General features: G+C 42.9%; 1 protein-coding gene and 1 pseudogene across 1 annotated transcript; one reads left to right on the forward strand and one right to left on the reverse strand.

The window, feature by feature from the left end:
• Positions 1-67,273: 67,273 nt before the first annotated feature.
• LOC137817925 (aldehyde dehydrogenase family 3 member F1-like) lies at positions 67,274-101,893 on the reverse strand (annotated as a pseudogene).
• A 335-nt stretch (positions 101,894-102,228) lies between these two features.
• Positions 102,229-103,690, forward strand: LOC150024678 (uncharacterized). Its single transcript, XM_090296092.1, has 2 exons — positions 102,229-102,902; positions 103,674-103,690. Exons 1-2 carry the CDS (start codon positions 102,266-102,268, stop codon positions 103,688-103,690), a joined length of 654 nt encoding a protein of 217 aa, XP_090152218.1. The 5' UTR covers positions 102,229-102,265.
• Positions 103,691-127,996: the final 24,306 nt, after the last annotated feature.

Here is a 127,996-nt window from a genome sequence, read left to right on the forward strand (position 1 = left end):
TTTAGAAAGCATGCAAAATATCCTTAACTCGCCTTAAATCACGTATAAGTGACAAGATCTTCTCCAAAACTTTTCTGGAAAACAGCAATCATGCAATTTGAAAACGCCTTATACTTCGTAAACTCTTCTTTTATTGGGTGGCCTCATTAAAAACCCTCCTTAGGGAAAAAAGAGTGCCCCCTTCAAACTGTTTTATCAGAAACATCGTAAATAACTTTTATGTTCGTCTTTACTTACAAAAGTTCTCAACTGTAATACAACTTCAAGTGCGTGGCGTTCCAAGTGCGAGGGATCGCCCCCCCTTCCAGTGTCTCTAAGCGGTAGGCGCCGTTCCCGAGCGCCTCGGTTATTCTGAACGGTCCCGTCCACTTAGGCGACAACTTATTCTCCATCTCGTACTGGTGGGCTTTTCTCATCACCAGGTCGCCTTCTCTAAATTGCCTTGGCATCACCTTCGAGTTGTACCTTCGTTCAATCCTTCTCTTCACCGCCTCAGCTTTCAGTCTCGCCCCTTCCCTGACCTCGTCCAGTAGATCCAGGTTCAGCCTTCTCTCTTCATTCGAGTCTTCCTCTACAAAGTTCTGGAATCTCGGTGAGCTCTCCTGGATCTCTACTGGAATCATCGCATCACACCCATAGACCAAACTGAACGAGGTCTCATGGGTTCCTGACTGCTCGGTGGTGTGGTACGCCCAGACTATACGGGGCACCTCCTCAGCCCAGCTTCCCTTGGCTTTTTCTAGCCTTCTCTTCAAACCTCTCAACAACACCCGATTAGCTGACTCCACCTGGCCATTTGTCTGAGGGTGCTCGACGGATGCGAACACTTGTTGAATTCCCACCCCTTCGCAGAGCTTCTTCAATAGGTGGCTTGCAAACTGAGTCCCATTATCCGACACCAGGCGTTTAGGCACTCCAAACCGGCACACGATGTTCTTCCACACGAAACCTTCGATCTTGTGTGCGGTGATCTGGGCCACTGGTTCTGCTTCGATCCACTTGGTGAAATATTCAATCGCCACCACCAAGTACTTCATCTGCCTGATCGCCAGCGGGAAAGGTCCCAGGATGTCGATTCCCCAGGTATGAAACGGCCAAGGGCTATAGATCGACTTCAACTCCTCAGGAGGCGCCTTATGCCAATCGGCGTGCTGCTGGCATTGTTTGCAACATTGGGCATACTTCTTGCAATCTTCTCTCATGGATGGCCAGTAGTATCCTGCACGGAGAGTCCTCGCGGCCAGAGCTCGATCACCGACGTGGCTTCCGCATATACCTTCGTGGAGCTCCGCCATGATTCTTGTGCACTTCTCGCCATGTATACATTCCAGGAGCGGGTGAGTGAACCCAAACCTGTACAGATCGCCATCAATCAGGGTGTACTTGCTAGAATTCTTCTTTACCTTCCTAGCCTCAGTCGGATCCAGCGGGAGAAGGCCATCCGCCAGGCACCGCTTGTACTGGGTTATCCAAGTGTCTGGCTCATGGGTAGCGCAGACCTGCATCACGTTCACCTTCTCTCCACGGCAAGCTCTAATTCTCGGCGATCTCAGAGTTTCTTGCGTCAGGGACTTATGGCTTCTCGCGGCTTTCTCCGTCGACTTGCTGATCTGAAGGACCAGGTGATCTGCCACAAATGCTCTCGGCGTCTTCAGAGTTTCTTGAATCACCGTCCTCTGCCTACACCCCTTGCCTGCTGGCGAGCTTAGCTAGCAAGTCAGCTCGGGCATTCTGCTCTCTGGGCACATGCACTACTTCAAAAGAGGCAAAAGAACTCTTCAACTCCTGCACATATTCCAGATAGGCCGCCATTTGTGGATCTTTAGCCTGGAACTCGCCTGTTACTTGCCCTGTGACTAGCAGCGAGTCACTCTTAGCCATCAGCACCCTAGCTCCCATCTCTTTGGCCAGCAAAATTCCGGCGATCAGCGCCTCATACTCCGCTTGATTGTTACTGGCTTTGAAGGCAAACCTCAGAGATTGTTCGATCAGCACGCCGTTGGGTCCTTCCAATATGACTCCAGCACCGCTACCCTGCTGGTTCGACGATCCATCCACCGAAAGTACCCAACGGAAATCGTCCCCTTCAACTCGCGTTGCCTCAGATGAGAGCTCGACCACGAAATCTGCAAAGATTTGCCCCTTAATCAGGCCTCGGGGCTCATACTTGATATCGAACTCTGACAATTCCACTGCCCACTTCACCATCCTTCCTGCAACGTCAGGCTTCTTCAAGACCTTCTGGATGGGCAGGTCAGTCATCACCAGTATTGTGAAGCTATGGAAGTAGTGGCGCAACCTCCTCGCCGAAAATACCACAGCCAGCGCAGCCTTCTCCAGGGCCTGATATCTCGTTTCGGGGCCCTGCAACACCTTGCTCACAAAATAGATAGGCTTCTGAGCCTGATCTTGATCCTGGGCGAGCACCGCACTCACCGCTCTCTCAGTCACAACAAAATACAACCTGAGAGGGGTTCCCGCCAGCGGTTTGCACAGAACCGGCGGGCTCGCCAAATACTCCTTCAGCTTGACGAAAGCTTCCTCGCACTCTTTCGTCCAAACAAACTTATTGTTGCGCCTCAGGCACTGAAAATAGGGATGGCCCTTCTCCCCGCTAGCGGACACGAAGCGGGACAGGGCTGCCATCCGACCTGTTAGCTGCTGAACCTCCTTCACCGTAGCTGGGCTCCTCATCGCCAAGATGGCGGCACACTTATCAGGGTTGGCCTCTATGCCTCTTTCAGTCAAGAGGAAACCCAAAAACTTCCCAGCTTCCACGCCGAAAATACATTTTTCTGGATTCAGCTTCAATCTGAACTTGGCGATCGTCGTGAACAATTCCTCCAAGTCGGCAACGTGCTTGCTTTTTTCTGGCGAGGTCACGACCATGTCATCAACGTACGCTTGCACGTTCCTTCCCAGCATCGGTGCAAGTACTCGATCCATCAGCCTCTGGTACGTGGCCCCCGCGTTCTTTAGCCCAAACGGCATCACCTTGTAGCAGTAGCACGACCTCTCCGTCATGAAGGCTGTTTTCTCTTCGTCCATGGGATGCATCTTAATCTGATTGTACCCCGAGAAGGCATCCAGGAAGCTCAACAGCTTACACCCCGCAGCACTGTCCACCAGGGCGTCTATGCTTGGTAAAGGATACGAATCCTTTGGGCAAGCTTTGTTCAGGTCGGTGAAATCGACGCACATGCGCCATTTCCCGTTGCTCTTTTTTACCAGCACGACATTCGCCAGCCATTCAGGGTACTGGACCTCCCTGATGTGGCCTGCAGCGAGGAGCTTCTGAGTTTCATCTCTAATCGCCTGCCTCCTTTCTTCGTTGAATTTTCTTCTTCTTTGTCGCACTGGTCTCACCAAGCTGTCCATCGCCAGATGATGGCACAGGAAGTCGGGATCAATCCCGGGCATGTCCGAAGCAGACCATGCAAACGCGTCCAGATGCCGCTCAATCACCTTGGCGATCTGGTCCTGGAGCTCGACCTCCAGAGATCTTCCCAACTTGAAGATTTTTCCCCCGATCTCTTTCTCGAGCCACTGCTCGACAGGTTTTGGCCTAGATTCTCGGGCGATCACCGCCCTGGCGATTCCCTGTTCTCTCGCTTCCTCAGGGCAATTCCGCGCCTCTTCCTCCTCCAGACCAGCGTCCCCCTCCCCTAGCTCAGCGTCCACCATCTCCACGTCCCTTCCGGCGGCCTCGTCCGCTACCGTCGATCTAGGCTTCACACCGGGAGGTGGGGTGGTTGTTACATAACTCACTGATCTCTTGTTTTTCAGGCTATTCTCATAGCACTTTTTCGCTTCTTTCTTATCAGACTTGATCGTGATCACCACCCCCTCCATAGACGGCAACTTTACCTTCATGTGCCGAGTCGACGGAATGGCACCTATCCTGTTAAGTGTGGGCCTTCCCAACAGGATGTTATATGCTGAAGGAGCGTTTACGATGAGGTACTTGATTTTCTCCGTTCTCGAACCAGCCTCATCTGTAAACGTGGTTCTCAACTCAATGTACCCCCTGACCTCCACCTGGTCACCAGCGAACCCATATAGGCACCCTCCATAGGGCCTTAGCTGGTCAAGGGGCAACTCCAGCTACGTGAAAGTCGGCCAGAACATCACGTCTGCCGAACTTCCTTGGTCCACCAGAACTCTGTGGACCTTCCTTCCCGCCGTCACCAACGAAATGACTATGGGATCGTTGTCATGGGGCACAACGTCCCGAAGATCCTGCTTGATGAACGTAATGTCTACCTCCGGCGAGTGATCTTCAAACATATCCACTGTCATCACCGACCGCGCGTACTTCTTCCTCTGCGATGCGGTGCATCCACCACCTGAGAAGCCTCTTGCGATGGTGTGGATTTCCCCGTGGATAGGCATTTCGTGTTGCTGGGCTTCTCCACCTGCTGGCTGGGAACTCGACGCTCCCCCCGTCCTCCTATCCAGCAGATAGTCATTTAGGAATCCGCTCTTAACCAGATCATCGAGCTGATACCCTAAGGACAAACACGAGTCCAAAGTGTGGCCAAAGCCCTGGTGAAACTCACACCAGGCGTCCGGCTTTGGTCCCAGCACCTTGTCGCCCACCTTCTCAGGCGCTTTCAACCTGGCAGATATGTTGGGAATGGCGATCAGGTCCGCCAATCCCATAACAAACTTGTGCTTAGGCGGGCGATTGTATTCCCGGCATGCTGGTTGCTGGCGCCCCTGGCTCCTCCCCTTGTTCCTCCTATCGTAAGGATGGCGAGTCCTCTGGTCCTTCCTGGCCGCCGCCGCTGTTTCCAGCACCCTTTGCGGCTGGATTCTGGTCTGGGCGCGTGGCCTAGCGGGAGCCACGCTCCCCCTCTTCTCAGCGACCTCACTTTCGTCGGCGATGTGAGCCACCGCAAGTCGCTTGACCTCAACAAACGTTGCAGGGTGAGCCCTGATCAAGGCTTCGCAGAATGGTCCCGGCAGCACGCCCTTCTTGAATGCATAGACCAGCATTTCTTCATCTTTGGCCGGCGATCTGACCATCTGCGCTCCAAAGCGATTCAGGTAGTCTCTGAGGGACTCTCCCTGGTACTGCCTTATATCAAACAAATCATAAGACACCCTGGGCGGTGCCTTGTTCACGATGTATTGCTCAACGAAAACCTTCGAAAACTGCTGAAAACTGGTTATGTGACCGTTAGGTAGGCTCACAAACCACTCCAACGCCGTTCCCTGGAGCGTGCTTACGAACATCTTGCAATACACGGCGTCTGACCCTCCCGACAGCATCATCTGCGTATGGAACGTGGTCAGATGGGCCTCTGGATCCTCCACGCCGGTAAAGACAGCCTTGACAGGGACCACGCTCGTAGGAATGGGCGTATCAGTAATCGCCTGAACAAAAGGCATAGGGAAAATGCGAGGTGGCGACGACGGCGCCACCTCTTCAGCAGAAGAACGCCCTTGCTGCTCCTGAAGAGCTTGACGCAGCTCCTCAGTCACCTTGCTGAGCTCCTCATTCCTGGCGCGAGAGGCGACCAGGTCCTCATGCATTCTTGCCTGCTCTATGCGCGAGGCTTCCATAGTTGCCTGCAACGAACGCATCATCTCTGCCATCTGCGCCATGGTCATGGCAGCGGCGCCTTCGGCAGCGACGGGCGCAACTGAACTTGAGCGATTGCTTCTCATTTTTCTCATGAAACTCAGCGAATCACAGAATGCAGCGGACAACACTTACTTCAGCGACGATTGAGTCAGCGATCAATCGGAGAAAACTGTGCGAAACTCCGCGAGAAAACTCAAGAACACCGCAAACCTTCAAAGAAGCTTGTAACTTCACCGAACAAATCGCGCGAAAACAGCAGGAAAACCTTTCTTCACCGATCGAAAACCCAAACGAACGGTGTAAAATGCGAATTCACCGAACAAATTTCAAGCAAATAGCGAACGATGGTTGCACCAGCACACAACCACGCAGAAAACTTCGAAAACCTCCAAGAACTCACGCTGTGGATGGGAGCAAGTTTTACACGGCCCCACGGTGGGCGCCTGATGATCCTGCCTGTTGACCAGAACGCTGGAAACTGCCTCGTCAAAGGATCGACGTGTGCACCGCTTCACACCTCCGTTCCTCTTCGAGATCCACCTCAAGAACCTGCAAAGAAACAGAGCGGCGCCGCTGCGGCCGATCGCACTCCAACGCCCAAGTCAGTGACCGAATCACCAAATACTAAGAGAACAAGAACCGTGCAAATCCTCTCTCACAGTCAGCTCTATAACTCGCAAGCGTAAAGAGTATATCTGAACGTGCGTACCTTAGAAAGTTCGTTGAGAACTCTTATATACCTAGTTACTTTCTCTCTCCTGGCAATTACAGACTTGGACACGTGGCTCGTATCCAACTGTACACGTGCCATCATCTGGAGCCTCCTTGACTTGGGCGCTGCTTCTACTCTTGTTTTACTAAGTTACCTATGCATGGTACTGCCCAGTACATAGCCAACTTGGGAGTGCGATCTCTACTGGAACTGGCGAGTTAGGGTGCCTTCATACACCTTCCCTGTGGTCTCGCCGGCCGCCTTCACAATCTGCTTCTCCTTCACCTTCGACGATGTGCTTTCTCTGGCGATCTCCAATCGCTTGGTCGCCTGAGTTTACATCTGGCGACTTCATCTTTAACCCGGTGATCGCCTATCTTGGTATGCTGGAGATCGGAACACGCCAACTTAATAACTGGCGACTTCACGAGCCCCCCGACTTCCTTCCCTTCTGCCAACCTGGCGCCTTGCCAACACGCCTATACTGTAGCGGGATGCCACGTCATCTCTCCCGACTACCAGGGCGGTACAATATGCATTACATTTGATTCTACAAACCCATTTACATCCAATAGGTTTTCTTTTTTCAGGGGGTAGCCAAGTTTTATTTTGTTCAAGCGCTTGAATTTCTTTTGTGATAGGGATGTTTAACCACAACATTGTAAGTTTGAGGTTCATTATTAGCATATATATTCAAAGTATAATGTAGTTGTTTATTACATAGATTTTCATATTTATAATAGATGATATAAAATGAATATTTGTGTTCTTATTTGCATTCATATTATTCATAATCCAATAATGATAGTCTTGTAAGAAAGCAGGAGCTCTGCAATTTCTTATGGAACTCCAGTGCAATTATTTGGATTGTTTTTATTTTGTTCATGAGCTTGATTGATATCTATATTTTGTTTTACAACTGTACCGTCCCGTCCCCGGGCGTTGACCAAAGTCAAAATCAAAGTCAAAGGTCAACGTATGGGGGGGCCCCTCGAGGGACCCAAGGAAGAAAGTCAACGAATCGACTGCTTGAGGCGTCGCCAGGGTGGGGCATCGCCAAGGTAAGGCGTCGCGAAGACGATGCATCGCCTAGTGTAGGCGTCGCCTTGGTGAGGCGTCGCCAAGATGAGGCGTCACCTGGGGCAGGCGTCGCCAAGGTTAAGGCATCGACGGTGCCGCCTCCCGATGCCCATAGGTAGGAAAATACCATGGAAGGGGCGACACCGCGAAAGGCCTCAGCACTTCAGAGCAGTGATAAAGAGAAGAGGAAGGTGGTTTCAAAGCCATAGTTCTAATACCAGAAGGAGGTAACCTGACTCGTGAAGTACCCATGCCACCGCTGGGAGACCCTGGGGCCGATACAACCCATGAGAGGGCCACGCCCAAGGGAGAACCACGTGCATGATACGAGAGAAGGGTAGATACACTCCCAGGGTGAATGACTAGAGGCTGGGGCGCATGAGTTGACACCCTGAAAGTCATCCCACGCGCTAGATGCAATTCAAGGAAAGAAGTCTCGCACAAGGGAATAACCCTAAGTTGGGTTACGGCGCTGTGAGGCCCTCTGCGTAGAGCAGCGATCAAGTCAAAAGAACACGTGGCAATAAGCACTGAAAACATCAAGGCTTTCCTAAAATTTCGATAAGGTATGTGTTTCACCAAACACCAAACTCACATGGAAGTTCCATCTATTGCCAATTGAACCGATTAAAATGTATATAAAAACAAAAGCACCGTTTAAAAAGCTCAAGAATAGAATTGAACCGAACAAAACAACTAGAAATGAAGAAGAAACAAATGGATACAACCAAGGAGAAGATGAACCGAAGCAAATTCAGAAACAAACTAAAATACCGAATGAAAGAAAGAAGAACTTATGGAGATGAATAATTTGGTTTGATGATCACGCCACTTGGATGGTGAAGGCTCCAAGATAAGTGAGCTAGTGCCGCCACTTGAGAGAACCAAATGCACTCAAGATAAGACAAGGTGAAGGAGAAGACAAGTTCTCACAATTCTCTCTCAAATTGAGTAGAGTTTCTCTATTACCAATTTCAATTCTGATTTTTACAAAGGCAAGCACCTTTATTTATAGCCTAAGAGGTGCTGAAATGAAAAGCTAATTAAACTCAAATTACCCCCTAAATGACATAAAAATGGCGCCAACTTAGAGCATGAGGAAGGTGTGACTTCCTTTCTTAGTTTGGCACCTCCCTATTACGCCTACATCCCTTTACTAAGCTCACACCCCCCAAGCTTCCTATAATTTACCTAAACTAAAAACCTAAAGATGCTTTTACAAAAGAGGTGTCTTATGTTTCCCTCTAAGCACCTTCTAACACAAAGATATTACAAAAAGAGAAAACAACCTTCCATTATTTCCTAATGCCTTGAATTGACTTCTTGTAAGCATTTGAGGTGGGCTACCAACTCCTTGAGCATCTAACACTTGAGCCTCTTCCTCTTCTTGTCCTTGAGTATTGGCCTCCATTTGGTCTTGATCTTGATCTCCATCATACTCCCCGAGTTGGAGAGAATTCGACCACGAATTTTGGAGACCTACAGAAAAAGGAGTTAGATCACTGATATTAAATGTATGACTACCAAGGTATGTATCATGCATATCTAACTCATAAGCATTGTCATTAATCCTCTTAAGGACTTGAAAAGGTCCATCACCACGAGGCATTAGTTTGGACTTCCTTTGAGTAGGAAAACGATCTTTCCTCAAGTGAAGCCAAACCCAATCACCCTCATCAAACAACAATGCTTTTCTCCTTTTATTGGCAAGCTCAGCATACTTGCCAACCTTCTTCTCAATTCTCATCTTGATGTCTTTATGCAAAGTTTTCACAAAAGAAGCCTTTTCATCCCCATCTTTGCACAAGACATCCTCAAGTATGGGAATAGGAAGAAGATCAAGAGGTGTTAAGGGGTTAAACCCATAGACAACCTCAAAAGGAGAATGTGAGGTGGTGGAATTTACTACACGGTTATAGGCAAATTCAACATGGGGTAGTAAATTCTCACACACTCTAGGATTCCCGGAAATGAAGCATCTCAATAGTTGTCCCAAAGTTCTATTTACCACTTCGGTTTGACCATCGGTTTGTGGGTGACAAGTGGTAGAAAATAAAAGCTTAGTACCAAGCTTACCCCACAAGGTCTTCCAAAAGTGACTCAAGAATTTGGGATCTCTATCGGACACAATAGTTCTAGGAATCCCATGCAAACGTACCACTTCTTGAAAGAAGAGGTTTGCAATATGACATGCATCATCCGCTTTGTGACAAGGAATAAAGTGAGCCATCTTTGAAAAACGATCCACTACCACAAAAATGGAATCCTTTCCCTTTGATGTCTTGGGTAATCCTAAGATGAAATCCATAGATATGTCAACCCAAGGCATTGAAGGGATAGGGAGAGGAGTATATAAACCATGAAGATGCATCCTAGATTTAGCCTTGCGGCAAGCTATGCATTTATCACACAAACTATGAACATGTTTATGCATATGAGGCCAATAGAAATGTTCATGCAACACATCCAAAGTTTTAGCAACCCCAAAGTGACCCGTTAATCCTCCCTCATGTGCTTCTCTAACAAGAGATAATCTAATAGAGCTTTGAGGAACACAAAGACGTTTTCCCTTAAAAAGAAAGCCATCTTGTATAAAAAAATCATTGTGTCCTCCTTTAAGACACTCTTGATAGATAAGAGAAAAATCAAGGTCATCATGATAAAGATCCTAAATGTGATCAAAGCCAAGATATTGAGAACCCAAAAGAGTAATCAAGGCATATCTTCTAGAAAGTGCATCGGCCACAATATTTATTTTGCCTTGCTTGTGTTTGATCACATAAGGAAATTGCTCAAGGAATTCCACCCACTTAGCATGCCTCTTGTTAAGTTTGTTTTGGATTTTCAAATATTTAAGAGATTCATGATCACTATGAATCACAAACTCTTTAGGAAAAAGATAATGTTGTAAAGTAAACAAAGCCCTAACAAGTGCAAATAACTCTTTATCATAAGTGGAATAGTTGAGATGACTTCCCTTCAATTTCTCACTAAAATAAGCTATGGGGTGGCCCTCTTGAAGGAGAACAACCCCAATGCCTATACTTGAAGCATCACACTCAATCTCAAAGGTTTTAGCAAAATTAGGAAGGGGTAAGATGGGAGCATTAGTCAATTTTTCCTTTAAAATATCAAAAGCCTTTTTGTTGTGCTTCTCCCCATTGAAAAACCACATCCTTTTTTACTATATCATTGAGTGGTGAGGCTATTGTACCAAAGTTAGGTACAAATCTTCTATAAAAAGAAGCAAGTCCATGGAAACTTCGGACTTCATTCATTGATTTAGGTGTAGGCCAATTTTGAATGGCCACCACCTTAGCTTGATCCACATGGACCCCTTTGCTACTCACAACAAACCCTAGGAATTCTATTTGATCAAGTGAAAACATACACTTAGCAAGGTTAGCATACAAACGTTCCTTCCTAAGGGTTTCCAATACTTTTCTAACATGCAACCTATGGTCATTCAAAGATAAGTTATAAATGAGGATATCATCAAAATAAACAACAACAAACTTACCAATGAAAGGTCTCAAAACATGATGCATGAGGCGCATGAAAGTACTTGGTGAATTAGTTAAACCAAATGGCATAACTAACCACTCATATAACCCAAAGTTGTTCTTAAAAGCCGTCTTCCATTCATCACCCGGTTTTATATGGATTTGATTGTAGTCGCTTTTAAGATCAATCTTTGTAAAAATTTTGGAACCATGCAATTCATCCAACAAATCGTCAAGCCTAGGTATGGGATGCCTATACTTAATTGTAATGTTATTAATAGCCCCACAATCCGAACACATACGCCATGTGCCATCTTTCTTAGGGACAAGGATAATAGGCATAGCACAAGGGCTCAAGCTATCTTGGACCCAACCTTTTTCAATCAAAGCCTCTATTTGTTGGCGAATTTCATTGGTTTCACTTGGATTGGTCCTATAGGCTGGACGATTAGGTAAAGAAGAGCTCGGAATCAAATCAATTTGGTGCTCAATCCCTCTCAAAGGTGGAAGTCCTTTGGGAGGATCTTGAAACACATCTTGAAACTCCTTTACCAAATTATCCAAGCAATGAGGATTATCACAAGTGGTTCTAACTTAAGAGGTCTAGGGATAGCTAAGAAGATAGGATTGTGAGCCACTATTTCCCTTTGAACCTCATGCCTAGACACAAGAAGTGTAGGCTTAGGACTTTTTTTATCTTTTTCACTCTCCCTCTTTTTCTTCATAATGATTTGGTCCTCATGGACTTCTCTTGGAGAGAGAGATTTTAAAGTAACCTTGTGACCATGGAAATCAAAAGAAAGTTTGTTGGTAAAGCCATCATGAAAAACTTTTCTATCATATTGCCAAGGCCTTTCCAAAAGAACATGGGTTGCTTCCATGGGCACAACATCACATAATACCTCATCTTTGTATTTTCCAATAGAGAAATGGATGAGGACTTGCTTATTCACAACTATTTCGCCTACTTCACTAAGCCATTGCAATTTATAGGGTTTTGTATGAGAGATAGTAGGCAATCCAAGCTTGTCTACTACTCTTGTACTAGCCACATTAGCACAACTACCCCCATCCACTATTAAGGAACAAATGTTGTTTTGAATAAGACATCTTGTATGGAAAATATTTTCCCTTTGACTTTCATCAAAAGGTTGTGAAACTTGTCCAAGAAGTCTTCTCACAACTAACAAATCTCCTTCAAGTGGACTCTCACTCTCATTCCCACTAGAGGCACTAGAATGTGAAGAATGCCTAGGTGAATCCGAATCATGCTCACTCATGACAATGCCATTATGCACAAACATATTCCTTTTAGAAGGACAATTGGCCGCAATGTGACCATAACCCATACACTTAAATCATTTCTTACTAGACGATTTAGTTGGTGATTTAGGCCTAGAAGTAGAAGGCTTAGATTCTTTTAGTTTGAAAGAAGAATCTTTGGAAGGAAATTTAGAAAAAGACTTTTTGTTCTTCCAATAATTGTTGTAGTAACCATCATTGGGAGCATTTTTGAAAGAATTTTTCTTAGCAAGTTGGGCTTCCACCTTCATTGCAAGATGAAATAAAGAACCCAATGATGAATACTCTTGTAACTCAACAATATCTTGAATATCCTTCCTTAGACCACTCACAAACCTAGAATCCTAGCTTCCTCGCTTTCTTTCAAATCAAATTAAGTAAAAGCGTTTCTAATTCTTTGTAATAAGCATCCACACTTAGCGTGCCTTGTTGAAACCGTTGGAGTTTCAACATGAGGTCTTTCCTAAAGTGTGGTGGCACAAACCTAAGGCGCATTTGATCCTTTAAAGAGTTCCAAGAGTCCACGGGAGGACCCTTGTGATAGATAATGTCCTTTACAACACCATGCCACCATTTCATGGCATAATCACTAAATTCTAAGGTGGCTAGCTTATATTTGTGGTCATCTAGGATCTCATGGAGGTCAAAAATCTGTTCACATTTAGCCTCCCAATCTAGATACACATTAGGATCACTATCCCCATTGAAACTAGGAATTTTGACCGAAGGGAGCTTGGCCTTTGCATCTCGGTAGTAGCCATCTTCACGTTTATCTTCATGAGCATGAGGTCTATATCCATGAAAGTGGGGTTGAGGTATCCTTCTTCTATGTTCTTCTTCATGTCCATGATCATTGGAAGAGCCTCTAGATGAAAGTCTATGAGAATGTCGTGAACCATGGTGAGAATGAGAAGGTCTAGCTTGCTGCACGTCCATTCTTTGCAATTGTGCCTCCAACCGTCTAATAGTGCGGTGAGCTTCTTGTAATTCCCCAAGAAAAAAAGCTTTACTAGGCGAACGCTGTTTGCAAGACTCACCACTGGAATATGAAGCCATTTGTAAAAGAAAAAAGCAAACAAAGTTAAGAAAACAAAGTTAGCAAAATAAATTGGAACCAAACTGCCGAAGTGAAGTGTCACTTAAAATCACTCTCAAAGAAAGAATACTCTCTGCACCAAGCTGATCTTGAGGCCTTGAGTAATCTCAAATGAAATATGTCAAAGCAAGAGCACACAATGATGAGAATCAAATAAATGAGGCTTTTATTAATGGAGGAAGAGGACATCCACCCTCACATTTGAAGTTCTTCCTTCTAGTCTTCTCAAAATTAAAAGAAGACATAAAATAAAGATGAGGCCCAAGCCCAAAGCCCAAGCCCAAGCCCAAGAAGGCCAAAGCCCAAAGAGCCCAAGTCCATCCCATGAGGGGCAAGGCCAAGCTTTGAAATACTCTTGTATAGTTTTAGGAGGTGTGGTTATTAAATAAAGGTGTGTGAAGATGTAAAATAAAGTCACATTGTCCATGTGACTTAGGAGAGTGGTGTAGGTGTAGTTTTTGGGAGGTGTCATAGTAGAAAAAGGTCACACCTCCCATGTGACTTGTTTTTGGTGGGAATTTCAAATGAGTTTATTTGAAATTTCCCACCTATTTTTCAGCACCTTAGGCTATAAATAGAGGTGCTTCCTTTGTAAAATTCAGATTGGAATTAATCTAAGAAAACTCTACTCAAATTTTGAGTGAACTTTGGAGAGCTTTGAGCCTTCTTCTCTAGTCTTATCTTGATGGATCATTGGAGTCCTCAAGTGGCGGCATCACTCTCATCTAGGAGCATTCCACACTTCTAGTGACGAGATCATCCAACATTCTTCCATCTTCATGAGCACTCTCTTCTCCTTCCTTTCTTCTCTTTCTATTATTTTTGTTAGCTTGTGTTCTTGAGTTTTGGTTTGGTTATCTTTCATTTTCCAGCAGCTGTTCTTATTCTTTTCTGTTTTGGTTCGGTGCATTTTAATTTCCAGCACTTCTATTTCAGTTTGCTTATCTTTTGTTCCATTTTGTTCGGTTCAATTTGACTATAATTGGAACTTCCATATGAGTTTGGAATTGGTGCTAGTTTTTGGAGAGTTCTTGACTTAGAACAATGATCCAATTCTAAGAAAAAGTGCCTAACTATTGTCCAACTCAAGGTGATTCCTAAGAAGGTCAAGAATCATTCTCTATATGGCTAGTGGAATCACATCATGTGGTATCATGAGTCTTAGGTTCATTCTTGTTTAATTGTTGAGTTGTGTGCACTTTATTTCAAGAGCTCTTTAATTTTCTTGCAATTTAAGTTTCTGTTTTAGAATTTTAATTGAGTATTCTTGCTGTTTTTCTTATACACCAAGTGCTTGTGAAAAGGTTTATGGCACTCATAATTATTATGAGTATGGTTGCTCTTTTGGAATGGCATTATCCTTCCTAGAGTTTACCTTAAGCTTCCTTTCACTTGTTGTTAAAATTTGTGATGTGTCTTTTCATTTTGTAATCATGTCAAGTTTTGTCTTAGTCATGTTATTCCATATTTGTCATTACTTCTAGTAGTACTTTTATTGTTTTGATTGTTTCTTGCTTTGGTGTCATATAATTTTCTGAATTGATGTTGATCCTTTGTGCATTTTCTTTTTAGAATTGAGTTCATACTTGTATTCTAGACCTATACAAGTTCCAATACATCATTTTCTATTATGTCTTTGGTAGTTCATCATCCTGTTTTTTTATTCCTATTAGGATTCCTCTGTTTCTGAAAAAAAGTGCTTACTGTTTTTCCTTATTGCAATTGATTTACTTACTGGAAAATTCTGAAATTCTGGATTTGAGATATTAAAAGTGTTAGAAAAGAATAGAAAAAAGAATCATTCAAAAATACGAAGTACACAAAAAATGATAAATAAAATAAAAAAAGTGTACAATTCTGCCGAAAAAAATACGGTAATCTGGCAGCGATTTTGAAAAATTTATTTCTCTCAATTGGCTTACTGTTTTTAATTGATTCCAGTGCCATTATTGAGTTAACATCTTGAAGTTTCTGTGGTTTAAATTTCATAATCCAGTTCGCTCTACATCATTCCAGTTAAATCAGTGAATATCAAGCACAGTTTGCCTTTTAAAAAAAAAAATTTCCAGTAGCTAATATTTTTGTTTTCTTCATCTACTCTAGAACTTTTCCTTAAGTATTCTTTTGTGTGCCTACTTTTCTCATTGAGTTCTTTATTTTCTTGATTGTCTTTCATTCTTACTCTTTGAGTTTGTCTCACATATAGTTTTCCTTTTGCAATTACCTTTCTTTGCTTATACCTTTTCTTGTTTGTCTTTATTGTTTCATTGGTTTTGTGGTGGTTGCTTTTGAGATTGGTGTGCTTGCTTTGACATCTTTCATTTGAGGATTCCAAGGCCTCAAGATCTGATTGGTGCAAGAACATTATTTCTTTGAGAGTGATCTCTTTTTTCAGCCTCATTTCACTTCGGCAGTTTCATTGCCAAGCTCACTGTTTTTGCTAATTTTGTTTCTTAACTTGTTTGCTGTTTTTGTGTGTTTGCTGTTTTTTATTTGCAAAATGGCTGGCTATTCAAGTGGTGCATCTTACAAACAACATTCTCCTTCCAAAGCTTCAGTCCTTGGTGAAGAAGAACATAGAAGAAGGAGGCATCACCATCATTCTCATGAAGAGAGCTATAACCGTGACCAAAGATATCACCAAGTGTCCAACATTGCTTGTAAAAAAGTCCCTAGTTTTAATGGTGATAGTGATCCTAATGTGTATTTAGAATGGGAGACTAAGGTTGACCATTATTTTCATGTGTATAAGGTCCAAGATGACCAAAAACTTAGATTAGTTTCTTTATCCTTTTTGGGCTATGCCAAAGAATGGTGGCATAAAATTGTAATGGACATTATATATCGCAAGAAACCTCCCGTGGTTTCTTGGAATGCTTTGAAAGAGTGTATGCGCGCGAGGTTTGTTCCTCCTTCTAGGAAGGAACACTTGTTGAAGTTCCAAAGGCTTCCTCAAGGACATAGGATGGTAGATGAATACTTTAAAGATTTTGAAACAACTTTGACTAAAATGAATATGCATGCTAATGAAGAGTCAAAGATTAAATGGTTTGTACGTGGTTTGAAAAGAGATATTAGAGATTTTGTAGAATTAAAAGAATATTCTTCTTTAAAGAGCGTGTTTCGCAAAGCCATCAAGGTAGAATCATATCTTTTGAACAAAACTTTCAAATATACTCATGATGATGATTTCTACAACTCTTCTAGGAAGGATGCAAACAAAATTTCTCCTTCGAATTTTTCCAAACAAACCATGTTTCCAAACAAAGTTTCTACTACAAATCTTTCTACTCCTAAGTCACCTACCAAAACTTCAAATATCAAATGTTTTAAATGTTTAGGTTTTGGGCACATAGCTCTTCATTGTCCACAAAAGCAAATCTTAAAGATCAACAAGGTAAAACAAGACCTAACTCACCCACCTACCACAAGTAAACAAGAAAAAGACAAAGAAGGCCAAGTTGACATGGGTCTTATCCTTTCACCTCCAAGGTGTTTTCCTTCCTTATCTTTTTCATTACCCAAGGTTCCTATTTCACCAGCATCTTGGTTAAAAAATGTTAGGGATGATTTGTTCATACCTCCTAATGGTTGTCACCATTTAAGAGGTCTTTTTCCAAAACATCACATCATTCCCAAACAAATTTTTCCAACTTGGTCGATTTATAGAACCTCCTTTTCTGAAATCCCATTATTTACAAATGCTAAGTCATGTTTACATTTTTCTTCCACTTTTAATTGTAAAACTAAACTGACTTTGTTATATGCAGGGATTCAGAATTCGTGGACGAATTCTCTCCAACTCGAGGAGTATGATGAGAATCAAATAAATGAGGCTTTTATTAATGGAGGAAGAGGACATCCACCCTCACATTTGAAGTTCTTCCTTCTAATCTTCTCAAAATTAAAAGAAGACATAAAATAAAGATGAGGCCCAAGCCCAAAGCCCAAGCCCAAGCCCAAGAAGGCCAAAGCCCAAAGAGCCCAAGTCCATCCCATGAGGGGCAAGGCCAAGCTTTGAAATACTCTTGTATAGTTTTAGGAGGTGTGGTTATTAAATAAAGGTGTGTGAAGATGTAAAATAAAGTCACATTGTCCATGTGACTTAGGAGAGTGGTGTAGGTGTAGTTTTTGGGAGGTGTCATAGTAGAAAAAGGTCACACCTCCCATGTGACTTGTTTTTGGTGGGAATTTCAAATGAGTTTATTTGAAATTTCCCACCTATTTTTCAGCACCTTAGGCTATAAATAGAGGTGCTTCCTTTGTAAAATTCAGATTGGAATTAATCTAAGAAAACTCTACTCAAATTTTGAGTGAACTTTGGAGAGCTTTGAGCCTTCTTCTCTAGTCTTATCTTGATGGATCATTGGAGTCCTCAAGTGGCGGCATCACTCTCATCTAGGAGCATTCCACACTTCTAGTGACGAGATCATCCAACATTCTTCCATCTTCATGAGCACTCTCTTCTCCTTCCTTTCTTCTCTTTCTATTATTTTTGTTAGCTTGTGTTCTTGAGTTTTGGTTTGGTTATCTTTCATTTTCCAGCAGCTGTTCTTATTCTTTTCTGTTTTGGTTCGGTGCATTTTAATTTCCAGCACTTCTATTTCAGTTTGCTTATCTTTTGTTCCATTTTGTTCGGTTCAATTTGACTATAATTGGAACTTCCATATGAGTTTGGAATTGGTGCTAGTTTTTGGAGAGTTCTTGACTTAGAACAATGATCCAATTCTAAGAAAAAGTGCCTAACTATTGTCCAACTCAAGGTGATTCCTAAGAAGGTCAAGAATCATTCTCTATATGGCTAGTGGAATCACATCACACAATCTTCAAAGCACTTCACCACAAAAACCAATGAATAATGAAAGACAAGCAAGAAAAGGTATAAGCAATGAAAGGCTATAACAAAAAGGAATACTAGATGTAAGACAAACTTAAAGAGTAAAGAATAAAAGACAAGCAAGAAAATAAGGTACTCAATGAAAAAAAAGGCACACAAAAGATACCTGATCCTGCCGGCAACTTGAACGTGGGTGAATCGCTTCGTAACACTTTCTGCCCTGTCTTCGCGACTGCGTCTCCTGAAGAATCACCTTCTGAACTCTCTCTCTCTCTCAGATGTCTTCAAAGTGTGACCTGCAAAATGCACAGACGGCGCCTCTAGCGGCCGTTTGCACTCCGACGATCAAGTTAGTTCAACAGAACCACCAGAAACTGGAAACTTAGTAAAAAATGTGTGTGTGAGAAAAAACTTGCACTCTGTTTTTTCTATCTCTTTCTTCTTTTTTCCTCTCTCACTCTGATTCTGTCTTTTATCTCTCTTTCCCTGCTTCTGGGCATAACAGAATTCTGTTATGCTTTTCTGGCATGTGTCAGAACCCTGTCGTGCTTTTCAGAGAAAGCGTACCTTCAGAATCAGCAATGGGGAGCGTGAGAGTCTGCGCATGTCTGCGCTTGGCTGCGCCTGTCTGTACCTTTAGCGGTACGGAGTGCTCTTTTGTCTGGACCGCACCCCTCTCAGATGGTGACACGTGGAGGCCTGCAACTCACGTCTAACCACACACGTGTCACTTACTGGAAGGGCTCTAGCGCCTCTCTTTGTCTGCCTAAGCTACACCCTTGCGGAGTAACTCAGGATGCTTCTCTTATCCGGGCAAATTGCATACTCTTAGGAGAACGTCGGGTGTGGCTGGTCTAGGCGCACTCTCCAAACGTTACTCTCTGTGTAGGCGACTTACCCTTCAGGATGACACGCACGTAATGGGTTGAGGGAATCACCAATCACCGACTGGCTTACTAGTTCCCTCAGGCCACTCTCGTGCATGATTCCTTGAGGTGTGCCCATGCGAGGTCCATGCGTAACGCTCTCGCTGGGAACCTTAGTCCCAGTCTAACTGCGTGTAACACGAGACCCCGATGACAATACACCCGATGACTGATCAGTGTTTATTCGCTACTCGCGCTCTGCCTCCAGGCGTGAGTCTGGGAACTGGTCTGCTGGTGGTCACTTGGCTACTGACCACCGATCACCATTCTGGGTGATCTGTCCCCCGACCTCTCTGTCGCCTGATCTGTCGGTGGTAACTTGGTTACTGACCACCGATCACCTCTCTTGGCGATCGTCCCCCTACCTCTCTGCCACCTGGTCCACGTGTCACCCTGCGAGTGGTCCACGTGGTTCTCTGATGCTGATGTCATCGACTACCGATGACCGATCGGATCACAAGCCCCCCAGTCTCGAGTCGAGAACTCGTTCTCAGCGAAGAGACTAAGTGGTCGTGCCCTCAGTCCACGTGGCAAGTGGGGCCGCCTCACGTGCCACCTCACGTGCTGCTTCTTTAACGTTTGGGCTTCCTTCCTTAATCTCGCGACACGTGGCACCATCAACGGCCAGCGTTGTGCGTCGCTAGCGCTTCTCTTATTCAAAATGGCGCGCCCTTCCACTGTTCCTTCATCTTCTTCATTTGACTCCCAAACTCTCTGCGAACCTTTCTTCTGCGCACCCATCTTTCTTCGAATTCTCTGTGATCCTATACTCCTACGATCATTCAAAGGTATGGTTTTTCTTTTCCCTGGCCCCCTTTTTGGTCATCTTTACCGATTGCATTTACCATTCTAGTTATCATGCATTCACCTTCCCCGTTTTTCTTCTTCTCAACCCGCGCTAGGGTTTTTCTCATGTTTCCGCTTTGGCTTCTGCCTTCCCTTCTTTCTCCTTTACCTGGGCATTTCTTCCTCATTCCCCCTCTCTGTTTTTCACCGATCCATCCATCACTCTCTCCCTTTCTATTTCTGACCCTTCGTTTTTCCTCCATTGCAGCTATCTCTCGATGGCTCGCTTGAAGCAGACCGCTCGCGTCCTTGCCTCTTCTTCTGGTGCACAACCCTCCGCGAGTGCACCAGCTTCGCCACCGCCTGTTGTCACCTCATTCCATGACAACGCCAAAGTCTATGACTGGGCCCCTCTGGCGTTGCTATCTGAAATGTCCATCTTGCTACCTGAGGACCATCTTAACTCGCTTCTGAGCCACGACCCGGATGAACCCTCGTGTTCCATAGACAGGGAAAACGACTTCCACATCCGAGTCCGCATCCCTCCCCGAGGGATGCCCATTTGCGCTGACGACAGGGCCACCAATGGGGTGCCCTTCGTTTTTGTTTACTCCGCGATCTTCAAAAGGTTGAGGCTGCGACTCCCCTTCACCTTCTTCGAGAAAGAGCTGATGATGGAGTTGAACGTCGCGCCCTGCCAACTCCACCCCAATGCCTGGGCCTTCATCCGGGCGTTTCAGATTCTGTGCAACTACTTTGGGCACAACGCCTCGGTGGAGGTGTTCCTCTACTTCTTTGAGGCGAAGAAACCAGGGGATAGGTTTTGGGTCAGCCTGAACGGGGTTGCTGGACGGGTGCTTCTGGGCCTGTACCAGCAGTCCTTCAAAGACTGGAAGGGCAGATTTTATATGATATCCGCCACCCCACAAAGCCCTCATCTGCTCGAGGGGTACCCCCTCTACTGGGTTCCCCAGGTTCAATTTAAGAAACCCAAGGATCTCGAGACCATGGCCCCCTACGAGCGCGAGCTGTGTGGGCTGCTCCTGGGGGCTAAGTATGACTCCGCTCGCCTCATCAAGGATGAGTTTGATGTGGTTTCCCTGAAGAAATATATAGGTAGTTCTTTCTCTGCCGCCCCTTAGGACACTTATACTTCCTCATGCATGCTCTTATACTTTTCACCTTGCTTGCGTCTCTTAGCTGTCTAATTTCCCTCTTTCTTGCCTATGCAGATTCAATGTCAGGGAAAGATAGGAGGTTGGCGGTGTTGGAGCTCGCTAAACGCCGAGCGGCCAAAGGGACTGGCTCTTCCTCTTCCACCACTGAGCCAATCGAAGCCCCTCCGCTCTCGGTCGTGCCAGCCGAAGGCCCTGAGCAAGGGAAGAAAAGGAAGAGACTGGTGAAGGCTTCTTCGCTGGTACCTACTGCTGCCGCTGCCTCAGTGGAAGAGGAAAGCTCAGGCTCCCCCCTCATTCACCGCCAGAGGAAGAAAGCAGTAGCCGAGGGGGTCTCGTCTCTCCAGCCTGGAGGGATAGAGGTGGTAGAGGTAGAGGAAGGTTCACCACCTCCCTCTCCCTCTACTCGACCGGCCCCAGAGCCCGCATGTCCTCCTTCTCCTGGCCAAAAATCGCCCCCAACCTCTCAACCACCAACTTCCCCCCCAGCAGGCCAATCACCTGGTCCATCCGCTCACCCTGCTGGGGGTGTTTCTGCTAAAAAAGAGTGTGCCCCGCCTCCAATGACAATCTCCACCGCCAATGCTGAACATGGTGGGTCTGGCTCGCGCCCAAGCAACACTGGAGCCAACCATGAGAACTTCAGCAGAGTTATCTCCATGGTGCGACAGCACATCAGCAATGGGGAGCTCGTCGACTGGAGCGGGGAGGAGATAGACGCACACCTTGCCAAGCAGGTGGTGCTCTCGCTGGAGTTCTCCAACCAGCATCGCAAGCAGAAAGCCCTGGAGAAAAGGGTGAAGGAACTTGAGCACGACAACGAGTCGCTGCACAGTGACCTTGAAGCCGCTCAGGGGTCTGTCGAGCTGATGCGAGGCATGGTGGAGAAGGCCAGGAGGGAGTACTTGCTGCAGGTCCAGGAGACCATCAAGATGGAGATCTTGATGGGGCAGACTGTTGGTCCCCTGGACTGGAAGGTGGCAGAGTTACAGGCTGAGAATTCCTCTTTGCTCGAACGGAGTCAGATGGTGGAGGAGTTAGAGGCTGAGAACTCCTCCCTACGCCAACAGGATTCTCAGCGGGTAGAGATGCTCAAGGCCGCCAAGGAGGCAACTGCTGCCGCCGAAAAGAAGCTTGAGGAGGCAGTGGGCAAGCTGTCTGAGGCTGCCTCCTCCCTTGCTACCCTTACCACGCAGAGGGATGCTGCAGAGGCTTCGAGGCGAAGTCTGGAGGCGGAGAAAGAGGACTTGATGAACGTGGGCGCCGATTCCCTCATTGATGGATTCGAGCTGGCGCTCGAGCAAGTCCGCTGCGTCCTTCCAGAACTGGACCTTGCGCAATTCAGCATTCATCACTCGGTGGTAGATGGGAAACTTAAGCCTCCTACTCCCTGAATCTCTTCCTTCTGTAATTTTGACTTCTTCTGTACAAAGTTTCATTTTGTAACCTTATGTTTCTGCACCATTCAACTCTTTGTAACTGACAATTGTATGAACATCTCTGGTGATATACCTTGGTTTCAATTGTTCAATTTTTCTTTGTATTTTCTTCGGACTCCACTTACCTTTATGTGCGCGACTAACTGTTAGCTAGTTTAGGTTCAGCGCGATCTTGGGCTTTGCCTTTCCTTTCACACACGACTAAGTGTTAACCAGCTTAGGCTTAGCGCGATTTGCTTCTCTTACTCTTTGCGCGCGACTAAGTGTCAACCAACTCAGGCTTAGCGCGATCTGCTTATCTTACTCTTCGCGCGCGACTAAGTGTCAACCAACTCAGGCTTAGCGCGATCTGCTTCTCTTACTCTTTGCGCGCGACTAAGTGTCAACCAACTCAGGCTTAGCGCGATCGGCTTGATCTCGACTGGCTATTCCCTCAGCTTGGTGTTTAACAGTCCTCGCGCGCTGCTTTGCACTACTAGCCAATTACCGACAACTCATCGGTGATCGCTCTTTAGTCCTTACTTAGCTTTCTCTGTCGCTCTAGCGCTAAGTGCATAAAGGACCTTGACATCGATCGCTCAAAGTGATGCCTCGTCTTGGGAAAAGAAAGTGTTTCTCGCTAACCCCTTTCCCTTTCCCCAAGGTCATCACCCTTTGGCGAGTTGAGTCGCTCATTCCCTGTCTCACTCCTGGGGTGAGAAAGGTTTCTGACTGAGAGTCTTACTGGGCCAATATTGGTGTATGCCAAGTGGGTAAGGACGTTTTGTCAAAACCTTTCCTTTCCCTCTCTTGGTCTTACTAGCACCCCTGGCTTTTCAAACCTTTCTGCTTGCGCTCACACCTGGGGTGAGGAAGACTTAGATCGGTGCCAGTACTTGCGCCTAGGGCAAGTAGGGCCTAACCAATCACCTGCACTTGCACCTGGGGCAAGGAGGATTTTAACTTTAATACCTGAGCACACTTGATATGCTGGAAATTTTTCTTTAATTGGGTGGCCTCGTTAAAAACCCTCTTTAGGGAAAAGAGTGCCCCCTTGTCTGTTCGACTGTTTCCACCATATACAAAGCCTGTGTCTTTTAGCGCGAGAACGCCATTACAGTACAACTTTAACTGAAATAAAATTTTAAATGGGTGGCGTTCCACGTTCTGGGGATTGCTCCTCCCTCCAAAGTCTCTAGGCGATAGGCTCCGTTCTCTAATGTCTCCACCACTCTGTACGGGCCTGTCCACTTCGGGGATAACTTATTCGGCATGTCATTCTGATGCGCCTTTCTCATCACCAGATCACCTTCCTGGAAGCGCCTGGGCCTCACTTTAGAGTTGTACCTCCGCTCGACTCTTCTCTTTACGGCTTCAGCACTGACTCTGGCCTCCTCTCGCACTTCGTCTAGCAGATCTAGATTCACCTTACGCTCTTCATTAGACTCTTCAGCAACGAAGTTCAAGAATCTGGGGGAGCTCTCCTGTATCTCTACAGGAATCATGGCGTCTGTCCCATAGACAAGGCTGAAGGGTGTCTCATGGGTGCTGGACTGTGGGGTGGTGTGGTAAGACCACACAATTCTGGGGACCTCCTCTGCCCAGCCTCCTTTGGCCTTGTCTAGCCTCCGCTTCAGCCCCCTGAGCAGCACTCGATTTGCTGACTCCACCTGCCCATTTGTTTGTGGGTGCTCCACTGACGCGAAAACCTGTTGTATCTTTAGCTCTTCACACATCTTCCTCAACTGATGACTGGTGAACTGGGTGCCATTGTCGGAAACCAGCCTCTTGGGTATTCCGAAGCGGCAGACAATGTTCTTCCAGACGAAGTGTTCGACTTTCTGTGCGGTGATGTGTGCAACTGGCTCTGCCTCCACCCACTTAGTGAAATATTCGATGGCCACAATGAGGAACTTCATCTGCCTTGTCGCCAGGGGAAAAGGTCCTAGGATGTCAATCCCCCATGTATGGAATGGCCACGGGCTATGGATGGACCTCAACTCCTCAGGGGGTGCCTTGTGCCAATCTGCATGCAGCTGACATTGTTTGCATCGCTGAGCAAACCTTATGCAATCTTCCTTCAGCTTCGGCCAGTAGTACCCCGCGCGGAGTACTCTACTTGCCAAAGCGCGACCACCTACATGGCTTCCGCACACCCCCTCGTGCAGCTCAGACATGAGTCTGGTGCACTGCTCGCCGTGTACACAGATCTGCACAGGGTGAGAAAATCCAAATCTAAATAGGCTTCCATCTATGAGAGTAAACTTACTTGAACCCCTCTTTATTCTTTTGGCCTCTGCCAGATCGAGCGGGAGTACACCATCTTCTAAGTATAGCCGGTATGGCGTCATCCAGGTGTGGGGTTCCTTCTCCGCGTGGACCTCCATCGACTCACCGATCTTTGAGGGTCGCGATCTCACCCTCGGCGCTCTCAGCGTCTCTTGAGTCAACGACCGATGACCGATCGTTAGACGCTCCATTGACTTGTATACATGAAGCACCTGGTTGTCTGATACAAACGCGCGCGGCACCTTCAGGGTCTCCTGAATGACAGTCCTCTGCTTTCCCCCTTTGCCTGAGCTGGCCAGCTTGGCAAGCAGGTCTGCTCGGGCGTTCTGCTCTCTTGGTACATGCACTAACTCAAACTCAGTGAAGGACGTCTTCAGGAGCTGCACATACTCCAGGTAGGCTGCCATCTGGGGATCCTTTGCTTGGAACTCCCCCGTAACCTGCCCAGTGACCAGTAACGAGTCGCTCTTGGCCAGCAGATTTCTTGCTCCCATTTCCCTTGCTAGCAACATTCCTGCGATCAGGGCTTCGTACTCCGCCTGATTGTTGCTAGCTTTGAAGGCGAAACGGAGGGACTGCTCGATCAGTACTCCGTTTGGCCCTTCCAGGATGACCCCAGCGCCGCTTCCTTGCTGATTAGAGGAGCCATCCACCGATAACACCCATCGGAAATCTAGCCCTTCTGCAGGTGTCGCGATGGATGATAGCTCGACTACGAAGTCCGCGAACACCTGCCCCTTGATCGGTCCTCGGGGCTCATACTGAATATCGAATTCCGACAATTCTACTGCCCACTTGACCATCCTTCCTGCCACATCAGGTTTCTTCAATACATTCTGAATAGGCAGATCAGTCATCACCACCACTGTGAAGCTGTGGAAATAGTGTCTGAGTCTTCTGGCTGAGAATACCACCGCCAGAGCAGCCTTCTCGAGGGCCTGGTACCTGGTTTCAGGGCCTTGCAGCACCTTGCTGACGAAATAAACAGGCCTCTGGGCCTGGTCCTGCTCTTGCACCAAGACTGAACTGACTGCCCTCTCCGTAACAGCAAAGTATAGACGGAGAGGGATGCCTACATGGGGCTTTCGCAAGACTGGTGGACTTGCCAGATATCCCTTCAACTTAATGAAGGCCTCCTCGCACTCCTGCGTCCAGAGAAATCTGCTGTTGCGCTTGAGACACTGGAAGTATGGGTGACCTTTCTCCCCACCAGCAGACATAAACCGGGACAGTGCTGCCAAGCGACCGGTGAGCTGCTGCACCTCCTTCACCGTCGTTGGGCTCCTCATCGCCACGATCGCCGCACACTTCTCCGGGTTAGCTTCGATTCCTCGCTCTGTCAAGAGGAAACCCAAGAACTTCCCAGCCTCTACACCGAATATGCATTTCTCAGGGTTGAGCTTCAGCCTATACTTGGCGATGGTGGCGAATAGCTCTTCCAGATCAGCTGCATGATGCTTCTTCTCTTGGGACGTAACCACCATGTCATCTACATAGGCGTGTACGTTTCTCCCCAGCATGGGCGAGAGCACCCTATCCATGAGCCGCTGGTAGGTAGCCCCCGCATTCTTCAACCCAAATGGCATGACCTTGTAGCAATAGCAAGACCGTTCCGTCATAAACGCGGTCTTGCATTCGTCCATTGGGTGCATCCTGATCTGGTTGTATCCCGAGAAAGCGTCCAAGAAGCTGAGCAACTTTCCCCCCGATGCGCTATCGACTAGGGCATCTATACTGGGTAAGGGGTAAGAATCCTTGGGGCACGCCTTGTTGAGGTCAGTGAAGTCCACGCACATTCTCCACTTGCCGCTTGCCTTCTGCACCAGTACCACATTCGCTAGCCACTCGGGGTACTGGATTTCTCTGATATGCCCTGCGTCAAGGAGCTTCTGCGCTTCGTCGTGGATCACCTTCCTCTTCTCCTCGTTAAATTTCCTTCTTCTCTGCCGTACGGGTCGAACCATGGGGTCCATTGATAGACGATGGCAGAGGAAATCGGGGTCGATTCCTGGCATGTCGGATGATGACCATGCAAAGGCATTCATGTGCTTCTCAATCACACGCATGATCAGCCTTCGTTCTTCTTCAATGAGGGATCCCCCCAACTTGAATTTTCTTCCCCCGATGTCCACCTCGACCCATCCTTCAGCTGGGTGGGGCCTCCTCTTACTGGCAATGATCGCTCTCGCGATCCCTGACTCGCGAGGAGTGATCGTGCCTTCCTCTTCTTCCTCGACTTGGGCCACCTGGGAGCCCCCCACCGCAGCGTTCTCCATCCTCTGAGCGCCTTGTGTCTCCCTGACCGCCAATCGCTCTTCATGCACGCCTGGTGGTAGTTTTGTGGTGACATGGCACACACTTCTTTTTTGCTTCAAGCTGTTCTCATAACAGCGTCTTGCCTCAGCCTGATCCGACTTGATGGTTATCACGGCCCCTTCCATCGACGATAGCTTCAACTTCATATGCCTTGTCGATGGTATTGCGCCCAGTCTATTGAGCGTTGGCCTCCCCAACAGGACATTGTACGCAGAAGGGGCGTTCACCACCAGGTACTTTATCTTTTCCGTGCGGGCTGTCGTTCCGTCAGTGAACGTTGTCCTCAGCTCGATGTATCCCCGCACTTCTACCTGATCCCCTGCAAAACCGTAGAGACAACCAGCATACGGTCTCAACTGATCAGGGGACAACTGTAGCTTGTTGAATGTTGGCCAGAACATGACATCCGCTGAGCTTCCTTGATCTACGAGTACTCTATGCACTCGTCTTCCTGCTGTGACGAGAGAAATGACCACAGGGTCGTTGTCGTGTGGGACAACGTCTCGTAGGTCAGCCTTCCTAAAGACAATGTCCACCTCAGGGTAATGACTCTCATTCACTGCATCTACCGCCATCACAGATCGAGTGTATCTCCTTCTTTGTGAAGCTGTGCATCCCCCACCAGAGAAGCCTCCAGCGATCGTCTGCACTTCCCCATGCACAGGGACTTCATGCTGTTGCTCTCCAGTTTGGGATCCTGACGCGCGATCACCCTGTGGCTCACGCAGGTAATCTGCTAGAAAACCAGACTTCACCAACTCTGCCAGTTGTATGTCCAAAGGCCTGATGAAACTCACACCATTCATTCTTCTTCCTTCCGAGTACCTTGTCTGTCTTCTCTGGTACTCGTAGTCTTGCTGCTACGGCAGGAAGGGCGATGAGATCCGCCAACCCCACCATGAAGTTGTATCTTGGGGGCGCGTTATTCTCCCTTGCACGCCCCTTACTCTGGTCTTTGCCTGGTGCATAGGGACGAGGTTTTTCCCGCACCTTCTTCCCTTCTTTGGTCTCATGCACCCTCGCTTGCTGTGGTTTTCCTTGCCCTCCACGCGGTCTGGGTGGTGCAGCACTTCCCCTCTTCTCAGAAACTTCTGTTTCTGCCACTATGTGCGCCACCGCACGCCGTCGGATCTCTGCAAAAGTGCTGGGATGGCTCCTGATGAGAGACTCACTGAAAGGGCCAGGCAGCACTCCCTTCTTAAATGCGTGCACAAGCATATCTTCATCTTTGCTGGGTAGTCTAACCACTTGTGCTCCAAAACGGTTGAGGTAGTCTTTCAGCGACTCCCCCTAGTATTGGCGCACGTCGAACAGGTCGTAGGACACCACCGCAGGTGCCTTGTTGACGATGTATTGCTCGATGAAGAGCTTCGAGAACTGAGAGAACGACGTGATATGCCCTTCTGGTAAACTCACGAACCACTCCATGGCGATTCCGCTCAGGGTGCTCATGAACATCTTGCAGTATACAGCGTCTGAGCCCCCAGACAACATCATCTGGGTGTGGAATGCCGTCAGATGCGCCTCCGGGTCTTCTACCCCTTTGAACGACGCTTTTACCCCATGGTTCCCATAATCTCGGGGGAGAATGGCATGGGAAATGCCCTTGGAGGTGAAGGCTGCCTGGACACCCTTTCGTCAACGACGTGCTCCCTCTGCGCCTGCAGCGTTCTTCTCAACTCTTCGTTGACACGATTTAGTTCGTCGTTCCTGCTTTGCGACGCAGCCAACTCCATCTGCATCCTTTCTTGTTCGACTTTCGACGCTGCAGCGTTATCCTGCAGCGTGCGCACCATTTCCAGGACCTGCGCCATTGTCACAGCTCCTTCGTCAGCGGATGGCGCAGGTGATGGTTGTCTGTTTCTAGGCATCTTCTCTATCAGAGAAACTGATAAAACTCTGGTGAGCTTAAAAACTGTGGTATATGTGGGACAACGATTCACTCGGGCCCCACGGTGGGCGCCAAATGATCCTGCCGGCAACTTGAACGTGGGTGAATCGCTTCGTAACACTTTCTGCCCTGTCTTCGCGACTGCGTCTCCTGAAGAATCACCTTCTGAACTCTCTCTCTCTCAGATGTCTTCAAAGTGTGACCTGCAAAATGCACAGACGGCGCCTCTAGCGGCCGTTTGCACTCCGACGATCAAGTTAGTTCAACAGAACCACCAGAAACTGGAAACTTAGTAAAAAATGTGTGTGTGAGAAAAAACTTGCACTCTGTTTTTTCTATCTCTTTCTTCTTTTTTCCTCTCTCACTCTGATTCTGCCTTTTATCTCTCTTTCCCTGCTTCTGGGCATAACAGAATTCTGTTATGCTTTTCTGGCATGTGTCAGAACCCTGTCGTGCTTTTCAGAGAAAGCGTACCTTCAGAATCAACAATGGGGAGCGTGAGAGTCTGCGCATGTCTGCGCTTGGCTGCGCCTGTCTGTACCTTTAGCGGTACGGAGTGCTCTTTTGTCTGGACCGCACCCCTCTCAGATGGTGACACGTGGAGGCCTGCAACTCACGTCTAACCACACACGTGTCACTTACTGGAAGGGCTCTAGCGCCTCTCTTTGTCTGCCTAAGCTACACCCTTGCGGAGTAACTCAGGATGCTTCTCTTATCCGGGCAAATTGCATACTCTTAGGAGAACGTCGGGTGTGGCTGGTCTAGGCGCACTCTCCAAACGTTACTCTCTGTGTAGGCGACTTACCCTTCAGGATGACACGCACGTAATGGGTTGAGGGAATCACCAATCACCGACTGGCTTACTAGTTCCCTCAGGCCACTCTCGTGCATGATTCCTTGAGGTGTGCCCATGCGAGGTCCATGCGTAACGCTCTCGCTGGGAACCTTAGTCCCAGTCTAACTGCGTGTAACACGAGACCCCGATGACAATACACCCGATGACTGATCAGTGTTTATTCGCTACTCGCGCTCTGCCTCCAGGCGTGAGTCTGGGAACTGGTCTGCTGGTGGTCACTTGGCTACTGACCACCGATCACCATTCTGGGTGATCTGTCCCCCGACCTCTCTGTCGCCTGATCTGTCGGTGGTAACTTGGTTACTGACCACCGATCACCTCTCTTGGCGATCGTCCCCCTACCTCTCTGCCACCTGGTCCACGTGTCACCCTGCGAGTGGTCCACGTGGTTCTCTGATGCTGATGTCATCGACTACCGATGACCGATCGGATCAATACCTAAAGAAAAGCACTAGAGTAGATGAAGAAAACAAAAACAGAACTACTGGAAAATATTTTTTTTTTTATGCAAACTGTGCTTGATGTTCACTGATTTAACTGGAATGATATAAAGCGAACTGGATTATGAAATTTTAACCGCAGAAATTTCAAGATATTAGCTCAACAATGGCACTGGAATTACTCAAAAACTGTAAGCCAATTAATTGAGATAATTTTTCTAAAATCGCTGCCAGATTACCGTATTTTTTTCGGCAGAATTGCACACTTTTTGTATTTTATTTATAATTTTTTTTGTACTTTGAATTTTTGAGTACTTCTTTTTTCTACTCTTTTATAACACTTTAAAGAACACAAATCCAGAATTTCAGAAATTTCCAGTAAGTAAATCAATTGCAATAAATCAAAACAGTAAGCACGTTTTCAGAAAAACAGAGGAATTCTAACAGGAATGAAAAACAGAATTAAGAACTAGCAAAAACATAATGGAAATGAAGTATAAGAACTTGTATAGATCTAAAATACAAGTATGAACTCAATACTAAAACAGAAAATGCATAAAGGATCAAGAATTAAACTCAGAAACTGTATTACACCAAAGCAAGAAACAAAAAATACAAGAAAAGTAGTACAAGAAGTGATGACATTCTTGGAAAAACATGACTACGACAAAACTTGTATGGATTCAAAAAGGAAAAGACATAAACACATGATAGGCACAATTAAGAAAACAGCAATAAAACTCAAAATAAGCCTAAAAACAGAAAGAAAAACAACAAGAATTATAGAGCTCTTGAATTAAAGTGCAACACAACTCAAAATTAAACAAGAACAAATCTAAACTCTAGATACCACATGATATGATTCCACTAGCCAAATAGAGATGATTCTTTGACATTCTATGGAATCAACTTGAGTTGGAGATAGCTTAGGTACTTTTAATAGAATTGGATCAATGTTCTATGTTTCAAGAACTCACCAAAACTTGCACCAAACACCAAACTCACATGGAAGTTCCATCTATTGCCAATTGAACAGATTAAAATGTATATAAAAACAAAAGCACCGTTTAAAAAGCTCAAGAACAGAATTGAACCGAACAAAACAACTAGAAATGAAGAAGAAACAAATGGATACAGCTAAGGAGAAGATGAACCGAAGCAAATTCAGAAACAAACTAAAATACCGAATGAAAAATGCTAGAAAAGTAAACTAAGACATGTTTTAGCTTCAAATGAACTAGGAGATGAAAGAAAGAAGAACTTATAGAGATGAAGGATTTGGTTTGATGATCACGCCACTTGGATGGTGAAGGCTCCAAGATAAGTGAGCTAGTACTGCCACTTGAGAGAACCAAATGCACTCAAGATAAGACAAGGTGAAGGAGAAGACAAGTTCTCACAATTCTCTCTCAAATTGAGTAGAGTTTCTCTATTACCAATTTCAATTCTGATTTTTACAAAGGCAAGCACCTTTATTTATAGCCTAAGAGGTGCTGAAATGAAAAGCTAATTAAACTCAAATTATCCCCTAAGTGACATAAAAGTGGCGCCAACTTAGAGCACGAGGAAGGTGTGACTTCCTTTCTTAGTTTGGCACCTCCCTATTACGCCTACACCCCTTTACTAAGCTCACACCCCCCAAGCTTCCTATAATTTTCCTAAACTAAAAACCTAAAGATGCTTTTACAAAAGAGGTGTCTTATGTTTCCCTCTAAGCACCTTCTAACACAAAGATATTACAAAAAGAGAAAACAACCTTCCATTATTTCCTAATGCCTTGAATTGACTTCTTGTAAGCCTTTGAGGGGGGCTACCAACTCCTTGAGCATCTAACACTTGAGCCTCTTCCTCTTCTTGTCCTTGAGTATTGGCCTCCATTTGGTCTTGATCTTGATCTCCATCAGCTTTCCTAAAAGTTCGCCAAGGTACGTGTTAATTCAGTTAAGTTTCGAACGTTTCAAGGGATATTTTTATACGCTTTCAATGCGCTTTAACGCGATTTAAATGCGGGAGGTGTATAAAAAGGGTCCTTGGGACGTTTGAAAGGGGATCCGAGTTTTGACCTAATTCTCGCAGTTTTACACACACGTAAACCCTAGTTGTTTCGCTGCGCACCTACTGTACGCACAGACAATTAGGGCAACACAATATTAGCCACTCAGTACTATTGGACCACCTTCAAGAGCACCCAGTCACGGTGTTCCGATACGGAGGTGTGTCACCTTTGATGTTTCTCGCTAGCTGACTTGATCGTCGGAGTGCAAACGGCCGCGAGGGCGCCCCTTTGTTCACTTATTTTCAGGTACCCACAGACGGAGCAAAACGAAGGTGCCCTAGCTCGCGAGGACAAGCCACACACAAAGACGACCCTGGTCAACCGGCCGGAACATTTGGCGCCCACCGTGGGGCCCGATATAAAACATCAGTCCCATCACACAGTTCTTCAGTTCCAGTTGTAGTTTCCAACCCAGTCCCAGTTCTCAAATCGCACGATAGTTGGGGAGGCCTCCAAAAACCACGAAAATGAGACCCGCACGCGCTAGGAGTGAAGAGATGACCATGCAGCAACTCATGGGTATGATGCAGGGATTGCAAGAAGCAATGGCAGCATCCAAAGCGGAGCAAGAGCGCATGCAGGCGGATCTCACAGCATCTCAGGCGATAAATGATGAGCTCCACCGCGCCAACGAACACTACGCCGCGGGTGGCGCGACGTAGACGAGCCTGAGACTGCCATCCCACCAAGAGAATTCTCAACGCCATTCTCACAGGCGATCCTAGAGACAGCGATCCCCAACACATTCACGGGGCCCAAAGTAACCTTCACAGGGATAAAGGACCCTGAGGCGCACCTCACTTTCCACACGTAGATGATGCTGGTAGGCGGCTCTGATGCCGTAAGGTGCAAGCTCTTCATGAGCACCTTGACTGGGATGGCCATGGACTGGTTCGTCAGCCTCCCAGAGGGTCATATCACGTTCTTCACACAGCTGTCACAGTTATTCAGAGAGCAGTATCTAGCCAACAAGGCTCCACCCCAGTTTCATACGACCTCTTCGACATGAAGCAGTATCAAGGCGAGACTTTGAAGGAGTACATAAGCTGCTTTGGGGCGCATGTGGTGAAGGTTGGCACCAAGGAGGAGCCCATGATTGTTTACGCGTTCAGAAAGGGCGTGAGTCCTGGGCCTTTCTGCGAGTCAATCATTCGCAACCGCCCCAAGACTTTTGCTGAGATAAGGCGTCGCGCAGTAGAGCACATTGCCTCAGAGGGGGATGTGTACGAGAAACGCACAACTGTCGCACCCGCACGCCCGAGAGCGCATATGCGCACACAACCCGCTAGGGTCCACGAAGCCGCCACAGAGAGAAAGAACCAAGACAGGAAGCGCACCTACGAGGCAAGGAGGACCCAGCCTAGGGGTCGAGCAGAAGGAAGGAGAGAGGGAAATAGACCCCTGAGGCAGAATTTCGTGGATGAGCTTAAAGACCTCATCGTTGTGCCCAACATAGCTGACAGGTTGAGGCCACCAGTGAAGTCTGACAAGGTGCTGGGACCCCACAAAGAGTCGTGGTGCGAATTTCACGAGGCATTCGGGCACCATATTAACAACTGCTTAGCACTGGGCTATCAGTTGGATGAGCTTGTGAAGAGTCGCTTACTAAAAGATTATCTCGCTGGGTCTACTACGACAATAGCCATGGCGATACCCGAGGAGGATCAAGCACATGAAATACTGACTCACGGAGAAGTACACACCATTTCTGGAGGCTTTTCCGGAGAGGGACCCACTGCCTCACAGCGTAAGAAATATGTGAGGTCAGTGAGTTCAGTTGCTGAGGATTTTCCAGATGACCCGTGGGAGTCAGATCTCGTTTTCACAAGGGCTGACCTGCGGGATGTCGTCCCACACGATAATGACCCCGTGGTCATCTTAGTAGTCACAACGGGAAGAAAAGTACACAGGGTTCTCGTCGACCAGGGCAGTTTTGCAGACGTCATGTTTTGGTCGACCTTCAACAAGCTATAGTTATCCCCTGACCTGCTGAGACCCTATACTGGATGCTTGTATGGATTTGCAGATAACCCGGTGGAGGTACGTGGCTATCTGGAGCTGAGGACGACGTTCACTGATGGAGCGGCGTCCCGTACCGAGAGCATTCGGTACTTCGGCCTACAACATCTTGTTAGGCAGACCAGCGCTGAATAGGTTAAGGGCAGTATCCTCCACGCGCCACATGAAGATGAAGCTACCAGATCTTAGTGGCAAAGTAATCGTAATCAAGTCAGATCAGGAAGAGGCTCGAAAGTGCTATGAAAATAGCCTGAAGACAAAGAGAGGCGTGGCCATGGTGCTTGAACGACCGCCCGTTTCAGATTCGCAAATGGAGCTAGAACCATTGGAAGAGGCGACGCCCGCGGAGTCCACGCCTATCGAGGCCACACCTGCAGGGCCGACGCCTATAGAAGACGCCTTGCCAATGAGGGAAGTATACGGAGAGGCCTCGCCCATGGAAGAAGGGTCAGAGGAGGCGATGCCCGATGCATCTTATAGGGCGACGCCTATAGAAGAGGACCACACGAATGAGTCTCGTGCAGAGAATGTGCAACGTAGTGGAAAGGCAGATAGGGGGTAAGATGTTCAAATTAGGACGCTTGTTGAGCTAGGGAGAACAAGAAGAAGTAGCCGCAGTGATCTCACGCCACCTAGACGCATTCGCGTGGACCGCGGCGGACATGCCAGGCATCGACCTAGATTTTTTGTGCCACCATCTCACTATGGACGCCAAGGTTCGCCCTGTGCGACAGAGAAGGAGGAAATTCAACAAAGGAGGATGCCTCGTCGTGAAGGAAGAGACGTAGAAGCTGCTAAGTCCCGGGCACATCAGGGAGATACAATACCCTAAGTGGCAGGCCAACGTAGTTCTAGTGAAGAAGGCGAATGGGAAGTGGAGGATGTGCGTCGACTTCACAGATTTGAACAAGGCATGCCCAAAGGATTCCTATCCGCTGCCCAACATCGACGCATTAGTGGATAGCGCCTCGGGCTGCAAAATGCTGAGTTTCTTAGATGCATTCTCAGATTACAATCAGATCAAGATGCATCCAAGGGATGAGAGTAAAACGGTGTTCATGACGGAGACATGCAGTTACTGTTATCAGGTGATGCCATTTGGGTTGAAGAACGCATGCACCACCTACCAAAGGCTAATGGACAAGGTTTTCGCACCTATGTTGGGAAGAAACGTCCAGGCCTACGTAGATGACATGGTGGTGACTTCACAGGAAAGAGGGCAGCACGCAGCAGATCTGGAAGAGCTGTTCGCTACCATATCAAAGTACCGCCTCAAATTAAACCCAGAAAAGTGTATTTTTGGCGTGGAGGCAGGGAAGTTCTTGGGGTTTATGCTCTCCGAAAGGGGGATAGAGGCGAACCACGATAAGTGTGCAACTATCATCGCCATGAGAAGCCCAACATCAGTTGAAGAAGTTCAGCAATTGACTGGGAGGATGGCAGCTTTGTCAAGGTTTGTGTCTGCTGGAGGGGAGAAGGGCCACCCCTACTTTCAATGTCTCAAGAGGAATAGCCGTTTTGCATGGACAAATGAGTGTGAAGCAGGGTTCCTCAAGTTGAAGGAGTACTTGGCAACGCCACCTGTGCTTTGCAAGCAACAAGTAGGCGTCCCCCTCCGATTATACTTTGCGGTAACAGAGTGGGCCATTAGCTCTGTGCTGTTCCAAGAGCAAGACCAAGTGCAGAAGCTCATTTACTTCGTAAGCAAGGCCTTGCAAGGCCCATAATTGAGGTACCAGTCACTGGAAAAGGCGGCACTAGCAGTGGTGTTCTCAGCTAGAAGGCTCCGCCACTATTTCCACAGTTTCACAGTGGTGGTGATGACGAACCTCCCCATCCAGAAAATACTTCGGAAGCTAGACGTAGCGAGGAGGATGGTTCGCTGGGCGGTGGAGCTGTCGGAGTTTGATATCCAGTATGAACCCAGGGGATCCATCAAGGGGCAAGTCTATGCAGATTTCGTGGCAGAGCTCTCACCCGGAGAAGACCCTCAAGAGGTAGAGTTGGGGTCACAGTGGATGCTCTCAGTGGATGGGTCCTCCAACCAGCAGGGGAGTGGCGCTGAAATAATCTTGGAGGGGCCAAACGGAGTATTGATCGAGCAAGCTTTACGCTTCGCCTTCAAAGCAAGCAATAACCAAGCGGAGTACGAGGCGCTGATCGATGGGATGCTTTTGGCTAAAGAAATGGGCGCTCAAAGCCTTTTGGCAAAGAGTGACTCACAATTTGTCACAGGAAAAGTAACAGGGGAGTATCAGGCAAAGGATCCACAGATGGCCGCGTACTTGAGGTACGTCGAGGTGTTGAAGGGAGCCTTCGCCGCGTTTGAGCTGGTGCATGTCCCTAGGGAGCAAAATGCCAGAGCTTACCTGCTTGCCAAGCTGGCCAGCTCAGGCAAGGGGGAAGGCAGAGGACTGTCATCCAAGAGACCCTCAAAACGCCGCGAAAGTTTGTGGCAGACAACAGGGTGGATGTCCTTCACATTAGTACAGCAAGAGGAGAGCCAAGGAGTCATCGCTCTCTGAGTCAAGATACGGCAAGGGCACCCTGCATCAGTACTTACGCGACCTCACCGGAAGAAGAGAAGGGCGTATAGGTATGCGCCTTGGAGGAAGGAGACACCTCGATGACCCCTTACAGGCGATACCTCGCGGATGGGATCCTCCCAACGGATCCAGAAGAAGGCAAGAAGGTCAAGAGGAACGCCACAAGGTACACCTTAGTGGATGGGATATTATTCAGACATGGGTTTACGCACCCTATCTTCATGTGCGTAAGTGGCGACGAGTGCACCAGGATAATGGTTGAACTCCACGAAGGTATTTGTGGGAGCCACGTGGGAGGAAGATCCTTGGAATCCAAGGTAGTACGTGCAAGTTTTTACTGGCCAATGGTAAGAGAAGACTGCGTTCGGTACGCCCAGCGCTGCAAGCAGTGTCAGATGCACGCTGATTGGCACAGGGCGCTGCCAGAGGAACTGAGATCCATATACAACCCATGACCTTTCCATACTTGGGGGATTGATATCTTAGGCCCATTCCCACTGGCAATAAGGCAGATGAAGTACTTAATCGTTGTCATCGAGTACTTCACCAAGTGGATAGAGGCAGAACCAGTGGCACAAATCACTGTGCACAAGGTACAACACTTTGTTTGGAAGAACATTGTGTGTCGTTTTGGGGTGCCGAGGCGTTTCATTTTAGATAATGACACCCAATTCGTGAGCCAACAGTTGGGGAAGCTGTGTACAGAAGTAGGAATCAAGCAGGTGTTTACATTAGTCAAACACCCCCAGACGAATGAGTAGGTCGAGTCAGCAAATAGAGTTTTGTTGAGGGTTTTGAAACACAGATTATGTTGAACCAAGTGGTGTTCAAGTTTTGAAGAATCCAAATCCTGTGAAGGATGTTGAAGCCTATGCTTTGCTTGATGTTACTGTGCTGGTTTAAGCTTTGTTCTGGGGTAGTTTATATGTTGTAATCCACCCTGTGATTAAATCTAAAGCATTAGCATTCTCAATCTTTGTGAAAGTAAAATATTTTTCAAACTAAGTTAAAACAACCGATTGTTTTGTCAAAACAACCGATTGTTTATACTTAGGTGTTTTGAGAAAAAGATTGAAAACTGTTTTGAATGGTTGAACTGTTAAAGTACCAAAACAACCGATTGATTCGAGGAAACAACCGATTGTTTCTTTTGGGACCATAACAGAAAAACTGTTTTCTCTTTGACTGAGCTTTAAATGTTTTAACTGCTTACGCTCCAGTCATTAAATGCTTTGACCAATCTTTTAATGCAATTTAAGAGTTTGTTAAGATTTGATAACAAACTACATCTTTGAATAAATTCAAAAAAACAGATTTGACAATTAAGAATCTTTTGACAAATTTTTTCCACAGAGTTTTTCAAAGTGCTGAGATTGCTAAGAGTTTGTGATTGATCAAAGTGTTGGAATAAGATTATGCTTGTATTGATTTCAGATTATCTTCTGTAACAAGTGTAATCCTTGTACTCTGTTGAACAATTCGTTTCTGTGTTTGCTGAGATTGGCTGTGTGTTCTTGAGGTGTTCAAGATCAGCAATCTTAGTGTTGGCCAAGGAGAGTGTGTTTCTTGAGGTGTTCAAGGTCATTCTCTTGGTTGTGGTGTAAGTGATCAAGTGGTGATTGCTTAGTGGATTTCCTCAGGGTTCTGAGAAGACTGGATGTAGCTCTGGATTTGGAGTGAACCAGTATAAACAACTGTGTACAATTTCTCTATCCCTATCTCTTTAAATTAAGTTTTGTCAATTAATAACTGGTATAAACAACCGATTGTTTCGGTAAAACAACCGATTGTTTTTCCAGTATTGTGCTTTTGCTTTATGTTTTGAAAAACTGAATTCTTAATCAAGGTTTTCTTGAAGTATTTTTCATTCTAAGCTTAAAAGTTTTCTAAAATATTTTCCCTTTGACTTTCATCAAAAGGTTGTGAAACTTGTCCAAGAAGTCTTCTCACACCTAACAAGTCCCCTTCAAGTGGACATTCACTCTCTTCCTCACTAGATGCATGAGAATGCAATGAATGCTTAGGAGAATCCGAATCATGCTCACTAACTACAATGCCCTCATGCATGTACATACTTCGTTTGGAAGGACAATTTGCAGCAATATGACCATAACCCATACATTTAAAGCATTTAGTATTAGATGTTCTAGTGGGAGACTTTGGTCTAGAAGTTGATGGCTTAGATTCCTTGGGTTTGAAAGAAGAATCTTTGGAAGGATGTTTAGAAAAAGAAGTTTTGTTTCTCCAAGACTTGGAGCAGTATCCATCATTGGAAGCATTTTTAAAAGAGTTTTTCTTTGCAAGTTGGGCTTCCACCTTCATTGCAAGATGAACTAAAGAGCCCAATGATGAATACTCTTGTAACTCAACAATGTCTTGAATATCCTTCCTAAGACCACTCACAAACCTAGCAACCATGGCTTCTTCACTTTCTTCTAATTCAATTTTAAGCACAAGCGTCTCAAGCTCCTTATAATATTCATCCACATTTAGTGTGCCTTGTTGAAACCGTTGGAGTCTCAACATGAGGTCTTTCCTAAAATGTGGGGGCACAAACCTAGCGCGCATGTGATCCTTTAAAGAGTTCCAAGAGTCCACGGGAGGACCCTTGTGATAGATAATGTCCTTTACAATTCCATGCCACCATTTCATGGCATAATCACTAAACTCTAGGGTGGCTAGCTCGAGCTTATGCTCATCTTGGATCTCATGGATCTCAAAAATTTGTTCACACTTAGCCTCCCAATCTAAATATACATTTGGATCACTAGAACCATTAAAACAAGGTAACTTGACCGAAGGAAGCTTGGACTTTGCATCATGATAGAAGCCATTGCCGTAGTGAATTCTTTCCCCTTGGTGATGATGTCTTTGTCCATGGACTTGGGGTGGAGGTCTCCTTCTCCTATGCTCATCTTCATGGCCAACATCATTTGAAGAAGCTCTTGAAGATGGTCTATGAGAATGATGTCCATCATGGATAGAAGGAGATGGTCTAGCTTGTTGGACCTCCATCTTTTGCATTTTCTCCTCCAACCGTCTAATTGTTCTTTGAGCTTCATGTAATTCACCAAGAATTGAAGCTTTGGAAGGAGAATTCTGCTTGTAGGATGCATCACTTGAAAATCCAGCCATTTGTAATTAAAAACAGCAAACACACAAAACAGCAAACAAGTTAAAAAATTAGCAAAAACAGTGAGCTTGGCAATGAAACTGCCTAAGTGAAATGAGGCTGAAAAAAGAGATCACTCTCAAAGAAATAATGTTCTTGCACCAATCTGATCTTGAGGCCTTGGAATCCTCAAATGAAATATGTCAAAGCAAGCACACCAATCTCAAGAGCAACCACCACAAAACCAATGAAACAATAAAGACAAACAAGAAAAGGTATAAGCAAGGAAAGGTAATTGCAAAAGAAATACTATATGTAAGACAAACTCAAAGAGTAAGAATGAAAGACAATCAAGAAAATAAGGAACTCAATGAGAAAAGTAAGCACACAAAAGAATACTTAAGGAAAAGCACTAGAGTAGATGAAGAAAACAAAAATTTAGCTACTGGAATTTTTTTTTAATGCAAACTGTGCTTGATATTCACTGATTTAACTGGAATGATGTAGAGCGAACTGGATTATGAAATTTAAAACACAGAAACTTCAAGATGTTAACTCAATAATGGCACTGGAATCAATTAAAAACAGTAAGCCAATTGAGAGAAATAAATTTTTCAAAATCGCTGCCAGATTACCGTATTTTTTTCGGCAGAAATGTACACTTTTTTTATTTTATTTATCATTTTTTGTGTACTTCGTATTTTTGAATGATTCTTTTTTCTATTCTTTTCTAACACTTTGAATATCTCAAATCCAGAATTTCAGAATTTTCCAGTAAGTAAATCAATTGCAATAAGGAAAAACAGTAAGCACTTTTTCAGAAACAGAGGAATCCTAATAGGAATAAAAAACAGGATGATGAACTAGCAAAGACATAATAGAAAATGATGTATTGGAACTTGTATAGGTCTAGAATACAAGTATGAACTCAATTCTAAAAAGAAAATGCACAAAGGATCAACATCAATTCAGAAAATTATATGACACTAAAGCAAGAAACAATCAAAAACAATAAAAGTACTACTAGAAGTAATGACAATTATGGAATAACATGACTAAGACAAAACTTGACATGATTACAAAATTAAAAGACACAACACAAATTTTAACAACAAGTGAAAGGAAGCTTAAGGTAAACTCTAGGAAGGATAATGCCATTCCAAAAGAGCAACCATACTCATAAGAAGAATGAGTGCCATAAACCTTTTCACAAGCACTTGGTGTAAAAGAAAAAAAACAGCAAGAATACTCAAGTAAAATTCTAAAACAGAAACTTAAATTGCAAGAAAATTAAAGAGCTCTTGAAACTAAAGTGCACACAACTCAACAATTAAACAAGAAGAACCTAAGACTCATGATACCACATGATGTGATTCCACTAGCCATATAGAGAAAGGTTCTTGACCTTCTTAGGAATCACCTTGAGTTGGACATTATAGAGGCACTTTTCTTAGAGTTGGATCATTGTTCTAAGACAAGAACTCACCAAAAACTAGTACCAAATCCCAAACTCATTTGGATGAACCAATTGTAGTCAAATTGAACCGAACAAATGAGCAAGAAAAGCAAAGGAACAAGATGAATGGACAGAATTATAAAACTGCCAAACCAAAAACTCATAAAAACAGCAAGAACATCTAACCAAAACTCAAGAACACAAGCTAACACAAACAATAGAAAGAGGAGAAAGGAAGGAGAGAAGAAATGCTCATGAAGATGGAAGGAGGATGGATGATCTCGCCACTAGAAGTGTGGAATGCTCCTAGATGAGAGTGATGCCGCCACTTGAGGACTCCATTGATCCATCAAGATAAGACTAGAGAAGAAGGCTCAAAGCTCTCCAAAGTTCACTCAAAATTTGAGTTGAGTTTTCTTAGATTAATTCCAATCTGAATTTTACAAAGGAAGCACCTCTATTTATAGCCTAAGGTGCTGAAAAAATAGGTGGGAAATTTCAAATAGACTCATTTGAAATTCCCACCAAAAACAAGTCACATGGGAGGTGTGACCTTTTTCTACTATGACACCTCCCAAAAACTACACCTACACCTATCTACTAATACACCCCCCTCCTAAAGCTCCTAACTAAAGCCTAAAAGATGCTAAAACAAAAGAGGTTTCTAATGTTTCCCTCTAAGCACCTTCAACTAAAGAAATTACAAAAAGAGAAAATAAATGTCCTCTAGCTCCCAAAGCTTTGAACATGCTTCTTGTAATCCTTTGAGGTGGACTTTGACCTCCATGGGCGTCCTCCATTTGTGCCTCCACCTCTTCTTGATCTTGTTGATTGGCCTCCATGTCCTCTTGAGCTTGATCTCCATCACATATATTCTAACAGATTAGAGAAGGCTAAAGGGGCGTGGGCAGAAGAAGTACCAAGGATTGATGGGCTTACCACACCACGCCTCAATCTTCCACCATGGAGACGTCTTTCAGCCTAGTGTATGGGTCGAACGCCATGATCCCAGTGGAGATCCACGAGAGCTCGCCTCGTTTCCTAGGTTTTGTGGCAGAAGAATCCAACGAAGAAAGGAAAGTGAACCTGGATCTGATAGACGAAGCTATAGAAGAGGCGAGAATTAAGGCTGAGGCTATGAAGAGAAGAGTGGAGCGCCAGTACAGCTCTAAGGTGAAGCTGCGACAATTCCAAGTTGGTGATTTGGTCATGAGGAAGGCTCACCCTTACGAGTTGGAAAACAAGTTGTCTCCCAAGTGGACTGGACCGTTCAGAGTAATCAAAGCCAAAGGGAATGGTTGATATAAGTTAGAGACTCTAGAAGGAGGCCCTATCCCACGTGGTTGGAATGCGGCGAATTTAAAGTTTTATTTCAGTTGAAATTTTGTAAAGGGGACACTCTTTTTCCCTCCCGGGTTTTTTTTAATGAGGTCACCCGAATAAAGAAAAGAGAAGTTTAAGATATTTCTGCCTTAGTTTTTCCCTCTCATGTAAGATCAAAGATTAAAGAAACAAAGACAAAGATTCAAGGCGTTGCCCAGATGAGGCATCGCCAAGATGAGGCGTCGCCAAAATAAGGCGTCGCCAAGATAAAGCGTCACCAAGATAAGGCGTCGCCGGTTCAAGGCGTCGCCGAGATGAGGCATCGCCAAGATGAGGCGTCGCCAAAATGAGGCGTCGCCAAGATGAAGCATCGCCAAGATAAGGCGTCGCCGGTACAAGGCGTCACCAGAAGTAGGCATCGCCAGATAAAGGAGCGGAGGTCAGATGCAAAGCAAGATAACAGGTATGTTCAGTATAAGTTAAAAATCCGGATGCCTAGTCCTTGAGCAGCGGTTAAGGGATTCCTTCGGGACGCCCCCTCCTTAGGTATGAATAGCTAGCCCCGATATCAAGTGTTAGATATAAGTTAAAAATCCGGGCGCCTAGTCCTTGAGCAGGGGTTAAGGGATTCGTTCGGGGCGCCCCCTCCTCAGGTATGAATACCTAGCCCCGGTATCAGACGTTAGATGAAGGCTAAAATCTGGGTGCCTAGTCCCTGAGCAGGGGTTAAGGGATTCCTTCGGGACGCCCCCTCCTCAGGTAGGAACAGCTAGCCCCAGCGTCTGATGTTTAGAACACTTCGACTTGGTGTTTTCAGACACCCTGAGGACGATACGGCGCTGCTGTAATGGGCACTCCTCAGGCGTGGGCACCAAGCGCGAAGAGATAAAGGCTAAGTCGCACTGGTGTTTAGACACCCCGTGGGCGATACGACGCTGTTGTAATAGGCCTCTCCACGGGCGTGGGCACCAAAGCGCAATTTTTGTCCCAAGTATTTAGACAACGCTGAGGATACCCAGAGCAGGTCTCTCCTCGAGCGTAGACACCCAGTACAGGTAGGATAAGCCCTCCACGCCTTCGAGCGATGTCGAGGCCACAAAAGAACAAATAAGTCCTCCTCGCCCTTGAGCGATGTCGAGGCCACAAAAGAAGAGACTCCCCTTTTCATCCTAAAGCGACGAGGAAGTCAATACTGCCTTCAGCTACGAGTGCCTCGGGCCCAAGAAAGGTGAGTAAGAAGCAGGTTGAAGATTTTACAAGTTCAGAGGGAAAAAGAAATTCGAAGATTAAGAATAAAAAGCGTAAAAGCGTGAGTCATTAGAGACAAGAGAAATACGCGAAGGTAAAATCCTCCTTTGCCTTTGGGCAATGACCAGGCGGGCGACGCCTTCATGAGGAAGATTCCTCACGGATACGAAGGCCAAACAAGGTTCTGAGCGAAAGGGCCAAGAGAAAGGTGTGCCTCACAACTTAAGAAGAAAGAATAAGAGGGGGAGACGCGTGCTACCTAAAGAGTTAAAGGCGAAGCAACCAAGAAATACATTGAAGGCAAGTACTAGTTGTGCCTTTGATATAGAAAAGAAAGCAGAAACAGATAAAGGTGCAAGAGGAGTTAGAAGCAGACAAGAATGTGAAGATAAAGTTTGAGTAGGCATTAAAGCAAATCAAAGGTTATAATTACAGATAAGGTTCATAACAATTACAAGTTAAACAAAAGGTAACTATATACACATCAAATGTTTTTTTTTGAAGCACAAGGTAAAGACTATTCCTCAGAGGCCTCCAAATGCACAAGCTTGCCATCGACCACTTCGTTCAAGGGACTACACCCAGAGACGTCGATGGCAGGGTTCGCACAGGCAGGTTGAACAAGAGTCTCTGCAAACCCATCGGCGAAACCAGTGGCAGCCTCCCCTATCAGCTTTTCCTCAGCAACCTTGAAGTTGGCGGCTTGAGTGGTCATTTCTTGGTCTTTGGAGGCCAAAGCAGCCGTCAATTCTTGGACCTTGGCTTGGAGGGTGGCGTCCTCACTGGCTAATCGGGAGCATTCATCAGTCTTGTCCGCGAGTGCGACCTCAATTTTTCCCAGTGTTTGCTCCCGATCCACGCACTGCTCCTCGAGTTCGCCTCTGCTTCCAGATCAGCGATCTTCACTCGAAGGGGCACCACCTGATTGAGGAGCTCAGCATTGGCTTTAGACACCTCATGCAACCGTTTGTTGGTCTCCTCTTTGTTAGAAAAGATGGCTTTAAACTAGAGGGGGGTGAATTGTTTAAAGGGGTTTTCGCAAACTTTTCAAAACTTAGAATGAATTTATTTCAGAAACCAATTGATTCAGCAATTCAGTTAGCCAAAACAGCAAGCAAAAGCTGTAGTACCAGAAAAACAATTGGTTGTTTATACCAGCAAACAACAAATAAATTGAATTTAAAGAGCTAGAGATAGAGAGATTGTACACAGTTGTTTATACTGGTTCACTCCAAGCTAGAGCTACATCCAGTCTTCTCAGAAACCCTGAGGATATCCACTAAGCAACCACCACTTGATCACTTACACAACAACCAAGAGAATGACCTTGAACACCTCAAGAAACACACTCTCCTTGGCCAACACTAAGATTGCTGATCTTGAATACCTCAAGAACACACAGCCAATCTCAGTAAACACAGAAACGAATTGTTCAACAGATTACAAAGATTACACTTGTTACAGATGAATATCTGAAATCAATACAAGTAGAATCTTATTCCAACACCTTGATCAATCACAAAACTATTAAGCAATCTCAGCACTTTGAAAAACTCTTAGAAAAACTTTGTCAAAAGATTCTTAATTCTTAAAACTAATTTTCTTAATATATTCAAAGATATAGTTTGTTATCAAATCTTAACAAACTCTTAAATTGCATTAAAAGATTGGTCAAAGCATTTAATGACTGGAGCGTATACAGTTAAAGCATTTAAAGCTCAGTCAAAGAAAACAGTTTTTCTGTTATGGTCCCAAAACAAACAATCGGTTGTTTCCTCGAATCAATCGGTTGTTTTGGTACTTAACAGTTTCAACCATTCAAAAACAGTTTTCAATCTTTCTCAAAACTCCTAAGTATAAACAATCGGTTGTTTCGACAAAACAATCGGTTGTTTCAACTTAGTTTGGAAAACATTTTACTTTGATAAGAATGGAGATGCTAATTGCTTGAGATTTAATACAAGGGTGGATTACAACATATAAACTACCCAGAACAAAGCTTAAAGCAGCACAACAACATCAAGCAAAGTAGAGGCTTCAACATCCTTCAAAGGATTTGGATTCTTCAAAACATTGAACACCACTTGGTTCAACACTCTTTTGCTTTCTGCGCCACCCTCAGAGAGGTTTTGTACGCATCCTCTTGGCGCCCCCAGTGGGTGGCTAGCCTCTCCTTCTCCTCCTTCAGAGAGGCAACTTCCTTCTCCAACGCTTGGAAGGCAGAAGCTTTGACAGCCTTAGCCCTGGCCTGCGCATGCCAGGAGTGGGTGCAGGACATGAAGGCGCCCATATAGTAATAAAGACTCTCCTTTTGGGGCCCTTCAGCCTGGCCACGTGGAGAGAGCCTACCCAAGAAGCCCCTCAGTGAATCTTGCATGGGAAGAGGGAGTTCTGGGGTAGGTGGAGGAACGGTTGTGGGCTCAGCCTTGACCCCTTTCTCCAAATCCACTGGTTGAGGGGGGGAAGTTGCACTTGGGTGGTCCTCCCTCAAAGATTCGGCCCCATGCGAGGAGGAGGTGGCAGAAGTAACTTGCTGAGGGGCGTGCTGTGTTCTTTTTCGTTTGAAGACTTGCCCCTCAGCGGAGTCTTCGTCGTCAGAAACCACCTCCACTACCCTTTTTCCCTTGTCAAGGGGGGCTGAGGGGGCAGCAGATTCGGCCAGCGCGAGAGGCATGGCCGCAATAGGAGGTGGAGAGTGTTGAGGCTGATTGGGAGAAGGTTGGACTGATGGAGTTGATGGCGTCGTGGAAGGTTGAGGGCGAGAATTGGGAGAAGATGGAGAGGCGTTGGAGGTTGGAAGGGGGGACGCCGAAGCCCCGTCTTTGGACTTCAAGACTTGGGCCAGTCTCAGCCTTCTTTGTCTATCCATTTTTGAATCTGCATCAAGAAGATAAATACAGTAGAGGTTAAGCACAAGTCAAACACTATACAAAGGAAGCAGATAAGTCATACACTAAGAAAAAGCAAGAAAGTGCAGGGAAGGAAGAGTTGTGAATGTAACTACAAGAACACATGATTCTTGACATTCTTAGGAACAACTTGAGCTGGATTTAAAAGGCACTCTACTTTAGAATTGGATCAATGTTCTAAATTCAAGAACTCACCAAAACTAAGCACCAACCAAGACTCATATTGAAGTCCATGTATTGTCAAATTGAATCAAAACAAAAGGAAAGAAGAACAAGAATTAAAACTGGACAGAATTTAAATGATAGCTACTGAACCAAAACAGAATTAAGAACACAATGCTGGAAACACAAAATAAACGGTAGAAAAAGAAGTAAACTCTAGGAATCAAAACTACCGAATGGAAAATTGAAGAAAAGGGAAGAAGAACACTTATAGAATAAGATGCTTGCTGGATTTTGAGAATTGGAAGAAGCCATTCACGCCACTTGGAACCTTGAACCAAGATAAGTGATGGAGTGCCACCACTTGAAGCTCACCATAGCTCACAAGATAAGGCAAAGAAGAGGAAGACTCAAAACTCACAAATTCTCTCCAAAATTGAGTATAGTCTCTCTACTATAAAATTCCAATCTCCATTGTACAAGCTAAGCACCTTTATTTATAGCCTAGAGGTGCTGAAAATGCAAGCTAAATGGCACACAAATGCAATGAAATTCGGTTTGGCACCCCCTAGGCTCCTATCTACACTCCCCACTAGACTCCCTTACTACTTACACCTTTTTATTACATTCACACCCCTATTCTATAAAAGAAATAAGAAGAGTCATTTTATTATACTCTTGTCCCAAAGCTCTTGCCATGCTCCTAGTAATTCGTTGGGCTTGGGCCCCTTGTTGGGCTTGGACCCCTTGATGGGCTTGGGCCCCTTGATGGGCTTGGGCCCCTTGTTGGGCTTGGTCTTCATGGCCTAGAGCATCCTCTACTTGGTTTCCATCATGCTCCCCGGGTTGGAGAGAATTCGTCCACGAATTTGGGAAACCTGCAGCAAAAGGAGTGAGATCAGTAACATTGAAAGAATTACTACCAAGATAAGTAGAGGGCATATCTAACTCATAGGCATTATCATTAATCCTCTTGATGACTTGGAAAGGGCCATCACCACGAGGCATAAGTTTGGACTTCCTTAGAGAAGGAAATCTATCCTTTCTCAAATGAAGCCAAACCCAATCACCGAGCTCAAAGATTAATGCCTTTCTCCTTTGGTTGGCAGTGTCAGCATACTTACCAACTTTCTTCTCAATTTGTAACTTGATGCGGTTATGCAAATCTTTAACAAAAGATGCCTTTTCAAAACCGTCTTTGCATAGAACCTCATCAAGGACAGGAATGGGAAGAAGATCTAGAGGTGTGAGGGGATTAAACCCATAAACAACCTCAAAAGGAGAATGGTTAGTGGTGGAATTCACTACTCTATTATAGGAAAATTCAACATGAGGTAGTAAATCCTCCCAAGCCCTTGGATTCCCGGAAATAAAGCATCTTAATAATTGACCCAAAGTTCTATTAACCACTTCGGTTTGACCATCAGTTTGGGGGTGGCAGGTAGTAGAAAACAGAAGTTTGGTGCCAAGTTTCCCCCATAAGGTCCGCCAAAAGTGACTTAAGAACTTAGAATCCCTATCAGATACTATACTTCTAGGAAGTCCATGCAAACGAACAACTTCCTTGAAGAAAAGATTTGCAATATGGCATGCATCATCCACTTTGTGGCATGGAATAAAATGAGCCATTTTAGAAAAACGGTCCACTACCACAAAGATGGAATCCTTACCCTTCGATGTCTTGGGTAGTCCTAAGATAAAATCCATAGAAATATCAACCCAAGGCATTGTAGGGATAGGAAGAGGGGTATATAAACCATGGGGTTGGACCTTAGATTTAGCCTTCCTACATGCTATACATCTATCACAGAAGGTATGTACGGATTTGCGCATGTGAGGCCAAAAGAAATGTTCATGCAATGTTTCTAAGGTCTTAGCTACCCCAAAATGTCCCATAAGCCCACCCTCATGAGCCTCTCTAACAAGAGATTGTCTAATAGATCCTTGGGGAACACAAAGTCTTTTTCCTTTGAAAAGAAAACCATTATGTAAGAAAAAGTCTTCATGACCTCCCTTGGAACACTCTTGATAGATTAGAGAGAAATCTAAGTCATCATGATAAAGTTCCTTTATGTGATCAAAACCTAAATATTGAACATTTAAAACATTTAACAAGGTATATCTTCGTGAAAGAGCATCGGCCACTACATTAATTTTACCTTGTTTATGTTTGATCACATAAGGAAATTGCTCAATAAACTCCACCCACTTAGCATGTCTCTTATTAAGCTTGCTTTGGCTTTTCAAATATTTAAGGGACTCATGATCACTATGAATCACAAATTCCTTTGGAAAAAGATAATGTTGCCAATTTTGCAAAGCTCTAACAAGAGCATAAAGTTCTTTATCATAAGTGGAGTAATTGAGATGACTCCCTTTGAGTTTCTCACTAAAATAAGCGATGGGGTGTCCTTCTTGAAGGAGGACGGCCCCAATGCCTATATTAGAGGCATCACACTCTATTTCAAATGTCTTAGCAAAGTTAGGAAGGGCTAGAATGGGGGCTTTAGTTAATTTATCCTTCAAAGTTTGAAAAGCGTTTTCTTGCTCTTGTCCCCACTTAAAAACCACATCCTTCTTTACTATGGCATTTAAAGGTGCGGCAATTGTACTAAAGTCTTTCACAAACCGCCTATAAAAACTAGCAAGGCCATGAAAGCTTCGTACTTCGTTGACATTGGTGGGTGTAGGCCAATGTTGAATTGCTGCAACTTTTGTTTGATCTACATGCACCCCTTTATGACTAACCACAAACCCTAGGAAGTCTATATGATCTAATGCAAAGAAACATTTAGCATGGTTAGCATACAACTTCTCCTTCCTAAGGGTTTCTAGAACTTGTCTAACATGTGACTCATGATCTTCTAAGGACAAGCTATATATAAGAATATCATCAAAGTAAACCACAACAAACTTGCCAATGAATGCTCTTAAAACATGATGCATGAGTCGCATGAAGGTACTAGGAGCATTAGTCAAGCCAAAAGGCATGACCAACCACTCATATAAACCAAATTTGGTCTTAAAAGCGGTTTTCCATTCATCACCATGTTTAATTCGAATTTGATTGTAACCACTCTTAAGATCAATTTTGGAAAATATTTTAGACCCATGTAATTCATCCAACAAGTCATCTAACCTAGGAATGGGATGCCTATATTTGATGGTGATGTTATTTATAGCGCGACAATCCGTACACATCCTCCATGTCCCATCCTTTTTAGGGACAAGTATGACAGGCATAGCACATGGGCTCATGCTATCTTGTACCCACCCCTTAGCTAATAAATCCTCAACTTGTCTTTGAATTTCTTTGGTCTCTTGGGGATTGGTCCTATATGCAGGGCGATTTGGTAAAGAAACCCCGGGCATGAAGTCTATTTGGTGTTCAATCCCTCTTAGAGGTGGTAAGCCTTTAGGAGGATCTTGAAACACATCTTCATATTCCTTTACCAAATGGTCCAAACATGTGGGACTATCCTTAGCCGACTCATATTCAATAGGTCTAGGAATAGCTAAACAAATAGGCTTGTGAGTAACTATTACCTTTTGAACTTGTTGGGAAGATATGAGAAGGCTTCTCTTGGAATTTTTAATTTCTTTTTCTTTCTCTCTCTTTTCTCTCATTTTGACTTGGTCCTCATGTACCTCCTTTGGAGAGAGAGACTTGAGAATGACTTTGTGTCCATGGAAGTTAAAAGAAATTTTGTTGGTAAAGCCATCATGAAAATTTTTTCTATCAAATTGCCATGGCCTACCTAAAAGGATATGAGTAGCTTCCATTGGAACAACATCACACAAGACCTCATCTTTATATTTGCCAATGGAAAATGTAATGAGGACTTGTTTGTTCACCACTATCTCACCCACCTCACTCAACCATTGTAACTTGTAGGGCTTGGCATGAGAGATGGTAGGCAATCCAAGTTTGTCTACCACTCTTGTGCTTGCCACATTTGCACAACTCCCCCCATCCACAATCAAAGAGCAAACGCTATCATTAATAAGACACCTTGAATGAAAAATATTTTCTCTTTGAGTTTCATCAAAAGGTTTTAACACTTGTCCAAGCATGCGCCTTATTACTAATAGGTCACCCTCATGTGGGCTTTCACTTTCACTCTCACTTGGGGATCTAGAAGGTGAGGAATGTCTAGAAGATTCGGACCCATGCTCACTACTATCTACCCCATCATGCATATACATAGTTCGTTTAGTAGGGCAATTAGAAGCAATATGTCCATAGCTTAAACATTTAAAACACTTCTTACTAGACGATTTTTGTGGTGATTTAGGCCTAGCATTGGAAGTGGAAGGCTTAGACTCTCTAGGTTTGAAAGTAGAGTCCTTAGAAGGGATGTTTGAAAAAGAGTTTTTATTTTTCCAAGAAGAGTGGTAGTAGTTATCTTTAGAAGAATTTTTGAAAGCATTTTTCCTTGCAAGTTGATTTTCAATTTTGCTAGCAAGGTGCACCACATTTTCCAAAGAAGAATATTCTTGTAACTCTACCACGTCTTGAATATCCCTTCGAAGTCCACTCACAAACCTAGCTATCTTAGCCTCCTCACTCTCATCCATATTAACTCGAATTAAAAGCGTGTCTAGTTGTTTAAAGTAATCATCCACACTTAGCGCGCCTTGATGAAACCGTTGGAGTTTCAACATAAGGTCTTTCCTAAAGTGTGGGGGTACGAATCTAGCGCGTAAACATGCTTTCAAATCGTTCCAAGAGACCACGGGCGGCCTCTTGTGTAGGTCAATGTCCATGAGGTATTGATGCCACCATTGCATGGCATAGTCCAAAAATTCTAAAGAAGCTAACTTAACCCTATGCTCATCCCTAACCCCATTTACATCAAAAATTTGGTCCACCTTAGCCTCCCATCCTAAGTATACATTGGGATCACTATCACCACTAAAACTAGGAAGTTTTACATTTGGAGAACAAGGGCCAGCCACATGTTGGCGCCTCTCTTCATGGTGATGATGTCTTGGCCTTGGATTGTCTTCATAATAACCATGGGAGTGCCTTGAAGAATGCCGACTAGGAGGAGGAGTTCTTTTCTCACGGTTTTGATGCATTTCCTCTCGGTTTAACTCCAAACTTTGGAGCCGTGCTTCCATCTTCCTTATCACCTCAAGATAGTGAGCATTGGATTGCTTGGCATTCTTTAAGTCCTCATAAAGGGCTGCCTTTTGTGGTGAGCACGGTTTGGAGGACTCTCCACTAGAGAAATGAGCCATGAGCAGAAAATACACAAAAACAGAAAACAAAACAGTGAAAGAAACTTGTTAAACAATTAAAAACAGTGAGATATAGGTTGCTGGAAAAATGCCCAAGAAAGCACTCAAACCACTCCAAGAAAAAATTTTGTCCTCAACCAAGCCTTGCTTGTGAAATGGAGTAGCTTCAAGTGAAATATGTTACAGCAAACCAACTTACTTAAGAACAAGTCTCCACACAACTTTTAAGAAGAACAAAAAGACAAGCAAGAAAAAGGTGTAAACAATAAAAGCTAAACCAAAAACAGAGAGTAATGTATGACAAACTAGAAAGAATATGAATGAAAGACAATCAAGAAAAATAAGGAACTCAATGAATAAAGAAGGCACACAAAAAGAGTCCTAAAGAAAAGTGCTAGAGTAGATTAAAGAAAACAGAAAACAGCTACTGGAAATGTATTGTTTTTTTTTTTTTAAAGCAAACTGTGCTATGTTTACAGATTTAACTGTACCGATTGAAAGCGAACTGGACTGTGAAAAATTAACCACAGAAACTTCAATGTCTTAACTCAAAAATGGCACTGGAATGAGGTAAAAACAGTAAGCCAATTGAGAGAAATAATTTTTTCAAAATTGCTGCCCAATTACCGTATTCTTTTCGGCAGTATTGTACACTTTTCGTATTTTATTTATCATTTTTTGTGTACTTGGAATTTTTGAGTGATTCTTTTTTCTATGCTTTTGTAACACTTTGAAGTATGTAAATCCAAATTTTCACAAATTTTCAGTGAGCCAATTAATTGCAGTAAATTGAAAACAGTAGCACGTTTGTAAGAAAACAGAGTATCCTATTCAGGAAAGAAAAACAGTAAGATGAACTAGCAAAGACATAATGGAATTTGTGTAAAAGAACTTGTATAGAATGAAGATACAAGCATGAACTCAAATCTAAAAATGAAAATGCACAAAGGATCAAGCAATAAACTAAAAAACAGAAAGTAATACCAAAGCAAGAAACAATCAAAGCAATAAAAGTACTACAAGAAGTAATGACAATTATGGAATAACATGACTAAGACAAAACTTGACATGATTACAAAATTAAAAGACATATAACAAGGTATAACCACAAGTGAAAGGAAGCTTAAGGTCAGCTCTAGGAAGGAGAATGCCATTCCAAAAGAGCAGCCATACTCATATGAACAATGAGTGCTAGAGTCCTTTTCACAAACACATGGTGTAACAAAAGAAAACAGCAAGAAAACTCAAAATAAATCCTAAAACAGAATGGTAAACAACTTGAATTAAAGAGCTCTTGAAAGTAAAGTGCAATACAACTCAAGAATTAAGCAAAAACAAGCCTAGACTCTGATACCACATGATGTGAATGTAACTACAAGAACACATGATTCTTGACATTCTTAGGAACAACTTGAGCTGGATTTAAAAGGCACTCTACTTTAGAATTGGATCAATGTTCTAAATTCAAGAACTCACCAAAACTAAGCACCAACCAAGACTCATATTGAAGTCCATGTATTGTCAAATTGAATCAAAACAAAAGGAAAGAAGAACAAGAATTAAAACTGGACAGAATTTAAATGATAGCTACTGAACCAAAACAGAATTAAGAACACAATGCTGGAAACACAAAATAAACGGTAGAAAAAGAAGTAAACTCTAGGAATCAAAACTACCGAATGGAAAATTGAAGAAAAGGGAAGAAGAACACTTATAGAATAAGATGCTTGCTGGATTTTGAGAATTGGAAGAAGCCATTCACGCCACTTGGAACCTTGAACCAAGATAAGTGATGGAGTGCCACCACTTGAAGCTCACCATAGCTCACAAGATAAGGCAAAGAAGAGGAAGACTCAAAACTCACAAATTCTCTCCAAAATTGAGTATAGTCTCTCTACTATAAAATTCCAATCTCCATTGTACAAGCTAAGCACCTTTATTTATAGCCTAGAGGTGCTGAAAATGCAAGCTAAATGGCACACAAATGCAATGAAATTCGGTTTGGCACCCCCTAGGCTCCTATCTACACTCCCCACTAGACTCCCTTACTACTTACACCTTTTTATTACATTCACACCCCTATTCTATAAAAGAAATAAGAAGAGCCATTTTATTATACTCTTGTCCCAAAGCTCTTGCCATGCTCCTAGTAATTCGTTGGGCTTGGGCCCCTTGTTGGGCTTGGACCCCTTGATGGGCTTGGGCCCCTTGTTGGGCTTGGTCTTCATGGCCTAGAGCATCCTCTACTTGGTTTCCATCAGTGTTGTACTATAGGCTTATCAAGGTGGCGGTGTCGAAGCCCCCCGCGCTAGTCAGAATTTGACAAGCCTCTTGATGGTTCGAGGGCAACTCGTCTAGGGATTTGGGCTTCACGGTCTTCACCTCCTTCACCCAGTACAGGGGGAAGCCGTCAAGGGCGGAGGGGTCAAAGTCGGAACAACAAACCTTGAAGAATTTGCCCTTCCACCCCTTGAAAGATTGTTGGAATAGAGTCAGGAGGACCCTTCCAGGGATGTTGCTGAGGTTCACCCAGAGGCTCTTCCCCTGCTTCTTCACCTCGAAGAAATGAAGGAAGATGTCGACGGAGGGAGCGCGCCCGAAGAACCCGCACAATATGTCAATGGCCTTGACAAAGGCCCAGCCGTTGGGGTGCAGCTGGGCTGGGGCAATATTGATCTTTGTCAACAGTTCCCTCTCAATCCTGGAGAAGGGCAAGCGCATCCCTATACGCTTGAAAACCACCTGGTAGAAATAGAAGAAGGGGACCCCGTTGTTGGCCCGCTCGTCCCCACATACAGGCTCCCCTAAGGTACAAGGGAGCACTGCAATGTCGTCATCATGCCTTTTCGCGAAGGCACGATGGTCGTAGGCGCTTGACTCTCCTACGTGATCCCTCCAAGCTTTTGTGGAGACCAAGCTGGAGTACTCGTCGAGCAGTTCGTCTGGAGCCCATGGGTAAAGGGCCCTATGGTTGACTTTGGGGGGTGGAGGGTTGGCCATTGTTTTAGTACGTGCCATTGATGAAGAAACTGAAGAATGAAGAAGAGAAAAGGTTTAGCAAATAAGGTCAGGAAGAAAAGGGGGAAGAAACCCTACGAAAACCCCTACCCACGCGAGAAGTTCAGAAGGGAGAAACAGAGGAATGAGGAAGAGAATACAAAAATACAAGAGAGATAAACAGTCCCAGGCAGTTATATCAGGCACGATAAAGCAGAAAGAGGGTCATCGAAGGCGAAAGTTCATACCTTTAAGTGTTATGGGTTGGTGAAGATCGAAAATGCGAAGAGAGAACAGAGAGCGCAGAAGGAGCTTTGAGAAGATGAGTAGTGAGGAATGTGAAGAGAGCAAATGGAACAGTGCCTTGAGCGCGCGATTTTGAAAGGTTATAACTTTAACTTGGAAGCGCCAACGACACTCATCCTCAGCCGTTGGATCGCGCCACGTGTCGAAAGATTAAAGCGCAACTTAAGCCGTCACATCTCTGGCGCAGAGAATGTCGCGTCAGACACTCAGAGAGTGTCACGTCAACTGATCAAAGGAATGTCACGTCAGCAGGAATGCCACGTGGATACTAGGGTGAGGCCTTAGTCTTTTTCCTGAAACAAGTGTCAGCTCAAGACTGGGGGGCTTGTGTACCGTCCCGTCCCCAGGCGTTGACCAAAGTCAAAATCAAAGTCAAAGGTCAACGTATGGGGGGGGCCCTCGAGGGACCCAAGGAAGAAAGTCAACGAATCGACTGCTTGAGGCGTCGCCAGGGTGGGGCATCGGCAAGGTAAGGGGTCGCCAAGATGATGCATCGCCTAGTGTAGGCGTCGCATGGGGCAGGCGTCGCCAAGGTTAAGGCATCGACGGTGCCGCCTCCCGATGCCCATGGGTAGGAAAAGACCATGGAAGGGGCGACACCGCGAAAGGCCTCAGCACTTCAGAGCAGTGATAAAGAGAAGAGGAAGGTGGCTTCAAAGCCATAGTTCTAATACAAGAAGGAGGTAACCTGACTCGTGAATTACCCATGCCACCGCTGGGAGACCCTGGGGCCGATACGACCCATGAGAGGGCCACGCCCAGGGGAGAACCACGTGCATGATACGAGAGAAGGGTAGATACACTCCCAGGGCGAATGACTAGAGGCTGGGGCGCATGAGTTGGCACCCTGAAAGTCATCCCACGCGCTAGATGCACTTCAAGGAAAGAAGACTCGCACAAGGGAATAACCCTAAGTTGGGTTACGGCGCTGTGAGGCCCTCTGCGTAGAGCAGCGATCAAGTCAGAAGAACACGTGGGAATAAGCACTGAAAACATCAAGGCTTTCCTAAAAGTTCGCTAAGGTATGCATTAATTCAGTTAAGTTTCGAACGTTTCAAGGGATATTTTTATACGCTTTCAATGCGCTTTCACGCGCTTTAAATGCGGGAGGTGATGTGATTCCACTAGCACAATTAGAATGATTCTTGACATTCTTAGGAATCATCTTGAGTTGGTTAAGAGCTAGGCACTTTATCATAGAAATGGATCAAGGTTCTATGAACAAGAACTCACCAAAACTAGTGCCAAAACACAAACTCATATAGAAGATCCAATTATTGTCAAATTGAACCGAACAAAAAGGCACAAAAGCTAAGCAAACTGAATTTGAAAGCTGGAAATTAAATTGAACCGAACAAAAGCTGGAAAAAGAAGAGAATAAGATGAAGAACAGCAAGGAACATAAAAGAACCGAAACTACACAAATTAAATCTGAAAATGCCGAACCAAAAACAACAAGGAACAAGCTAAGACATGGAATTAACAAAGAAGAAAGGAAGGAGAAGAGAATTGCTCATGAAGATGGATGTATGATGAATGATCACGCCACTAGAAGTGTGGTTGCTCCTAGATGAGTGTGCTGCCGCCACTTGAGGACACCATGGATCCTTCAAGATAAGACTAGAGAAGAAGGCTCAAAAGCTCTCCAATGCTCACTCCAATTTTGAGTATAGTTTCTTTAGATAAATTCCAATCTGAATTTTACAAAGGGAGAACCTCTATTTATAGCCTAAGGTGCTGAAAAAAAAAGCTAAGAGAATTCAAAATTCCCTCCTAAACCTATTTAGAACCGGCGCCTAAAACCATGCATGAGGAAGGTGTGACCTCTTCCTTCACTTTGGCACCTCCTTTTCTACTTCTACACCTATCTACTAACACACCCTCCCTCCTAAAGCTCCTAACTAAAACCTAAAAGATGCTATAACAAAAGAGGTTTCTAATGTTTCCCTCTAAGCACCTTCAACTAAAGAAATTACAAAAAGAGAAAATAAATGTCCCCTAGCTCCTAAAGCTTTGAACATGCTTCTTGTAAGCCTTTGAGGTGGGCTTTGACCTCCATGGGCATCCTCCATTTGTGCCTCTACCTCTTCTTGATCTTGTTGATTGGCCTCCATGTCCTCTTGAGCTTGATCTCCATCATACTCCCCGAGTTGGAGAGAATTTGACCACGAATTATGGAGACCTACAGAAAAAGGAGTTAGATCGCTGACATTAAAAGTATGACTACCTAAGAATGTATCAGGCATATCTAACTCATAAGCATTGTTATTAATCCTCTTGAGGATTTGGAAAGCTCCATCCCCTCGAGGCATTAGTTTGGACTTCCTTTGAGTAGGAAAGCGATCCTTCCTCAAGTGAAGCCAAACCCAATCGCCCTCATCAAACAACAATGCTTTTCTCCTCTTATTGGCAAGTTCAGCATACTTGCCAACCTTCTTCTCAATTCTCTTCTTGATGTCTTTATGCAAAGTTTTCAAAAGAAGCCTTTTCATCCCCATCTTTGCACAAGACATCTCCAAGAAGGGGAATAGGAAGAAGATCAAGAGGTGTTAGGGGATTAAACCCATAGACCACCTCAAAAGAAGAATGTGAGGTGGTAGAATTTACTACACGATTATATGCAAACTCAACATGGGGTAGTAAATTCTCCCACACTCTAGGATTCCCCGAAATAAAGCATCTCAATAGTTGTCCCAAAGTTCTATTTACCACCTCGGTTTGACCATCAGTTTGTGGGTGGCAAGTGGTAGAAAATAAAAGCTTAGTCCCAAGCTTGCCCCACAAGGTCTTCCAAAAGTGACTCAAGAATTTAAGATCTCTATCGGACACTATAGACCTAGGAATCCCATGTAAGCGAACCACTTCTTGGAAGAAAAGGTTTGCAATGTGGCATGCATCATCCACTTTGTGGCAAGGAATAAAGTGAGCCATTTTTGAAAAATGATCCACTACCACAAAAATGGAGTCCTTTCCCTTTGATGTCTTGGGTAAGCCTAAGATGAAATCCATAGATATATCTACCCAAGGCATTGAAGGGATAGGAAGAGGAGTATATAGACCATGGGGATACATTTTAGACTTAGCTTTGCGGCAAGCTATGCATTTATCACACAAGCTAATGAGGCCAAAAGAAATGTTCATGCAACACATCCAAAGTTTTAGCAACCCCAAAATGTCCCATTAAACCCCCCTCATGAGCTTCTCTAACAAGAGATAATCTAATAGAGCATTGAGGAACACAAAGACGTTTTCCTTTAAAAAGAAAGCCATCTTGAATAAAAAAGTCTTTGTGTCCTCCCTTAAGACACTCTTGATAGATGAGAGAAAAATCAAGGTCATCGTGATAAAGTTCCTTAATGTGATCAAAACCAAGATATTGAGAGGTTAAAAGATTTAGCAAAGTGTATCTTCTAGAAAGAGCATCTGCCACAATATTTACTTTTCCTTGCTTGTGTTTGATCACATAAGGAAATTGCTCAATGAATTCCACCCACTTAGCATGCTTCTTGTTAAGTTTGTTTTGGCTTTTCAAATATTTAAGAGATTCATGATCACTATGTATCACAAACTCTTTGGGAAAAAGATAGTGTTGCCAAGTAAACAAAGCCCTAACAAGTGCATATAATTCCTTATCATAGGTGGAATAATTGAGATGACTTCCCTTCAATTTCTCACTAAAATAGGCTATGGGGTGGCCCTCTTGAAGGAGAACAACCCCAATACCTATGCTTGAAGCATCACACTCAATCTCAAATGTCTTAGTGAAATTAGGAAGGGCCAAGATGGGAGCATTAGTCAATTTTTCTTTCAAAGTGTCAAAAGCATTTTGTTGTGCTTCTCCCCAATGAAAGACCACATCTTTTTTCACTATGTCATTGAGTGGTGCGGCAATGGTACCAAAGTTTGGGACAAATCTTCTATAGAAAGAAGCAAGTCCATGAAAACTTCGGACCTCATTTAAAGATTTCGGTGTAGGCCAATTTTGAATGGCCACCACCTTTGTTTTGTCCACATGGACCCCTTTACAACTCACAACAAACCCTAGGAATTCTATATGATCAAGAGCAAACATACATTTAGCAAGGTTAGCATACAAATGTTCCTTCCTAAGGGTTTCTAAAACTTGCCTAACATGCAATCTATGGTCATTCAAAGATAAGCTATAAATGAGAATGTCATCAAAGTAAACAACAACAAACTTACCAATGAAAGGTCTAAGAACATGATGCATGAGGCGCATGAAAGTACTTGGTGCATTAGTTAGACCAAAAGGCATGACTAACCACTTATATAAACCAAAGTTGGTCTTAAAAGCCGTCTTCCATTCATCACCCGGTTTGATACGGATTTGATTGTAGCCGCTTTTAAGATCAATCTTTGAAAAGATTTTTGAACCATGTAATTCATCCAACAAATCATCTAGTCTAGGTATGGGATGCCTATACTTAATTGTTATGTTATTGATGGCCTTACAATCCGAACACATTCACCATGTAACATCCTTTTTTGGCACTAAGATGATAGGCATAGCACAAGGACTCATGCTATCTTGCACCCACCCTTTCTCAATCAAAGCCTCAACTTGTTGGCGAATTTCCTTGGTTTCACTTGGATTGGTCCTATATGCTGGACAGTTTGGTAAAGAAGAGCCCGGTATCAAATCAATTTGGTGCTCAATCCCTCTCAAAGGTGGAAGTCCATTTGGAGGATCTTGAAACACATCTTGGAACTCTTCTACCAAATTTTCCAAACAATGAGGACTATCAACAAGTGATTCTACTCTAAGAGTTCTAGGGATGGTTAAGAAAAGAGGATGATGAGCCACTATTTCCCTTTCAATGTCACGCCTAGACACAAAGAGTGTAGGCTTAGAACTCTTATCTTTTTTATCTTTTTTATCTTTTTCACTCTCCCTCTTTTTCTTCATGTGATTCCACTAGCACAATTAGAATGATTCTTGACATTCTTAGGAATCATCTTGAATTGGTTAAGAGTTAGGCACTTTATCATAGAAATGGATCAAGGTTCTATGAACAAGAACTCACCAAAACTAGTGCCAAAACACAAACTCATATAGAAGATCCAATTATTGTCAAATTGAACCGAACAAAAAGGCACAAAAGCTAAGAAAACTGAATTTGAAAGCTGGAAATTAAATTGAACCGAACAAAAGCTGGAAAAAGAAGAGAATAAGATGAAGAACAGCAAGGAACATAAAAGAACCGAAACTACACAAATTAAATCTGAAAATGCCGAACCAAAAACAACAAGGAACAAGCTAAGACATGGAATTAACAAAGAAGAAAGGAAGGAGAAGAGAATTGCTCATGAAAATGGATGTATGATGAATGATCACGCCACTAGAAGTGTGGTTGCTCCTAGATGAGTGTGCTGCCGCCACTTGAGGACACCATGGATCCTTCAAGATAAGACTAGAGAAGAAGGCTCAAAAGCTCTCCAATGCTCACTCCAATTTTGAGTATAGTTTCTTTAGATAAATTCCAATCTGAATTTTACAAAGGGAGAACCTCTATTTATAGCCTAAGGTGCTGAAAAACAAAGCTAAGAGAATTCAAAATTCCCTCCTAAACCTATTTAGAACCGGCGCCTAAAACCATGCATGAGGAAGGTGTGACCTCTTCCTTCACTTTGGCACCTCCTTTTCTACTTCTACACCTATCTACTAACACACACCCCCTCCTAAAGCTCCTAACTAAAACCTAAAAGATGCTATAACAAAAGAGGTTTCTAATGTTTCCCTCTAAGCACCTTCAACTAAAGAAATTACAAAAAGAGAAAATAAATTTCCCCTAGCTCCTAAAGCTTTGAACATGCTTCTTGTAAGCCTTTGAGGTGGGATTTGACCTCCATGGGCGTCCTCCATTTGTGCCTCTACCTCTTCTTGATCTTGTTGATTGGCCTCCATGTCCTCTTGAGCTTGATCTCCATCAGGAGGTGTATAAAAAGGGGCCTTGCGACGTTTGAAAGGGGATCCGAGTTTTGACCTAATTCTCGCAGTTTTACACACACGTAAACCCTAGTTGTTTCACTGTGCACCCACTGTATGCACAAACAATTAGGGCAACACAGTATTAGCCACTCTGTACTATCGGACCACCTTCAAGAGCACCCAATCACGGTGTTCCGATACGGAGGTGTGCCACCTTTGATGTTTCTCGTTAGCTAACTTGATCGTCGAAGTGCAAACGGCCGCGAGGGCGCCCCTTTGTTCACTTCTTTTCAGGTACCCACAGACGGAGCAAAACAAAGGTGTACTAGCTCGCGAGGACAAGCCACGCACAAAAATGACCCTGGTCAACCGGCCGGAACAACAACTAGTTCAAAAAAAAAATCAAAATCTCCTCATTAATGCTCTTCTCTGTTATTAAAATTTATGACCTTTTTTTCAAGAAAAAAATATGCTCATAAAAATTTATATTTTTGGATACAAATATTTCTCTAGTTCTGATATTTAAAACAATATATCCTTCTGTACTTGTTTTGTAACCAAGAAAAACACACTTTCTTTCCCTGAAATCCAATTTACTTATATTTTTCTCTAAACCAAAATAAAAAAAAAAGAAAAAAAACTCTCAAATCATGCGGGTCAAGTAAATGTTTATAAACCGTTTCATATGGTGTCTTTCTTCCTATAACATGTGAAGGTATTCTATTTATTAAGTGAGTGACATGTATCAGACCATAAGACCAGTAGGTTTTAAGAATATTGGACTGAAAAATCAAGATGCTTTCTACATTAAGTATGTGTTGGTGCTTTCTCTCTACAATAAAATTTTGTTGAGAGTATCCACACAACTAGTCTGATGAATAATATCAAGCCTATCATATAATTATTTATGAAAAAACTCATTTCCAGGATAAGATCTTATAACTTTTATTATGATTTCAAACTGATCATGCACGAGGTTAACAAAACTGGATAAAACTTCTCTAGTTTTAGACTTATTTTTCATAAGTTAAATCCAAGTGTAATGGCGATAGTCCTCTACAAAAATTAAATACCTATGTCCATGTTGTTGGAGATCCCACATCGACTAGAGATCAAAGCCTTTCATTGTATATAAGTGGGTGCAAACCTCAACCCTATGAGCCGGTTTTATGGGGTTGAGTTAGGCTTAAAGTCCACTTCGTAATATGGTATCAGAGCCATTTCGAGCCTATCCTAGCGAGTGTTTGTTGGGCTTATTAGGCCACCTGCTATTGGGCCGCTATCGGACCACCCATAATATATAGTCCCACGCTCGAGCTTCTATCTATCACTCTCGGCGTGAGGGGCGTGTGATGGAGATCCCACATCGATTAGAGATTAAAGCCTTTCATTGTATATAAGTGGGTGCAAACCTCAACCCTATGAGCCGGTTTTATGGGGTTGAGTTAGGCTTAAAGTCCACTTCGTAATACATGTATAGATGGAATTCCAAAGGGACCCAAACATTAATATGAATTAAATTAAAGGAGTTTATGTTGCTTAGCATAATGACAAATATCACAAACAAGATTTTTGCTAAAACAAACAAGGAAATTCAGTATTTATGTAATTCAAGATTTTATAAGAGGATGTCCAAGCCTACAATGCCAAATTTTCTCATTTCGATTCTCTATCTATGATGCTTAAGCATTTGTGTTAGTGAAATTTATAGAAGCCTCTCATTTCGATTCTCTATCTATGATGCTTAAGCATTTGTGTTAGTGAAATTTATAGAAGCCTCTTATTCTGTAACATTCAAGATGTATCAGCCATCATGTAAACTAGCCATTCTAATCGTCATTAATGTAGCATCATCTTGAATTATTTAATTAAAAAATTCTAGGAGGAAAAGAATTAGTTTGCATTCAAGAGATTCCATGACACACTAAACAAAATATCAAATTAAAAGCAAATTTAGGTATGTATAATATTGTATATGGTCAAAGAATTTGTCAGCTTTCTTGATCCAGCTTATTCAACTATTACTTGAGAGTTATTTGGAAGTTTAACATAGACATGCTCTATTTTATAAAAGCTAGTAAAATGATGCATTAAATGTGTAATATAATAAGTGGCACCTGCGTCAAGAATCCAATGATTTTTAGTTTTCATACTTTTTTCTTTGTTTCTTGATGAGGATTCATTAGTAAAACTATTCACTTTAGGTATAAAATATCTTACAATCTTGAATCATTTTCAATATTTGTTGCACTCGGTCTTTTGTAAATTGATTTCTTTTTTGATTAAATTTATGACTTTTTTTTATCAATTTCACTTAACTTGATGCTAATAGTATTGCTTCTAGTATCACCTATAGCAACATTAGAAACATGTTCCCTTTTCTGCTTTTACCATGGTGGAAAGCTATGTTTTGAAAAGCATTCATCTACGGTGTGATTCATCTCATGCTAGTGGGAATATTGTTTCCCATAGTTTGGATTTCTACTTCTTCCTCTGCCTTGAGGTTTTCAGTGTGTCTTTTATTGTTTTCAGTTAGTTTGATTGCCAAAAATATTGATAAACGACTTGCTATAAAAAATAGCATTCCCATTCAATTGTCTTTCTTGTTCCAATAGAATAGAAGAGAAAAAAAATTTATTGATGGGAGGAAATAGTTCTATCAACAAGATTTTTATTTTGATAGTTGCATGAGCATCATTAAGACATTTTCAAAAACTAATCACATATTATGAATCTTATATTTAATAATGTCTTTCAATAAATCATAGGTGCATTTTATTTCACAAACATATTTGGGAATCAATCTCAATGATTAAAGTTCTTCCCATAGATTTTTAGATTAATAAAATAATCAGAAACAATTCTTTCTCCTTGCTTTAAAGAATGGACTTCTTGAAGGATATCAGAGATTCTAAAAAGATCTCATTTGGAGAATCTTTCTCTTAGGTCTTTCCATACATCAATGGCATTGTCAGTATACAATGTACTATGCACAGTTTGAGAAATGACAACACGTGTAATCCATGAGATTATCATCACGTTACATCTCTCCTATGCTTCATAAAGAGACTCACTTTGTTTAGGAATCTTTATGCTACCATAAAAAAACTTGAATTTATTTTTTTGAAAGTAAGACACGTTTCGTTGCTCTAGTCCATGAATGATAATTCAAACCATTAAGATGTGGACTAACTAAAACCATTCCAAATTTTTCACCTGGATGAAGATAATAGTTTGATATAAACATTCAAGTAATGTTGTTCATTATAATAGAAAGAATGAAAAGGGTAACAAGAAAGAAAATATTGTAACAAGAAAGAGAGGAAGAATAAGAGAAGAAAAAAGAAACAGCAGAAGCAAATGGGGATTTAACTCGCTCTAATACCATATTGACATTTTTCTGTCACGATTGATTTTTGTTTAGTTTCAGTGAGAGGAAAACATACCGTTGCAATAGAAAATAAAAACCTCTACAAAATTTCTTCTTTTATGTAATAGTAATGACAATCAAGTCAACTAAGAAAGACACACCAGAGAAAAGGGAGAAAAAGACAAGCACCAAAAATTAACATTTTATTTACTCAAAGACAAAGAAGAAAAAACCTAAATATAGAAACAGACAGGAAAACACAAAAACGAAATACAAAACAAACAACGTAAAAAAAGAAAAACGACTACAATAACTCTGATTTTATAAACCAAAATGTTGAGTTATCTCAATATTTTTCTTTTAAAAAAAAATATTCTTCACTTCCTATATCTTGTAGCATTTTCGTTACAAAGAGGATAACTCATCATACTAACTAACTTCCTTTAGATCTCCTCAATCTGCCTCCTTAAGTAGAAATTTCAAAATCGTTAATTTGAGTGAGCCCTAGCTAATCCAACAATTGATCTATTTTTGGTTTAGGTTCATATTTTTTATCCTGGGCCCAAAGAGTTATTTGTCCATCAGTGCCCATCATTGAAAATACGACCTCTGCCTCAAGCATGGAGGCAAAAAAAAATGACCTTTTATCCATTCTCCCAGATAGCATCTTCCATAGGCTTATGGTTGGATTACTTTTCTGAAATGTGAAAAGTATATTTAAAATATTAATATGTAGTGGTATGACAGAATGGTGGAGTGCAAATAGTAAGATGCCTACTATTTTGGCCCACAACTCATTGTGCGAGACTTGGGTTAGATATACTTTAATTTTTTTTTTGTATTAACAGTTAAAAGTCATACACGTGAAGTAACCAGTAAAATAACAATATATAATTATCTATGTAAAAAAATAAAGAAAAACTTATTGAAATTATTGGAGCTTGTTTTTAATTTGAATTCCCAAAATTCCTCGTTGTTTTGCTTGAAAGTAGAAAATTTTAAAAATTGTGAAACCACTTGCTATAACATAAAAGGAATTATAGGAATAGAAATATGATAGAATATCGGTTTATCCTTTCAATGTTTTGTTACTTTGTGCATTCTCGTAACAAAATTATAACTTTCAATGTAATCTTCTCTTAATGATGATATTGATGGTGTTGAACATGAGAGCTTAGGTGTTTAGAATGTTCGTTAAGATCAGTCCTTAAGCCTATGCAAAGCTTGATCAAAACTGTTTTAAGAAACTAAGTGTTTTTCCAAGCAAAGGGAAAACAACCAGTTGATTTGTCGAAATAATCGGTTGTTTGTCACTTAGCTGGTTGGATATTTTGAAACTGCTTTTTGAATTAGTTGTGCAACTGCTTGATTCATTCAATCGGTTAAATCGTGGTTTCAACCAGTTAAATGTGTGTTTTCATAACAGATTTTTGAAAACTTGTTTTAATTGATTTGGCTGTTCAAAACTACCTACAACGATTGCTTTTCAAAGGCTATAAATAAAGCTTTCGTTGAAATCAATTTACATACAACAAATACAACAAGTATTGATTCAGATTTGAGAAAGAGATTTGGTTTTTGAAAGAGTTTTCAAAAAGAGCAAGATTGCTTTTCAAGCTTTACTGTGGTGACAAGAGCTGATCATATGATCTCTAGTTTTGTAATTCCAGGTGTTTTCTATCCTTGCTTAGTGTCTTGTAATTGTACTTTGCTTACATACTGTTTGTTGTTGAAATCCTGTAAAGACAGAGGTTGTTCTGTCTTGAGGTGTTAAGTGTTGCAAAGAGGGTGAGTAGGCTTTGTGGGATTCAAAGTCACCTCTTTGTGGTGTGTTGTAGTAATCTGAATTTGATTGCTAGTGGAACACTCAAAGGTTTTTCTGAGGACTTAATGTAGCTTAGGGTTGAGTGAACCAGTATAATCTGATTGTGTGAATATCTCTATCTCTCTCTCTCTATTATAATCTGTTTGATATTTGATTTGCTGTCATAATCGACCGGTTATTTCGTATTTTCAATCAGTTGATATTCCTGCTTAATAAACTGCTTATACTTGCTTTTATCTCTGTGATATAAACAACCGGGGATATCGTAATACCAATCAATTGTTTTACTGATAATAGTTTTAATAGCTTATTTCTTTTGACTTCTTTGATTCTCCTTTCTGTAAATCATTAAAGAACTTCATTCTTTGTTATCATTTGTGAAAAACTTTCATAAACAATTCACCCCCCTCTTGTTTAGCCTTATAATTCTTACAGATGGTGTTACAGCGTCTAATATAATCCTAATAATGATGTGACTAACTAAAAGTTCGAAATTCACACTTGTAGAAATAACCATCTTTAGAGGACCTTTTTTACTTCTTTAAGCCAAGCAGAATTAGAAGTAATCCACAATAATCTAAATTGTAAGACACCTCAAGTAGTTGGAGCTTGTTAATGTTGATCAAGGATGATCTTGAAGCTTTGATGTCTCCAAATCCACGGTGTTTGGTGGAAGGTTGAAGTTGCTGCTTGTGTGGGTGGGATTTGGGTAGATATCCACTCTTAGTTTGAATCTAAAACTGTTTGGAATCAAATCCTTTTTTGAAAAAGATTTCTTTATAAAGAAGTGGAAAAACAACATGTTGTTTTATCGATTCAATCGGTTGTTTGACACATAGTGGTTTTGAAAAGGGTTTGAAGATGTTTGACTTGGTTGACTTTGCTGTCAAACCAATTCAATCGGTTGTTTCGATAATTCAACCGATTGTTTTTCGGAAACCCATAACAAAATTTCTATTAAGTTTGCAAATCAACTTTAAATGTTTTCTAACTGAATAGACTCATGCTTTAAATGTTTCTAACAAACTTTTGGAGTATTTAAAAAGGTTGTTATGCGTTCCTCAAAAGAAATAATAGTGTTTAGACATTTGTGAAAGTGTAAAAACAAATTTGAGTTTTCAAGATTTACATTCAAGCTTTTGGGTTTTCTCAAAGAAATGGAATATGATTGTTGTAATATTTTGAATCGGTTGAATCGCAAAAAACAATTGGTTGAATCGCAAAAACAACTGGTTGATTTTCTGATAATCAACTTAAGCAATTTGTTTGATTGCTTTCTGGATTTCTGTATCTTTGATTCTGCATTGAACTTCATTATACCTTCAAAATTTGCAAAATTTTTCATAAACAATTCACCCCCTCTTATTTAAGGCCATATATTCTAACAATTGGCATCAAGAACTTGGTTCTTGAAAAATATTCAAGTTTGATCCTAAAAATCTTTTTCTTATGGCTGAAAAATTACCCTTTGTGGAGGGTGCTTCAATAAACAGACCACCTTTGTTTTGTGGTTTGAGTTACCAATTTTGGAAGGTACGTATGAAGATCTTTGTTGAATCTCTTGATAGAGGAATATGGGATGCAATTGAAAATGACCCTTTTATTCCTAAGCTTGAAAAATATGGTGTTTTTAATTGAAAAACCTTAGTCCCAATGGACTGATGCAGAAAACAAAAGAGCAAAGTTTGATTGCATTGCAAAAAATATTATCACCTCTGCCTTAAATTCTGATGAGTTTTTTCAGGGTCTCTCAATATGGATCTGCTAAGGAGATGTGAGATACTCTAGAAGTAACTCATGAAGGAACTAACGATGTAAAGAGGGCAAGGAAACATACTCTAATCCAAGAGTATGAGATGTTCAAAATGCTTAAAGGAGAATCGATTGTGGATGTGCAAAAGCGGTTCACTGATATTGTCAATCACCTCATGAGTCTGGGAAAGGTCTTTGATAAAGAAGAGTTGAATATCAAGATTCTCAAATGTCTTGATAGATGTTGGCAACTTAAAGTCACAGCTATCTCAAAATCAAAGGACTTGACATCTTTGACTACAACCTCCTTGTTTGGAAAGCTTAGGGAGCATGAGTTGGAGATGAATAAACTTAACATTCAAGAGAGTGAAGATAAGCATGTGAGAAACATTGCTTTAAAAGCTGCCAAGCACAAGAATAATCAAGTTTCAAGTGATGAGAGTGAGGGAGAAACTCTTAGTTTGTTGTCCAAAAAGTTCAGCAAATTCTTGAAAAGGAACCGCAACAAAGACTCCAACCAAGAGAGGTATGGCAACAAAAAATCTAGTGAGTTTAATGCTAACAAATATACTTGTTATGGATGTGGAGAACAGGGGCACATAAACGCAAAATGGCCAAATAAAGAGAACAAAGAGAAGAAGTCAAGCAAGAAGGAAAATAAGGCAAAATAAAAAATAGCCTACATTGCTTGGGAGGAAAATGATGTCTCTTCATCAAGCTCCTCATCAAGTGAAGATGAAAAAGCTAATATGGGTTTAATGGCCAAGGAAGAGGATGATGCAAGTAGTGTAAGTTCTTGTACTTCTTTAAATGTTGAAAATTATAGTCAACTTCTTCAAGCTTTTAAAAAAACACATGAGGAAGCTAATCGTTTGGCTCTCTTGAACAACCGATTGAAAGGATTGAATAACTGGCTTGAAAATAGAGTCAAGGCACTGGAAGAAGAGTTGGATTCAAAAATTGATTTTAAAAATCTAGAAATGCTTTACAAGAACTCTTCTTGCAAGTGTGACTTGGTTATGAAATTTGTGAATCTCTTGAAAAGAAGGTTCACTACCTTGTGAAAACTGTGGATAGGCTTTCAAAGGGTAAATCCAACTTTGAGACTGTATTGACATCTCAAAATTGTGTTTTTGGAAAAGCAGGTTTAGGTTTTAATACACATAGCAAGAAAAATGAGTTTTCAATGCCTTTTTCAAAACTTCCAGTAAAACAACCGATTGAAAAATTGAAACAATCGGTTGTTACATGTTTTTATTGCATGAAGAGAGGCCACTCAGTTAGATTCTGCAATGTTAGGAAGTTTCTTGTTCCTAAAGGAGTAATGAGATGGATTCCCAAGAATTCTGAGGTTCCTCATGATAAAGTTAATGCCAAACGACCCACATTTGTAAGGGGACCAAATCTTGTTGCTTGATTTCATGGTTTTGCAGGATTACTAAGAGATCAAGGAGTCTTGAGTCACAAGATCAAGCTTATGAAGAAACTTTTTGGACTTCCAATTACTGTTTTGTATAAGCTTATTCTTCTTGAAGGCCAAGAGAAGTTACTTGATTATGGACAATGACTCATTGAAAGAACTACATTGTCAAAAGGATAAGACTTTCCTTGTTTTAACTTTCTTATCTTGAATAGTCTTTAATTCAGGTGTATGAAAAATTAATTGATATCAGTACTTTTCATCTATGTGAAGGAGCATGTAAAACTTTCTTTCTGATTCATCTCCGATTGTCTATTTTGAATCTGTGAAATGCTTTAATCTCTGTCACAGAAAAACAATTATTTTTACGAAACAACCGATTGTTTCCCTCTAACAGCATTGCATTAAATTGAGTTAATTTCTCTATGCTTTGTTTTTGTTACAAATTCTCTTCTCAAGCAGTTACAAGTAAAATTTGCTTTTACTATTGGTCAGATTTTGTGCAGAAGGAGTGTTATTTTGGTCATAAATGGAATATATTCCATATCTTGGAAATTCAAGAGCTTTTATGACTAGTCAAATCCACATGTGCTGACCATGTGCTTTCTGGTTTTTGTTGACGTTTTTTTGGGCAATCTTGGACCAGATTTTTCTTTTTGAAAACTGAAACCCACTTAATGCCAAGAATTGAAGCTGCTACCCGTGCATTTATAAAACCCTATGCAGTTGTTTTTCTTCACAAAATCAACCCATTGCCACATCCTTTGTTGCTTCTCAAATCTGCCATATTTCTCTTTCGGGGTTATGGTTTTTCTCTCTGCCTCCATGGATTCTACACCTCCCTTATAAAAAAAATCAAAATCAGAGCTGTAAGAAGATGAGGACGTCTTGAAGGCTGGTTTTCAGGAGAGGATGAGTTAGTTGAGAAATATTGTCTTAAGACAAGTAGAAAACTCATAAACAATCCAAAGGTTATCTCCTTCAACTGGTTGAAAGAACAAAAGCTGGATGAAGTAAGAAATCTTCTCAAGGAACAATTGCTAAAGCGATTTTTGGAAATGTCAGGAAACATTTATCCTAATCTTATTAGAGTTTTCTACACAAACCTCAAGTTTGTTGATAACACTCTTGTCTCTAATGTTAAAGGAGTGGATATGGTGATAAATCATGAAGTTTGGGCTGCTATTACTGGTTTGAAGTATGTTGGATTGCGAATTAACAAAGGAAATATTGGTGTGGTGGAAGATTTTAACAAAATTCAGTTTTATAGGAGCTGCTTGAGGAATCCTCAAGCAAAAGTAAGGAACTTTTCAGTGGGTGGATTGAAGCTGAATGAAAGGCTAATGGCTCTCATTGTGACTTGGATTCTCACATCTAGAAGAAGCAATCACTTTGCGGTACTGAAGAAGACCTAGTCTACATATACTGGATCATGAACAAGGTCAAGGTCAACTGGATCCACATCATCAAGGAATACATGCAAAAATCAATGAGGTTAAGTGGCTACCACTATCCATATGCTAACTTGATTTCAAAATTCTTGAATTATTTTGAAGCGGACCTTGAAGAAGAACAATCTGAAGTGATAAAGTCATCTCACGAAGTGAACAATGGTTCACTAAGTAAGATGGGTTTCACCAAGATTGGTGGAAGGTGGGTAAGCAAAGATGGAGACCAAGGTGGTTCTTCAAGTGGTGTGCAAGTTGAACATGAAGAGGAAGAACAAGTCGTTGAAGGTGCTGAAGTTTGTGCTCAAGAGGATGAAGTTGCTGCTGATATAGGTGCTCGAACAAGTACTAGAAATCAAGGAGATAAGATTCTCTCAATGTCTCATTTTGAGAGGTTTATGGTAAATAGGATGGACATCTTTGCTGAGAACCAAAGGAATCTTCATGAATTCTGTGCTACAAATTTTCAGAACTTTGGTGACAGATTCCAGAGCATGGATGCACGTTTCCAGAATTTGGATGAACAGATTGAAGCTATTCAAAACCAACTATTTGAGCTACAGTATGGAAAGGAAGATTGAAGCCAAGTTTAGTTGTTGTTTATGCTTCTTCTGCTTTATTTTTTTGGACAATCTCTTTGTTAATTCTGTTTTTATCCCTTTCTTCATTCTATTTGTGAAGACAAATAGGGGGAGAAGGTGTTGGTTTTTGTGTTGCGTATATTGCTACTTCAAACTCTGATTTAATGTTTAAATTCTTCTTAAAACTATTTTTGCTATTGCACTCACTAGTTTGGCATTGTTTCTGGATGGTTTTTCTGCTCTTTTGGTAATGCAGGAAAACTGGTTTGTGTGCCTTGGTAACCTGTTGTTATATATGCTATGTGTTTGCATAGTGTTTGTTTTGCAGGTACTGGTTCAGATTCAAACAGATAAACACAAGCAATCAAAGATTTGTCTTCATCAAATAGGCGGAGATTGTTGATCAAGGATGATCTTGAAGCTTTGATGTCTCCAAATCCATGGTGTTTCATGGAAGGCTGAAGTTGTTGCTTGTGTGGGTGGGATCTGGGTAGATTAATGTGTAATCCACTCTTTGTTTGAATCTAAAACTGTTTGGAATTAAATCCTTTTTTGAAAGAGATTGCTTTATAAAGAAGTGGAAAAACAACTTGTTGTTTTATCGATTCAATCGGTTGTTTGACACTTAGTAGTTTTGAAAAGGGTTTGAAGTTGTTTGACTTGGTTGACTTTGCTGTCAAACCAATTCAATCGGTTGTTTCGACAATTGAACCAATTGTTTTTGGAAAACCCATAACAAAATTTCTGTTAAATTTGCAAATCAGCTTTAAATGTTTTCTAACTGAATAGGCTCATGCTTTAAATGTTTTAAAAAAACTTTTGGAGTATTTAAAAAGGTTTTTATACACTCCTCAAAATAAATAACAGTTTTTATACATTTATGAAAGTGTGATAACAGATTTGAGTTTTCAAGATTTGCATTCAAGTTATTGGGTTTTCTCAAAGAAGTGGAATACGATTGCTGTAATCTTTTGATTTGGTGTAATCCTTTTTGTATCTCTTGTATTTCTGAATAATGTAGTGTAAGTGCATAATCAAAGGGTGTTCTTATTTCTGTGGTGATTGTGTGCCAAAGAAAGTGTGACTTGAGGTGTTCAAGGTCACTTCTTTGATGGTGTGTTTGTAATTTGGATTTTGATTGCGTAGTAGATACTAAGTGGTTTTTGGGGACTGGATGTAGGTCTTGGGATATGAGTGAACCAGTATAAATTGCTTGTGTGCTTTTCTCTTGCCCTGAACTCATTTAAATTTTGCTTTTAAGTTGTTTCTAGCCCTGCTGATAAAAACAACCGGTTGAATCACAAAAACAACCGGTTGATTTTCTGATAATCAACTTAAACAGTTTTGTTTCATTGCTTTCTGGATTTTTGTATCTGTGATTCTGCATTGAACTTCATTATACCTTCAAAGTTTGCGAAAATCTTTCATAAACAATTCACTCCCCTCTTGTTTAAGGCCATATATTGTAACAATTAAGAGTCCATGGAGAAAACTTGTACCAAAAATCACTCAAGTAACTTCTTCTGGCTACAACCTTGTAGTGACTGAATGTGTCAAAGGAGAACTTCCCATAGTACTTGCAAAATTCACATTCACCAATTCCTCCAAATGGCAGGGTATCCACTATGTTCTGCACAAAAATACATTTTTCAATTACAATCAGCCAATACACAGGTTTATGATTATCAAGCTTGGAATATAGGATAATGTAACTGATGACTTTTTACGGCAAGTGCACCGCGTTTATTAAAAGTAATAATTGTCCCTAAAAAAGGATATTGATCCCACAAGAAACAGTGAATTATCGAGTACAATATTCGCTAAATATAACAACATAACAATAAAAAGAGTTTTGAATTGGTTATGTTGACACTAATTAATAAGAAAACAAACAAAGAATTAGTTGCTTGAATTGGAAAAATAGGGATTAGGTTTCATATTTCTCACTCTCATGTATTTTGATTAGCATGTTAATATTAAGTTCTTTGATTGAATTTGATACCCGTAGAAAATTCATTTATATCGATCTCTCACATATAAAATTCTTAAGAATGTTTCCTAAATATCGATCTCTTGCATACTTGTAAAAACAACTTAGAATCACACTCAGACGTTAATGGCAATTAACATTTCAAGTCTATCTCTAGCACTCAGATATGCTAAGTATTGTTGTTTAGGTCTGAACCCTAAAATTACCTCTCAGACAGATTTAAGGTTCTCAATTTGTCACAGAAATTTAAAAGTGAAACAACAATACCAATAATTAATCAAGAACTTAATATTAATATATAAGATATCACCTCAGTAAATAAGAGTTTGAGCATATTACTCTCAATCCCAAAGGGTAGAAAAACGCAATCTTTCTTTGCATTTTTTTCCATTCTGGGACCTTTCAGCTTACTCTTTTTGGCTCAAATTATTTTCCTTTACTCCAAATCTTCAATCCTCCCTAAAAATCTGCAATTAACACCAAATTTGGGAATAAAATGCTCTTATTCAAATAAAGCTCATAAAAAATATAAAAAGGTATAAATTCATAAATTAAAGATTATTTTATATGTAAATTAACAATAAATCCTCATAAATGTCTATATTTTAATATGAAATATTACTCAAAAAACACTTATCAGTAACCTGACATGATTTATCTTATAAAAAAAACAAGTTTAATTCATTCTAGTTCCTAACAAGCATGTGTCTATTTAGTACAACAAAGAATACCTATAATAAACTTTCATATTTTTATAGAATTTGGCCTAACCAAAAAGCAACTCCACTTTGATTATACATTTTATTTTGACTTATTATATTTTTAGCCATAATATTGGTATATGTATTTTTTATTGTTAAAAATAGTATCTAGTACCATCTGTGATGGAAGAGGGCCAAGCACAACCTTTCATGAAAGGCAAGAACCAAGTCAAGAACGTCTAAGACCAAGCTAGGAGCGTCTAGGCCAAGAAGACCAAGCTAGGAAGCGTCTAGGACAAGAAGACCAAGCTAGGAGCGTCTAGGACAAGAAGACTTGGATCAAGCTTTGAATGGGAGAGTGGCTTTCTAGCACAAATTCCGTGAAGGCCCAACAAGTGTAGTTTAGCTTTAATTGGGGTGTAAATAGCATAGCCATGTGGACAAATGTTTATTTTTCTGCACATTAGAATTAAGGAGGAGTTAACCTTGATTAGCAAAGGTTTCTAGAAGCCTTCACTAATCAAGGGACGGTTTTGGTAGCCATGTGAACCCATGTGCACCCATGTGCTCCATGTGCCCATGTGCCTCACATTTACATTTCATTTTGCTCACATTTCATGTGGAATTAGCTTAGGATTTACGGCCTCCTTAGCCTATAAAAGAAGATGCCTAGCTCTTGTATTTTCAAGATTAATGAGAGTAAAGTTATGCTGCCAACATTGTGCCATACTTTGCTTCTACCTATTTTCTAGGATCTAATCTTCACCTTCATCACCTACCATAGGGCTGGCCGAACCTCCCTACTTCCATACACATCATGCACCTTCAAGATCACCATAGCTCCTAGGAGGATCTTGCACATTTACATCCATGGCTTCCACACCATTTTACACATGATTCCGAGAAGAGCTCCATGAATTTGCCATCATTTGGTATCATGAGCATAGGTTCTTCAAAGATGAGTAGTTCTTGGTCTTTTCATTTTGAGTTCTTCTTTATTTCATGTTGTTCATCTTGTTTCCATAATTGTCTTGCTGTTTTTTAATTTTTACTTTGATTTGGTGTGCTATTTGGAAGATCCAACCGGTGCACTTTGTTCAATTGATCTTGAACAATCCTTGTGCAATTTGTGATAGGATTCCTTACACCTTGAGTTGCTGTTTTTTTTTTATTTTAGGTATTTGAGTCTTTATTGCACTTTTATTTGGTTCATTTTGTGCTCTTTGAGTCTTTTAATTTCTGAATCCATATATGTTTTGTCAAGTCATGTTCATCCACAATGTCATCAACTCATAGTAGTCCTTTGTTTGGCTTGATTGTTTCTTGATTTTGGGTAATTTTTGCTTGATTTCAAACTGCTGTGATATTGATCTTTTGGTGCCTTTTATTTTTAGTTTGAGTTCATATTTGTGTTTAGATCTACACAAATTCCTTTACATTAATTCCATTGTGTTTATCTTTTGGTCTCTTGCTGTTTTTTTTTCCAGGTTTTACAGAATCCCCTGTTTTACATTCTCTGTGCTGGCTGTTTTGTTTCAGAAAATTATTTTCCCTCATAGGAAATTTTTGATTCTCTGGATTATGCAAGATTGAGGTGTTACAGAAAAGACAAAAAAAGAATCAGCTCAAAAGAGTCAATAGAAAAAAAATGATAAATATTTTAAAAACAGTGTGCAAATATGGACGCTACAGTTGGCGTAACTAAACACTGAATTTGAAAAATTTATTAAAACAAAATGGTTCATGCGTTTGGAGTGATTCCAACGCCAGATTTTAGTTAAGATCTTGAATATTTTGCATATAAAATTTCAGAATCAAATATTAAAGGTGCAGCTCAGCATAAATTGGGGAAAATCACGTTCTCTGGCCCACAACAATTTTCCAGTGGTGCTGTTTTTTATTTTGAAATCTAATTCTAGTGCTATTCTTAGGATTCATTTTGTGTGCCTACCTTTACTTGAGTACCTTTATTTGCTTGTCTAATATTTCTTGAACTCTTTATAGTTGTCACAATCTAACTCCATTTGTGTGGTACTATTTTTTCCAATTAAATTGTTTCTTGCTTTTATTCTTTGACCTCTTGTACCGATCAGGTAGTCGGAAGTGATGACGTGGCAGCAAGCCATAATGTAGACGTGTTGAGCGGAACACCTGGCTGACGGAAGGGAAGCACATCGGGAAGTTTGTGTAGTCGCCAATTGTGAGCTTGGCGCTCTCCGATCTCCGGTATGTATAACCGGCAGTCACCAGGCTCGCGTCATAGTCGCCGTATGTGAGTTTTAGGCGACCAAGTGGTTAGAGACCGCTGAAAGGGGCACATCGTCGAAAGATCAAGAAGGCTTGCTTAAAGCTTTCATGAAGTACGAGCACGAAGGATGAGGTTATCAGATGATTATTCCCTAGCCAGAGGTCGAGGCAAGGGAACAGTTTCCCAGAACATGCATGATGCGCAAGTGAAGCAGATCGTGATAGCGGCAGGCGAGACCACAGAGAAGGTGTGTATGGTGACACCCCGTACTCGCCACTTAGAAGAGATCGCGCTCCAAGGAAGCTATGCACCGAGTAACTCCTGCATGGGTAACTTAGTCGAATAGCTTGAAGAGTAGAGGTGACGTTCAAGTAGAAGGTGGCTCCAGATGGTGACACGTGTACAGCTGGATGCGAGCCACGTGTCCAGAGGTGTAACCGTTAGGAGAGAGAAAGTGCTCAGGTATATAAGGAACTCTAACGAACTTCTGAGGTACGCGCGTTCAGAACACTTCTTTACGCTTTTGAGAACACTTGAGTACGCGGAGAGAACATTTGCACGGTTCCTTGAGTTTTAGTTTTTCTCTCTTAGTATTTGGTGATTCCGTCACTGACTTGAGCGTCGGAGCGCGATCGGCCGCAGCGGCGCCACTCTGTTTCTTTCAGGTTCTTGCAGGAATTGAGGCTTGAAGGACAAAAGCTAACGTGGTGCGAAGCTGATCGAGAGAAGATACCTTTGACGTGGCAAGACTCTTGCACTCGAGTCAACCGGCAGGATCATCAGGCGCCCACCGTGGGGCCGTGTAAAACGTGTTTCCCATCCACAGAGGGAGTTCTTGAAGTTTCCACGGTTCTTGTATGGTTGTGTGCTGGTGCAACCATTTTCGGCGTTTTCCACCATTCGTTTGAGTTTTCATTCGGTGTATCGGCGTTTTTCACCGTTCGTTCGAAGTTTTGATCAGTAGTTTGAAGTTTTCTCCGTTTGTTTGAGTTCTTGTTCGGTGAATTGAAGTTTTTTGGCGTCTGTGCGAGTTTCAATCGGTGAATCGAAGTCTTTACCGTCCGTTCGTGTTTCTGACCGGTGAATCGGGAGTTCTGGTGGAGGAGCGTTAGTTTCGTGTCAAGGTTGCAAGTTTCTGTGGAGGTTTTTGCTGTTGTGATTGCGTTCTTGGAAGTTCTTTTGAGTTTACGAAGTTTTGACCAATTGATTGCTGGATCGATCGTTTCGCTGGTGAAGGTTTTGTTCACTGAAGTTTGATTTGCTGATTTTTCATGAGAAAGATGAGAAGTACGCGTTCCAGTCCCGTTGTGCCAGCTGCTGCAGAAGGCGCCATGACCATGGCGCAAATGATGGAGATGATGCGCGTGTTGCAAGAAAATGTGGAGGCATCGCGCATAGAGCAGGCGAAGATGCATGAAGACCTGGTCGCCTCTCAGGCCAGGAATGAGGAGCTCAGCAAGGTCACAGAGGAATTGCGTCAAACTCTTCAGGAGTAGATAGGACGCACAGTTGTTGAAGAAGTTGCGCCGTCATCGCCACCGCGCGTTTTCCCAATGCCGTTTGCTCAGGCGATCACGGACACGCCGATCCCTATGAGCGTAGTACCTGTGAAAGCTTCTTTCACTGGCGTGGAGGATCCTGAAGCACATCTCACCACGTTCCACACGCAGATGATGCTGTCAGGAGGCTCAGATGCTGTCTATTGCAAGATGTTTGTGAGCACGCTCCAGGGAACAACACTGCAATGGTTTGTTAGCCTGCCTACAGGTCACATAACCAATTTCCAGCAGTTTTCGAAGCTTTTCGTCGATCAGTACATTGTGAACAAGGCGCCACCAAGGGTGTCTTACGACTTGTTTGACGTGAGGCAGTATCAGGGAGAGTCCCTCAAGGACTATCTGAACCGTTTTGGAGCACAGATGGTTTGCTCGCCTGCCAAAGACGAGGAGATGCTGGTATACGCCTTCAAAAAGGGCGTGCTGCCCGGGCCTTTCTGCGAGGCGCTAATTAGGGCCCACCCCGCCACGTTTGCTGAAGTTAGGCGACTTGCTGTGGCCCACATCGCCGACGAGAGTGAGGTCGCCGAGAAGAGAGGGAGCGTGGCCCCTGCTAGGCCATGAACCCAGACTAGAATCCAGCCACAGAGGGTGCTGGAGACGATGGCGGCCAAGAAGGATCAGAGGACTCGCCATCCTTATGATCCAAAGAAAAACAAGGGAAGGGGCCTAGGGCGCCCCAGGGAGTTCAATCGCCCACCAAGGTACAAGTTTGTCATGGGATTGGCAGACCTGATCGCCATTCCCAACATAGCAGCCAGGCTTAAAGCGCCTGAGAAAGTTAGCAACAAGGTGTTAGGACCAAAGCCAAACGCCTGGTGTGAGTTCCACCAGAGTTTTGGTCACACCCTTGATTCGTGTTTGGCCTTGGGTTACCAGCTCGACGACCTGGTCAAGAGCGGCTTCTTGAATGATTACCTGCTGGACAAGAGGACGGGGGGTGCGTCGAGCTCCCAGCCGGCGAGCGGTGAAAGCCAGCAGCATGAAGTGCCCACCCATGGCGAGATCCACACCATTGCCGAAGGCTTCTCGGGTGGTGGATGCACTGCATCACAGCGAAAGAAGTATGCAAGGTCTGTGATGGCAGTGGATGTTTTCGAAGATCACTCGCCATATGTGGACATTACGTTCACAAAGGAGGATCTCAGGGACGTTGTACCTCATGACAACGATCCCATAGTCGTCTCGCTGATCACGGCGGGAAGGAAGGTCCATCGGGTGCTGGTGGACCAAGGAAGCTTAGCAGATGTGATGTTCTGGCCGACTTTCACCAAGTTGCAACTACCCCTTGACCAGCTAAGACCCTATGAGGGATGCTTATATGGGTTCGCTGGCGATCAGGTGGAGGTCAGGGGGTACATTGAGCTGAGAACAACGTTCACGGATGAGGTGGCCTCGTGGACGGAGAAGATCAAGTACCTCGTTGTGAACGCCCCCTCAGCGTATAACATTCTGTTGGGAAGGCCAACCCTCAACAGAATAGGAGTTGTGCCCTCAACCAGGCACATGAAGGTTAAGTTACCATCGATGGAGGGGGTGGTGATCACCATCAGATCTGACCAGAAGGAGGCGAAGAAGTGCTATGAAAATAGCCTCAAGAATAAAAGGTCAGTAAGTTACATCACCACGACGCCGTCTCCCGGTGTGAAGCCCAAGCCAACAGAATGGCGAGTTGTTGATGCAGCGATGGAAGTGGCCGCCGAAGGCGATGTCACCATGATAGACGTCGAGGTTGAGGGAGAGAGCGCCCGACGGGGAGAAGAAGCGAGAAACCGCCCAGAGGAAGCGAGGGAGTCAGGAATCGCCAGGGCGGTGATCGCCAGGGAAACCAAACCCAAACCCGTTGAGGAGTGGCTCGAGAGGGAGATCGGGGGCAAGGTCTTCAAGTTGGGAAGATCTTTGGAAGGTGAGCTCCAAGACCAGATCGCCAAGGTGATAGAACGACATCTGGATGCTTTTGCATGGTCTGCTTCAGACATGCCGGGAATTGACCCCGACTTCTTGTGTCACCATTTGGCAATGGACACACAGGTCAGACCAGTGCGACAGAGAAGAAGGAAGTTTAATGAGGAGAGGAGACAGGCGATTAGGGATGAAACGCAGAAGCTCCTCGCCGCAGGCCATATCAGGGAGGTCCAGTACCCTGAATGGTTAGCTAATGTCGTACTGGTGAAGAAGAGCAACGGGAAGTGACGGATGTGCGTCGACTTCACAGACCTGAACAAAGCTTGTCCAAAGGATTCATACCCTTTGCCAAGCATAGATGCCCTGGTCGACAGCGCAGCAGGGTGCAAGTTGCTGAGTTTTCTGGATGCCTTCTCGGGGTACAACCAGATAAAGATGCATCCCATGGATGAAGAGAAAACTGCCTTCATGACTGAGAGATCGTGCTACTGTTACAAGGTGATGCCATTCGGGCTGAAGAACGCGGGGGCCACGTACCAAAGGCTGATGGATAAGGTACTTGCACCGATGCTGGGAAGGAATGTGCAAGCGTACGTAGATGATATGGTCGTGACCTCGTTAGAGAAAAGCAAGCACGTCTCAGATCTGGAGGAGCTGTTTACCACGATTGCCAAGTTCAGATTAAAGCTAAACCCCGAGAAGTGCATTTTTGGCGTGGATGCGGGGAAGTTCTTGGGTTTCCTTTTAACTGAAAGAGGAATAGAGGCAAATCCTGATAAGTGTGCTGCCATCTTGGCGATGAGGAGCCCGACTACTGTGAAGGAGGTGCAACAGCTTACAGGTCGGATGGCCGCCCTGTCTCGTTTCGTGTAAGCTAGTGGAGAGAAGGGCCATCCGTACTTCCAATGCTTAAGGCGAAACAACAAGTTTATCTGGTCGAAGGAGTGTGAAGAAGCCTTCGTGAAGCTTAAAGAATACCTGGCGAGCCCGCCGGTTTTGTGCAAACCTTTGGTGGGAACCCCTCTCAGTTTGTACTTTGTTGTAACTGAGAGGGCGGTGAGTGCGGTGCTCGCCCAAGATCAAGATCAAATATGAGTTGTAGGAGTTCGACATCAAATATGAGCCCCGAGGACAGATCAAGGGGCAGATTTTCGCTGATTTCATGGTCGAGCTCTCGTCGGAAGCAGCACGAGTTGAGGGGGACGATTTTCGTTGGGTGCTTTCGGTGGACGGATCGTCTAACCAGCAGGGTAGCGGTGCTGGAGTCATTCTCGAAGGGCCCAACGGCGTACTGATAGAACAGTCCTTGAGGTTTGCCTTCAAAGCTAGCAACAATCAAGCAGAATATGAGGCGTTGATCGCCAGAATTTTGTTGGCTAAGGAGATGGGGGCTAGGGTGTTGATGACCAAGAGTGACTCATTGTTAGTCACGGGACAAGTAACGGGCGAGTTCCAGGCCAAGGATCCACAAATGGCGGCTTACTTGGAGTATGTGCAGGAGTTGAAGAGTTCCTTTGTCTCATTTGAAGTAGTGCATGTGCCCAGAGAGCAAAATGCCCGAGATGACTTGCTAGCCAAGCTCGCCAGTTCGGGCAAGGGGGGTAGGCAGAGGACAGTTATCCAAGAAACTCTGAAGACGCCTAGAGCGTTTGTGGCAGGCCACCTGGTTCTTCAGATAAGCAAGTCGACGGAGAAAGCGGCGAGGAGTCACAGGTCCTTGACCCAGGAGACCTTGAGGTCGCCGAGAATAAGAGCATGTCGGGGGGAGAGGGTGAACATGACGCAGGTCTGCGCTACGCATAAGCCAGACAAATGGATAACGCAATACCAGCGCTGCCTGGCCGATGGCCTTATCCCGCTGGATCCGACGGAGGCTAGGAAGATAAAGAAGAACTCCAGCAAGTTCACCATGATCGATGGCGAGCTGTACAGGTTTGGGTTCACACACCCACTCCTAGAATGCGTGCACGGAGAAAATGCACTAGAATTGTACCGTCCCGTATCCGGGCGTTGACAAAGTCAAGGTCAAAGTCAACATCTGGACTCAAAGTCAACATAAGGCGTCGCCTAGGTGAAGAAACGCCAAGTGCCAGCGTCGCCACGAGGAAGCGTCGCCAAGGCAGGGCGTCGCCTAGGTGAAGGCGTCGCCCAACCAGGGCATCGCCACGATTAAATATCATTAAGACAAGGCGATCACAGTGTGGTTCCCCGATACCCATGGGTAGGAAAGACCATGGAGGGAGCGACGCCGTGAGAAGGCCTCAAGTCCCGATAAATCCGGAGTAGTGATAAAGAGAAGATAAAGGTGGCTTCAAGGCCATAGTGGTAGCACCAGTGTAGGGCAGCCTGACTCGTGAAGTACCCCTGTCGCCCCAGAGACGCCTTTGGGACAGATACGACTCAAGAGGAGGGTCACGCCCAGGGTAGCCAGGCGCAGGGTACGAGAGGAAGGCAGATACGCTCTCGAAGTGAGTGACTAGATGATTGGGGGCATGAGTTGGCACCAAGAAAGTCACCCCTTGCGCAGTAGCACTCCCAAGCAGGAGGACTCACACGAAGAAACGTCCCCAGATGGGGTCATGGCGTTGTGAGGCCCTCCACGTGTACGGCAGCCAGGTCAGAATAGAAATACCATTTAGTTAGGTACCAGGTAATTAAAGTCATTTAATACAGTTTCCGTTTCGAGCGTTTAAGGTACTATAAAGGCTCCCAAGCGTTTCAACGTCTTAAATGCGCTACATTTTCTAATTAAACGCGCTAATTAAATGCGCTACGTTTTATGATTAAAAGCGCTTTAAGGCGCTTTAAATGCTAAGGTAGCTTAAATAGCGCTGGGAATGTTGGAAACGGGGTTCGAACTTTTGGCAAATTTTCCAGAAACTCTCTAGTTGCTTGTTCGAGCCTTGAGGTTACGTATAAGGGACTGGGGAAAGATCTTTGCCAGGAGGAGAAAATATACACTAGACACAGTTTCCTTTTTACCACCTTTAGAGTGCTATACGCGGTGCTTCGATACGGAGGTGCATAGTTTTTGGTGTTTCTTGCTGGCTGACTTGAGCGTCGGAGTGCAAACGGCAGCTAGGGCGCCCTTTTTCCCTTCTTTGCAGGAATCCACAGGTAACCAGTGGGAAGGAGTCCCTAGCTGACGGTTGAGGTCGCGCACGAAGGCGTCCCAGGTCAACCGGACGAAACAAGACTTATGGCCGAGCTCCATGAAGGTATATGTGGGAGTCACGTCGGGGGACGAGCTCTGGCTGCAAGAACTCTCCGTGCAGGTTATTACTGGCCAACGATGAGGGAAGACTGCAAGAAGTATGCACAGTGTTGCAAGCAATATCAGCAGCACGCCGATTGGCACAAGGCACCTCCAGAAGAGTTAAAGTCAATTTACAGCCCATGGCCGTTTCATACTTGGGGAATTGACATTCTGGGACCTTTCTCATTGGCGGTCAGACAAATGAAGTACTTGGTGGTGGCGATTGAATACTTCACCAAGTGGATCGAAGCGGAGCCAGTAGCCCAGATCACTGCACACAAGATCGAAATATTTGTATGGAAGAACATCGTGTGCCGGTTTGGTGTGCCTAAGCGCCTGGTGTCGGACAATGGGACTCAGTTTGCAAGTCACCTATTGAAGAAGTTGTGCGAAGAGGTGGGAATACAGCAGGTGTTTGCATCCGTCGAGCACCCACAAACAAATGGCCAAGTGGAGTCTGCCAATCGGGTGTTGCTGAGAGGTTTAAAGAGAAGGCTAGAGAAAGTTAAGGGATCGTGGGCTGAAGAGGTACCCCGCATAGTTTGGGCGTACCATACCACTGAACAGTCAAGAACTCACGAGACCCCGTTTAGTTTGGTTTATGGATGTGATGCAATGATTCCAGTTGAAATTCAGGAGAGCTCGCCAAGATTCCAGAACTTTGTGGCAAGACTCTTGCACTCGAGTCAACCGGCAGGATCACCTCTAAATTTGGTGCTGGAATTTATTCTCATTTGGTGCTTATTTGAGTGGAAATTTGACTTGTGTAAGGTCTAGTCTTCTTGATAGGTGCTGGAATTGGAGAATTAAGTCCTTAATTCTAAGGGGAACAGAGGCAAAGGCAGAATCAAACACTTCTCAAAACACCACAAACACTTGGAGGGCCCAACAAGGAAAGACAACCAAGGAAGTGCCAATAGCAAAAACAAAAAAAGATCAACAAAGGGAGTTTTCTTAATTTTCTTTGCAACTTAACTTGTGTTAATTACTTCCTTAATTACGTGATTAGACGGTGAGTGTGTCTTCAAGGGCTCCAAGTGTCCAAGAAGCCTCACCTAGGGCCGACTAGTGTAGAGTTTTCTAATTAGCAATTGTTAATTGTTTTTAATTGCTTTTCCTTGCCTAATTAGCTACGCTTTGCATGTGTGATTGCCTTGTTTAAGCTTTGTTAATTCGTTTTGCTTGGTTAATTAATTAGCTTACATTGTTTTCTTGCATTAAAATCTGATTTCTCAACTTAATTGTGTTCTTAGTGGGTTACTAAGAAAAAGCTTTGTGATGTGATTCCAATAGCCACATAGAACAAGATTCTTGACACTTTGAGGAATCACCTTGAGCTGGAAAATGTAGAGGCACTTTCTTAGAAGTTGGATCATGGTTCTAAGATCAAGAACTCACCAATAACAAGTACCAAATCCCAAACTCATTTGGATGAACCAAATATTGTCAAATTGAATCAACAAAAGAGAATGAAAAGAAGAGACCGAACAGAATTGAAATAAAAACAAAAGTACCGAACAGAATTAAGAAGCAAATAGAATATAGGTGCTGGAAAATTAAAGGAACCGAAACAAAAACAACTCAAAACTCAAAGCTACATGAACACATTGAAGAAGAAGAAAGGAAGGAGAAGAGAATGCTCATGAAGATGGAGGAATGGTTGGATGATCACGCCACTAGAAGAATGGATGCTCCTAGATGAGTGTGGAAGCCGCCACTTGAGGAAACCATGGTCCTTCAAGATAAGACTAGAGAAGAAGCTCAAAGCTCTCCAAATGCTCACTCCAATTTTGAGTATAGTTTCTTTAGATAAAATTCAAATCTGAAATTTACAAGGAAGGCACCTCTATTTATAGCCTAAGGTGCTGAAAAATGAAAGCTAAACAATTCAAAATTCCCTCCAAAAGCCATCTAGAACCGGCGCTAATTGCCAAGCAAGGAAGGTGTGATCCCTTCCTTCACTTTGGCACCCCCTATTCTACTCCTACACCTATCTACTAATACACCCCCCTAAAGCTCCTATTTAAAAACCTAAAAGATGCTATAACAAAAAGAGGTTTCTAAGGTTTCCCTCTAAGCACCTTCAACTAAAGACACTATAAAAAGAGAAAATAAATGTCCTCTAGCTCCCAAGGCTTTGAACATGCTTCTTGTAATCCTTTGAGGTGGACTTTGACCTCCATGGGCGTCCTCCATTTGTGCCTCCACCTCTTCTTGAGCTTGATGAGTGGCCTCCATGTTCTCTTGGGCTTGATCTCCATCACTTTGTGTGAAGACATTGAGGGATAGTTTTTGGCTAAGGCAAAGGCTTGGTACTTAAGTAGTCCTCTGTGACTCACCTCCCTTACCTGGAAAACTACCTTCTTTGACTTTCCTAAATTTTCTCAAGGTAAAATACTTGTATACACAAAGCTCTAGTCATGTCTTCTTCTTCTCATTCTGCAAAGTCTATTGAAAGTGAAGTAAAATCTATAAAAACTCTTTTGAAAGAAGTTTCACAAGCTGTGCAATTGATTTCATTTAGACAAATGGAGAATGAGAATAAAATTAATGAATTGACTAAAGCACGAGAAGAGAAATCACAAAAATCAAAAAAATCTCAAAAATCTCATACTCATGCATCTAGAAGTAATGAGTCTCTAGGGGAGGGGAGCCTTAGAATCCATGATTACTACCAACCACCCCTTAGAAGAAATAGGCAAAGAGAGGAAGAGAGCCCAAGGGAAGTAAGGGTAGACCTACCCCATTTCTATGGTAAGGAAGATGTAGAGGTTTACCTAGATTGGGAGATGAAAGTAGAGGAACTCTTTGCTTGCCATAGGGTGAGTGAAGAAAGGAAGGTACCCTTAGCAACCCTTAGTTTCCAAAGCAATGCCATGTATTGGTGGACCTCTCTAGAGAGAGACCGACGTCTTCATAGGGAACCTCCCATAGAATATTGGAATGACCTTAGGGGAGCCCTAAGACGTCGCCACATACCTTCCTATTACCGTAGGGAGTTAATGGACAAGCTCCAAAGACTCCAACAAAAGAACATGAGTGTGGAAGAGTATAGGCAGAAAATGGAGCTCTACATGATGAGAGCATCCATTAGAGAGGAAGAAACCACCACCATATCTAGGTTTCTAAGTGGGCTCAACCTTGAGATAAGGGATAGAGTAGAATTTCTACCCTACCAAGACTTGAATGACTTGGTTCAACTTTGCATTAAAGTTGAACAACAAAATTTGCGCAAAACTTCAAGTCAAAGGGTGGGTTCTTACTCCAACTTTTATCCCAAGAGAGACTTTAAAAGGGAGGGTAGCACATCTAGATACGAAATCAAAGAAACTACCAAACCTTTAGTGAAAGATGCCTCCACCCCATCCATCCGTGCTAGGGACACCAAGTGTTTTAAATGTTTTGGAAGAGGGCATGTGCAAGCGCAATGTCCAAACCAAAGGGTTTTGTTCTTAAAAGGAAAAGATGAGTACACGAGTGGTGAGGATGAACCTAGTACACAATAAAAGGGGGAAGGAGAGAGGATAAATCCTTTGGAGAGGGACTTACTGATGATTCAAAGAATCCTCCACAATCAACCTAGTGCATCCATCGAGACACAACGAGAGAACATTTTTCATACTAGATGCAATATTTTAGAAAACATGCTCTCTTATTGTGGATGGTGGATCATGCTGCAACTGCTGTAGCACTAGATTGATTGAGAAACTAAATCTACAAGTAGTTCCTCATCCAAAACCTTACAATTTACAATGGATCAATGAGGATGGAGAACTACGTGTAGACAAACAAGTGGAAATCAAGTTTTCTATAGGTAACTACCAGGACAAAGTTTTATGTGACGTAGTACCTATGGAAGCTTGCCACATCTTATTAGGTAGACCATGACAATTTGATAAGAAAATCTTACATGATGGTCTAACTAACGAGATTTCTTTCATCCACAAGCACAGAAAGTTTGTACTTAGCCCTATACCACATTCCCAAGAGATGAAGAGAAAATAGAAAAAGAGATGAAGAGAAAATAGAAAAAGAGAAAACTTTTGGGAAACAAAAGGCGTGGGAGAAGAATGTTCCTTCCCACAAGGTCATTCAACAAGTCAAGCACATTGAAAATACCCTTGAAAACATGCTTCTTGTTGAACAACCTAGCCTTACCTTTTGTAAAGGAACACTTGCAAGCATGAGCACAAAAGAAGAGTCTTTAAAAGAAGCTTGCATAGATAAAGACTATTTCTCAAATCTGTTAGGATATCCCCAAGAGAATGTCAAGTTATCTATAAGCATCTACAAAAACCAATTTTTGTGTGAAGTAGTGCCTAGAACAACTTGTCATGTCTTATTGAGACAACCATTGCAAAGTGTACAAATTTTCATAAAAAATGGTTGTACCAACGAGACTCTCTTTACACATGAGAGAAAAAGTCTACATGAAGGAGAACTCATGGGTCAAATTAGAGTTGATAAAACTCTAGAGCTTTTAAAAGGAAAACTTTTGTCACCCATGAGAAAAGAGGTTCAAAGACATTACTTTAGGTACAATTCTTGTTTTCAAACTATACCTAAAGCAATGTCTCAAGAACTCTATACTCCTTCACCTTTTGTAAATGATCCTTGGGAAGACACACATTTCATATTAGAACTTCCTAGGACAACAAAAGGTTTTGATTCAATTTTCATGGATAAACTCTTCTCTAAAGAAGTGCTACATCTTCATGGTTTATCCTCAAGCATAGTGTGGGATAGAGCTCCAAATTTCGCAAACCATGATTTGAGGATTCTCTTTGGAAAACTTGCAACTAAGTTGTACACTTTAAATCCTCAAAGCCATGGTCAAAATACATTTAAAAATCTAGCTCTTCCTACCATGCCGAGAATAATCATAAAAGAAAAACACAACTCTAGAGATGAGCATACATACCATAAAGTAGTTCACAAAGCTACTTATATTTCTACTTTTGAGGTCATATGTGGACTAAATCATCTTTCTCCTTTTAAGTTGTTACCATCCTCTATAGGATTTATGCCTAAAGAGAAAGTAACCACAAATGAACATTTTCAAATAAATGAGATGATTATAGAACACATACAACCATCAAGAGAGAAATATTGTGAAAAGTTGCCAAAAACAAAGGAAAAACAAAAATGGCAACTTAGTGAAATAAATTTTCAAACTAACACCTCTGCTTTATTTGATGATTTCCGTAGGTACACGTTTGACCCGGGAGGGCAATCCTAGTTCTCAAAGCAAGAGGCTGCTATCCGAGATCCAGTCTGAAGATCCGAGGATAGATCTTCTCAAGAAGGAGAAGATGATGGACACCATCCTGCCATAACCATCCCCCTAAGAAGGAAAAGCATTGGATTTGAGGACAAATCCTTTTCAAGAGGGAGGGGATGATGGAAGAGGGCCAAGCACAACCTTTCATGAAAGGCAAGAACCAAGTCAAGAACGTCCAAGACCAAGCTAGGGGCGTCTAGGCCAAGAAGACCAAGCTAGGAAGTGTCTAGGACAAGAAGACCAAGCTAGGAGCGTCTAGGACAAGAAGACTTGGATCAAGCTTTGAATGGGAGAGTGGCTTTCTAGCACAAATTCCGTGAAGGCCCAACAAGTGTAGTTTAGCTTTAATTGGGGTGTAAATAGCATAGCCATGTGGACAAATGTTTATTTTTCTGCACATTAGAATTAAGGAGGAGTTAACCTTGATTAGCAAAGGTTTCTAGAAGCCTTCACTAATCAAGGGACGGTTTTGGTAGCCATGTGAACCCATGTGCACCCATGTGCTCCATGTGCCCATGTGCCTCACATTTACATTTCATTTTGCTCACATTTCATGTGGAATTAGCTTAGGATTTACGGCTTCCTTAGCCTATAAAAGGAGATGCCTAGCTCTTGTATTTTCAAGATTAATGAGAGTAAAAGTTATGCTGCCAACATTGTGCCATACTTTGCTTCTACCTAGTTTCTAGGATCTAATCTTCACCTTCATCACCTACCATAGGGCTGGCCGAACCTCCCTACTTCCATACACATCATGCACCTTCAAGATCACCATAGCTCCTAGGAGGATCTTCCACATTTACATCCATGGCTTATGCACCATTTTACACATGATTCCGAGAAGAGCTCCATGAATTTGCCATCAATCTGGGACCTTGATCAAGGTAATTAGATATTTTATATCCTTGCATCTATTAAGGTTGACTTAGATTTTTTAAAAAAATACTTAACTCTATTGAATAAAGAAAAAGAAAGAGACAATAAGCAAATCAATACATGTAGAATTGCATCGTTGAAAACAAGACTTCCACATGATGTTTCAGATACCAATTTTCACAACAGAGTTTGGTTTTTCGTGACGGCATAAATTGCTAATGGTTTCGTCCTCGAGCTTATGAACTCGACAGTGCATTCAATCTTCTCCAGCTGCTAAAAGCCCAGAAAATACTAATAAAATTTACTTGCCGAATTTCAGGACTATTAATCTGGAAGTAGGAAAAATATATGCACCATACAGTGATGATTGGAAGTACTAGACCAAATATTTCACCAACCATGATTGTTGAATCAAGTGGGGGATCCTACAATATTGTGGGTTCAATAAATGTGCACAAAATTGGTTAGGTGAAAATGATGCGAAAGAAAAGTGGTCTATCCTATTGTGCAAAATTGAAAATGAAGTTCACAGTATCACATGCTACATATGGAAAAACATAGAAGCAGCAACAACTAAGAAAGGAGAGTACTACTTCCGAGTCATTGTTGTTCATTGAACCACCATAAACCACTTGCTCTGTGACCCTTGGATCAGTGAGAAAATTCTTTGTTTCCGCCGGTTGACCGGATGCGTCTTTGTGCGTGGCTTGTCCTCGCGAGCTGGGGCACCTTCGTTCTGCTCCGTCTGTGAGTACCTGAAAAGAAGTGGACAAAGGGGCGCCCTCGCGGCCATTTGCACTCCGACGATCAAGTCAGCAAGCGAGAAACATCAAAGGTGACACACCTCCGTATCGGAACACCGTGAATGGATGCTCTGAAGGTGGTCAAATAACTGGATAACTGAATAACTAGTTCTTTCTTCCCTAATTGACTGTGCGTACAGTGGGTGCGCGAGCAAAACAACTAGGGTTTGTGTGTAAAACTTGCGAGAATTAGGTCCCAAACTTCGATCCCCATCTCAAATGTCTAAAACTCCTTTTAAACACCTCAAACATTTAAAGCGTCTTAAAGCACATTTGAAGCGTATAAAAACGTTCATCGCATTTAAAATGTTTAAAGCATTTAAAGCATTTAAAGTGCTTTAAAGCGTTCGAAACGTAAACTTAATTAATGCGTACCTTAGCAAACTTTCAGGGAAACTGATATCCCTTGATGTTTCAATGATTTATGCTGTGTTCTTCTGACTTGATCACTACTCTTCGCGGAGGGCCTTATAGCATCGTAGCCCAACTTAGGGATAATTCATCGTGTAAATCCTCCTTCTTGGAGTGCATCTGCGCAAGGGGTGACTTTCTGGGTGCCAACTCATGCGCCCCAACCTCTAGTCACTCGCCCTGGGAGTGTATCTACCTTTCTCTCGCACCATGCACCTGGTTCTCCCCTGGGCGTGGCCCTCTCATGGGTCGTATCTGTCCCAGGGTCTCCCAGCGGTGGCATGGGTACTTCACGAGTCAGGTTACCCCCTACTGGTACTAGAACTATGGACTTGAAGCCACCTTCCTCTTCTCTTTATTACTGTTATGAGGTACTGAGGCCTCTCACGATGTCGCCCCCTCCACGGTCTCTCCTTTCCATGGGTATCGGGGGGTGGCACCGTCGATGCCTTAACCTTGGCGATGCCTACACCAGGCGACACCTTATCTTGGCGAAGTCTCATCTTGGCGATGCCTTCAGCGGTGAACCCGTTGACTTTTTTCCCTTGGGCCCCCTTGAGGGGTCCTAACATATGTTGACTTTGACTTTGACTTTGGTCAACGTCCGGGGACGGGACGGTACACAAGCCCCCAGTCTTGAGCTGACACTTTTTTCAGCAAAAAGACTAAGGCCTCGCCCTCGCATCCACGTGGCATTCCTGCACGTGACATTCCCTTGATCAGTTGACGTGATGTTCTCTAAGCGTCTGACGCGACATTCTCTGTGCTGAGGATGTGACGTTTTAAGTTATGCTTTAATCTCTTGACATGTGGCTCAATCGCACGGCCATCACTTAGCGCCTCTCGCGCTTCTCAAGTTAACGTTACATCTTTCAAAAATGCGCGCTCCAAACCATTGTTTCATTCACTCTTCGCATTCTCTCTACTGTTCATCTTCCCCAACTTTCTCTGCAACCTTCGCTCTCTTTCGCGCTTTCGATCTTCGAATACCCAGATACTAAAAAAGGTATGATTTTTCTCCTTCAATGGCTCTCCCTTTAACTTTCGTATTGATATAACTGCCTGGGCCTGTTTATTTTTCCTGCATTTCTTGTATCCTTCTCCTTTCCTCCACATCTCCTCATTCTTTCCTCTTTTTTGGATTTCTCATGTGGTTAGGGTTTCTCTTCCCCTTTCTGCCTTAACCTCATTCGCTAAACCCTTCCTCTTCTTCATTCTTCAGCTCTTCTCATCAAACTATGGCACGTACAAAAATGACGTCCAACCCTCCACCCCCAAAAATCAACTATAAGGCCCTTTACCCTTGGGCTCCCGACGAGCTGCTCGATGAGTACTCGAAGTCTCCACAAAGGCCTGGAGGGATCACGTAGGAGAGTCGAGCACCTACGACCATCGCGCCTTCGCGAAAAGGCACGACGAAGACATAGCAGTGCTCCCTTGTACCCTAGGGGAGCCTGTATGTGGGGACGAACGGGCCAACAACGGAGTCCCCTTCTTTTACTTCTACCAGGTGGTCTTCAAACGCATAGGGATGCGCCTACCTTTCCCTAGATTCGAAAGAGAACTTCTGACCGAAATCAATGTCGCCACAGCCTAGCTACACCCTAACGGCTGGGCCTTCGTCAAAGCATTCGACATTTTGTGCGGGTTCTTCAGCCATGCCCCCTCCGCCGACATCTTTCTCCATTTCTTCGATGTGAAGAAACAGGGGAAGAGCCTCTGGGTAAGCCTTAGCGACATATCTGGAAGGGTCCTCCTGACCTTATTCCAACATTCCTTCAAGGGGTGGAAGGGCAAATTCTTCAAAGTTTGCTGTTCTGACTTCGATCCCTCCGCCCTCGACGGCTTCCCCTTGTACTGGGTGAAGGAGGTGAAGCACACGAAGCCTAAGTCCCTTGATCAGCTGCCCTCGACTGATCGAGAGGCTTGCCAAATTTTGGCCAGCGTGGGGGCGTTCAACACCTCCACCTTGATAAGCCTTGAATACAACGTCGAGGCCCTGGCGAAATATAGAAGTATGAGAGCCTCCCTCACAGCCTTCTATTCACTGCCCTTGCTTGTTCTTGTTTTGTGTATGACTTATCTGCTTTCCTTGTATGGTGCTTAACGTGTGCTTAACCCCTACTGCATTTATCTTCTTGGTGCAGGTTAAAAGATGGACAAGCAACGAAGGTTGAGGCTTGCTCAAATTCTGAAATCTAAGGGCGGGGCTTCCTCACATGGGGTTGGAGATTCCACACCTCCAACCTCTGCGACCGCCCCTACTTCTCCCAATTCTTGCCCTCAACACCTTCCAACGCCATCGACCCCACCAACACAACCTCCAAACTCACCCCCTCCCATCGCGGCCATGCCCCTTGTGCTGGTCGAAACTGCTACTTCGTCAGCCCCCCTTGACAAAGGGAAAAGGGTAGTGGTGGTGCCCTCCGAAGACGATGAAGACTCCGCTGAGGGGCAAGTCTTCAAGCGACAAAGGACAAACCAGCATGCCCCTTAGACTACTACCTCTGCCACTTCCTCTTCACATGGGGCCGAATCTCTTAGGGAGAACCCTCCAAGTGCCCACTCACCCCCTCAAGCAATGGCCTTGGAGGGTGGGACGGAGCCCGAGCCCACTTTTGTTCCACCACCTGCCCCAAAACTCCCCCTCCCAATGCAAGATTCGCTGAAGGGTTTCCTGGGTAGGATGTCCCCGCGCGGCCAAGCTTAAGGGCCCCAGAAGGAAAACATTTACTATTACATGGGCACCTTCATGTCTTGTGCCCACTCTTGGCATGCGCAGGGCAGGGCTAAAGCTGTTGAAGCCTCTACTTTCCAAACGCTGGAGAAAGAGCTCGCCTCTCTAAAGGAGGAGAAGGAGAGGTTGCCCACTCACTGGCGGCGTCAAGAGGATGCCTACAAGACTTCTCTGAGGGTGTCGCAGAAGGCGAAGGAGGAGGCCAATAAGCGGCTACATGAGGTGTCACAAGCCCATGCTGAACTCCTTAATCAGGTGGTGCCCCTCAGAGTAAAGGTCGCTGATCTGGAAGCAGAGGCGGAGACCTCAAAGGCGCAGCAAAAGAAACTCGAGGACCGGTGTGTGGATCGGGAGCAGACACTAGGGAAAGCTGAGGTCGCACTCGAGGACAAAACTAGTGAATGCTCCCTGCTAGCCGCCGAGAACGCCACCCTCCGAGCCAAAGTCCAAGAGTTGATGGCTGCTTTGGCCTCCAAAGAACAAGAGATGACCACTCAGGCTGCAAACTTCAAGGCTGCTGAGGAAAAGCTGGTCGAAGAGGCTGCCACTGCGTTCGCCGATAGGTTCGCAGAGGCTCTTGTCCAAGCGGCCTGTGCAAACCCTGGTATCGACGTTTCTGGGTGCAGCCCTCTGAACGAAGTGGTTGACGGCAAAGTAGTGCCCCTGGAGGCCCCTGAAGAATAGCCTTTACTTTGCTCTTCGACAAAACATTTGACGTGTATATAATTGCCTTTTGCTTAATTTGTAACTGTCATGAACTTTATCTGTAATTACAACTCTTGATTTTTGTTTAAATGCCTATTCAAACTTTGTCTTTGCCTTCTCGTGAGTCTTTTAGCTTCTCTTACTCTCCTATCTTTGGTAACTCGTGCTTCCATCCTTCTTCCTCTCCTTGCTCGTCGGTTTTTACTTGCTTTCTGAACTCGTAAAAGTTTTCAACTTGCTTTGTACTTACTTGTTTTGAGCCCTCTAACACTCACTGCCAAAGGCATTGCTAGCTTTTCCATCACTTCAAGATGGAAAAAAGGGGGTCTCATCTCTTCTCTGGCCTCGACATCACTCAAAGGCGAAGGAGGACTTGATCTCTTCTATGGCCTCGACATCGTTCGAGGGCGTGGAGGTCTTATCTTACCTGTACTGTGTGTCCACGCTCGAGGAGAGACCTGCTTTGGGTGTCCCCAGCGTGTTAAAACACCTGGGACAGAAGTCGCGCTTTAGCGCCCACGCCTATGAAGAGGCCTATACAACAACGCCGTGTCATCCATGGGATGTCTAAAACACCAAGGCAACTTAGCCCTTATCTCTTCGCGCTTGGTGCCCACGCCTGAGGAGAGGCCTGCTACAGCGGCGCCGTATCGTCCTTAGGATGTCTGAAAACACCAAGGCGACTTGGTTCTCCACTGCTCCAAAACTTTCGGTTGTCTAATGCCCACGCTCGAAGGAAACGCCCCCCGCCACTTCCTTGCGAGGTATCTAAACATCAGACACCGGGGCTAGCTATTCATACCTGAGGAGGGGGCGTCCCGAAGGAACCCCTTAACCCCTGCTCAGGGACTAGGCACCCGGATTTCAACTCATATCTAACATCTGACACCAGGGCTAGCTATTCATACCTGAGGAGGGGGCGTTCCGAAGGAATCCCTTAACCCCTGCTCAAGGACTAGGCGCCCAGATTTCAACTCATATCTAACATCTGACACCGGGGCTAGCTATTCATACCTGAGGAGGGGGTGTCCCGAAGGAATCCCTTAACCCCTGCTCAAGGACTAGGCCCCCGGATTTCAATCTCATATCTAACATCTGACACCGGGGCTAGCTATTCATACCTGAGGAGGGGGCGTCCCGAAGGAATCCCTTAACCCCTGCTCAAGGACTAGGCGCCCGGATTTCAATCTTATATCTAACATCTGACACCGGGGCTAGCTATTCATACCTGAGGAGGGGGCGTCCCGAAGGAATCCCTTAACCCCTGCTCAAGGACTAGGCCCCGGATTTCAACTTATACTGAGCGTACTTGTCGTCTTGTTCTATGGGTACGAGCATACGCACCAGGTACTTGCTCTGAATTTGACGTTCGCCCCCTTATCTGGTGATGCCCCATCTTGGCGATGCCTCATCCTGGCGACGCCTCATCTTGGCGACGCCTCAACCTGGCGACGCCTCATCCTGGCGACGCCTCCTCTTGGCGACGCCTGCGCCTGGCGATGCCTTAATTTTTTTACTTGAGTTTCTTTAATCTTTGCTCTTACATCGTGTTGGAGTAAAAAATTGAACAAAGCTTTACTTGAACTTTCTTTTTTACTTGAACCTCATTAAAAAACCCCCGAGAGGGAAAAAGAGCGTCCCCTTTACAACTATGTATTTCATACTGACTTGTAACTAAAGAGAGCTCTACACTACGTGCGCTTCCTTAGGCATCGCCGTTTGTACTAGAGGGGCGTTCCCATACCCTAAACACCCCCTTCTTCGTCTTTAAGCTATTCTCATAGCATCTTCAGGCTTCTTCTTGATCAGACTTGATCACAATCACCTTGCCGCTCAGATCTGGCAACTTCATCTTCATATGGCGAGGGGAGGACACTGCCCTTAGCCTATTCAGTGCTGGTCTGCCCAACAAGATGTTGTAGGCTAAATTGGCGTTTACGACTAAATACCGAATGCTCTCGGTACGTGACGCCGCACCATCGGTAAACGTTGTCCTCAGTTCTAGATAGCCACGTACCTCAATTGGGTTGTCTGCGAATCCATACAGGCATCCGGTGTAGGGTCTCAATAAATCAGGGGATAACTGTAGCTTGTTGTAGGTCGACCAAAACATGACATCGACGGAACTGCCCTGGTCGACGAGAACCCTATGTACTTTCCTTCCAGCTGTGACGACCGAAATGACCACGGGGTCATTGTCATGTGGGACGACATCCCGTAGGTCAACCCTTGTGTAAACGAGGTCTGACTCCCATGGGTCATTCGAAAATTCCTCGACGCCCAAACTCACTGACCTCACATATCTCTTATGCTGGGAGGCAGTGGGCCCTCCTCTAGAAAAGCCACCATAAATGGTGTGCACTTCTCCATGGATCGGTATCTCGTGTGCTTGATTCTCCGCAGGCACTGTTAGGGCTGTGGTCTCAGTAGACCCAGCAAGGTAGTCTTTTAGGAACCCGTTCTTCACGAGCTCATCCAACTGATAGCCCAGCGCCAAGCAGTTGTTGATATGGTGCCCAAACGCCTCATGGAACTCCCACCACGACTCTTTGTGAGGTCCCAACACCTTATCATACTTCGCTGGTGGCTTCAGCCTGTCAGCTATGTTAGGCACAACAATGAGGTCTTTTAGCTCCACCACAAAATTGTGCCTCAGCGGTCTATTCCCTTCCCTTGCTGGCTTGTTCCCTTCCACTCGACCCCTAGGCTGGGGCCTCCTTACCTCGTAGGGGCGCTTCCTTTCCTGATCTCTCCTCCCCGTCGTGGCCTCGTTGACCCTAACGGGTTGCGCACGTGTATGTGCTCTCGGGCGTGTGGGCGCGACAGTTGTGCGCTTCTCGTATACCTCACCCTCAGAGGCAATGTGTTCTACCGCACAACGCCTTATTTCAGCAAAAGTCTTGGGGCGGTTGCAGATGATCGACTCGCAGAAAGGCCCTAGGCACACCCCCTTTCTGAACGCATACACGATCATTGGCTCTTCTGTGGTGCCAACCTTCACCACCTGCGCCCCAAAACGGTTTATGTACTCCTTCAACGTCTCACCTTGATATTGCTTCACGTCAAACAGGTCGTACGAAATAGGCGGTGGAGCCCTGTTGGCTAGATACTGCTCTTTGAACAACTGCGAAAGCTGTGCGAAAGACGTGATATGGCCTTCTGGGAGGCTGATGAACCAGTCCATGGCCATCCCTGTCAAGGTGCTCATGAAGAGCTTGCACCTTACGGCATCGGAGCCGCCAACCAGTATCATTTGCGTTTGGAACGCAGTGAGATGCGCCTCAGGGTCCTCCATCCCTGTGAACGTCACCTTGGGCCCTGTGAATGTGTTGGGGATCACCGTCTCTAGAATCGTCTGTGAGAACGGCGTCGAGAATTCTCCCTGTGGAGTGACAAGCTCAGGCTCGTCTATGTCGCGCCATCCGCGGCGCAGCTCCTCATTTGTGCGGTGGAGCTCTTCATTTCTCGTCTGAGATGCCGCGAGCTCCGCTTGCATGCGCTCTTGCTCCACTTTTGACGCTGCCATTGCTTCTTGCAATCCCTGCATCATACCCATGAGCTGCTGCATGGTCATCTCTTCACTTCTAGTGCGTGCGGGTCTCATTTTCGCGGTTTATGGAAATCTTCCCGACTGTCGTGCAACTTGAGAATTGGAACTGGTGAACTGTACTTGTTGTGGGACTAATGTTTTAAATCGGCCCCACGGTGGGCGCCAAATGTTCTTGCCGGTTGACCGGATGAGTTTTTGTGCGTGGCTTGTCCTCGCGAGCTCGGGCACCTTCGTTCTGCTCTGTCTGTGAGTACCTGAAAAGAAGTGGACAAAGGGGCGCCCTCGCGGCCGTTTGCACTCCGACGATCAAGTCAGCAAGCGAGAAACATCAAAGGTGATCGGAACACCGTGAATGGATTCTCTGAAGGTGGTCAAATAACTGGATAATTGAATAACTAGTGCTTTCTTCCCTAATTGCCTGTGTGTACAGTGGGTGCGCAAGCAAAACAACTAGGGTTTGTGTGTGTAAAACTTGAGAGAATTAGGTCCCAAATTTCGATCCCCGTCTCAAATGTCTAAAACTCCTTTTAAACACCTCCAACATTTAAAGCGTCTTAAAGAACATTTGAAGCGTATAAAACGTTCATCGTGTTTAAAACGTTTAAAGCATTTAAAGCATTTAAAGTGCTTTAAAGCGTTCGAAACGTAAACTTAATTAATGCGTACCTTAGCAAAATTTCAGGGAAACTTATATACCTTGATGTTTCAATGCTTTCTACTATGTGTTCTTCTTACTTGATCGCTACTCTTCACGGAGGGTCTTACAGCATCGTAGCCCAACTTAGGGATAATCCATCGTGTAAGTCCTCCTTCTTGGAGTGCATCTGCGCAAGGGGTGACTTTCTGGGTGCCAACTCATGCGCCCCAACCTCTAGTCACTCGCCTTGGGAGTGTATCTACCTTTCTCTCGCACCATGCATGTGGTTCTCCCATGGGCGTGGCCCTCTCATGGGTCGTATCTGTCCCAGGGTCTCCCAGCGGTGGCATGGGTACTTCACGAGTCAGGTTACCCCCTACTGGTACTAGAACTACGGCCTTGAAGCCACCTTCCTCTTCTCTTTATTACTGTTCTGAGGTACTGAGGCCTCTCACGGTGTCGCCCCCTCCACAGTCTTTCCTTCCCATGGGTATCGGGGGGTGGCACCGTCGATGCCTTAACCTTGGCGACGCCTACACTAGGCGACACCTCATCTGGGCGACGCTTCACCTAGGCGACGCCTACACCTAGCGACGCCTCACCTTGGCGACACCTCACCTTGGCGACGCCTTCAGCGGTCAACCTGTTGACTTTCTTCCCTTGGGCCCCCTTGAGGAGTCCTAACATATGTTGACTTTAACTTTGGTCAACGCCTGGGGACGGGACGGTACATTCTTAAATCTCATGAAATGTTTGTCATTAACTAGCCTTGCAGCAGTGGTGGACTCTTTTGGATTTTCTCCAAACATTTTTATAATTCAAGCCTTCATTAATCTCACCTAAAGATAGTAAGTAGACATGCTTCAAAATCAGAACAAGAGGTCGACAATTCTTTCGGACTTCTAACCAATGTAGAACTGAAACTTATATATATAATCTTTACATCCTACAATTCTTAATGTAAGCAATAAAAATTATGAATATTCAAAAGTCGTGTAATTACGTAAAAGAATCAAGTGATTTTTAAAAGAACTCACATGATCAATTTTAATTTTGATGATAAAATATATTACTTATATATATTTATTCAAAATTTCAATTATATTATGCATTAATGATTTTATGCTTTTAGAGGAATCAAAAACGTAGAAAAGCTCCTCAAAACTAATGAAATCTCATGAATAAAGACGGAGGCCTAAAAGAAAGAGAGAATGGAAGTGAGAAATCCATGAGATGATAATAAATAAACGCCCTGTCTTAATAACATAACATAGGAGTCTTTAAAATTATATTCCTTCAAGCAATTATAAGTTTTTATTGACAATTTGATTAAATACAAGGTTCATAACCTTCAAAATCCAAGTCATATTTATCATTTTCACTACACTACAGTTTCAACAAACAAGCTCTAACATCTCTATTGAGAGGCCTTTTCGGAATAAACACACAACACCGTTCACTACAAGAAAACAAACAATTAGCTTCCAAATACTTGCATGGGCCAACTACGGACACTAATATCGTCGGACAAAAATGGCACAAAACCCACCCAAAATGGCATTCAACGCAAAACGGACGCACTTATGCATTTAATTTTTTTTTTTTAAAATCCAGTTTGCGTCGGCCACGGTCCATGCATGTTTATATTTTAGAATTTTAAAATTATTTGTTTAAATTTATTTAATGTATAACATTATAAGAAATATTTTAATATTTAATTTTTTATTGTGTTTATTTTAAAATTATTTTTTTAATATTATAATAAATTATTTAATTTATAAATTTGTAATATAAATTATTTAAATTAAATTAAGTAAGTGTTTGATTTAAAATTAATTGAGTAAAATAAAAGATGTATTTAAATTATTTAGATGTTATATAAAATATTTTATTATTTTAAAGTTAATTTATTTGATTTATATATTGTCATATATAAATTAAACAATATCGATTATTATTATTTATATATTTTAAAATAACTTTTTGTTGTATAAATGAAATGAATTATTTTTGTTGTATAAATTGAATTTAATTGTTTTGTATAAATTAAAGAATTTCTTTTTATAAATTATATACAGTTGTTTATACATTAAATTTATTTATTTGTTGTATAAATTTAAAATAAAATGAATTAATTTTTGAAAGTTTTAATATAATTTTTATTAAATTATATTTAAGTTACTTATTTAAGAAAATTTTCATGTGCCCCACATTAATAATATTAATAATAAGTATAATAAAAATTATAATATGACAAAAGAACTTGTGTGTTGTAGTGGTTAAAGCTTCTTTGGTCACTCGAGGACTTGGGTTTGAGTCTTGCCCACTGCAGTTTGTGTCTAACATTAATAATAGATATTATATATAATTGTAGATAATAATAAGAAATAAATAAAAAAGATGAAAATAATAATTAAAAAATTAAAAATAAAATTTGTTGCATTACATACGAAAATTTATTTTTTCACCCGTTTATGCGTCGACCTTGGCCCACGCATAAGCCGACGCATATGCGTCCATTTTTGACCCACGCTAAATCCTTGTTTTCTTGTAGTGGTTGTTTTAGTGCTATCAACCTTTGGTTTGGTGCAACAACCCACACGATTATGCATTGCCATTTAAAATTGTTTATGATCAATCTTAAGAATCAATGTGAAGATTGTGAACAGAAAATATTACTTTTATTTTATTGTTACTTTTCAAATGATAATACAATCTCTCTAAATAGTCTTAAAATAGACTTATCAAATTCTACGTTCTCTTTCATAAAAGTTATACTATATATTAGATATTTTTAGATATTATTTGATATTATAGATATTGTTAGATATCTCATATTTATGTAATGGGCTTAGCCCATATGTTTCTTTTCCTATATAAACATAACCCTATGTGTTCAATATACACAAGGGATTTACCCTATTCTTTCTTTTCCTTTAATATGGTATCTAGAGCATAAGGTTAGGGTTCAGGGTTTAGGGTTCAGTTTTTATTGGTGAACCCACACTATTCACTGGAATTTTCTAGCCACCGCCCCACTGTCTCGCTGGAGCTACCATTACCTCGTCGGAGCAGCCGTCGGACCCTCGCCGGAATCTCGTCGGAGTCGTCGCCGGAATCTCGTCGGAGCCCTCGCTGGAGATGCTGTCAGAATCGCTGCCGGAGCCTTCATCTTTTTTGCTGCCGCCAATTAACCGGTGACTGGATTGGTCCTTATCTTCTATGGCTTCTTCCGCTTTCGCTGCCACTATGGCTTCTTCCGTTGCCGCTACCATTGTGGCTTCTTCCGCAGTCATTATGCTGAATTCATCTATTTATACTAATTACGTCAATGTTCATCTTTCCATTGACAAATTGGATGGAACTAATTATGACACTTGGGCATCAGATATTAAATTATGGCTTAAGAGTCAAGGTTATGTTGATCATCTTACTCATCCTACTCTTGCTCAAAATGAGGTTTTCCGTTGGTTGAAAATTTATGCTCAATTATGCATTGTTATCAAATCGACCATTCACTCATCTTTAAAACAAATTTTTCGTACCTATGAGTCATGTTTAGAAGTTTGGGAACAAGCAAAATTATTATACACCAATGATACTCAACGTCTTTAGGCGTGTGTCAAAATCTTCTCACAATTGTTGCTCCCAAACGTCTTGATGGTACAATGACAGAATATCTAGGTAAACTTCATGCTCTTCTTCATGATTTTAATGAGTTATTACCTCCTACCTCTACTCCTTCTCAAGAACTAGAACAAAGATCCAAGTTCTTCATGTTATTGGGTTTACATGGCCTTCCTAATGATTATTCTCACGTTCAAGATCAAATTTTGGGATCTCCTATTGTGCCCAATTTTACTTCCACTTGTTCTACCCTTTTGCGTGTGCCAGGTAAACACACCACTGATATAACGTCTCATGTTGATGACTCTTCTGCTTTAGTCTCTCAGCATAATGATCGTACTCGCCCTCACAAGTCGGGCAAAGGGCGTCACAAGTGTGACCATTGTGGCAAACTTGGCCACAAAATTGACAGATGTTATGCCTTACACGGTCGTCCTCCTAGATCTGTTGCGGTTGCTCAAATTGCCCATGTGCAACCTTCAACCGTAGACCATACTTCAATTGATACCCCAGGCCAGCCTGCTATTTTCAATGAATTTCTTAAATGGTATGAGGATCGTCAGAACCCTAGTTCCACGGCTTCTGTTGCACATTCAGGTACATCTTTTGTTGGCCTCACTCACTCCATTTCCCATGGCCCTTGGGTTCTAGATTCAGGTGGCACTGATCACATTACTGGTAATAAATCTTCTTTATCTATTGATAATGTTCTTTATGTCCCTGGGTCTTCATTTAACTTATTATCCATTAGTCGTCTCACCCGTTTCCTTGATTGTGTTATTTCTTTTACCAAAGATTCTGTTACTTTACAGGACCGGAGTTCGGGACGGATGATTGGCACCGGATGTGAGTCTCATGGACTTTATCAACTACAGATCTCTGCACATGTTGGCGCAATTATGGATTCTCCATCTCTCATTCAAGCTCGATTGGGTCATCCTAGTCTTGCCAAGATGCAGCAGTTTGTTCCAAGTTTGTCTAATGTGTCTACTTTATCGTGTGAGTTGTGTTCGTAGTTCTTTTTTTCCTAGTAGTGTCTCACAACGTGCTTCATCTCCTTTTGCCTTAGTTCACTCTGACATTTGGGGACCAAGTCATATTAAGTCTAATTTAGGATTTCAGTATTTTGTTACTTTTATTTATGATTATTCAAGATGTACTTGTGTATTTTTAATGAAAAACCGTTCTGAGTTGTTTTCTGTATTTCAAATATTTTACAATGAAATTAAAAATCAATTTGGAATTTTCATCTGAATTTTGCGCAGTGATAATGGACGTGAGTATCTTTCTCATTCTTTTAAAAATTTTATGGCTTCTCATGGTATTCTTCATCAAACTTCATGTGCTTATACACCACAACGAAATGGGGTAGCTGAGCGCAAGAATAGACTGTAAATCAAAATACGATTAAACATGATTATGAACGCATACAATAATGTTCTCATACAGATCTTATCATATTATGATTCTCACATATATCCATACAATTCAAGAAGGAATAGGCACTTACCTTGATACATGAGTGATCCTACTTGAGCAATTACTTTATCTCCTTTCCCAATTTATCTCTTAGCAATTCCGTTCTTGTCACACACTTTCATGATGGTTAACCGTGAGACAACTATTATTTGCAGAGACAAAACCCTATAGCGTTTAGTTCCCAATCTCCATCAGATGTAGGTTTTCATTAGGTATATCATCAGATATATATTTCTCATGTTAACCAATGGGCCTTTAATTCTATTATTATTATTAAAAAATCATATTTGGGCCCAAACCCCAAACTCTAAGTCATGTGAGTCACTTTATAAAAATTAATTTACATAATTTCTTACATTCTCCCACTTGACTCATATGAGTTATAATACTTTCATGATTTAATAATTACATAAATGCGCATTTAAAAGGCCTTACATAAATTGGTTCTATCATTAATCAAAATCAAGGATACAGAAATAATAAGAGTCATGGCGGTTACAAGTCATTTCAATCGACACATTTCCTTCCATGTACTACTATATCATCCTTTCTTCTTAATATGACTTTATAATGAGAAATCCATAGTAGGTTCAAACATAATGTCATTTTCATCAATAACAACATAATTTGTTTTCCACAACATAATTTACATGCATATACATAAAGTAGAAAACATAAATTTCAGAAACTTTATTTATTCAATGAGCTCAAAGTGTCAAATAAGCATTAATAACAACATTCATCATTCACTAGTAGACATAATGCCCATATTTACAACATGACCAGTAAATGTTTTGGGCGGTAACCCTTTTGTTAAAGGGTCAGCAATCATAAGATCAGTGCTAATATGTTCTATTGACACTCTATGTTTCTGAACTTCTTCTTTAACGGCAAAGTATTTCAATTCCATATGTTCATCACCTTTGGAATACTTGTCGTTTTTAGAAAAGAAGACAACTACGGAGTTATCACAATAAATTCTCAGCGGCTTGGCAATACTGTCAACAATTCCAAGTCCTGAAACAAAATTCTGCAACCAATTAGCCTGAACTGTGGCCTCAAAGCATGCCACAAATTCAACCTCCATGGTGGATGCAACAATGACTGTCTGCTTCGCACTTTTCCATGAAATCGCTTCTCCAGATAAAAGATACACATAACCAAATGTAAATTTTCGTGTATCCACACAGCTAGCAAAATCTGAATCTATATATCCAATCATCTCAAGATGATCATATATTTTATAAGTAAGCATATGATCCTTTGTTCCTTGCAAGTATCTCAAAACTTTCTTTGCAGCTTTCGAATGATCCAATTCTGGATTACTCTGCTATCTACCAAGCATACCAACTGCAAAACTAATATCTGGTCGTGTACAAGTTTGAGCATACATTAAACTCCCAAAATAGATGCATAAGGTATATTCTCCATTTTGTTTTCGTTCCAAGTCATTCTTTGGACATTGCATGAGACTAAATTTGTCTCATTTCTGTATTGGAACAGGAGATGTCGAACATTTATCCATTCAGAATCTCTCTAAAACTTTATTAATATATGTTTTCTGAGACAAACCTAACAGACCTTGTGATCTGTCACGAAATATTTCAGTTCCTATCACATAGTATGCCTCACCCATATTTTTCATCTCAAAGTTATTAGAGAGAAACTTCTTAGTCTCACTTAATAGACCAAGATCATTAGTTGCAAGCAAGATATCATCAACATACAAAATCAGGAATATAAACTTGCTCCCACTGACCTTCAGGTATATACACCGATCAACGATGTTTTCCTTAAACCCAAAGGACACAATAGTATCATTAAACTTAAGATACCATTTCCTATAAGCCTGTTTAAGCCCGTATATTGATTTCTTAAGTTTACACACCATGTGTTCCTTTCCTTCTTCAATGAACCCCACTGGTTGGTCCATATAAACATCCTCTTCTAAGTCCCCATTCAAAAACGCAGTTTTGACATCCATCTGATGCAACTCAAAATCATAATGAGCTACTAATGCCATGATAATTCTAAAGGAATCTTTCTTAGAAACGGGTGAAAATGTTTCTTTATAATCAATGCCATCCTTTTGAGTAAAACCTTTGGCAACAAGTCGGGCCTTGTAATGTTCGATATTGCTATAAGAGTCACGTTTAGTCTTAAAGACCCATTTACACCCGACTCTCTTGCATCCTTCTCGCAATTCTATAAGGTCCCATACATCATTTTGTGCCATTGATTTAAGCTCATCTTTCATGGCATCTAACCACTTATCAGAATTATCATCATTGATGGCGTCTGAAAATGAAATTGGATCATTATCAATACCTAAGTCATTTTCTGACTCTTGTAGATAAACCACATAATCATTCAAAATAGCAGACTTTCTTTCTCTTTGAGATCTTCTTAATACTATTTCTTGTGGTTGTTCTACTACAGGTTCATTGTTAACTTCATGATCATTAATTTGTTGTTCTTCTTCATCGTTGAGTGACTCAACTACATTAGGAACAACAATACTTACAATGAAACAGGTACAATTGACTTACTTAACATGCTCCTAACCATATACATTAAGGTTCGATTACGCCTTTCTAAAACACCATTTTGTTGTGGTGTACCTGACATTGTGTATTGAGCACAAATACCACGCCTCTCAAGGAACTTAGCAAACGGACCAGGGTGTTGTCCACTTTCATCATACTTTCCATAATATTCACCACCTCTATCTGACCTGACAATTTTCACCTTTCTGTCTAATTGCCTTTCCACTTCATTTATATAAACTTCTAAGGCATTCACTGCTTGCGATTTTTCATGTAGTATTTAGACATAACCATAACGTGAAAAAATCATCAATAAAGGTGATAAAATACATTTCTTTATTGAAAGAACTTGCATCAAAAGGTCCACATATATCAGTGTGTATAATTTCAAGAAGTTGAGTACTTCTTGTGGCTCCTTTCTTTGTGTGTTTTGTTTGTTTTCCTTTAATACAATCCACACATACATTCAAATCAGTTAAATCCAAACTTTGAAGTATTTCATTCTTTACTAATCTTTCCATCCTTTCTTTGGAAATATGCCCCAAATGTTTGTGCCGCAAGAAAGTAGAACATTCATTCACTAAACTACGTTTAGTGCCAACATTATGATGCGAGGTCATAAGAGTTTCAACATATAGATTATCAAGGTTCAATCTATATAATCCCTCATAAAGAGTACCAAATCCAATCAAATAGGTACGCTGATATAAACTGAAACATCCATTCCCAAATTTAAAAGAGTATCCGGAAACATCAAGTTTAGACAATGAAACTAAATTCCTAGATATACTAGGTACATAAAAAGTATCCATAAAGTCTAAATAAAATCCAGTGTCGAGGATTAAACGATAAGTCTCGACTGCTTCAACTAGAACCTTCTCTCTATTCCCCATGAAGACAAACTTTTCATTTGGCTTTATGGTTCGGGTTGAAAGGAATCCTTGCATCATGTTAGAAACATGAGTTATGCATCCATAATCAATCCACCAAGAATTATGTGGAACTTCAGTTAGGTTTGATTGAAAACATACATAATAAGCATTATGCTTACCATTCTTTTCGAACCAAGCCTTGCGTTTTAGACAATCCTTTTGGAAATGTCCAGATTTCTTGCAGAAATGAAATTTGCCATTCTTCTTCTAGAGCTTAGTAGAGGACTCATTTATCTTCAGTGGTCCTTTACCCTTTCCATGTTTCTTGAAGACCTTCTTTCCAGCTCCCTGATTGTTCACATAGTGTATAGAGTGGTTTCCTCGATTCTTCAATCTAGTCTCTTCCTGAACTAACATGTTATAGTTCTCATCCACTGCCATTCCAATAGACTTAAGTCTTGCCGCAATATTAGTCATTTCAATGACATGTTCGTGCATAGTACGAGAACCATCAAATTCCATGGTGGTTAATGTAGTCATTAATGATGTGATTCCAATAGCCACATAGAACAAGATTCTTGACACTTTGAGGAATCACCTTGAGCTGGAAAATGTAGAGGCACTTTCTTAGAAGTTGGATCATGGTTCTAAGATCAAGAACTCACCAATAACAAGTACCAAATCCCAAACTCATTTGGTTGAACCAAATATTGTCAAATTGAATCAACATAGGCAAAAGAAAAGAAGAGACCGAACAGAAATTGAAACAAAAACAAGAGAGCCGAACAGATTTAAGAACAAATAGAAAATAGATGCTGGAAAAAGGAATAGCCGAACCAAAACATGCTCAAGAACACAAGACAACAAGAGTAATTGAAAGAGAAGAAAGGAAGGAGAAGAGAATGCTCATGAAGATGGAAGATAGGTTGGATGATCACGCCACTAGAAGTATGGATGCTCCTAGATGAGTGTGGAAGCCGCCACTTGAGGAAACCATGGTCCTTCAAGATAAGACTATAGTAGAAGCTCAAAAGCTCTCCAAATGCTCACTCCAATTTTGAGTATAGTTTCTTTAGATAAAATTCAAATCTGAATTTTACAAGGAAGGCACCTCTATTTATAGCCTAAGGTGCTGAAAAATGAAAGCTAAACAATTCAAAATTCCCTCCAAAAGCCATCTAGAACCGGCGCTAATTGCCAAGCAAGGAAGGTGTGATCCCTTCCTTCACTTTGGCACCCCCTATTCTACTCCTACACCTATCTACTAATACACCCCCCTAAAGCTCCTATTTAAAAACCTAAAAGATGCTATAACAAAAAGAGGTTTCTAAGGTTTCCCTCTAAGCACCTTCAACTAAAGACACTACAAAAAGAGAAAATAAATGTCCTCTAGCTCCCAAGGCTTTGAACATGCTTCTTGTAATCCTTTGAGGTGGACTTTGACCTCCATAGGCGTCCTCCATTTGTGCCTCCACCTCTTCTTGAGCTTGATGAGTGGCCTCCATGTTCTCTTGGGCTTGATCTCCATCATACTCCCCGAGTTGGAGAGAATTCGACCACGAATTCTGGAGACCTACAGAAAAAGGAGTTAGATCGCTGACATTAAAAGTATGACTACCTAAGAATGTATCAGGCATATCTAACTCATAAGCATTGTCATTAATCCTCTTGAGGACTTGGAAAGGTCCATCCCCTCGAGGCATTAGTTTGGACTTCCTTTGAGTAGGAAAACGATCCTTCCTCAAGTGAAGCCAAACCCAATCGCCCTCATCAAACAACAATGCTTTTCTCCTTTTATTGGCAAGTTCAGCATACTTGCCAACCTTCTTCTCAATTCTCTTCTTGATGTCTTTATGCAAAGTTTTCACAAAAGAAGCCTTTTCATCCCCATCTTTGCACAAGACATCGTCAAGAAGGGGAATAGGAAGAAGATCAAGAGGTGTTAGGGGATTAAACCCATAGACCAACTCAAAAGGAGAATGGGAGGTGGTAGAATTTACTACTCGGTTATATGCAAACTCAACATGGGGTAGTAAATTCTCCCACACTCTAGGATTCCCCGAAATAAAGCATCTCAATAGTTGTCCCAAAGTTCTATTCACCACCTCGGTTTGACCATCAGTTTGTGGGTGGCAAGTGGTAGAAAATAAAAGCTTAGTTCCAAGCTTGCCCCACAAGGTCTTCCAAAAGTGACTCAAGAACTTAGGATCTCTATCGGACACTATAGACCTAGGAATCCCATGCAAGCGAACCACTTCTTGGAAGAAGAGGTTTGCAATGTGGCATGCATCATCCACTTTGTGGCAAGGAATAAAGTGAGCCATCTTTGAAAAACGATCCACTACCACAAAAATGGAGTCCTTTCCCTTTGATGTCTTAGGTAAGCCTAAGATGAAATCCATAGATATATCTACCCAAGGCATTGAAGGGATAGGAAGAGGATTATAAAGACCATGGGGATGCATTTTAGATTTAGCTTTGCGGCAAGCTATGCATTTATCACACAAACTATGAACATGTTTATGCATATGAGGCCAAAAGAAATGTTCATGCAACACATCCAAAGTTTTAGCAACCCCAAAATGTCCCATTAAGCCCCCCTCATGAGCTTCTCTAACAAGAGATAATCTAATAGAGCATTGGGGAACACAAAGACGTTTTCCCTTAAAAAGAAAGCCATCTTGAATAAAAAAGTCTTTGTGTCCTCCCTTAAGACACTCTTGATAGAGGAGAGAAAAATCAAGGTCATCATGATAAAGTTCCTTAATGTGATCAAAACCAAGATATTGAGAGGTTAAAAGATTTAGCAAGGTGTATCTTCTAGAAAGAGCATCCGCCACAATATTTATTTTGCCTTGCTTGTGTTTGATCACATAAGGAAATTGCTCAATGAATTCCACCCACTTAGCATGCCTCTTGTTAAGTTTGTTTTGGCTTTTCAAATATTTAAGAGATTCATGATCACTATGTATCACAAACTCTTTGGGAAAAAGATAGTGTTGCCAAGTAAACAAAGCCCTAACAAGTGCATATAATTCCTTATCATAGGTGGAATAGTTGAGATGACTTCCCTTCAATTTCTCACTAAAATAGGCTATGGGGTGGCCCTCTTGAAGGAGAACAGCCCCAATACCTATGCTTGAAGCATCACACTCAATCTCAAATGTCTTAGTGAAATTAGGAAGGGCCAAGATGGGAGCATTAGTCAATTTTTCTTTCAAAGTATCAAAAGCATTTTGTTGTGCTTCTCCCCAATGAAAGACCACATCCTTTTTCACTATGTCATTGAGTGGTGCGGCAATGGTACCAAAGTTTGGGACAAATCTTCTATAGAAAGAAGCAAGCCCATGAAAACTTCGGACCTCATTCAAAGATTTCGGTGTAGGCCAATTTTGAATGGCCACCACCTTGGTTTTGTCCACATGGACCCCTTTACAACTCACAACAAACCCTAGGAATTCTATATGATCAAGAGCAAACATACATTTAGCAAGGTTAGCATACAAATGTTCCTTCCTAAGGGTTTCCAAAACTTGCCTAACATGCAACCTATGGTCATTCAAAGATAAGCTATAAATGAGAATGTCATCAAAGTAAACCACAACAAACTTACCAATGAAAGGTCTAAGAACATGATGCATGAGGCGCATGAAGGTACTTGGTGCATTAGTTAAACCAAAAGGCATAACTAACCACTCATATAAACCAAAGTTGGTCTTAAAAGCCGTCTTCCATTCATCACTCGGTTTGATACGGATTTGATTGTAGCCGCTTTTAAGATCAATCTTTGAAAAGATTTTTGAACCATGTAATTCATCCAACAAATCATCTAGTCTAGGTATGGGATGCCTATACTTAATGGTTATGTTATTGATGGCCCTACAATCCGAACACATTCGCCATGTGCCATCCTTTTTTGGCACTAAGATGATAGGCATAGCACAAGGACTCATGCTATCTTGCACCCACCCTTTTTCAATCAAAGCCTCAACTTGTTGGCGAATTTCCTTGGTTTCACTTGGATTGGTCCTATATGCGGGACGATTTGGTAAAGAAGAGCCCGGTATCAAATCAATTTGGTGCTCAATCCCTCTCAAAGGTGGAAGTCCATTTGGAGGATCTTGAAACACATCTTTGAACTCTTCTACCAAATTTTCCAAGCAATGAGGACTATCAACAAGTGATTCTATGCTAAGAGTTCTAGGGATGGCTAAAAAAAGAGGATGATGAGCCACTATTTCCCTTTCAATGTCACGCCTAGACACAAGGAGTGTAGGCTTAGAACTCTTATCTTTTTTATCTTTTTTATCTTTTTCACTCTCCCTCTTTTTCTTCATGATAACTTGGTCCTCATGGACTTCTCTTGGAGAGAGAGATTTTAAAGTAACCTTGTGACCATGGAATTCAAAAGATAATTTGTTGGTAAAGCCATCATGTAAAACTTTTCTATCAAATTGCCAAGGCCTTCCCAAAAGAACATGAGTGGCTTCCATGGGCACAACATCACATAATACCTCATCTTTGTATTTTCCAATGGAGAAATGGATGAGGACTTGTTTATTAACAATTATTTCTCCTACTTCACTAAGCCATTGTAACTTATAGGGCTTTGTATGAGAGATAGTAGGCAATCCAAGCTTATCTACTACTCTTGTACTAGCCACATTTGCACAACTACCCCCATCCACTATCAAGGAACAAATGTTGTTTTGAATAAGACATCTTGTATGGAAAATATTTTCCCTTTGACTTTCATCAAAAGGTTGTGAAACTTGTCCAAGAAGTCTTCTCACAACTAACAAGTCCCCTTCTAGTGGACATTCGCTCTCTTCCTCACTAGATGCATGAGAATGCAATGAATGCTTTGAAGAATCCGAATCATGCTCACTAACTACAATGCCCTCATGCATGTACATACTTCGTTTGGAAGGACAATTTGCAGCAATATGACCATAACCCATACATTTAAAGCATTTAGTGTTAGATGTTCTAGTGGGAGACTTAGGTCTAGATGTTGATGGCTTAGATTCCTTGGGTTTGAAAGAAGAATCTTTGGAAGGATGTTTAGAAAAAGAAGTTTTGTTTCTCCAAGACTTGGAGTAGTATCCATTATTGGAAGCATTTTTAAAAGAGTTTTTCTTAGCAAGTTGGGCTTCCACCTTCATTGCAAGATGAACTAAAGAGCCCAATGATGAATACTCTTGTAACTCAACAATGTCTTGGATATCCTTCCTAAGACCACTCACAAACCTAGCAACCATGGCTTCTTCACTTTCTTCTAATTCAATTTTAAGCACAAGCGTCTCAAGCTCCTTATAATATTCATCCACATTTAGCGTGCCTTGTTGAAACCGTTGGAGTCTCAACATGAGGTCTTTCCTAAAATGTGGGGGCACAAACCTAGCGCGCATATGATCCTTTAAAGAGTTCCAAGAGTCCACGGGAGGACCCTTGTGATAGATAATGTCCTTTACAATCCCATGCCACCATTTCATGGCATAATCACTAAACTCTAGGGTGGCTAGCTTGAGCTTATGCTCATCTTGGATCTCATGGATCTCAAAAATTTGTTCACACTTAGCCTCCCAATCTAAATACACATTTGGATCACTAGAACCATTAAAACAAGGTAGTTTGACCGAAGGAAGCTTGGACTTTGCATCATGGTAGAAGCCATTGCCGTAGTGAATTCTTTCCCCTTGGTGATGATGTCTTTGTCCATGGACTTGGGGTGGAGGTCTCCTTCTCCTATGCTCATCTTCACGGCCAACATCATTTGAAGAAGCTCTTGAAGATGGTCTATGAGAAGGATGTCCATCATGGATAGAAGGAGATGGCCTAGATTGTTGGACCTCCATCTTTTGCATTTTTTCCTCCAACCTTCTAATTGTTCTTTGAGCTTCATGTAATTCACCAAGAATGGAAGCTTTGGAAGGAGAATGCTGCTTGTAGGATGCATCACTTGAAGATCCAGCCATTTGTAATTAAAAAAAACAGCAAACACACAAAACAGCAAACAAGTTAAAAATTAGCAAAAACAGTGAGCTTTGCAATTGAAACTGCCGAAGTGAATTTAAGGCTGAAAAAGATATCACTCTCAAAGAAATAATGTTCTTGCTCCAATCTGATCTTGAGGCCTTGGAATCCTCAAATGAAATATGTCAAAGCAAGCACACCAATCTTAAGAGCAAACCACCACAAAACCAAAGAAACAATAAAGACAAACAAGAAAAGGTATAAGCAAGGAAAGGTAATTGCAAAAGGAATACTATATGTAAGACAAACTCAAAGAGTAAGAATGAAAGACAATCAAGAAAATAAAGAACTCAATGAGAAAAGTAGGCACACAAAAGAATACCTAAGGAAAAGCACTAGAGTAGATGAAGAAAACAAAAAATTTAGCTACTGGAATTTTTTTTTTTTTATGCAAACTGTGTTTGATATTCACTGATTTAACTGGAACGTTGTAGAGCGAACTGGATAATGAAATTTATACCACAGAAACTTCAAGATGTTAACTCAAAAATGGCACTGGAATCAATTAAAAACAGTAAGCCAATTGAGAGAAATAAATTTTTTAAAATCACTGCCAGATTACCGTATTTTTTTCGGCAGGAATGTACACTTTTTTTATTTTATTTATCATTTTTTGTGTACTTCATATTTTTGAATGATTCTTTTTTCTATGCTTTTCTAACACTTTGAATATCTCAAATCCAGAATTTCAGAATTTTACAGTACGTAAATCAGTTGCAATAAGGAAAAACAGTAAGCACTCTTTTCAGAAACAGAGGAATCCTAATAGGAATAAAAAAACAGAATGATGAACTAGCAAAGACATAATAGAAAATGATGTATTGGAACTTGTATAGGTCTAGAATACAAGTATGAACTCAATTCTAAAAAGAAAATGCACAAAGGATCAACATCAATTCAGAAAATTATATGACACCAAAGCAAAAAACAATCAAAACAATAAAAGTACTACTAGAAGTAATGACATATATGGAAAAACATGACTAAGACAAAACTTGACATGATTCAAAAATTAAAAGACACAACACAAATTGTAACAAGTGAAAGGAAGCTTAAGGTATACTCTAGGAAGGATAATGCCATTCCAAAAGAGCAACCATACTCATAAGAATTATGAGTGCCATAAACCTTTCCACAAACACTTGGAGCAAAAGAAAAACAGCAAGAATACTCAAATAAATTTCTAAAACAGAAACTTAAATTGCAAGAAATTAAAAAGAGCTCTTGAAATAAAGTGCACACAACTCAACAATTAAACAAGAATGAACCTAAGACTCATGATACCACATGATGTGATTCCAATAGCCACATAGAACAAGATTCTTGACACTTTGAGGAATCACCTTGAGCTGGAAAATGTAGAGGCACTTTCTTAGAAGTTGGATCATGGTTCTAAGATCAAGAACTCACCAATAACAAGTACCAAATCCCAAACTCATTTGGTTGAACCAAATATTGTCAAATTGAATCAACATAGGCAAAAGAAAAGAAGAGACCGAACAGAAATTGAAACAAAAACAAGAGAGCCGAACAGATTTAAGAACAAATAGAAAATGATGCTGGAAAAAGGAATAGCCGAACCAAAACATGCTCAAGAACACAAGACAACAAGAGTAATTGAAAGAGAAGAAAGGAAGGAGAAGAGAATGCTCATGAAGATGGAAGATAGGTTGGATGATCACGCCACTAGAAGTATGGATGCTCCTAGATGAGTGTGGAAGCCGCCACTTGAGGAAACCATGGTCCTTCAAGATAAGACTAGAGTAGAAGCTCAAAAGCTCTCCAAATGCTCACTCCAATTTTGAGTATAGTTTCTTTAGATAAAATTCAAATCTGAATTTTACAAGGAAGGCACCTCTATTTATAGCCTAAGGTGCTGAAAAATGAAAGCTAAACAATTCAAAATTCCCTCCAAAAGCCATCTAGAACCGGCGCTAATTGCCAAGCAAGGAAGGTGTGATCCCTTCCTTCACTTTGGCACCCCCTATTCTACTCCTACACCTATCTACTAATACACCCCCCTAAAGCTCCTATTTAAAAACCTAAAAGATGCTATAACAAAAAGAGGTTTCTAAGGTTTCCCTCTAAGCACCTTCAACTAAAGACACTACAAAAAGAGAAAATAAATGTCCTCTAGCTCCCAAGGCTTTGAACATGCTTCTTGTAATCCTTTGAGGTGGACTTTGACCTCCATAGGCGTCCTCCATTTGTGCCTCCACCTCTTCTTGAGCTTGATGAGTGGCCTCCATGTTCTCTTGGGCTTGATCTCCATCAATTAATGTCCCAACAAGAGACTTATCAGTAGTTTGGGAGCGCTCTTCCACAAATTTCATAAATTCTTTTGTACTATCAGTTTTGGGAAGAGCAGACTTAATATTACTTGCTATGCTCACACATGCTTGATCACACATGCTTAACATTAATACTTTGAGTCATAAACTAAACATACAATACAGATTCATAAATTATATCATTAATTGAAATAAAATTCATCCATAATTTAGAATCACTTTGGTGATTACAAATCTATCATACAAATAATTCCAAAAATTATATCATTAATTGAAATAAAATTCATTCATAATTTAGAATTAAATAAAACATAAAGATTTGATCACTTTGGTAATTACAAATCTATCATACAAATAATTCCAAAATCATATCATTAATTGAAATAAAATTCATCCATAATTTGGAATTAAATAAAACATAAAGATTTGATCACTTTGGTGATTACAAGTCTATCATACAAATAATTCAAAAATCATATCATTAATTGAAATAAAATTCATCCATAATTTGGAATTAAATAAAACATAAAGATTTGATCACTTTGGTGATTACAAATCTATCATACAATAGTTTCAAAATCATAATTTAAAAAATAATACATAAAGCGGAAAAATTAATTTTCCATTCCTCACTTTCAATCAATTAATTAAACTTTAATTTAATGCAAATTAAATTACATTATAACATAATAAAATTTCATTAAAACTTTAATTTAATGCAAATTAAATTACATTAAAATTAATACATAAAGTGGAAAAATAATTTTCCATTCCTCACTTTAATTAAAATTTTAATTGAAATCATTAATAAAATAAATGAGGTAAGGAAATTAATTCATAAGTTTCAGTAATTGAATTAGAAATAAAGTAACGTAAGATGAATGAATGACATAAGGTGCAGGAATGAATTCATTGCTATGCATAAATTGAATTCAACATTATATTATAATTTAATCTAAAATGCAGGAAGAAACAATTCATGCTTTTCATTAATTTATATTATAATATATATTATATTATAATTCCATCATCAGGAATTAAATCCACATCATCATCTTCCTCACGCCTTTCTCTCTGAAAGGCTCCGACCACCGTCACAACGCTACCATCGTGCAAACAAGGTTCACGGAAGCGACAAAGGCTTGAGGTCCCACTAATAGGTTCATAGGGTTTTTAACACCGTTAATGGTGTTGGGTGCAGGAAGATTAGGGTTATGTTAATGGAAACCTTAACCATAAACCCTAATTTTAAAATTAAGGTTCTTTAATTCAAATTATTTTAAAATTAGGGCTCTTTGATTTTTGATGGTTTAGGACAATTAGGGATCTATTATAAAGGAATGGAAACCTTAATCTATAAATCCTAATTTTAAAATTAGAGTTCTTAAATTGGAAATATTTTAAAATTAGGGTTCTTTGATTTTGGAAAAGCATTAATGGAGAATCACAAAATGAGCAATGGGGCTCTGATACCACATGTAAATCAAAATACGATTAAACATGATTATGAACGCATACAATAATGTTCTCATACAGATCTTATCATATTATGATTCTCACATATATCCATACAATTCAAGAAGGAATAGGCACTTACCTTGATACATGAGTGATCCTACTTGAGCAATAACTTTATCTCCTTTGTCCCAATTTATCTCTTAGCAATTCCGTTCTTGTCACACACTTTCATGATGGTTAACCGTGAGATAACTATTATTTGCAGAGACAGAACCCTATAGCCTTTAGTTCCCAATCTCCATCAGATGTAGGTTTTCATTAGGTATATCATCATATATATATTTCTCATGTTAACCAATGGGCCTTTAATTCTATTATTATTATTAAATCATATTTGGGCCCAAAACCCAAACTCTAAGTCATGTGAGTCACTTTATAGAAATTAATTTACATAATTTCTTACATAGACATCTTGTTGAAACAACTCGTACTATTTTAATCCATGGTGATGTTCCTCAGCGTTTTTGGGGTGATGTTGTTCTTAGTGCATGTTATCTCATTAATCGCATGCCATCTTCAGTTTTAGATAACAAAATTCGTCATTCTATTTTATTTCCACATGACCCTCTCCACTCTTTACCTCCCAAAGTTTTTGGGTCCACATGTTTTGTTCATAATTTTAGTCCTGGTCTTGATAAATTATCTCCTATGTCACACAAATGTATCTTTTTAGGGTTCACTAGATCACGAGAAGGATATTAATGTTTCTCACCGTCTTTAAACCGTTATTTTATTTCAGTAGATGTCACCTTTAGTGAATCTTCCCTTTACTTTAAGTCTTGTCCTTCTCCTTCAATTTATTCATCTAATCAAGTTAATATTCCTCTTGTTGTGCCTGGTGCACCTAATGATTCACCACCGTCACCAACTCTTTAGGTGTATAGTCAATGTCAAACGTCTCATTGTCCATCATCAGACTCTTTTCTGGTGCCAACACCTCATCCCCCTCCGGCTCCTACTGTTCAACCTGATCTTCCTATTGTTATCCGTAAAGGTATACGTTCTACTCGTAATCCCTCTCCACATTATACTGTTTTGAGTTAACATAGACTATCTCAACCCTTTTATACTTGCCTTTTGTCTATTTCTTCTGTATCCATTCCAAAATTTGTAGGTGATGCCTTAGCTCATCCTGGTTGGCATCAGGCCATGCCTGATGAAATGAATGCACTTCAGAATAATGGAACTTGGGAACTTGTTCCTTTACCATCTAGGAAATTTGTTGTTGGTTGCAGGTGGATTTTTGCTATCAAAGTTGGTCATGATGGTACTATTGATCGTCTCAAAGCTCGTCTTGTGGCTAAGGGCTATACCCAAATTTTTGGTTTAGACTATGGTGATACTTTTTCTCCAGTAGCAAAGATGGCCTCTATTCGCTTATTCATAGCTATGGCTGCTCTTCAACAATGGCCTCTTTATCATTTGGATGTTAAAAATGATTTTCTTAATGGAGATTTGCGGGAAGAAATTTATATGGAGCAACCTCCCGGTTTTGTTGCTCAGGGGGAGTCTTCTGGATTGGTATGTCGTCTTCGCAAATCCTTATATGGCCTTAAGCAGTCTCCAAGGGTTTGGTTTGGAAAATTTAGCAATGTTGTTCAACAATTTGGTATGACTCGCAGTGAAGGAAATTGATCCTGCCTTTTGACCGGAACGCTGGAGAATGCCTCGTCAAAGGATCGACGTGCGCACCGCTTCTCACCTTCGTTCCTCTCCGGGATCTACTTCAAGAACCTGCAAAGAAACCATACGGCGCCGCTGCGGCCGATCGCACTCCGACGCTCAAGTCAGTGACGGTATCACCAAATACTAAGAACGAGAACCGTGCAAATCCTCTCTCACAATCAGCTCTATCACTCGCAAGCGTAAAGTGTATGAACTGAACGTGCGTACCTCAGAAAGTCTGTTAAGAACTCTTATATACCTGGTGGCTTTCTCTCTCCTGGCAGTTACAGACTTGGACACGTGGCTTGCATCCAACTGTACACGTGCCATCATCTGGAGGCTCCCTGACTTGGCGCTGCTTCTGCTCTCATTTTGGCTAAGTTACTTATGCATGGTACTGCCCAGTGCATAGCTAACTTAGGAGTGCGATCTCTACTGGAACTGGCGAGTTAGGGGCCTTCATACACCTTCCCTGTGGTCTCGCCGGCCGCCTTCATAATCTGCTTCTCCTTCATCTTCGGCGATGTGCTTGTTCTGGCGATCTCCGACTGCTTGGTCGCCTGGGTCTACATCTGGCGACTTCATCTTCAACCTGGCGATCGCCTATTCTGGTAAGCTGGAAGTCGGAACACGCCAACTTAACAACTGGCGACTACACATGCCTTCCCACTTCCTTCCTATCTGCCAACCCGGCGCCTTGTCAACACGCCTACACTTTAGCAGGATGCCACGTCATCATACCCGACCACCAGGGCGGTACACAAGCCCCCCAGTCTTAAGCGAAGACTTGTCTAGCGAAAAGACTGAAAGAGCCTTCGTTAACACCGACCTATGTGGTACTGACGCAGAATTCCAAGCGATTGTACTTTCTGCTGCTCTGACGCTCCACCAAACCCTTCACTCATCGTTCGACACGTGGCTTCATCAACGGCTCTCTTCATCTGCCGTTAGCGCTTCCTAAAATCATTTCGAAAACCCTTAAACCCATTACGCTCCACTGTTCCATCACTTTCTTCGTGCTTGCAAACGCTCTCACTTCCTTCTGCGAAAGCTCTCGACGTTCTTCAACGCTCTAGATCACCATCTCCCTTCACCGTCTTCCTGATCATCGAAAGGTAATTACTTTCCTTCATCTGCTGGGTTTCCTTGCATTTTCACCGATTTGCATCATCCTGTAACTGCCTGGTGCATACGCTGTGGGTTGTTTTTCCATTTCTTCTTCTGCGTAACTTAGGGCTTTGTCGATCGTCGCAACGAACCCACATTCGTTCGTCTTTCACCTTCCTTCTATGATCGAGTCAGCCTTTGTAACCCCCCTGATCATTTTTCCTTTCTTCTTCCTTTGCAGCTGCCATCATGACTCGCACCAAGATTACCCCGAACCCCCCTCCATCAGCGCGAAACCTTCCTTCACAAGCACACGACTCAACACAAGTTCGTGGTGCTTCCTCTTCGCAGGCTGAGAGGCCTGCATTTTCCCAAACTGCCCTGGCTCAGGCGACTCCATCTAACGCTGGAGGAGCCCCCGTCCCTCTGCCAGACTTCAAAACTCTATACCCCTGGGCTAACTCAACCCTTCTGAAGGAGACCTCGTCGGTGAACACTGCGGGAGCCGTTTTGCGGTTGACTAAGGGGGACGAAATCTACCAGTCGTTTCACAAGGAGCACGACGAAAGGATGATGGTGCTGCCTTGCCCCGCCGACCTGCCCGTGTGTGCTGATGACAAAGTAAGCGCCGACGGGCCCTTCTGCTTTGTCTATACAACTTTCTTCAAGAAGGTCAAGCTTAGGTTCCCTCTTACCCGATTCGAGAGGGAACTTTTGACCGAGCTCAACATTGCTGCCGCCCAGCTTCACCCCAACAGCTGGGCGTTTGTTCGAGCCTTTCAAATAACGTGCGACCACCTGGGGTTGCCCGCGTCGGTGGACGTGTTTTTGTTCCTTTTCGAGGCCAAGCACCCAGGAGACCGCCTATGGGTCAGCTTGAATGCAATTGCTGGGAGATCCATTTTTACCATCTTCCAGCAATCGTACAAAGACTGGAAGGGGAAGTTCATCCAAGTACGTGCAAACGACAAGGACACCTCCCTTCTTGATGGCTTCCCCTTGTACTGGGTGGACAAGGGGAAAAAGGAGTCCAAGAGCTGCTTCAGGAGGCCCAGAAGTCCTGATAGCATGGGAGCATTGGACAGAGACCTTTGTCTCTTCTGGAAGAAGGTGGCGGACGCCAACATAACTTTCCTCACCACTTCCCTGATCAGCTTTGAATTCTTCGAAGATCAGCTAGAATTTCAAATAGGTTAGGTCATTTGAACCATTGCTTTAATACTGCTTCTGTTTAGCTGTCTCTGGGCGTCTTGTGCGTTATGCGCAAGACTTTGGCTTTACTTTTCCTGCACATATTATCTGCTTTGCTGTTTATTACACTATGCACTTATCTGTTTCCCTTGAGTTAACCCACGCATCTCTGTCCCCTGCAGACAACATGTTGCCCAGGAACATGCTCGCTGAACTCAAATCGCTCGCCCGAAACCACGGGTTGGCAACCGGTTCCCAAACGGTGCCCAACTCGGCGGTCGAGAAGGCCATCGTTCATGGGCGATCACCGCCCAAGGAACCCACCCAGCGCAAGAAACTGGTCCTTAAGAGACCTAAGCGAAAAGCCCCTCAAGTCGTCCATGAGGAGGAAGAAGAGGATGACGAGGTCACAGAGGATGGCCTCGTTACAAAAAGGAAGAGGGTGGCACCATCTTCTCCACCTGCTCCACCCCCTCTTCCAACCTCAACACCACCATCAACGCCTGCTCCTCCTCCCTCATCGCCAACACCACAAGCTCCTTCATCACCATTCCAAGCGGTTCCGCTGGCCACTGCGCCACCTGCAGCTGAGGCCCAAGAGCCAAATTTCCTGGAGGACCCCCCAAGTGCCTCTACGCCACACATCTCAGCTGGAGGGGGCCCCCCTTCAAACACCTCAGCTGCAGGAGATGTTCCAATCGGGGATGAGGTTGCTCATACCTCTCCGATTCTAATCACCGAATCCCCGACCCCGTCGCCACGCCAGGAAGCAAACACTAAAGATCCTACTAAGGAAGGTGGCGGCGAGAACCCTCAACAAGCCCCCCTGGCGCCTCTCCAAGCAGCAAACCTTTCCCTTGAAGTCACAAGGATGTGGGAACCTCTGACTGCCAAACTGAAGACCATAGCAGAGGATATCCCAGCGATCATAACGAGGGCTGTGGAGAGCTCCACCAGGAGGCTTCAAGACGATCTCTTCAACCTCAAGACTGAAAATAGCACTATGAAGGTCGAGGTGGAGAAAATGTCATTCAGCCTGACGCTCGCAGAAATAGAACACTCCCGAGTGGAGGATGCCTTGAATACCGAGCTCAGGCTGGCGCGCAAGGAAGCTGCTGACCTTCGCCGCAAAGTTCACGATCTTGCCCAAGAGAAGGTCGAGTTGGAAAGCAAAATCGTGCCTCTTCGCACCAAGGCGAGCGACCTGGAGGCTCACATTCAAGCTGACGCCGCCAAGCTGCAAAAACTGGAGCAGAGGTCGATCGACCGCGAGAAGCTACTTGGGCAAGTAGAAAAAGCGAGGGACGACGCCATGGCTGATCTTGCCGAGGCAAACAAGGAGAAAGGAAAGATGGCTGCCGAGTTGGCCCAAGCTCAAACAGAATCCAAGAAGGTTACTGACGACCTTCTCCATGCTCAAGAGACCAACGAACAACTCCGAAAACAGGTTGAAGAGCTGGAGCAGCAGAACAAAGAGCTCAAGAAACAGGTTGAAGAACTTCAAGGGCAAATTGAAGAACTTAAGCTAAATTCTGCTCAGATTCTGGCTGCTGGATTCGAAGCCGCTCGGGAACAATTCGCATGCCTATTCCCCGATCTCGACCTCAGCGTGGTGTCGTTGAACAACGAAGTAGTAGATGGAAAGGTCGTTCCTGCTGAAGACTAATCCACTCCACCTCATCTGCTACTTTATAATTTCCCTTGTATATACCTTGTAATAAAAACTCGTGCATATGTGTTTTGAACAGATACTTATTTCAATCACAAAGCTTGGATATTCTCTCCCCTGACTCCTTTTAAGCGCTTTAGCCTTCTTTGCATGTTTAACTTTGTCGGGTTTAACTTAGTGATTTTGCAAACGCGACTTTTGACGTAACTGCCTCGAGCCAATTCAAACTTAAGCAATAATCACTTTAAACAACTTGAATTCTTAAGGCAACTAACCTTATTGCAAGAATACCCTTCAAGCAACGAACTGTAACTCAATCATTGGCTCAAACAACGTCCCACTCGACCTGCTTTATCAAACAAGTCTTTCAACCTTCTCGCCGTCGTTTAAACTCTTCCCGATCGCCAAGACCCCTTGGTAACATCAGCTTTTCCTAGCCTCATGCTTTGGCAATCGTTTCTTTATCTGGGGTAGAAGCGCCCTTTGAGATCTTCCTTTGCAACCCTGAACTTCAGAGCAAAAGACCGGTTGACTAGGCGTTCTCTTCGAACCTACCTTAGCCACCTTTCAAGCTTCTTCCACCCTCTGCGCCATACCTGAACTCGTTCGAGACGAGAAGGATTTTATCTTGCCTATGCTCGCACGTAAGCGAGAAGGTCTTTAACTCGCCTGAACTCGCTCAACGGCGAGAAGGACTTTATCTGGTGCCTCAACTTGCCCAGGGTGTACATCTCCTCCCCCCTGGATGCACTGAGGACCTTTTCTTTCTCTCGCCTGCACTCGCTCGTCGGCGAGGAGGTCTTTAACTGGCCTTAGCTCGCACAACGGCGAGAAGGACTTTATCTGGTGCCTCAACTTGCCCAGGGTGTACATCTCCTCCCCCCTGGATGCACTGAGGACCTTTTCTTTCTCTCGCCTGCACTCGCTCGTCGGCGAGGAGGTCTTTAACTGGCCTTAGCTCGCACAACGGCGAGAAGGACTTTATCTGGTGCCTCAACTTGCCCAGGGTGTACATCTCCTCCCCCCTGGATGCACTGAGGACCTTTTCTTTCTCTCGCCTGCACTCGCTCGTCGGCGAGGAGGTCTTTAACTTGCCTCTACATTGCCCCAGGAGTTACATCTTCTCGCCCCCAGAAACACGGAGGACTTTTACTGGTGCCTCTACATTGCCCCAGGGGTTACATCTTCTCGCCCCCAGAAACAAGGAGGACTTTTACTCTTTCTCGCCTGCACTCGCTCGACGGCGAGGAGGACTTTATCTTGCCTCAAAACGCGCGAGGGCGTTGAGGTCTTTCATCTGGTGCCTCCGATCGCCGAAAGACGATGAGGACTTAGAAAACTTAACTGATGCCTCCAATCGCCGAAAAACGATGAGGACTTAAAAACTTTAACTGGTGCCTCCGATCGCCGAAAAACGATGAGGACTTAAAAACTTTTTAGAAAGCACGCGACATGCTTTTCTTGCCTTAAATCATGTACAAATGACAAGGTCTTTCTTCAAAACTTTTGAAAATAGCACACATGCAATCTGAAAACACCTTATACTTCGAAAACTCTTCTTTTATTGGGTGGCCTCATTAAAAACCCTCCTTAGGGAAAAAAGAGTGCCCCCTTCAAACTGTTTTAACAGAGACATTGTAATATAACATTGTGTTTGTCTTTACTTACAAAGCTCTTAACTATAGTACAACTTCAGGTGTGTGGCGTTCCAGGTGCGAGGGATCGCCCCTCCTTCCAGCGTTTCTAAGCGGTAGGCTCCGTTCCCGAGCGCCTCGGTTATTCTGAATGGTCCAGTCCACTTGGGTGATAGTTTATTCTCCATCTCGTACTGGTGGGCCTTCCTCATCACCAGATCGCCCTCTCTAAACTGCCTTGGCATCACCTTAGAGTTGTATCTTCGTTCGACCCTTCTCTTCACAGCTTCAGCTTTCAACCTCGCCTCTTCCCTGACCTCATCCAGCAGATCCAGGTTCAGCCTTCTCTCTTCATTCGAATCTTCCTCTATGAAGTTCTGGAATCTCGGCGAGCTCTCCTGGATCTCCACCGGAATCATGGCGTCACACCCATAGACCAAGCTAAACGGGGTCTCATGGGTTCCTGACTGCTCGGTGGTGTGGTACGCCCAGACTATACGGGGCACCTCCTCAGCCCAACTTCCCTTGGCTTTCTCAAGCCTTCTCTTCAAACCTCTCAACAACACCCGATTAGCTGATTCCACCTGGCCATTTGTTTGAGGGTGCTCAACGGATGCAAACACTTGTTGAATTCCCACCCCTTCGCAAAGCTTCTTCAACAGGTGGCTTGCAAACTGCGTCCCATTATCTGACACCAGGCGCTTAGGCACTCCAAACCGGCACACAATGTTCTTCCATACAAAACCTTCGATCTTGTGTGCGGTGATCTGGGCCACTGGTTCTGCTTCAATCCACTTGGTGAAATACTTAATCGCCACCACCAAGTACTTCATTTGCCTGACCGCCAGCGGGAAAGGTCCCAGGATGTCGATTCCCCAAGTATGAAACGGACAAGGGCTATAGATCGACTTCAACTCCTCGGGAGGTGCCTTGTGCCAATCGGCGTGCTGCTGGCATTGTTTACAACATTGGGCATATTTCTTGCAATCTTCTCTCATGGATGGCCAGTAGTAGCCTGCACGGAGAGTCCTCGCGGCCAGAGCTCGACCCCCGACGTGGCTTCCACATATACCTTCGTGGAGCTCTGCCATAATTCTCGTGCACTTCTCGCCGTGTATGCATTCCAGGAGCGGGTGAGTGAACCCAAACCTGTACAGATCACCATCAATCAACGTATACTTGCTGGAATTTTTCTTTACCTTCCTAGCTTCTGTTGGATCCAGCGGGAGGAGGCCATCTGCCAAGCACCGCTTGTACTGTGTTATCCAAGTGTCTGGCTCATGGGCGGCGCAGATCTGCATCACGTCCACCTTCTCTCCTCGACATGCTCTAATTCTCGGCGATCTCAGAGTTTCTTGCGTCAAAGACTTATGGCTTCTCGCTGCTCTCTCCGTCGACTTGCTTATCTGAAGGACCAGGTGATCTGCTACAAATGCCCTCGGCGTCTTCAGAGTTTCTTGAATCACCGTCCTCTGCCTACCCCCCTTGCCTGAGCTGGCGAGCTTAGCAAGCAAGTCAGCTCGGGCATTCTGCTCCCTGGGCACATGTACTACTTCAAAGGAGGCAAAGGAACTCTTCAATTGCTGCACATACGCCAAGTAAGCCGCCATTTGTGGATCTTTAGCCTGGAACTCGCCTGTTACTTGCCCTGTGACTAGCAGCGAGTCACTCTTAGCCATCAGCACCCTAGCTCCCATCTCCTTGGCCAGCAAAATCCCGGCGATCAGCGCCTCATACTCTGCTTGATTGTTGCTGGCTTTAAAGGCAAACCTCAAAGATTGCTCAATCAGCACGCCGTTGGGCCCTTCCAATATGACTCCAGCACCGCTACCCTGCTGGTTCGACGATCCATCCACCGGGAGTACCCAACGGAAATCGTCTCCTTCAACCCGCGTCGCCTCTGATGAGAGCTCGACCACAAAATCTGCAATGATTTGCCCCTTGATCGGGCCTCGGGGCTCATATTTAATGTCAAACTCTGACAACTCCACTGCCCACTTCACCATTCTTCCCGCAACATCAGGTTTCTTCAAGACCTTCTGGATGGGCAGGTCAGTCATCACCAGTATTGTGAAGCTATGGAAGTAGTGGCGCAACCTCCTCGCCGAAAACACCACAGCCAGCGCAGCCTTCTCCAGGGCCTGATATCTCGTTTCTGGGCCCTGCAACACCTTGCTCACAAAATAAATAGGCTTCTGGGCTTGATCTTGATCCTGGGCGAGCACCGCACTCACCGCCCTCTCAGTCACAGCGAAATACAACCTGAGAGGGATTCCCGCCAGCGGTTTGCACAGAACCGGCGGGCTCGCCAGATACTCTTTTAGTTTGACGAAAGCCTCCTCGCACTCTTTCGTCCAAACGAACTTGTTATTGCGCCGCAGACACTGAAAATAGGGATGCCCCTTTTCTCCGCTAGCTGACACGAAGCGAGATAGGGCTGCCATCCGACCTGTTAGCTGCTGGACCTCCTTCACCGTAGCCGGGCTTCTCATCGCCAAGATGGCGGCACACTTGTCTGGGTTAGCTCTTCTCCTGCGAGGTCACGACCATGTCATCGACGTAGGCTTGCACGTTCCTTCCCAGCATCGGTGCAAGTACTCGATCCATCAACCTCTGGTACGTGGCCCCCGCGTTCTTCAGCCCAAACGGCATTACCTTATAGCAGTAGCACGACCTCTCCGTCATGAAGGCTGCTTTTTCTTCGTCCATGGGATGCATCTTGATCTGATTATAGCCCGAGAAGGCATCCAGGAAACTCAGCAGCTTGCACCCTGCAGCACTATCAACCAGGGCATCAATGCTTGGTAAAGGATACGAATCCTTTGGGCAAGCTTTGTTCAGATCGGTGAAATCGACGCACATGCGCCATTTCCCGTTACTCTTCTTCACCAGTACGACATTTGCCAACCATTCAGGGTACTGGACTTCCCTGATGTGGCCTGCAGCGAGGAGTTTCTATGTTTCGTCCCTGATCGCCTGCCTCCTCTCCTCATTGAATTTTCTTCTCCTTTGTCACACCGGTCTCACCATGTTGTCCATCGCCAGATGATGGCACAAGAAGTCGGGATCGATCCCGGGCATGTCCGAAGCGGACCAAGCAAACGCGTCCAGATGCCGCTCAATCACCTTGGCGATCTGGTCCTGGAGATCGACCTCTAGAGATCTTCCGAGCTTGAAAACTTTCCCTCCGATCTCCTTCTCGAGCCACTGCTCGACAGGTTTGGGCCTGGATTCTCTGGCGATCACCGCCCTGGTGATTCCCTGTTCCCTTGCTTCCTCGGGGCGATTCCGCGCCTCTTCCTCTTCCAGGCCAGCATTCCTCTCCCCTAGCTCAGCGTCTATCATCTCTACATCCCTTCCGGCGGCCTCCTCTGTTACCGGCGGTCTGGGCTTTACACCGGGAGGTGGGGTGGTTGTTACATAACTCACTGATCTTTTGTTTTTTAGGGGCAATTCCAGCTGCGTGAAAGTCGGCCAGAACATCACGTCTGCCGAGCTTCCTTGGTCCACCAGAACTCTGTGGACCTTCCTTCCCGCCGTAACCAACGAAATAACTATGGGATCGTTGTCATGAGGCACAACGTCCCGAAGATCCTGCTTTGTGAACGTGATGTCCACTTCCGGCGAGTGATCTTCAAACATGTCCACTGCCATCACCGATCGCGCATACTTTTTCCTCTGCGATGCGGTGCATCCACCACCTGAGAAACCCCCTGCAATGGTGTGGATCTCCCCATGGATAGGCATCTCGTGTTGCTGGGCTT

This window comes from Phaseolus vulgaris, chromosome 10, assembly GCF_051622355.1.
Source record: "Phaseolus vulgaris cultivar YP4 chromosome 10, ASM5162235v1, whole genome shotgun sequence".
Taxonomy (NCBI): domain Eukaryota; kingdom Viridiplantae; phylum Streptophyta; class Magnoliopsida; order Fabales; family Fabaceae; genus Phaseolus; species Phaseolus vulgaris.

Excerpts from the sequence above, each read along its gene's own strand:
- LOC150024678 (XM_090296092.1), top strand. The coding sequence starts at position 102,266 with ATGACAGAATATCTAGGTAAACTTCATGCTCTTCTTCATGATTTTAAT.